At 40.4% G+C, this 139,195-nt stretch overlaps 1 protein-coding gene across 1 annotated transcript; it reads left to right on the top strand.

The window, feature by feature from the left end:
• Positions 1–53,597: 53,597 nt before the first annotated feature.
• Positions 53,598–120,702, top strand: TPPP (tubulin polymerization promoting protein; the record flags this gene model as incomplete). Its single annotated transcript, XM_082480011.1, has 4 exons — positions 53,598–53,623; positions 67,149–67,463; positions 101,184–101,337; positions 120,508–120,702. Exons 2-4 carry the CDS (start codon positions 67,153–67,155, stop codon positions 120,700–120,702), a joined length of 660 nt encoding a protein of 219 aa, XP_082336137.1. The 5' UTR covers positions 53,598–53,623; positions 67,149–67,152.
• Positions 120,703–139,195: the final 18,493 nt, after the last annotated feature.

Here is a 139,195-nt window from a genome sequence, read left to right as displayed (position 1 = left end):
AGCCCCTCCCCTACCCCACTTCTTAGGGACAGGTGTTTTCTGTTTGGCTATTACATGTAATTCGGTGTTCAGTCAGCTATGATCCTGGCAGCTGCCTTTTCCCCTCTATACACTAGCTGCCTGCTCTTTGTTGCTACAAGTAGTTTGTGGGACTTCCACCTGAACTGGATCAAAAACTTCTGAGTTTCAAATGTTCTTCTTGAACACTTCCAGGGATGGGGCATCAAGGCCAGGCTGGATGGGGCTTTGAACAACCTGGTTTAGTGGAAGGTGTCCCTGCCCATGGCAGGGGGGTTGGAACTAGGTGATCTTTAAGGTCCCTTCCAACTCTAACCATTCTATGATTCTTTGCTTCCCCTCTAGTCTGTCAGTTTTGCAAAACAATTAAGGGAGCCTTGGCCCACCTAAAGGCTGGAAATAAAGAGTGGGGTCAGGAAACAGGAGATCTTGAAATCAGCTCTGCCTTGCAAAGGCAATTATATAGAAAAGCCTTTATAATTATGAGTTGTCTCAATTGCGAAGGATTTGGCACCTGTGCTGCTCTCAGAACAAAAATCTGCAGCATACCACTCAGACCAAGAGTACGTTATTCTTTTGTCTTGCCTTAATACTGAACAGAAACACAGATTTTGATAAGATACTTTGATAAATTGGGTCAGTATCTTACTTATGTCAGCCTTCTTTGATATAAGTATCTTGGTCTTGCAATTCATCCTGAGGTGAAAAGTTTTGGTTGTGTAGTAAGTTTGCTGGCTAATAGTGCTGTTTCTTTGTTACAGCTTTAAATGTTGGAGTGTATTTTTAATCATTAGTTTCCAAGCTCTCGGATTTTTTTTTTTTTTTTCTTGCACAGAGTGTGTATGTTTTGTTGCTCAAGAAAAGTTGGGATGGCACAACTAGAATGGGCAGAGGGAGGACCGGTAGAAGTCATAGCAGAGCCAAGGCACTCATCACATGAGTTATTGAGGGATGATGATTACTTTTGAGTAATAGTAAACATTGCAAAGCACAAATCTCTGTGTAGCTGATGTCTAATCAAGGGTTACAGTTTTGTTACTATTTTCATACAAAATAAGAGAGTTTCAACTTTTCATTAGAAACTAGCTTGAGGAAAAAATTACTGTCTGGTGATTAGTGTGTTTACATACAGTCTCATTTTTATGAATTCTACACAGTTTTTAAGACAGAATATAGGGTATCCCTTTGCAAGTGAAAAATAGCACTGCAGGAATGAATCCAGAGGACAGAGAAACAATTAGTGTGGACGAAAGCAGTACCTGAACAGTGTAGCTGGGATATGGTGTTTTCTGTATAGGCTATGACTGCACAATGCAGATTGACCATAGCTTGTGTGGGCAGCTGGGATAGTATCCTCATCTGATGCAGAACCAGCATGAAAATATTGGGTGTAATAGCAACACCACTACACCTTTCCCTTGGTTTAGTGCTTTGCTTCCTGTAAATACATTCTGTTTTTTTTTGCATCCAGGTCTTTGCACATCAGTCATGACAGTGATACCTTGGACCTTGGCCATCCCTTTAAACAGTGTTTCAGGATCACATGTTGGCAAGCAAAGGAGAGGCAAACCTTTGAAGGTCTTTGTAGATCTTCATTCTGTTCTTTCTTTTCCCCATGACTTGACTCAAGAGTTTGCATGCACACTATTGTAAAAGATTTTGCTACTGGGTGTGTTTAAGCTCTTCTTCACACACTTCCCACCCACACCCCAAATACCTCTAAGTACAGTATCTTTAACATAAAATCCTTTGTCAACAGCTGCTCTTAAGCCTACAAATCATACAGTCAAAAAGAAAAGGGAGTTCCAAGGTCCTGCCGTCCTTTACAAGAAAGCTGAAAGGCAGAGGTTACCTCTTTGTCAAACAGCAATTTTTGCTGTCTTTCAAGTGCTTTCAGAGCTGCAGGAGAGTAGGTTCAGTTCTCCTTAGTAGCCTTAGTTTTGCTGTACTGCCATTAACATGCCCTTGAGATCTGGTTGTTAGAGTAACTGCACTCAATGTCCTTTCTTGTTTCTCCCATCATGTACTTGTACACATTGATGAGATCAATCCTGAGCCTCCTCTTCTCCAGGTGTTCCAGCTCTCTCAGCCTCTCCTTGGATGAGACATGCTCTAATCCCCTCATCATCATTGTCAGTTTGTGCTAGAATTGCTCCAGTAAATCCATATCTCGCTTGTACTGGGGAGCCCAGGACTGGACACAGCACTCCAGATGTGTCTCACCATTACTGACCAGAGATGAAGGATCACCTCCCTTGACCTGCTGTCAAAGCTATTTTGTATGCAGCCTAGAACATGGATGGCTGCCTTAGATGTGATGGTGCGTTGGTGACTCAGGGACAACTTGTAGTCCACCAAGGATGCCAATGTCCCTTTCTACAGAGCTGATTTCCAGCCAGTGGGCTCCCAGTGCAGGTGCAAGACTTTGCATTTCTCCTTGTTGAACTTTGCTGAACTGAAGCGAGGAAGTGAGGAAGAACTGGTTGGGGGTATGGAAGTACCAGGTCCAGCTGAGCACCTTTCCTTGTTAGCCTCTTGATTTCCTATGTCAGGAAGTTGCTGTCAATGCACTCCAGAAATCTCCTAGATGGCTTGTGCCCTACTGTGTTGTTTCTCTAACTCACTGTAAGTGATGAAAATAAACTGTAGCATCTCTCTGGTAATTTGCAACGTTTTCATTTTCAGATCCAAAACTATTCCTTGTAATCACAAAAAATGCTGGGATACCCTTTGAACATACAAATGGATTTTATTTTTTTTTTGCTGTTTAGCTACCATAAATACACCTTAGCAGTAAATGTGACATATAAAGATGTATTAAATAAGTGCGTGTCTCCTGTAGTACTTGCTACGCCATCTCATATTGCCTAATCCAAAGATGTAACTGTGGCAGCTTCTTCTTTTGAGACAGCTATAACAAACTTGTACTGAAAATTAAATTCTGGAGAAAATAATGTTATACACACAAAGGAATCGTGTCAACACAGATATTCAGGCTTGGCAAAATCCTTAATGAAGTGAGTACAAATGGCGTCTGCGAGGGTAGGAAGGCCTTCTCTCAGGAGAAAGCCACCACACAGGTTTATCTTGTCTCTTTGTTAGTGAAACTGCCTTTTACAGGAATTTATTTTCACTCACACTCCATTTTTTCCTTATGTATTCCCAATGAAGATATTAGACATGGTGAGGTCAAAAAATCCTATAAGCTTTTCTCCCACCAGGCAAAGGACTTGCATAGATGTTTGTGTATGGTTGTTCCTCCTCTTCATACATACACTTACTTGTGAAACTGTGGAGTATCTAAATCCCAGCACTTCACAACCCGGGTCAACTGTGCACATACCAAGCACTCTGGAAAACAGAAGCACAGAGAATATATTGAGAGTTGTGTATTCATAGCGACTTGCCTTGCATCACAAAACAATTCAGTTCTGCATGAAAGCAGAGAAGTGAGGGGAGGGGGAGTGCGTTTTAAATATATAATTGTAATTGGAAAGTATTGTTATTAAAAGAAATCCTGTAAGGGAGTTCTTTGGATGAGGTATACCCCGGCACTTTCAGAAGTGCATAGTGAGAGGACAAGTAACTGGCGCAAGTTGCAACAACAGAAATTCTGACATTTTCTGATAAGGAAAGTTATTCACCATAAGAATGGTGAAGCATAGAAACAGGTTGCCCAGAGAGGTCATGGAATCTCTGTCCTTACAGGTTTTCAGCACTCCACTGGACAAGGCCCTGAGCTAGCCTGGAAGCTAACTTTGACTGAAGCAGGAGTTTGGAGCCCCAGAGGTCACTTTCAACCTAGCTTTTTGTAAGATTCTGGGGTTTTTTTCTGCTATAACCATGAGATTACCCTCCTGAAAGGACCTGAGATTATAGCCTCTGGAATAGCTTTCTGTAAGAAATGATAAAAAACCTCTGGGAAATGCATGGGGAAAGTAGCTATACGACCTTCAGTTTAGTTTTATTACCTTGAGAAGGCAAGAACTCCAGTTATTAGTAGGACAGACTAGATGGAGAAATCTGCTCTAATCTGATCTAAATATGACCTAATCTAATTGTACTGAGAATGTGGATGTTGACTGGTAAATACTGTTGTGAAATATTTAATCTTCAAGATTAAATTAAAGATTAGATTAAATAAGATTAGGGATATCTCTTTAAGATGAAGATAATACTGTATGATAACATTTTGATAGGATGACTTCAACCAAGCATAGTTTTTCATAATCTACCTGGGTGAGTCCAGGGAAAGATGACAGGTTCTACTGAAATGTTATTTAAACAATCATCTAGACTGCTAAACTGTTTTCAGATGCAGAGGAGAATACCTCTAACACTACTAGGAAGTGTCATTATTATCAAAGATGCGTATTTCCCAGAAAGGTTAGAGAGCAAATTTTGTTAATAATAACTAATCCAGACATTTTAGAATTAAATTTCCACTAATATTTTTTTCACTGAAGAATTGCTGAGCCCACTCTATTGATTACTATTCTAGACTTGATTATGATGAGTAGTAGAAGAGACCCCTTTAGGAAATTTTTGGGTTGAAGAAGCATGACTTACTTTAGCTTGAGTTAAACAATAGGGTAGACCTTTCACAAGAGAGTTCTGTTTCCAGGAGAACTGAAAGTAAATTTGTCAAATTTAACCATGACCCATCTGGAATCAAACTGGGAAATTTACTGTCCATAACAAAGGTTCTGTTTTGCAGGAAGGCAAACTTTGGTAATGGGATACAGGAACCAGTTGGCCTACTGTGCTACAGAGCTCAGCAACTTGAATTTTGTGAAGATTTGGAATCTTTTAATCTAAAGACACTGAAATGGTCAATAATCTATAGCCAAAACAGAGGAGGAAAGTCTCAGTTCACATGCCTTTATTCCTAGGATCCTTATAGAGGGTGTTCAGAAAATTAATTTGGAATGCAATGATGAGTAAAAATACTGATTGGAAAATACAAGGAAATACAAAACAATTATTACCAACCATGAAATTGATTTAGACCTTGAAATTGTATTAAAACAAGTTTAATTAGTCAAAGTACAGTAACAGAGGGTTCTCAAATAGAGAAAAAGAGAGAATACCATTCTGTGGCATGTTCAGGCTTGACCTCAGTGATGCAAAAGTCTGTAAGATAAGCTATTTCCCTATTTACTTTCATGTTTATCTGTTTTTAAAATGAAGAGCAAATGTAGATTGCACACAGAGCTGTGCTCTGAAACGTCCATGCACAGGTCAGCTGAAAGTAAGTGTTTGGGCTTCACTGTGCAGCTGGGTGGTGATGGCTCTTTGGCCCTGAAGCTGGAATTCTGCTGCACGTTTGTGCCTTCAGGCAAATTCCCTGACACATCTGATCTTGACAGGTGGTCTGAACTCCATCCAATACTTTGAATGATTCAGGGAGCAGTATAGTCCCGGGATCTTTCTTCAGCAGTATTTTCCTCATCCACCACAGGAGCTCTGCAATCTTCACTGGGTCTCTAGATCTGCCCAGTGGCCAGGTCAGCAGAAGCCTCTGCCAAACTCACCTCCAACTCTTCTGCTAGGGTCTCAGTCTCCTCTGCACTCATAAGATTTTCCTCATAAGGAGGAGCTAGGCCTTCTTACAGTCTGAGTAGTGAGCTTGCAGGTCCTGCAAGAAGAAATGTTGAAATAAGCAGTAAGAGCAAAACGACTGTTTCCTGCCTGGGAAGCGGCAGGGTGCCATGCTCTTCCAGCATGGATTCTCCTGGGAAAGAGTTGCATGTTCTGCCCAGTTTCATTTGCAAACATATATTCCTTTATTTCTTTGTAGACATTGCACTACGTCAATCGTATCAGCTGAGGAATCATTATGTAGAAAGAATGGCCACGTAGGGGAGTATTGCACACAGCATGTATGCTGGTGTTTGCATCAGGGTATGGAGATCTCCTGTCTTGCTCCTCCACGCACATGATAGATGGGAAAAATAAAAGGTAATGTTACGAACAGTTGTTTGACCAGGAGAATTAAAGTCTTACAAAGAGAAGTTTTGCTCTCATCTGTTTCTTTGTTTTCTGTTGGCATGATCTAGACGGTTAACGCTGAAATTCCTTTCTGTGTGACTACAACTTGGAAGATCTATGTAATTGTGTTGACAGATTTGAATGTTGTCATGAATCCAATTCCTTTTCTTCCCTTAGATGTCAGACCCAGAAACAAGGTGATTAACCACTGAATTGTGAAATAAGGATGCTTTTTAGGATTTGTATGCTTGATAATCTTTCTTTCCCTTTTGGGAATGGAGAAGATATATCATAACTCAAACTTGAATACTGTACTCGATCATTACTATTATGTTTCACTCTCCACACTCAGATTTTTCTGTTCTAATACCTTTTTTGGATCAGAAGTTCGTTAAGTGATAACTGGTGTAGAAAGAATACTTTGTAAAAATAGGACCTGTTTTGTTGTTTTGTTTTGTTTTGTTTTTTGTTTTTTTTTTTTTTTTTTTCAGATTGCTCCAATTTCTTCTAATTACTGTTGTGTCAAATGTATTTTCCCCAAGCTTTTGAGGATACTCCAAGGATGAGCTGCAGCCATGGAAAGGGAATCTATGCTGGATGAAGTGCAAAAGTTCTATGTTTAAGGAAGGTTTTTGGTTGTTAATAACTTAAATCACTACCTCTGCTGCACAATATATTTTCCCATCAGTCACAGCAATGCTGAAGAAGGCATACAGCCAAGCTTTTCTGTTTGGGAGTTGTTAGAAATGTGTGTATGGCAGTGTGTTTGGGCTGCTTTGCTGCCCATGCATTCTGATTCATCACGACACATGGGTTCTTGGAAGTAACACATATGATCTGCTGCACTGTGACAGCGTTGACTGTTGGAAAGTGTTTGCATGGACACACAGCCTTATTTTGGTCTGTACCTCCCTAAAAGAATTTTAATTGAAAGTTGTCTTTAAAACTAATATAGTTTTGGCCTCTAGTACAGTAGGTCTGATTTCTCATACTTAATAGGTATGGTAAATATAAATTGATTCCTGTAATACACTCTAAGTAATAGTTACAGTTGGTGAGGAAATCTTTATTGGAACCCCTACTGTTGAATTGCCTACCTTAGCTCTTGAATAAAATTCCACCGTAGAATGTTTAAAATATTCCTCTAAAGGAATGTGCTGGTTTGTTTGGGGTTTAGCTTAAACTTCTGTGTATACTATTGAAAACTGAAATAACATACAGTGCCTTATTTGATATCTTCATCTTGAGTTTCAGACAGAATGCATTCAATCTTTCTGCAATTGTGTAAATCGGCCTTTTGGGGCTCCATAGGTCAGATGTATAAAAGGCTGTATATTCTTTTTATCATTACCATAGCGGGAAGCACTTTGTGCCTGGGGAAGGTTTGCTATCTGACGCTTAAGTAATGTTAGTTATGAACAGCAATCTCTAGCTGCAGTCCTAAGGGTGCTAGAAAATCATTTTAACAGGCCTAATGCCTACATTCTCCAGGGAAAAAATGCTTTTAAGACAAAACTTTGTCCCAGAAGAAAATATAAATGTTTTTGCTTGCACGTCTCCTCATAAATGGCAGACATTGACTTGTCACCTGTTTGCTGAATGTACTGATACACATGACTGGGCACACTAAATGCCTCAAGGAAAGCTTTCATTTTTCTTTGAGAAATCTTATTCTCTTATATTTTATAAAAACGTTGGACTCTGAGTTTGCAGCCTCTGGTTAAAAAAAACCAAGAGAATCCTGAAGTTTTAAAATAAGCTGTTGAAGTGACTTCTTTCAGTTCGACTTGTAATAATGCACTTTTACTGATTCTCAAGCTGAAAGAGAATCTCTTACTCTTACTCCTTGTGGCTGTTTGTGTATGCACCTATCCTTGTGACAGAGGTATGCTGTTGCATTTTGCAAATCATAGAATCGTAGAATGGTTAGAGTTGGAAGGGACCTTAAAGATCACCTAGTTCCAATTGCCCTGCCATGGGCAGGAACACCTTCCACTAGACCAGGTTGTTCAAAGCCCCATCCAACCTGGCCTTGAACACTTCCAGGGATGGGGCATCCACAGCTTCTCTGGGCAACCTCTTCCAGTGTCTTGTCACCCTCATAGTGAAAAATTTCTTCCTGCTATCTTATCTAAATCTACCTCTACCTGCATTGCTGGCTCGTGTTGAGCTTCTCATCAACCAACACCTCCAAGTCCTTCTCCTTAGGGCTGCTCTCAATCCATTCTCCGCCCAGTCTGCATTTGTGCATGGGATTGCCCTGACACACATGCACAGGACCTTGCACTTGGCCTTGTTGAACTTCATGAGGTTTGCACAGGCCCACATCTCAAACCTGTCCAGGTCCCTCTGGATGGCATCCCTTCCCTCCAGCTTGTCAACCACACTACACAGCTTGGTGTCATTGGCAAACTTGCTGACGGTGCGCACTCAATCCCACTGGCCCTGTCACCAATAAAGATGTTAAACAACATCAGTCCCAATACTGATCCCTGAGGATCTCTGCTCAGAAATGGTTCTGTTTTTTTTTTCAAGAAAAGCTTTAGGAAGCAATTCTGCCAGTCCTGCTTCTACTTATTTGAAAGGGAAAAAAATTCCTAAGCCATGTCTCATTCACTCTTGTCTATGCAGGTTGTAAGTTCATATTAAAATACACTGAAAAGCTTTGAAATAATCAGTAAAGGCTTGTAATCTTATGGCCATATATAAACATTAGGAATTTGAAAAACGTTACTTAGTACTGTGGTTTTATTTAATTTATACCTACCTCTGTTTAACTGTAATACCAGATACACTAGAAGGGGATGTTTTTTGAAGTTTATCTGGTAGATATTTTATGTTTATCTCATTTGGAAGAGGACTGTATGTTTCTGGCAACACATTTAAATCTGTAATACATTATGTGCATAAAATATTCTAGCTAGGTGGCACCATATATCAATAAACTTTATGCAAACCATCAGTTTGAATTCATGTTTCTGATGCTGCCATTGAATTGAATTTCCCAGAATGTTTCTTAAAACCAGACAGAGTTTCTATAACAAATTGAGAAAATGTAATGCATTTGTTCCAAATGTACCAAAGGATTTTAAGGAAACACTGAAGACTGATTTGCAATTTATTTTTCTACTAATAACTAATATAAAAAATTTTGTTGAAGTAAGGATGTGACCAATGGTAAGATAAATCAGCTTAGTTCTGTTTTTCCACAGGGTAGAAATATGTCAGTGAAAATGAAGAGTTGTCTATGTAACTGTGAAATTTATTTTTTTATGGACATCTGTCATCAGTATCATGCTTTAGCACAGCCATCTTCAGTGGCAGCAAAGGGAATGTTGATAATATATTGCACACATTTGCAAACATCTTTGTAAGCAGGGATTCAGCATGAAGCAACTTTCCTCCACTGTCTTTTTTGAGATATACAAGTATAGGGACAGCATTTACATGAAAATATGAGGAATAAATAAAAAAATCTTTCTAATGTGCCTCCTTTGCTCTATATTTAAAAAAAAAAAAAGAAAGAAGAGAAAAAGCACAAGGACATTTTCTACGAGCATGTAGTTCTTTGCTTTGTGGCAGATGAATTGCTATGACAAGAAATTAATACAGACAAGACCTGAAAGGCTGACCAGCAGAAATAACATGTTTTCTCCACCCCTACATTCCACAGTGAATGGCACCAATCCTTTTTGAGTTTGTTGCTTTGCTGCTTCTTATCTACCTGGCTACAGTAGCATTTGGAGTCTACGTGCCATTACTGCCACATGGATGGAAAAATGCTGGTTTTTCTGTATCTTTTTTTTATAACCTTCTACCATCATACTTGAGATATTTTTATTATAAATGCTAATCTGTGTCCAAATAAAGGGATGGGAGGAAAAAAACCCTACCCACCTCAATAATTATGCTACAAGTAAGGGCTAGGGCATCTCCAAAGGGATGACATTTATTCCCAATGAGTTTAAACCCTCACTTGAATGTTGTAGAACTGGGTTTATTAGTTGGGTTTATGTTGGTTACCATCGTGCAGGAGTGTGTGTGTGTATGTAACTCTGTGTGTGGACATATTAAAGTTAATAACTTTTTGTAAGATCCTTTAACCAGAGGGTGGCTGGAAGAAAAGGGGCACAAGGCAGGAGGGGGAGGAGAGACACAGTTGGTTTGCAGCCAAGAGAAAAGGCATTGCAGTTGAAGGATTTTTCCTAGACTGATCAAAAATGACTAGGAGATGTCTTAAGCACAGAAAGTACCCTCCTACAGAGAAATGCCAGTGTTTGAACTAGTAAACCAGGATTTTTTTTCTGCCCCCCCCTCCCTTTTTTTTTAAAAAATCATGTGTCTTTCAGGTATTGGAAAAATAGTATCCTACAGTAATACCATAAACAGGTTATTCCGGGCTGCCATTATGTGCTTGGAATGCATTCAGTGCTCCTTTGCAGGAGTAATGTATGACAATCCAGTTACACTGCCATTGTTACTAGCATTTTATTATTCAAAATAGAAGACTTGATGAACTATATACTTGGTGCTTTGGCTCACAAAGAATTATAAGACTGGATACTATTTTTGCAGGGAAAAACTCTTCAGAAACAGCCCTATGAAAAGCAGAATGCCCAGCTCTGCTTATGCGGCACTCTGTCCACTGCAGGATTAAAATCAGTGAATCTGTACTGGATTTATGAACTAAGACTAACTTTATTTTTAGAGGGATCAACTTGGATAACATGAAACACCTTGCAATTTGGTTACTTGTTCTTTGGTAATTCAGTACATTAGAGCGCATGGTCTGAAGTTCTGCAGTATGTCCAAATAAGACTCTTTTCCTTTCACATGGGAGAGGGAGATTTAATAAAACAATGACAAAAAAAAAAAACAAACCCAAAACCAAAAACACTGATAGGCAGTATTTCATCCACTTTTTTATGTACAAAACATAGATTGTTGCTAGGAAATGCTATGGTGTCAATGGAGCACTCTCATGACAGCACCATAATTCTTATTGAAACAGAGGTTGAGTAGTCAGCACAGCTATAGGTCTTATGCCTAAGATTTTTGCAATGTGTTTAAGAAAATAGTCTGTTAATTGTGTCCCTTGTTTTACTTTTTTTTTTTTGAAAAAGAAAGAAAAGTTTAACATACACTGGAAAAAACAGGACACTGATGAATAGCTTTATAGCTGAGTAGTTAACAGCCTTGCTGAAGCTCTGACGTGACTGCAGTCCTGTTTTTTCAGTCATGTGTATCCTCTGTATTATCAGTTGAGGACTTACGCTTTAACTATGTCATGTCCCACAACCATTTGATTAGTCGTTTTGTTGAGAGGAGCCAAAGTCACAACACTGTGTATCACATGACCAATGATTTATGTAAGTTTGACTGAAAAAAGATAAATTCATTATATATTAACTTCTGCTTTGTATTGAAAATGTCATAAAAATCTACAAATTCAGATGGATGTGAATGACTCCACTGTGAAACATATGTGTTAGTACAAGTCAAGTTGCATTTACAATGCAGGAGAGATCTAGGAAAGGAAGACAGAGATCTGTAAACCCAGTAGCACGCTGCATTTCTTTCTCAGGAATTCTTGAATGAGATGGCAGATCAGGCCGTCCATTCAGAGGTCTTCCCATTTCTCTCTCTCTCTGGGGGAGAAGGTAGGTCTAAGGATTTGAAGTGTCCTACTAACTGTTGTGAAGCCTGATTTTTATGCCATTTTCAAAATATAGTTGTTACCAAAGCTGTAGAATGTACTAAGAGGTTTTGATTCTAACACAAATAAAAGTATAAAAGAAAATGCAGCCCAAACAGGCATTTGTCACCTATTTGGCAAAGACTTTTTATGTTCTAGCTGTTAGAAGTGCTTAAATATAAGAAATACTGAGTGCCCTTTTTTCTTCTTAAATTTTTGCCTCTTTTAACAGATATTTGAAGAGGCAAATCCCTAAACTGCTGTATATCTGTATTGTTCCTTTCTGAATTAGATTTTTTTCACCAGATTATCTACTGTTCTGTTTCTGATGAAGAATAACTTTGCCTAAACATCATAGGAAATAATTGTATTTGGGCACACAATGAGACTTCCTGGACTGGTGAAGAAAACACACCTTCCCATTGTCCTTTTGTTGTGTCAGTGAGCAGTCATTCTCTTCAAAATATTGCTGTCATGGTAACAAAACAAAAACATGGTGTGGCAACTATTTTCAGCGTTGCACATGTGATACCTCTTCTGACTGTAAAACACTTCCGTTTTTAACCAGGGCAAAGAGGTGTCCTCTAGTTTAAACCTAGCATAGCCAGATCATTTTTTTCTGAACAATGGTCTGGGTGTGGGGCTTTTTTGCAGCATTTTTTCATTTTGTTGGGGTTCTTTTAGGCAGATGGGTAGCAGGTTAATTTTTAGAGGTAGGAGGGGAATGACAGGCGAAACAGTGCAAAGTAATCAACTTGTTCCTACTAGCTATTTGCACTAGTCCTAATCACCTCTGCAACTAACTAACTGGGATTGGGTTGGCACTGAAGTTCTGGGGGCTCTGGCAATAATCAGCCTAGCCCTTTTGTTCTTCAGCACAAGAAGAAGAAAGCAACAAACTAATACAGAAGCTTCACAGAAAGTGGTGGTCACACTGCAACTTGTGGAAAAAAGGTTCCTCAGATGACTGTAGCAAAACAATCAAGAAAACAGTGGGAAGGAAGGTGAGATAAGCTGGCAGGGAGGGAACACCTTTGTGAAGAATGAGGGCAAATTATGAACTATGAGTTGAACAGCTTTCATGTGTGACTTTTTTCTTGGGCTTCTGCATTAACAATTTAATGGTAATGCACCTTTTTTTCCTCTGCCTTCTCTGCACCAGCTGAGAATTGTAAAGATCACCCTGTAATATCCAACTCTAAGGAAGGCAATTAATATACTTCTGGATATTAGAGAACATTTAATTGTAACTGATTGCCTTAGGATGTAACTCTACTGAGTTGGGGAAGAAGATGGAGCTTGAGATTCTTTTTAGACTGCAGGTTTATTTCCTGTTCTGAGGAAGGTATGCTGACCTTGTCACATTTGGATTTGATTTGAGGCAGAAGGCTTTGAAGAGATGAAAGAAGATTGTAATGGGGGATTTAATTAGTTCCTAACACTATTCATTAGATTTTTAATTCACACAATTCTGTGTCATGTCACATGCTACCTAAAATCTGAGGAAGGGTGGAGAGTAATATTTAGCTTTCAGTCAGTAAGTACAAAAAAATTTGAAAAAAATGTTTTCTCCATTCATAATATTGAAAATACATTCTTGCCAAATGAGAGGGGAAGGTGCAAAATGAACATAGGTCTAACTTGCACAAGAGGAAGATAATCTGTGCTAGCTAATGTTTTCCCTCTTACTTTATGATACCGAAGCTCTTACCAATAAAACAAACCTTTTAAGTCATATGATAAAAAACTGTTAGCAGGGGTACATACTTGATGACTGTTTTCCTTTGAGTTACAGTTTGACATTTAAACACTTTATGCCTTCTTAACTGGTTGTAACACAAGTCAGTGGTCTACTTTTTCTTCATCACCTTAGTTTCGCACCCTGTTGCTGCTACAATTAGCCCAGCAGTACAAAATGTGCCAAGAAAAACTTGAATAATCCTGTACCGGTCTTTGTCAGAAATAAGCATAAACATGTAATCCAGAATCAGCACTGTTATCTCTGCAAAGTTGATGTGTAAATTATTAGATGAAGGAAACAAGTAAATTCTGGGGTTTAGGGGGAGGGTTCTTCTGATTTCTTTTTTTGGTGGCTTGGCCATAGTAAAATGAATTGCTGTCATTTCCTACATGTACTGTCATTATACATTTAAAAATCCTTATCTTTTATTAGGGCAACCTTTTACCAGAATTTATAAACTCATAAGCAGAGACAAGGTATTCTGCTTTTAAATGTTTAGAAGTGCTTTTCTTGAAATAACTTTGCTGTTTCAAAGAACAAAATTGATGAAAGCACTGTTTCTATCTATGTTATGGATCCTTACAAACTTTTTTTTTTGTCTGTCGCACTCTGCCTTACGTGTAGAATTAGGCCAGTGCAATATCAAGAATGTACCTTTTTCTGTATGCCTTGAAACTTGCTCAAATTTAGGCATATATTTATCATACTTATTAAACTAAGGCCAAATTCCCAAATATTACCTGCATTAGGTGTATTTTTCACCTTCCTACAGTTACTACACATATATTTGCTAACATCCTTCACTGATTAAGTCAGTGTTACAAGGAATTAGAAAGAGAGTGCCTACTGCTTGCCTTCCCCGTTGCTGGTGAGGCAGTAAGGAGAAACAGCTTAATGTGTACTGACTGGAATGTAGGTAAGGAATTGGTACCTCTAACCTAACATGGTTGTCCGTTTAGGCTGCTAAGTGAAACTCAGTACCTTGTGAAAACACATGGACTAGCACAACCCGTTTGCATTCCAGGACTTCAGAGTCATTTTAGCCCAGTTCTGTACATATCCTGGTGAGAAAGATAGTGAGGTTTCCTTGCCACAGTATGAAATATATTGAACAGGCATGTGTTAGGATGTACCTCCTTCACTAGTTCAGCATTTTTCTTGCACTATACAAATATTTGTTCTGTCTCAGTTTCTGGAAGTTATATGAAAATAAATTGTTATTATTATTATTGTTACTGCTACTACTACTGCTGCTGCTGCTGCGACTGCTATTGCTACTAATGTACCTGGGGGTGTGCAAATCTTCAAGTATAATTTTTTGAAATGTGTTCAGATCTCATCTTTAGCATGGTTGCAGAAGAAATATGAAGTTTGAACTTCTAATTTTACATAAGCTAAGTGTTGAATGGATGTACTAGAGCAAAGCTAAAACAAACTGCTTGTAATTTCATGTATATATTTGGTTTATATAAAGAAAAATTGGAAAATATTATATTCTGTTAGTGTGCATGATATCAGATCTAAAAATTGATATGTATAGGGCTCATTCTTTAAAATATTAAGCCTATTGAAATATCTATTATATCTATTATGCAGTTATTTTCTTGAGTTTGTCTTTTTTTCATGCAATTTAAGAATGCTAATTTAATAAGGAAAAATATAATATTCTGTCAATGTCCACTGGCAATATTTGTATGAATTGCAAAACAATTGAAATTGGTATCTTACATATTCTGTATGTTGCTTGATCTTTATTCTGCTAACACTGGACAAAAATCGTGATCCCAGTGAAGATGATTTGACTTAAATGGAGGCAAAATATCTAGCAGATATCTAGAGTTCTCTTTTTTGTCCTATCTATTGCCAAACTATGAACAGTAAGAGGAAGCTGGTGAAAAGAATTTGAAACTAACTAAGAGAGAGAGGAGAAGTAGATGTCATATTAGGAGCCTGCAACAGGGAAAACGGGGCAGGATGGACCTTGGTCTTCACATTAAGCCTGACTAATTTTTCTTGTGAGCAACCAGATGGTGTTTCTTCCTCACTGCCTGGCCTCCATCTAAGGAGAGCAGCAGTTGCCTAAAGTAATAAAAATCTGTAGGTTGACCATTATTTCAAGGACAGAAAAATTCAAGCATTGAGTTGTGTAGATCAGTAAGGCTGTGGGAAGTAACTGATAATGTTATAAAAAAATGTAGGAGGGATAGAGGAGAAAAAAAGTCAATATTTTGGTAAAATAGTAGTGGACAATCTCCCCTTTCTGCCATACTGAGCAAAGGCAAAGCTGAAACTATTTTATTAGAGTTTACATGATCCCTCCATTTTGACGCTTGGAAGTGAAATGGCAGTTCCTCAAATTTGTTTGAGACCTTGTGGATTTTTATATTTCCTTGGACATGTTTGGATGTCTGCCCATTGGGTAGTGTGCCTTTTGTTGCACATTGTACATTTAGCCAAACTGAGTTGTCACCACACAGTGCTAGAGAAAGCTAGCTAGAGAAAGTTCCACTTCTAGGTCACCTGTTTGCTTTGTCATTCTGGTTAATCCATGTAAATTGCTCTGAAGTTAAATATCTGCACCCGTAAGTAGGTACACATAGGGTTGCATTTTGAAATCTGTGGACAACAAACACTGCACTCTGTTTATCAGCCACAAGCAGATTCTACCTTTTGGAAGTAGTGGAAGATCTTCCAACTAATACATTTTAATACCATTATATACCAAATGAAGTGTTAAGAAAGGTTCTTCTTTTGTGCTTTGAGAACATTCTGAAGCTTGTAATATATTTGAAGGTTTTGTTTTGTTGTTCTTTTCCACTCTGTTTTTCTTTTTCTGCCCCCTCTGGAGCCAGAGTTCTGAGGGTTTTGTCTTCTTATTTCCTGGTCATTAAACTACAATGTGAAACCTGTCCCATTGAACTCATGCAATATCATTCCTGATGAATGAAATTACTGCATAATTTTTGGAGGATTAACATTTCATTGCTTCTTTTAAAACAAAGTTATAATGCTCTGGATCATGACAATGAATGAATTAACAGTCTAATTTGTGTACACAGGCTTTCTTAACCAGTGATGTGTAGCTTCAGTTTCAAATTATTCACACCTTGGCCAATATTAATAAAATATATTCATACTGGTCTTTGAATCGCTAACTGCCTCAAGCAATAGCTTAGCAGCTGAGATAACATAGGAATTTATCTCTAGCATTCTGGAAGAGACCTTTAAGACCATCAAGTCCAACTGTTAACCTAGCACTGCCAAGTTACCACTAAACCATGTCCCTCAACACTATGTCTACATGTGTTTTAAATACCTCCAGGGATGGTGACTCAACAATTTCCCTGGGCATTCTGTTCCAATGCTTGATAAACCTTGCAGTGAAGAAATTTTTCCTAATATCCAGTCTAAACCTCCCCTGGTGCAACTTGAGGCCATTTCCTCTCATCCTATCACTTGTTACTTGGGGAAAGAGACTGACACTCTTCTCACTACAACCTCCTTTCGGATAGTTGTAGAGAGCGATAAGGTCTCCCCTGAGCCTCCTTTTCTCTAGGCTACACTACCCCAGTTCCCTCAGTAGCTCCTTGAAAGGCTTGTGCTCCAGACCCCTCACCAGCTTCATTGCTCTTCTTTGGACATGTTCCAGTACCTCAGTGTCTTTCTCGTAGTGAAGGGCCCAAAACTGAACACATTACTCGAGGTGTTGCCTCACCAGTGCTGAGTACAGAGGTACAATCACTTCCTCAGTCCTGCTGGACGTACTTATTCTAACACAAGCCAGGATGCTGTTGGCCTTCTTGGCCACCCGGGCACACTGCTGGCTCATATTCAGCCAGCTGTCAACCAACACCCCAAGGGCCTTTTCTGCCGGGCAGCTTTCCAGCCACTCTTCTCCAAGCCTATAGAATTGCATGGGGTTGTTGTGACCTCGGTGCAGGACCCGGCACTTGGCCTTGTTGAACTTCGTATCATTGGCCTTGTCCCATCAATCCACCTGTCCAGATCCCTCTGTAGAGCCTTTCTACCCTCAAGCAGATCCTGCCCAACTTGGTGTCGTCTGCAAACTTATTGAGGGTGCACTCGATCCCCTCATCCAGATTGTTGATAAATATATTAAATAGGACTGGCCCCAGATACTGAGCCCTGGGAAAAACCACTTGTGACCATCCACAAACTGGATTTAGCTCCATTCACCACACTCTTTGGGCACAGCCATCCAGCCGTTTTTTTACCCAGCAAAGAGTACACCCGTACAAGCCATGAGCAGCCAATTTGTCCAGGAGTATGCTGTGGGACACGTTGTCAAAGGTTTTACTAAAGTCTAGGTAGACAACATCCACAGCCTTTCCCACATCCACCAAGTGTGTCATCTTGTCATAGGAGGAGATCAGGTTAGTCAAGCGGGACCTGCCTTTCATAAACCCATGCTGACTGGGCCTGATCACGTGGTTGTCCTGTACATGCTGTGTCAAAGCACTCAAGATGATCTGCTTCATGACCTTCCCCGGCACCGAGGTCAGACTGACAGGCTTGTAGTTCCCCAGATACTCCTTCCAGCCCTTCTTGTGGATGGGTGTCACATTTGCTAACCACCAGTCAACTGGGACCTCCCTGGTTAGCCAGGACTGCTGATAAATAATGGAAAGTGGCTTGGCGAGCACTTCCGCCAGCTCCCTGACTACCCTCAGGTGGATCCCATCTGACCCCATAGACTTGTGTGTGCCTATGTGGTGTAGCAGGTCACTAACCATTTCCAATTGGATTATGGGGGCTTCATTCGGCTCCCTGTCCCTGTCTTCCAGCTCAGGGGGCTGGGTACCCCAAGAACAACTGTTCTTAGTATTAAAGATGGAGGCAAGGAAGGCATTAAGTACCTCAGCCTTTTCCTCAACCTTTGTCACTATGTTTCCCGCCTACATTCAATAAAGGATGGGGTTTCCCTTTTGTTGCTAATGTATTTATTGAAACATTTTTTATTGTCATTTATGGCAGTAGCCATATTAAGTTCTAATTGGGCTTTGGCCCTTCTAATTTTCTCCCTATATAACCTTACAACATCCTTGTAGTCGTCCTGAGTTGCCCGTCCCTTCTTCCAAAGGTCATAAACTCTCTTTTTTCCCCTGAGTTCCAGCCAAAGCTCTCTGTTCAGCCAGGCCTGTCTTCTTTCCTACTGGCTTGTCTTTTGGCACATGGGGACAGCCTGTTCCTGAGCCTATAAGATTTCCATCCTGAAGAACGTCCAGCCTTCCTGCACTCCTTTGCCCTTCAGGACTGCCTGGTCAAAGCCTACCATCCAGAAGTCCAAGGTGTCAGTTCTGCTACCCTGACTCCTTACTTCTAAAATTGAAAACTCTGTGATTTTGTGATCACTATGCCCAAGACAGCCTCCAACCATCACATTACCTACAAGTCCTTCTCTGTTTGCAAACAACAGGTCCAGAGAGGCACCTTTCCTCCTTGGCTCATTCAGCAGCCGTTAAGCAGCTGCTGAAGTTGCCTTCCACACACTTCAGGAACCTCCTAGACTGTTTCCTCTCTGCTGTATTGTGTTTCCAGAAGACATCTGGTAAGTTGAAGTCCCCCCACAAGAACAAGGGTTAGCGAATGTGAGACTTCTCCCAGCTGCTTACAGAATATTTCACCTGTCTCCTCATCTTGGTTGGGTGGTCTCTAACAGAATCCCACCATATCTGCCTTGTTGGTCCCTTATTCTTACCTATAAACACTTGACCCTCTCATCACCGTCATCAAACTCTAGACAGTCAAAACACTCCCTAACATACAGGGTTACCCCACCACCTCTCCTTCCTTGCCTATCAGTTCTGAAGAGTTTATAGCCATCCACTTTAAAACTCCAGTTGTGTGAGTCATCCTGCCATGTTTCCGTGATTGCAACTACTTAATAGTTTTCCAGTGGCACAATGGCTTCCAATTCCTCCTGCTTGTTGCCTAATCTGCATGCATTGGTGTAGATGCACTTCAGTTGGGCTATTGATCCTGCCACCTTTTTTAGGGGAGAAGCCCTAATTCCTATGTGACTCTTCTCACGTGCTTCCGTAGTTTCTAACACATCAATAACCTTTATGTCTTTGCTGCTGCGTGGATTTCTGTCCTCCACCTCTACTGAGATGGCAGGCAGATCTTACTGTGTGCAGGAAATATTTGATCTTTTTATAAAAAAAAAAAAAAAAAGAAGTTTTGATATTTAACTTTACTTTTAACAAACTTGAAAATATTCTAACATTGTGAGGAAGGAGTGCAAGGAATAACATATCTCAACCATTTTTATAATAAAGTTTTAGAAAGCTATGTTAAACTCTGGTGCATTTCTGACTTTTCTGGATTGGTACTCGCTCCATTAAGGATTTTGCCAAGCCTGAATATCTGTGTTGACACGATTCCTTTGTGTGTATAACATTATTTTCTCCAGAATTTAATTTTCAGTACAAGTTTGTTATAGCTGTCTCAAAAGAAGAAGCTGCCACAGTTACATCTTTGGATTAGGCAATATGAGATGGCGTAGCAAGTACTACAGGAGACACGCACTTATTTAATACATCTTTATATGTCACATTTACTGCTAAGGTGTATTTATGGTAGCTAAACAGCAAAAAAAAAAAAAAAATCCATTTGTATGTTCAAAGGGTATCCCAGCATTTTTTGTGATTACAAGGAATAGTTTTGGATCTGAAAATGAAAACGTTGCAAATTACCAGAGAGATGCTACAGTTTATTTTCATCACTTACAGTGAGTTAGAGAAACAACACAGTAGGGCACAAGCCATCTAGGAGATTTCTGGAGTGCATTGACAGCAACTTCCTGACATAGGAAATCAAGAGGCTAACAAGGAAAGGTGCTCAGCTGGACCTGGTACTTCCATACCCCCAACCAGTTCTTCCTCACTTCCTTGCTTCCTGTAAGCCTTGTCTGCAGTGAAGATGAGATGGTGGAGTTCAAGACACTAAGAGAAGGTAGCAGGGCAAAAAGCAGGGCCTTGGAAGAATCCCATGGGATATGGCCCTAGAGAAAAGGGGGGTCCAGGAGAGCTGGTCGTTGTTCAAGGATCACTTCCTCCAAAATCAAGAATGGCCCATCCTGACAAGTACAAAATCAAGTAAAGGCAGCAGAAGACTTGAATGGATGATCAAGGAGTTCCTGACTGAACTCAGATAAAAAGGAAATGTACAGAAGATGGAAGCAGGGGCAGGTGACCCAGGAGGAGCACAGAGATGCTGGCTGATCATGCAGGGATAGGGTAGGAAAGCTGGGGCCTCTTTGAGGATGAATCTGGAAAAGGAATGTGAAAAGCAACAAGAAAGGGTTCTACAAATACATGAACGCAAAAGAAAGACTAGAGAAAATTTGGGCCTGGTGCTGAGAACAGCAGGGGGCCTGGTGACAAATCACACAGAAAAGGCTGTGGTAGTCACTGCCTTCTTTTTCTCAAATGGTAAGACCAGCCTTCAGGAATCCCAGGTCTGTAAGACCAGAGGGAGCTGGTCAGTATAATTGTGAGGACACTCTACATAATCTTTGAATGATTATGGCAACGGGGAGAGGTTCCTGAAGACTGTAAGAAGGCAAATGCCATTCCTTTCTTCAAGAAGTGGAAGAAGGAAGATGTAGAGCACTACAGGCTGGTCAACCTCCCCTCAATCCTTGGGGAATGTGATGGAGAAAATCCTCCTGAAAACCGTTCCCAAACTACGTAAGGACAAGAAGATGACCAAGAGTAGTCAACGGGGATTTACAAAGGGGAAATCATGCTTAACCAACCTAATAGCCTTTAACAGTGAGGTGACCAGCTTGGTGGATGAGGGGAGAGCAGTAGATGTTGTTTACTTCAACTTTAGGAAGTCTTTTGACATTGTCTCCCATAACAACCTCATTGACAAGCTAACAGAGTATGGACAATGTAAGTGGTCAGCAAGGTGGATTGAGAACTAGCTGAAGGGCCAGGCCCACACAGAGTGTTGTAGTCAGTGGCACAAAGCCCATTTGGAGGCAAGTTGCTAGCGGTGTACCCCAGGCGACAATACTGTTTCCAGTCCTGTTTAAAGTCTTCACTAATGATCAGGATGGTAGGGCAGAACGAGAAGCTCAGCAACGTTGCACAAAACTGTGAGGAGGGGGTGATGGACCAAATGAATGTGCTGCCATACAGAGGGACCTCACAGGCTGGATAACTGGGTAGAGAGGAACCTCAAAATGTTCAACAAGGGGAAATGAAAAGTCTTGCACCTGGTGAGGAATGACGCCATGCACATACTGAGAGCCTACTGGCTGGAAAGCAGCTCTGAAGAAAAGGACATTGGCATTCTTGGTGAACCACAAGTTGTTCATGAGCCAGCAATGCACCCTCACATCTAAGGCAGCCGTCCATGTTCTGGGCTGCATACAAAATAGCTTTGACAGCAGGTCAAGGGAGGTTATCCTTCATCTCTGGTCAGTACTGGTGAGACACATCTGAAGTGCTGTGTCCAGTCCCGGGCTCCCTAGTTCAAGTGAGATATGGACTTACTGGAGAAATTCTAGCACAAGCTGACAATGATGATGAGGAGATTGGAGCATCTCTCATACAACGAGAGCCTGAGAGAGCTGGGACTCTTCATCCTGGAGAAGGCTCAGGAATGGTATCATCAACGTGTACAACTACATGATGGGAGGCAGCTAAGAAGAGGGAGCCAGATTCTTCTCAGTAGTGCCTACTGACAAGACAAGAGAAAATTGGCACAAATTAAAACATGTTTTATTGGTTGCTCAGTTTTGATACTCCACTTCTCCCATGCTGGTATTGCTAGCTCAGGAAGACATTACTCTCCACTGGTTATCTCAAGGAAGACTGTTTAAACAAACCAATGACCCCTAGTATGCTCAGGTACCTAAAACAAGGATTACACTCCAGTATCCCTTGTGTTGAGATAATTTCAGTGGGTTTTTATGGTAATTGGTGGCCATTCTTTATATTCTTTCTGAGATAATTATTCTTTTGGTTGTCTCCTCTGAGCCTTCTCCCATTGTGGGGGTGTGTTGGTCAGTTACAGTGGTTCAAGATCAACTAAGTAGTAAGGAAGAACAGTCATCCAGTGAGTAAAATGTCAGGACTTGAAGATAGACAAGTTAATTTTCATTAAGATTCAAGTGAAATAAAATTCTTCAACTGACAGATATATATCTTGGAACTTGCTGTCATATACTGGCCTCCTTTCCTGTGCCATTTTGCTGCTCTTCTGCCAGATCTCTCTTGTTATATTCTGAACAATTTACTCTTTTTAGTAGTTTATTTTAGATTTTGATCTTTTTTTTTTTGTTTGCTTTTAAAACTTCTTAATGAAGTCTGAATTCCTATTCCTATGTATATTCCAAAATAGGAAACATAATCTATTTGAAAATAAGCAACAAAGTGTATTTGAGACATGAGATATGGTGATGTTTGAAACTGACTAAGCATTGCTAATATCTCCCCAAAATGGAAAGTTTCACTGGCTGATTATTAGATTCTATCAGTTGACATCAACTTCTGTTTGATCACAAACAAAATCAAATCAATTGAATTTGTTCAATCCCTGATCTATGAACATGAAGAAACAGCTTCAGTTGAGGCCATGCTTATTTTTTTAAAATGGGGTAGAGGCGGGTGGGATGGAGAGAGAGAGAGAAAATGAAGAGGAAGATATATCAGATAACTCATTCAACATGAGATTTATATATGTTCACTCCCACACACTTGTATGAAAATGCAGCTGAAAGCAAGCTGTTTTGTCACATTTCTAAACCAAATCAAAACTAACAAGAACTTTTTGTAGTAAAATATTCAGTTGAGGACATGAAGAAAACAAACCACGAAACTGTAAAGGCATGACTTTTTTTTTAGCTGTAAGAATTTCTTTTCCATGCTTAATTTATTAATATCAAAATTATCTCTTTTAATCTGTTTGTTACGATCTTCTCTGTGTTGTAAGGATTTCCTGTCATCACTTCTAGATTTTTTTTTGTCATTAAATAATAAAGAAATCCCTTATGAATTTACATTTCCTTCTAGAAATCAGAGGTTTAGAGCTCCTGAGTGCTGATAGAACTGATGGAGATCATCAGGACATTCTAATCTTCTTGAGTTTGAGGTACAGGAGCATTGAAAGTTCTTAAGGTGTCCTTCCTGAACTGCTAGGTATATCTGGGGCTCGTAAAGATAAGTTCTCAGGAAAATCCTCAGCTGCAGTATAAAACTTAACAATCAAACTTGGTAGCAAAAGTCAAGTTGGAAGCTAAGAATTTCATATAAATGAGTGGCTAAAATAGCACATAACTGTACATTTTAAAAAAGCATTTTTTAATAAAAAGACATATAGCTGGTAATAAGTTAGCATAGGATTGTTTTTAAATTATTAGTTCAGTGTTTCATTAATCCACAAATGCTGATTTTCAATTTTCAAAATAAATGGGAAAGAGGAAATTTTAAAAACTATTAAAACCATGGGGTTTAGGGAGCTTTTATTTTAAGTTTTCTTTGGAAAGTGAAAAAACCAAGATCTTAGATCAATCGTAATGGTAGATCAACCTTGCTATGCTATTTGACCTACACCAAAAATATTTAGTTTAAATTTAGATAACACCGAGTTTTGCTATTGATATTTAAATAGAAATGTAAATTTAAAGCAAAGTTCAGATTCTATGAATTGTGCTGGTACTCCCTTTGCCATTAAATAGAATGAATCAAATTCCACTCTTAAAAGCAAATATACTCCCACTTACATCCCCCCAAATTCTCAGATTTTCCAAGGTTTAACTTTGAGACAACCTGGAATTTGTCTGAAGCCAGAGATGGCGAAAACTTTGTTTTTCCTGATAGGAATGGCAATATTTTTTTGAAGTGATGATTTTTATAATTTCTAGAATCACTTTGGATTTGTAAATAAGATTTACAGCAGGTTTGAGGAAGAAAATAATTATTTTTGACACTTGACAAAAGTTATGAAGCTTAGCTTGTTTTTTTCTTTAAACTATGTACTACAGGAAAAACTTACATAGCATGAAGAAACAAGCAATCTGTATTTTCTTTCCTTAAACTGATGCAGTATTTTGAAATGAACCTAGTAGGAAATATGTGCACGATCTCATAATAACTTTGCAATCATTGCACAAACAATAAAGCAATGAATATTTTTATTAAGACCAGAAAACTTAATTGCTCCGAGTTTGGGGTTTTTTTTCCGTTGCTATTGTGATTCTGAGAAAACTAAACCAACAACTGAAGCAACTTCCTGCCATGGAAGCAATCCAAAAATCCGAACAAAAGCCTCCTACAGACTGGACATGACGTCCTGGATTGTTATCATCCAGTATTCATGTCTTAATAAATTAGAAACCTTTCCTTGTTATAGTGCCTAGAATATTTCAGCTTCTTGTCTAAGGGCAAGGGAGCGGATAAGTGTATTTGGGGGAAAAGTATTCAAATCTTTTAACTCACTGAAAACTACTTCCAGTTTTACAAGAAAGCTAATGAGGAAATGGTTTTGACATATTTAAAGCACTCACTCATATTAAAAAGACATGAGACAATTATACTCTTCATCAACAGGTTACTCTCAGAGAAAAATGCACTGTGCCACCCTGAATATCTTCTCCTGATGAAAATTAGTGACCTTATTTTCATTACTCCTCTCTTTGGATAAGCCCTCTGGTCTTTGGGTATAAGTCTTTTTTTTTATTATTTTATTTTCATTTTTTAAGCTCTGTGAGGTTTTGAAATCTGCACCAGCAACTGCGAATCCCAGCTGATGAAAACTTCCCACTCGGTACACAATCAGATTTCATACTTAAGAATGTTCACCAATCCTATTGATGTGTGAGAACTGTGAATGAGAATTGTGAAGTGAATGTCATACAACCTGGGAGCTGCTCCAGACTCTGCAAATGAGACCACTGACAAAGGATAGCAGCAAGAGCATGGTCATGTTTCTGCTACTTGCTTTGTTTATAGCAAAGACTCCTGGTCTCCTGAGTGGGAGTTTGCCTGCAGCCGAGATAATGGCTGAGGTCAGGGGCATAGGAATACGGTATGGCAAGGAAAGGGTGGGGAAGAAACATGTTATTGACATCTCTCCTAGTTTCCTTGCCTCCCAAACAGCAGCAGGAATACTAAGCCAACCCTTCCAGGTCTTAGCCCTATGTTTGCCTCGTATTAGGCCATCTTCTTTTGCTGTTGCAGGAGCAAGGCGGACCCATCCTGCTCATCTTTAGAACAGCTGCATTGGGTCTTGCCTGTGGCTTTGAGAAATGTCAAGCCAGTTTGGAGGCAATCAAATGAGGACACAGCAATAGGACTGATATCATGGATGGGCAGTTTTTTATGTTACCGGTTCTATGATAAACTGAGAATTATTTTCATTTATTTTTATATGAGACACACCCATATTTTGGTGAAAAAAAAAACAGATTTGCTCTCAGAAGGGATACGTGCTAACAAAATTCTGAGAGGAAAGGTAGTTATAGCTTCTTTTTATAGCCTTCTTTCTGGTTCAGTATTGTTTTGTTCACCTAGAAATTCCACGTGGCTTGTGGGGAGAAGGGTGCTATTCCCCCAGCACATTACAGATGCCTATGTAAAGAAGAATCTCCTCTTAGGGATGTCTGTGGCCTCCCTGGAGCCTGGATTAAGGACATCACTAGGAAACTTCCTAGCCTGGTGTGGTCCTCTGACTACTACCCATTACTGCTTTTCCATGTAATGGGATGAAGCCACAAAGCGTAGTCCAAGGGCGATCAAAAGAGATTTCAGGGTCTTGGGCCAGCTGGTAAAGGAATCTGGAGCACAGGTAATTTTTCCCTCCAACCTTCCAGTTGTGGGCAGCAATATTGGAAGAAACAGACATACTCAGTCTATCAATACATGGCTCCGTAGCTGGTGTCACCACCAGAATTTGGGTTTTTTTCATAAATGGGATGGTCTGCATGGCACCAGGCCTGCTGGCATCAGATGGGATTCGTCTTTCTCAAACGGGGAAGAGGGTCTTTGCTCATGAGCTAGCGAGGCTGACTGACATAACCTTAAACTAGACTTGCAGCGGGATAACGTCAGGCTTGCCCATGACAAGCCATGGGATGACACACCAGGGTTTGAGAGATAGCATGCTGTTGAAGGCCCTCCACCTGTTGCTCCGGGACGTGCTGGCTAAGCTGCAGCACACTTGAAGTCTTAAGGAGATAAGCCAGGGGCCCCTGAGGTGATAGGAACCAACAGGAAAACACCAGTAAAATACCTCCAAGGAACTGAGGTGTGTTCCTCTTAAAAGGTGACAAGGCTGACAGACCAGTTGAAATGCCGCTACAGCAGTGCATGCAGCACGGGCAACCAACAGGAGGAGTTGGAAGCCAGAGTGCTGCTAGAAAACTGAGACCTAGTTGCTGTTACTGAAACTTGGTGGGATGACTGGAGTGTGGCTATCGATGGCATTGCCCTCTTCATTAAGAAATGGAGAGAGTCCAAAGAGCTGTCTCTGAAGAATAGCCATGAGCAGGTTGAAAGCCTATGGGTAAGAATAAGAGACCAAGGCAACAAAGGGAACTTTGTAGTTGGTGTCTACTAAAGGCCGCCTGATCAAGGGGAGTCTATTGACAAAGTCTTCTTACTCCAGCTACAGGAGGAATTGTGCTTGCAGGCTCTTGCCCTACTCGGGGACTTCAACCACCCCAACATCTGCTGGAAAATTAGCACAGAAAGCTGTAGGTAATCCAGGAGACTCCTGGAGCGCGTTGGCATTGAGGATAACCTCTTAAGCCAGGTAATAGACAGCCCTACCAGAGCAGATGCGATACTGGACCTGTTGGTCACCAACACAAGTGAGCTACTCAGAGACATCAAGATTGGAAGCAGTCTGGGCTGCACTGGTGGCATTTGCAGTCCTGAGGGATATTGGACAAGCAAAGAGTAAAGTCAGGACCCCAAATCTTGGGAAAGCAAACTTGCAGCTCTTCAAAGAGTTAGTCAGTAGCATCGCTCTGGGAAACCGCCCTCAGGGACAAGGGAGCAGAACAGAGCTGACAGACCTTTAAGGATGCTTTCCATAGAGCGCTAGAGCTCTCGATTCCCAGGAGTAAGAAATCAGGAAAGGAAGGCAAGAGACCGGCATGGCTGAATTGAGACATGCTGGTGAAACTAAAGAGCAACAAGGAAACGCATAGGCAGTGGAAGTAGGGATAAGTGTCCTGGGAAGAGCATAGGGACGCTGCCCAGTTGTGTAGGGATGGTGTCAGGAAGGCCAAGGCACAGCTTGGAGCTGAACTTGGCAAGGGACGCAAAGAAGTAATGAGAAGGGCTTCTATAGGTATGTCAGCCAGAAAAAGAAGGTCAAAGAAAGTGTACTGCCCCAATGAACACCACTGGCACACTGGTGACAACAGACTAGAAGAAGGTTAAGATACTCAACAACTTTTTTGCCCCGGTCTGGTCTTCACTGAGAATCTGTCTTCCCACACCTGTCGAGTGGACAGACCTCAAGGAAGGGACTGGGGGAGCAAAGTCTCTCCCACTGTAAGGAAGGACCAGGTTCACCACCACCTGGGGAACCTGAACATGCAGAAATCTATGGGATCTGACGAGGGAACTGGCTGATGTAGTTGCCAAGCCACTCTCCATGATATTTCAAAAAGTCATGGCAGTCAGGTGAAGTCCCCAGTGACCAGAAAAAGGGAAACATTGCACCCATTTTTAAAAAGGGTAGAAAGGAGGACCCTGGTAACTACCAACCTGTCAGCCTCACCTCTGTGCCTGGGAAGATCATGGAACAGATCCTCCTAGAAGCTCCGCTAAGGCACATGGAGGACAGGAAGGTGATTCAAGACAGCCAGCATGGCTTCACCAAGGCAAGTCTTGCCTGACCAACCTAGTGGCCTTCTACAATGGACTGACTACATCAGTGGACAAGGGATGAGCTACGGATGTCATCTATCTGGACTTCTGTAAGGCCTTTGACACGGTTCCCCACAACATCTTTCTCTCTAAATTGGTGAGATACGGATTTGATGAATGGACTGTCTGGTGGATGAGGAACTGGCTGGATGGCTGCATCTAGAGGTTAGTGGGCAACAGATCAATGTCCAGATGGAGGTCAGTGACGAGTGGTGTCCCTCAGGGGTCTGTACTGGGACAAGTACTGTTCAATATCTTCATCAGTGACAGTGGGATCAAGTGCAGTCTCAGCAAATCTGCAGATGACACCAAGCTGAGTGGTGCAGTTGACACACCTGAAGGACGGGATGCCATTCAGAGGGACCTGGATAGGCTTGAGAGGTGGGCCCATGTGAACCTCATGAGGTTCAGCAAGGCCAAGCAGAAAGTCCTGCAGCTGGGCTGGGGTAACCCCTGGTATCAATACAGGCTGAGGGATGAAGGGACTTGGGGATACTGGTGGACAAAAAAACTGGACATGAGCCAGCAACATGGGCTCACAGCTCAGAAAGCCAACCATATCCTGGACTGCAGCAAAAGGAGTGTGGCCAGCAGGTCAAGGAAGGTGGTTCTGCCCCTCTTCTCCACTCTGGTGAGATCCCACCTGGAGTACTGCATCCAGCTCCGGAGTGTTTAGTACAGGAAAGACACAGCCCTGTTAGAGTGGGTCCAAAGGAGGGCCGTGAAAATGATCAGGAGGCTGGAACATCTCTCTTAGGCTGAGAGAGTTGGGGTTGTTCAGCTTGGAGAAGAGAAGGCTCCAGGGAGACATTTTAGCAGCCTTCCAGTTCTTAAGGGAGGCTTATAAGAAAGATGGGGACAGACTTTTTAGCAGGGCCTGTTGTGATAGAACAAGGGGTAAAGGTTTTTAACTAAAAGAGTTTAGATTCAGACTAGATATAAGGAAGAAATTTTTAATGATGAGGGTGGTGAAACACTGGCACGGGTTGCCCAGAGAGGTGGTAGATGCCCCATCCTCTGGAAACACTCAAGGTCAGGTTAGATGGGGCTCTGAGTGTTATCCCAAATCTGGGTTCTTTACCCAGTGTGCAAGCAGAGGTATTTCCAAGTTTATTCCATTAATGCGCAGAAATTGGCTGCTTGTACCTAGATGGTGCACACCTTAGTTTCTAAAATTTCTGGTTTTATACATTGATTAATACATATTCAATGAATACATATATTCATTGTTATACTCATTAACAATTGGTCAAGATTTCTTTCCTTCCTATGTAAATTAGTACGCAGACATTGTCTTCTTTTTCCGTTGTTTTCTTTTGAGTAGGTGATATGATTTGGGTAGGTAGTCAATGATTCAATGGTCATGATGTCCCCCTGCCGGAATTACCTTTTACCTACCTTTCCTCTAGACAGTTCCAGGCGGTTTTCTCGGTTTGCTGACCAGAACCAGAGTTCGTCACTCTCTTGACAGGAATACCCTACTTATCAACAAAGCTACATTGTCTAGTAATTAATTCCTTAATCTAATCTTAGATAAATCATGCCTAGTTGCTATTTCTCTATTTAAATATCAGGTAAATAATTAAATGTGGTTGGGGCAGTATAGAGAACTTTTAGCAGCAGCAGGTTTCCTTGGTTGCTTCAATTACATTTTACATTTCATTTCTCTAGTTAATGTCAATTTTACTACAACATGAGCAACCTGATCCAGTTGAAGATGTCCCTGCTCATTGCGGGGGATTGGAATAGATGACCTTTAAAGGTCCCTTCCAACCCAATCTATTCTACAATTCTGTTCTATGATTCTATGAAAATTTTAGTGGGTTCTGCAACACTGACTTGTCATGGGCCACTTTTGCCACAGACCTGGAGAAAAACTGCTGGCTCAGTGGAACGGGGTGGAGAAAAGGGTTATTTCAGTGAGAAAGATCTGGGGATACCAAACTCAGAATAAGGTAGTGACAGGTTAGTTTGCAGGGTCTTTCCTTCACATTTCATTCCTTGATGTTCAACTGCCTTTCTAAAGCTGGTAAGATCTGCAAGGGGCTGCAAGTCCTGATTAACCCTAGTTAAATACTAATTCGAGGAACAAATTGTGCAGAAGTCACTTGCACACTTTGTTCACTGCTGAAGTGCAAAGAATTTGCCAACAGGTTACATACAGTAAAAGATTGCTTTGAGCATTCTCAGTTCAAGCTGTTTTGATCGGATAAGGGTCAGGAGCTTAATTAATTTCTTTACTATTTAGGTTTCCATTTAGATATTTACACCATTATTGCATGACTAATGTCATGTAAGAGCTTTAAGAGTGTAAACATGAAATGTAGTTTCTGTGTTGCCCTGCTTTTTGTAGTCTATGTATCTGTTTTGACAGGACTTACCACCAAGGTCTAAGTGGATGGAATATTCAGTGAATTGAAAATTGCTGTTAATGTTTGTTTAATTATGCAAGAATTTGTTGGAAACACTGTGATAATTAGTTAACTGTAGCACTTCATGTAGTATCTGATGAGATTAAGGGCACAGTTTACACTGGAAAGACTTTTTTTTTAAAACAAAACCAAAACCAAACAAAACGGAACAAGCCAGTGTAACTTTCTTTGTTTCCTAATGACTTTTTCCTTTAATTACTTTAATAGGAATTCTCAATGTCTTTCTTTTCAACATTGAGTCTAGAATGAAGTTTTGTTTGGTGAGGCTTTTCCATGCATTTCCATTTGTTGTTTGATTTTTTTTCCCTCCAAGTACTGTGTGCCCTGAGTCAGATCTGTTAGTGCAAGGTGTGGATTTCTGGCAGTATCTCAAGTTAATACAACATGGAATCATCTGTTTGTTGTTTAACTGGTAGCAGCCATATTTCTCACATGCCAAGAAGCAAATAAGCAGTTTTACCGAATTCTGGTGAAAAATCCTGAGATGGAGTAGATACTGGTTTTAAAGGCTGGTTTTTGGTTTTAGCTGATTCTCAGGATTCTTCTCGTAACGTACTTATTTGCACTTCAGAAATACTGACTGCAAAATAGGTAAAAGCAGAATGGTTTGTTAAAAAATGTGGAGGCACTGAAATGTAGATTTTATCATTCCAGAAGGAGTTAGAAGAGAAGCTTAAACTACAGCCACCCATTGAACAGCTGAGTTAAGGTGTGTTTAGCAGTTTGAAGGTATCACATGGATGTCATAACATCTTTGTGTGGCAACTGCTAGAGTTTATTTCTTGTTTATAGGGAAAGCTACCTGGCAGGTGCAGCACTGTACAGTATGATTGGCAAAGCCCTTAAAGAAGACGAAGTTAAATTAAAAAGTGAAGATGTGTTATTTTCAGTTGCGACATTTATTGATACTTGTTTAAACAGACACTCATAAGAGAAAACACAGTTGTTTGGCATGAATAGGTCTCATAGTCTTCAGACGGAGTCTGCAAGGCAGACAGTAATGAGGACCATTTACCTTGACATTTTCCTTAGCATTGTTCTTAAAAGTAGCCTTCGCCCAGTACCCTCTAGGACCATAGGTATGGGCAAGGTGCTTAGAAGGAGTGATTATTTAACAAGAGCATGAAGTAAATTTAGTTGGCCAACAAATTTTTTCAAGAATTGTCCAAGAGAGATCAGAGAAATAGAAAAAATTGCTTGCAGTTTTGTGTTTTGTTTTTTTAAATGATCTGTTTATTGTTGCACTGTATCATGACTTACTGAGATCATGCAGTTTTTCTACATAACTGTCCTTCTATGCCAGTAGAAATGCTAATTTTCTCTTGTGTACACACATACGGCCTCTCACAAAATGCTGATGGGGATTTGTACATCCAAGATAACAATCTGACCATCTTTTCTGCTGAGTGCTTGGGGTTAGCAGTGTCTGTAAGTGGATTGCTGTGGAATGTATGTAAAGAGAATGATGATTTCTCTATGGTGATTAAAAAAAAAGAGTCCAGCTAAATGTCTGTTCCTGCTTTGTGTGTTCCCAATACAAAGCAATGAAGAATTTTTTTAAAGGCCTTGTAAAAGCATTAGCCTCTTTTCTGCACCAACCCCTGATGTCTTATCCTTCGCTTACTCAATTGTTTGGGTTATGTTTACCAGTCATTATTGACCTCTTTGTTAACATAGTTACTGTTGACATCATTCCTTATTCAACAGAGATAAGGCCTTGTGTTCTGTTGCTTTGTTACAGGGCAGCTCTCCAAGTCCAAATTGTTCATCTATATTTGAAATATTCGTCTTTTGAGCTTTGTAATGAGACTTGTTTATGTGGGGGAGGGAAAGTGAAAAATCCCTGTAAATGAATGCAGTAGTCTCAGTGTAAAAACAATAATTCAGTGAAATAATAAGGAGAATGTGTTTTTCAGCTGCTGTTTGTAGATCCCAGTTGCTAGGGTGCTTGATATTACAGAGTATAACCTTGTCCCATGGTTACGGTTTGCATATCTTTGCTTTTCTTGACAACGAGGTTAAAGACTATGCCCTCATCACTTATCTGATTAGAACTAGCTCAGAAAATTAATGCTAGAAGAAAAAAATCTTATGCAGCCCATGTAACCATCAGGATGTTGGATTTCATTAATGAACTGTTAAACCTGTGAATGACTCATTGGAGGGGTGGACATGAAAACCTGCCTTGCTTGCATTCATTTTATTGACTCTAATTAAGGGAAACATGTCCTTCAGTGTGATAACTTGCTGCTGTAAGCACAACATCTTTGCAGGGAAGGGAAGTTTTTACTCTTTAGAACGAGGCTGTCTGCTTGCTTATTGCATTAAAAGAAACAGCTATTTAACCATGTAGCCACTGGACAACCAGATCACACGTATCATTGCCCTCATCTGTGCTTGTAGATTGTAGAAGACTGCCCCTTCTCAGTTAACTTAAACGCCTCTTTGGTACTGATTAGCCAGTGTCAAAATGTGTCCTAGGAGCTGCACAAAGCAAGATGGCAAGAGTTTTTTCTTGAAAAATCCCTACGCTCTGTACTTGAAACAAGACTAAAACAAAACAACAAAAAAAAGGAGGAAGGTAACACACTGACACCTGTGGCTGGAGGAAAAGAAAGCAGAGGTTGGAGGAGATGACAAAAGCTCATTAGTGTTCACAAGTTACCAAAATACTCTTTTGAGCTTCTATTTTTCTCTACTTGGTTATTATGATCCTGAATCAGTCCTCTCCTGACCTCATTAGTTTAGCTGTAGGCTATATCCTAAGCTATAGAATCATAGAATTGTTTAGGTTGGAATAGATCTTTGTGGCTGCTTAGTTGCGTTTGACATGCTGTTCTTTCTTTTCCTACCAGCAGTCAGGACCAGAACAGCTCACAGGGTTTTAAACTCCCGAAGAAATCTAACTGCTGTTAGTCTGGGCTGTAAATCCACTGCCTTGTTACAGTCACTCAGTGTAGTGACCTGCACAGTACTTGAAATCTTGAAGTGCCAAGACTGTAGCTTTTATAAAGCTGAGAAATATACATGCAATAGGACTTTTTAATATAAGATAGATAGGATATTTTAATTAAAAATGATTTAGCATGTTTCTCAATTTTTCATTGCATTAGTGCATCGGCATTAAGATAAAGAATGTTCATCAATAAATTAGCCTTCTTTGAAAGATACTATCTTAAAAAGGAGATTTTGACCAACCCCTCTCAGTTACCTTGCCATGGCTCCTCTGTTCTGGGAGGCCTACTGGCCCCAAATTCCTGGTTTGTGATAAAGCAATCTCAGGTTTCCTCTTGTTTTTACATGAGTAGTAAGTGTTCTAGAAATGTCTGTTAAGAATCATTTCGTTGTTTTGCCTCCTTGGCCATGCTTTCTCTTTTTTTCTGCTTGTGTCCAAGCATGAGGACAGGAATGAAAAATTAAGATGCAACTGGTCACCTGCTCTACTTTCAGGAAGTTACTTTCTTCGCTTGAGTTAAGGTAGCTAAGCTGTTCCGTACCGTCGGTATAAAGGACGGCTAGTACGAAACTGTATTTTAAAAAGTTTGTAGTTGTGAATCTGTCATACTAAGCACATTTCAGTTAGAGAGCACCATTGATCTTTATTCATTTATCTATTCCAGTTGCATAGGCAACTAAAGTATTTGAAAAGAAGAATTACAAGAATTACAAGAATTACAAGATAGAGTTGTAATGAATGACCAAATAGCATCGTCCCAATTTCTTGACTTGAAAGGAAATCTGTTTAATGGACAACTACAGGGTCCAACTTCCACTGCTATCAGTAACTTATCAGTCTCCTGTTTTAGATAAACATAAAATGTCTGGAAATAAGCTTCAAACATTCATTTAGCTGTATGTGAATTTTAACCATATTGTAATATGAAGGTAAACTTAAAACATACAGCACCAGTGCAAAGAAGGCAGGATATTAGTAGTTGTGGTTTGGGCCGGACTGGCCATTGAGGCAAATGACAGATGATCTCCCCCATCTCTCTCTCCAAGGAGAGGGGGGAGAGAGAGAAAGAGACTTATGAGTGTAGAAAAAACCTAGAAATAATAGAAAAGAATGAAATATATACAAAATAGATGTATATAGAAATATATAAAAAATAGATTTAATAGAAAATAATGAAATATATAGAAAACCATACCAAGCTCCCAGGATGATGATCATGGCACCAGCAGGCATGGGTAAAGTCCCAGACTGGACTCAGTGACGGACAGGAGCTCTACACTGGGTCTGGATTCAGGAGTGCACAGATTGGGATCAAAGGCAGACAGATAGAGTCTTCCTTGGACGCCAGCTATTGAAGAAAGAGGATTGACCCTTTGATCCCTCAGCTTTTATACTGAGCATGAGGCAGATGGGATGGAATACCCTGGTGGTTAGTTTTGGGGCACCTGTCCTGTCTGCTCCTCCCCATAGGTGTGACGCCTCTAAACTTTTCCGCTCCTAACCCTCCAACGGGGCAAATAACCAAGTTAGCTGCCTTGGGTGTTAGAGCACTAAATCTAAGCAGGAGCCTCTCTGCATACCGTTCCTTAGCATCAACTATGAACATAGGTCTTATCACTCTGGGAGTGAACAGTTTCTGCACAATATGCTGTTAATTGCAGTAGTTAGTAGAGGCCTAGGTAAAAAGTAAAATTACTGAACAGAAAATGGGTTCTATCTTACCTCAAACCAGGACATTAGTCCAGGAGGATCATTGTCTGGTTTGACAGGCATTAATCTAAGAGTATCAAGGAACACCAAGCTGAGTATTCTACCAGAAAAATGCTCTAACCACTCCTAATGTTCCAATATTAATGACTGTTTTAAAAATATTCTTCTGATAAAGTAGAGATTGAAAGAATCAGCATCAGAAACGAAGCAGTTCTGCAAGAAGGGTACAGAAGACTTAAGTTTCTATAGTTTCCTTAACATCCTTAGCCTTAAAATGGTCCAATTCCTTACAAGCAGTCTTGAGTTAAATCATGTGGTAACAGAGGTGTTAAGTCACCAAGTTCACTTCCAAAAGAGAACCTGTCTGTACAGATGTGGCTAAAAATAGCTGACATTACCAGTTCTTAGTCTTACCAGGAGTTTGTCAAACTAACTAAACCCTAGATGTGAGAAAATCCGTATTTGTTTCTGGAGGCTCATGGGTGCCAATATGACAGTTCTGTGAAATTCCCTGGTTTGTCAGTTGGATTTTTTCTTCTCATGCTCATGCTGTAATTTTCTTCATTGTTTCATTGTTGTTTGTAACATTTTTCCATTTACAAAGGGTCATAGATATACCGGATCTCTGGAGATTAGCTAGTCTGACCACCTTGGTAAACTGCAGCTTTGCATAGCTGAGTCTTCAAAACTTCCAGGTGGAGATATCAAACCTCTCTGGCAACCTGTTCCAGGGCTACACAACCCCTCCTAGGGGAAGCTTGTCCTGACATTTTTCCTAACTTCTAGAAAGAGAATGATAAAATAGGACCTATATACCTCATCTTGGAAAAAATTCATAGCTCTAAAATAGCATGTAGAAAAGCAAGACATCTTCCTCGAAATTATGTCCAAAGCTTTAGCTATCTAAAGGGAAAGAAGTGGGACTTATTTCACACCAACGTTTATCCAACTAAACAAGGTGAGAATTTGTACTGGGTTGAAAAGTGAGCATATTACTTTAATTTTGCTGTTTTCTTGAGGTGAAAATCTTGCGGTCCTGAAAATGGAAAATCACTTTCTTTTATCCTACCCCCCACCTCCCACCTTTTTTTGTTAAGGATTTTCCAGACACATTTGTGGCCATCCTTCTAGGACTGGTTGGGAAGAGCATGCAGACTTCTGTAAGAAGTACTTCATTATTAATGTCCACTGGTAAAGGGGTGCTTTATAAGTAATTGTATAAGTCATGTACAAGCTTCTGAAGCCCTAAAGTGGGCTTTACTGAAATATCTTTGTGCAAAAGCACACTTTTTTTTTCTGTCTGAGATATACTTCTTCCCTTCCTCGCCTCCCCTTTTTACTTAAAATCTGTGCTCACACTGCCTTTGACAGGAGTGTCATGAATTTGTGCCACCCCACGCATTCTTTTTCTTAGAAATGACAGAAAAACTTCATTAAGCTCTGTCAACCCCTTTCAAATCATTATGTGGGAGAAACATGTTGCCTTTATTTTGCAGTCGTGTTGTCTTTGTGGATTTGGTTTTTTTTTTTTTTCAGTATTTTATCTTAAAATTAATTTTGTGGGGAAGTACTAAACATGCATTTGTATGTTTATTTTATTACTCAACATTAGTATTCTGAGGGCATGATCAAGCAGATTATATTCTCTGCTTTGTTGCATTTGGGAAGGACTCAAGCTGTCACAGACTGGCAGCCAAACATTTTGTTGGAACAGCAGCTTTACAGTATGACATAATGTGCTTTCAAATCACTTCTAAGTTGAGTCAAAGGAAAAAACCAAAGGATTGACCACAGCATTCCTTTGAGAGAGGGATTTGCCTGCCTCTCAGACTGCTGGGGGGCTCTGGCCTGTACACCTAGTATGGGTGGGACTATGGCTCTTTATTTCCAGTTAGTACAAAAACATTTAAAGTGAGAATTCCACTTCCAATTTGAACTGCACTTTGGCACTGGTTCTAGGACAGGCCCTGTAACCCTGTCTGTTCTCACCTAAAACTCCCTTTTACTTTATTTATAAGCTTAGTTGCATGAATAACTTTTGTGTGGGTGAGCAACTGAGAAACTGTGCTGAAAATTACTTAATTCCTCTGCAAATAATGCAGCAATTATTAACACAGTATCCCTAAATGGATTCCTTGTGACTTTAATAGTGAAACAGTTGTGGAAATCAAGCTCCTATGAGATATGCCAGGTGGTGCTTTGCATTTTGCTGATTCTTCTGTAAAATAGCTTTGAACTCTATTGCTATGCTTTGAGTGTATATTTTAACCTTTTATTTGATTAGCTAAATACAACCTTCTGGGAGAAAATAGCACAGATTTTTCTAAAGGCAGATAATATTGCATTGGGAAGCAGTGTTTTCGAGAACAGAGCTCTTAGCCATTCTGTGTTCTCACATGAAGCTAAAAAACTCTTGAAGAAGTGCTAATGTCCATAACATTTTCCATTCTCATTTCAGGCCATGATTTCTGGTACTCCATGGCCTTGGTGTGCTGTTTGCAGCTTTGATTTCTCTCTGAAGTTCAACTCCAAGTGATGGTGTTTTTTTGTATCCTACTGTATTCCTATTCAATCCAAAGGGGGGAACTGGGGGGAGGTGGTGGGAAGGCCAACTGGCTATAGCATGAATGAAATTCAGTAGTACATGAGATGAGATGAGACGAGACGAAATGAGATGAGACCAGACGAGATGAGACCAGACGAGACGAGACCAGACGAGACCAGACGAGATGAGTTGAGATGGAGACAGTGAATTTGGTCATACACACCAGCTAGGTTTTGGCCTCATGTAAATGCAGTTCTTCCATGTTGCTATCAGGGTTTTTTTGTGCATTTAAAAGAGAAGTACATCTGAAATGGCTCAAGTAAGACATTTAGGTTCCTTGTTCAAGTAGAACTGTGAAGGCACTGTAGGTGGTATCATGCAAGAATTGCCTGGAATTTCCCATCTAGTCCTATTCACTAGAATTTCCAGGCATGTATTCCTGGACAGCAGGGAATGATGTAGGCATTACTGCTGTTTTTTTATCACTGTTTAGGGTTCTCCATAAGTGAATATTCATCCTGACTTTCCTTTAAAGTTTTTAATTGTTTGAAAAAGTACTAGTTGTAATTATATTTAACTTTGTGTCATTTTTTATGTCAGTAATCTATCTTGTGGACTGCCAGTCTGAACAACAAAGGTTTAAGAATGTTTTGACTTCCTGTGCTCGTGGCTAAGTTTGTTTAAGTTCTAGGAATGTGCACTTTTGCATTCCAGGTCCTGAATATAAAGCTGTATAGACAACCTTCCAAACTGAGTGGTTTCCCAGAGAAATTAGTAAGAGTGAGAGTAGCTAAGCCCTACAACAGGTCCTGTAGGGAGGTCTGTCTTTGGAGATAGTAGAGAACTTGACTGAATAAAACCCTGAGCACTGAGCTTACCCCTGCTTTTGCCATAAGTGTAGAATTAGATGACCTCAAGAAGTCCCTTCCAGGCTAAGTTATTTTATGATTGATCTGAATACACCCTACAGTGTTTCTCAAGTGAAATTTAGTTTGTATAATTGGTAACAATTTTTTTACCAGCCTTCTTCTTGGCATGCAAGTATCTAAAGGGTGGGTTGAAGGAGGATGGAGCCAGGCTCTTTTCAATGGTTCCAAGTGACAGGACGAGGGGTAATGGGCACAAGTTGGAACATAGGAAGTTCCGTTCAAATACACGGAAAAACTTCTTTACGGTGAGGGTGACAGAGCACTGGCACAGGCTGCCCAGGGAGGTTGTGGAGTCCCCTTCCCTGGAGATTTTCGAGACCCGCCTGGATGCAGTCCTGAGTAATGTGCTCTAGGCAATCCTGCTTTCGCAGGGGAGTTGGACTAGATGATCTCTAGAGTCCCTTCCAACTCTGAAAATTCCGTGATTCCGTGATTCTCAATTGACTTCTGAAAAAGTAACCATTTAAAGATAGAAAGAATTGAAACTGAAATTGAATTGATTGCAAAGTGAGCCAGTAGTGAAACGGAATTTCTTTTACCACTACTCAGGAGTCTTTTTTCATTTTCAAAATGTTTGTTAGTATGTAAGAGAGAGAGGGACTAAATCAAATATATTTTAAACTTTTCATTTTCCTATCTGTTCTAATGAGCTTGTGTATTAGAAATGGAATATTGGAATTTTATATTCTTAAGAATTCCATTTGGTAATTAGCAGCAAAATTCTTATCACTCTTGTACCACTTACCTGCTCCATTTGATCTTTGATACCCTGTTTTATATCTTTTTAACATTCTGATTAAGGTGTATATTTTAAATAGCTTTCATGGTAATGAAAGCTCTACTTGGGGAGATTTTATTTTAAACTTTATCTTTATTGCTGTATTCCAGTGCATGTATTCTGTTGCTTAATAAAGTTATGCATAGAGATGGTAAGGACCCTTGTCATGGAAAACACACGTTTCAGCTTTCCTATGGCTTAGTGTGAGTGGTTTGGTTTCTTTTAGTCTTTAATGACACCTCAAATGTGTATGCACCTGAAAAATGTTTTCCATTCCTTTTATATGTTAACAATTTTGTGTGTGTGTGTGTTGAGATTATAGCTGAAGAATTTTAATCTATTTTCTTTGAACAGCATAGCTTTTGTTAAGTATGTTCCTGCAAACATGTATAAAAGGTTTGGGGTTTTGTGTGCGAGTACTGTATAATCTGAGGAGAAGAACAAGTTATGTAATATAATGTAATACTGAGAAGACACAAGTGAAAAGGCATGTATCCAAACAATTACTTAGTGTTTGGAACTATCTGACAATATTTATGATCTGTTTGTTTTCTGTTAGTGATATTCCTGAATAAAATGTAATATGCATCAAAACTGAGTACAGATTTTCTGTCCAGAACCTTTAAACAATACATCCAAACACATACATCCACCTTACCATTTATGCATTGGTTCCTTTCAGATTTTTAAGTCCATCTTCTAAGTACAGATTTTGATATTCATAGAATCATAGAATGATTTAGGTTGGAAAGCACCTTAAAGATCACCTAGTTCCAACCCCCCTGCCATGGGCAGGGATAGCTCCCACTAGACCAGGTTGCTCAAAGCCCTATCCAACCTGACCTTGAACGCTTCCAGGGATGGGGCATCCACAACTTCTCTGGGCAACCTCTTCCAGTGTCTTGTCACCCTCATAGTGAAAAATTTCTTCCTGCTATCTAATATAAATCTATATTCTTTCAGTTTGAAGCCATTACTCCTCATCCTAACACTACATGCCCTTGTAAAAAGTCCCTCTCCATCTTTCCTGTAGGTGCCCTTCAGATACTGGAAAGCTGCTATAAGGTCTCCCCAGAGCCTTTTCTTCTCCAGGCTGAACAACCCCAACTCTCTCAGCCTGTCTTCATAGGAGAGGTGCTCCAGACCTCTCATCATCTTTATGGCCCTCCTCTGAAGCTGCTCCAGCAGGTCCATATCTTTCCTATGTCGGGTGCTCCAGAGCTGGATGCAGTACTCCAGGTGAGGTCCCACCAGAGCGAAGTAGAGGGGCAGAGTCACCTCCCTCAACCTGCTGGCCGTGCTTTTTTTGTTGCAGCCCAGGATACGATTGGCCTTCTGGGCTGCAATCACACATTGCTGAAATGACCTGCATTTGACTGCTCGGACATTCTTGGCTGCACACGGTTCCCTGCACTAAGCATGACTGTCCAGGTTTTGGTAGCGGCGGTGCTGCAGGGGTGACCCTGGGGAGGTTAGGTATGACCCTGTGCTGGTCACAGCTGCTCAGTAAAGGACAAGAAGCCAGTTTGTGGCAGCTCTGCAGAACTGTATTTAAGAAAGGGTGGTTACCACTGGGAGACATAGGAGACTGCCAAGCAGGAGGGATGCTGAAGAAAAGGCTGGGGAGGGGAGGGACAGAACAGGACTGGACAAAATGGGTGCACAAGGAGAGATGCCAGGGCAGTGCTAAAGCACATAGCTGTCTGAGCAGGGGCTAGAGCAAAGAGCCACACAAAAAAGGCCTGGAGCAAAGAGCTGCTGATAAGAGACAAAGAGGAGACCCAGGAAGAGGTATGACTCCAAAGGTCCTGTGGCCAGTGGAGGAGCCCATGCCAGAGCAGCCGAGTAAGAAACAAGTAGCACAAAAAGAAAAGGAACAAGAATGCACTGACCCCAGCCTCCTGCACTGACTGTCCTCACCAATGGGACCAAATGTATCTTGCAACATGGAGACTGGAGACCAAAAGTGGGGTGGGAGAGGTGTCTGGGGGGAAGCTGAGGTGTTTTTGCTGAGGGTTTGTTTGTCATTATTTCTAAATATTGGAATCAATAATTAACTTTGTTAATTGCCAGTTGCCGACATTAGGTAAAATTCCGTGACTTGAAACTGTTTTTTTTTAACCGTGACAATCCCGCATGTATAGCACAGTTAGACCTGTTCCTATGTTAAACCAGACCAGGAAAGGGTGCAGACACCTGGCTGGGGATATATGCTACTTTTTGTTATAAGCTGTTGTGTCTAAATTAACAAAGTTCAGTGCAGGACCAATTCATGTGGCATCTAAAGTAAGAAAACTCTATGCAAGACCATACAGGAAGGGATGGTGTTTTTTATTTTAAAGGTCATCTCACTTATGCTCACTCTCATATGTCACCCATTCTTTCAGACCTATTCTTTCATACTCACATATTCAAAAGCACCAAGGTGTGTGTATCCATGTGGTCTGGCCAGTATTACTTCTGGTGACCGAATAAGGAGCACTGGTTGCTAAGTCCTCATTGTACCTCCTGGACTATTCTTGATCAGTAACCACATCCTGGTTCTCTGAACATACCTTTTGTACCTTTATAAGTTCACAGTGATTGTCACCTTTTGCTTTTTTATCATGTCCTGCCTCTGAGACTTATAAGGCAACATCACTAAGTTACTAATTATACTTTTGGCTCCTTATCTGAAAATGGTCTGCCCTTTGTTTCTCTAAACTAGGTATCTTGGTAAACTGCATGTTTATGTGCTGAGATTGTGCCAACCTGCAGTTCTGTACCAGGGTCTGGGGTGTGGGTGAGGTGAGAGATATGGTGCAGGGCTCTTTCGGCAGCTCAATGAAAGGCCTGACAACAAATTGCTTAATAAAATAGCTGCTTTAATAAGACAGAATAAATAAAACAGAATAAAAAGAGGAATATAGATAGCAAGTAAACCTTTTGTCCCTTCAGATGCTGAGCAGCATACAGTGTGCAGCATCAGATAGACCCTGGATGGATTTTGCCATGGTACACTGTGCAGATCCCATCTGTGGAGAGAAGTTCCTCGGTTTTGGTTCTTTGAGATTCTAAATAATTTTCTTACAAGAAAACAACCCTATTCCTAAAGGCTGTTGACACGAGACGTTCTTGCTGCACTGTTAGACACAGGCAAGCATGCGCAGGTGGTGCAAGGCTGGTGCAGAGCGGGAGCTGCCTGCAGACTCCTCTGCTGCAACAAGCCGGCTGAGGTGACCCGGCAGCCACGGGACACGTGCAGCACAGCCCAGCCTGAAGACCACGCTGGATGTGCAGCACAGTGCAGGCCTGCCCTGCTCATGTGAGCTGCGATTTGGATCACCAGCTCCTCCACGTACAGCTGTATCCCAGTCAGGATCAATACACCAGCTGATCTAGGTGTTATCAGCACTTGCAGTTTGTTTGTTCTCTGCTTTCTCAGGTATACATTTCCATTAATTCATACTAGCCTTGATGTTTCTCTTTCTCTGCAATACTATGTTTGTGTGCTGCTTCAGGAAGCATAGTGTGAAATTCTGTTTCTTTCACTCAGTGCTTTTCTTCCCATCAACTCAAAAAAGATGTGAGATAATGACTTTAGGCTCTGAAATGTTTTACTTGCAAAAAATACCTATTTTGAAACTAGATCTTTTTTAAATTAAAATCCACTAAAATCCAAAACACAGAGTTGCATCAATCAATGTATCCCATCTTTCCCTCTTGCCATCAGAAGAAGCACAAGAGTGGGTTATCAGACTGGCGGCCATGAAACACAGTGCTGTGATTTACTATACAAAATAGTATACACATTCATTTTAGATGAAGCAAAATTTTTTGCCAAATTATTTATTACAAAAGTAATGTTATTTTAAGCCAATTATTTATGAATCATTGGGTTACAGGGGAATGTAACAATTTGCAGAGCCAGAACTTTTGAAACTGAGCTAAATAGCTCAGTTGAGATGGTAGCTGCTAAATCACATCTTTGAGTACATTTCAGTCAACTGCCTTAAGGACTTCGATTTCCTTAGAAACCTGAAGAAGTTGTCCCTCTGATTCCAGTTATTCTCACATCTCTCTGTCTTATGAGACAGATTCATTCTTCTGGCTCACATCAGAAGTTCTGGTGCTGTAATAAAAGAATGTGGGAACATATCAGTGTTGAAATGTTTGGTTTTTTTTGTTTGATAATTTAGTACTAATGTGTGTGGGGGTGTTGGTTGTTTTGCTTTGGGTTGTTTTTTTTTCCCCCCAGCACATCAATCCCATTATCCCTCTGCATCTCTGTGATGCAATCAGAGCACTAGTTATTGTTCTCCTAAATAGGATATATATCCAACATAAAAGCATAACGCTGACCAACTATGTACCGTTTGATCTGGGTAACTCAACTGACATGATTTTAGTGATCATTTAACCATGAGTATTTAAATGTGATCTGAGACTATTCTAGGAAAAACCTGATCCCATGGTGGGGTCTGGTAATGCAAACAGTGTAGCCTTGTTTATCAGACATGACTTGCATGGCTGCTCCATGTGCACAAAAAAAACCCCAAAACAAACAAACAAACAAAAAAAGAGAAAGAGCAAGGATATAGCAAACCTTCAGATTTGAGGCTTTGAATGTCCTCTAGCAATTCGTGCCTGATTAAACCCCAGTTTAATGCCTGATTTCTTTTCCTCCTTATACCTATCTGCTCTTGTTCACTGCACAGGAGTTTTCCACTCCTACAGCAGAAACAGCAGAGCATGTTTCCATGTTTCAGGTATTCCCATTCATAGTGTGACACAAAGTAACCTACCTGTAACAGTACTTCAACATGTGAGAGTATGCAATTGAATATTTGAGACATGGACAAATACTCCACTCAGACATCTGGTTACAATGGTAATAAAAATGGCTAATCTAAACACCTGGAGACAAGGATATCTTGATCAGCTTCAGCTAAATTGGACAGAGTATATCTGTGCCTTTTAGTGTGAAAAGAACAGTCTTCACCTCCACTGGGCAGCAAAACGGATTCTTGTATTAGCTCTCATTGTTGACCAGAATATACTCTGGTTTTACTTTAGTTGACTGCTTGCTTTGTATTTTGTAGTTGCTTGGCTATTGTTTGCAATAGATGAAGCCCTAAATTAAGAGTGGGACTCAGCTATTCAAATACTTTTGAGGAATAAGCACTAAGCGGCAAAATATGACATTAGACCTAAATTAAGTAACAACACAGAATATGAGAATCTTTATTGCATTGGGCCATTTGCTTCTTGTCATGTTGAACCACATGTTCCCTAAGCAGTGTAGAACAGATTCGGTTTTGTTTTGCTTTATTTTATTTTGTTTTTAAACTGACTTTTCTATGGCTTTATTTAGTAAAAGTATGTGAGGAAGTAAGGGAATTGCAAATGAAATGCTAATTCCTTTTATGCTAATGGTAAAACTCTTAGTGTTAGTGGGGCCAGAACTTCACATGTTGATTCTAGGGTGAATTACGCTAAGTCCTCATGTAGTACCAAAGTATATTCACACTGATGCGATAAGCTCTGACAAAGCTGTGTCTGTCTTAACACCACTAGAAAAAGAAAGTATCACAACTAAGACTGTTGGATAGGCTTATACTATTGTCTCTAGCCAAGAAAAAAGATAACATGTGGTAGCTGCTTGGATAACAATCACTTAGTTTTAACACAAATCTACATCTCTTATCACTTCATTTCCCAATCAATGAACACTTGTTAACAGTATTCTATAATAAAATGTCACAGTAAAAGAATTATTACTTTTACACAAAGAAAATAGTTGTGGAATTTAGTGCCAGGGGCAGTCAGCGACATTTGAGATGAACAAATGGGTGAGTTTAAGAAATGCTTCATATGTTTTCATATCTGCTGACACAAAGTAATTTAAGCCAAACTGAACAAAAAAAGTACCCAGCTTCTCAGATTCTACCAGCTAATTGCTGTGACTACCTGAAGGGCTGCTTCTGTTCTGTGGGCAATCTTGGTAAAATTTTTATCTTTCATTTTGACTTCTCCACCTCTCCCTGAAGCATTTGAGAATGTAGGTCACCAGAGGCAGAACAGCACTGAAAAAGTATTGCACTACAGAAATAGCTTGGAGTGGCCATTTCCTTATAAATGCAATTAGGTTTTGTTTATTGTCTTACCTGCAATGCTGAACCTTTGTTACTAGACTTCACTGATGCTCTGCAGTTCTCAGGTTCACTTCCTGGCCATTTCCCCTCCTGTCCAAAAGAAAGGTGTAATTTATATCTCCTCCTGAGAGTATTTCAGAGCTCTGGATAAAAGCTGAGCTAAAGACAGAATGAAGTTGGGACTATATGTGATAAACTGAATAAACTACCAAAAACGGACAAGAAAATGTTTTTCACCAGTTAACTGAGGGAAAAAAGAAACCAGAAAATGAGTAAGTCTGCAGCAACTACTTTAGCCTTTGTACATTGTATGAAATAATACAGAATATAGATATTCAGAAGTGTTTAAGTGCTGTGGGCTTTTGGATGTGCCATCTTTAACTGCAAAGTCAGTGGCTTTAACTACAAAGTCACTTCACATAGAGCTTTCGTGAAGGAAGGACCTGCCTTAAAAAGCTTTTTTAAGATCTGTCTCTTTTCATAACCTTCACATCACTGAATGCTTCCCTAACAAAGACTTTTTCCTTTTAAGTAATGGCTTTGTGCTAACATATCTCTATGCCTCTCAGATACCCTTACTCTAAAATGGATTATCTCCAATTTATGCCTGCAAAACAGATGCAGAGGGAGATTGAGCGTGTTGCTTACTGCTCCATGAAAAGCTGTACAAAATACACTACTGGAATCCAGATTTCTTAAAATTGATCCAAATTATTGGATCTGCTGCAAAGGTATATCCTTTTCTAGAGCTGTTCTGCATTGTCCTACTTTGCTTCATTTCACTTTTTTGAAGGGGATTGGGCAAGAGAATATAGTATGGGTTAGTATAGCATTCCATCTGAAAGAAAGAGTATGTGATAAGGTACTTCTAAAACGGGTCTGTGTGCAGCAGAGAAGAGTGAGATAGATAAGCTAGTTTTAACATTATAGCTTCTAAAACTCTATGTGCTTTGATTCAAGCTCACCTTACCATTAACATCATTGTTTTTGGATGGGAGCTTTAGCAAATAAAAATAAATAATGAATTCTACCATGGTTAGGCACTTGCAGGACTGTGCTCTGTACTGTCAGTGTGATCAAGTTATTTCATGAATACATGTGAACATCTCCTGAACTCGGGCTTCTATGTTTGCATGAAATTATTATCAATTTATATTTCAGTAAAATTTATGAGCAGCGCTAATTTCATAAATATAATTGGATTAGTTTCTATACCAAGTTACAGGATAGGACATTGCAAAATATAGAATGTCCTAAGTCAAACTTCCTGTGCATGAGAATGGCACAATGGCTTGTATACCTATTTGAAATTCTGCCACATTGTTTATACAATTAAATATTCCTTGCAATTTTATATATAAAAAATGCATTTGTACTGCTAGTGAGGGTCTGGCAGGTAGCTAGCACTCCTGTTAAAGACTGGGATTATACACATAGCTGTACCTAAATTGACTATGTGTAATGTAGTATGACATATTGACATTATGTATATTGCACATACATATAAAAATGATGATATATTTCTGACTATTTGCATAACTTGGAAAATTGTACTTGATTTTCACCAGATGAACGACTGGCATAGAGTTGATTGATTTTTAGTTTCTGTAACTATTCCAAGAAGTGGTTAGAAAAAAGCAACAACAACAGAAAAAAAAATCCAAATGGAGTGACTACTTTGCATTTTAAAATAATAATTTTGATGGAAGTTTCAACCAAATTAATACTCTTTGATTCACAGAAATATTCTGACTAAAACCTATCATGTTTGAAAATTACAAGCAAACTAAAGTGACCTTTTATAATAACAATATATTCCTGTTGATATATTTTCCTACCCAGACCTGATGACTTGAAAAATCTTTTTTACTGTTTAATAGCTCTGGCTCAACATACGACACAACTGCTGGTTCACTGAACACCCAGAGTTTATGTAATCTCTCATTTTGTCAGTGTTGCATCTCATCTCTCTCAGTCCAGGAAATAATGTTGGCTACAGAGTTTTCTAACTCTGGTGGAACTGGCATAACTTATCAGCAAAGGAGCTGCCTAAGCAGGAAAGAATTCTCTGTCTTGTAGACACCTAGGGAAGGAAGCAGAAAAAAGCAAAAAAATACTTAAAACTCCAAAACCTTTGAACAGAATTCATATGAGGATAAACATTATAGAAATACAAGGGATGGGCAGTAAGTATAGTGATTTGAAAAGAGGCTGTGTCAACTGCAGGACAGAGATCTGAGTCCTTCCCAGTTGACTTTGCCTTGAAATTAAAGAAGTGGCATGTTAGCTGACGGATAGAATGAAGTAGGGAAATATGTACAGTTTTATTTTGAAAAGACCTGTGTAATTCTTGTAGCGTTAATTAAAATCAGTAATATTCTGGAATTCAACATGAGGTCTGGTTGTGCTTTTCTTACTGTGAAGCTCTGAAAATGGAAACTGTAGTGCCAGTTTTTCTACTCTCTATTGCCATCAGCCCAGAGGCAAGAAAGTTCATCCTTAAACTGTGGCTCGTAGGAATTTGGCATTCTGAAAGTCCCTGCAGGACCCATGGTATGGCCAGTGCCTGCACTCTGCTCCGTTCCTGGATTCTAAGGAAACGTACTCCTGCTATAGTGTCTTGCGAATGTCTAACAAGTCTGTGTCAGAGAGAATGACATTTGATCAATCATATTTTCAAATGTTTATGTAGAAGAGCAAAAGAAAATTTAAAATGCTAGGTCACACTGACAAATCATCAGGTCAGGTCACATGCAAACTTTTGGGTCCTGTGCCTAAAAGAAAAGACGGTATCTTTCAGCCACAGCTACAGCCTACAAACACAGCTGTACTAACCTCTTGGGGAAATGTAGCTAATTGTAGGATAAGATAGTGGGATCTCAAGGTCATGGTCAAGGGTCTTCTTTTCCTGTAAGGGAACGGACTTTCAGAGGAGATCAAGCTAATCAAGGGTTGGAGTACTCTCAGGATTTTCTGTGAGGCCCTTTTCTGTGGGGAGCACTACTGTCTTATCGGTGTAAAACTGAATAGATTATTTTCTGTACTGAGAAAAATAATTTTTTGTTTGAGGATGAGAGAAGGCTTCTGGGAGCTCTAGGGAATTCATTGTAACGGTGTAATTCTATGATCTAAAGTACATATACTTAGTGCTGCAGAAATCCACAACACAGATGCATGTTGGCATTCACATTATTTTATTTTTTGAATAAATGTCCAAGGCACACATAGCACTCAATGATAGCATTCTTGAGTTATAAATGAAAATACATGCAGATAAAGAACTGCCAAATTTCCCACTTTAAAATATGGAAGGAGTTAATTTTCACACAGGATTAAAATTAATCCAAAATTACATTACTTTATTAAGGTAGGGTGATAATACGGTTGGTTGACCTTCGCTAGCTGCCAGGTGCCCACCAAGACACTCTATCACTCCCCTTCCTCAACAGGAGATAGGACAAAAGGCTCATGGGTCAAGATTAGGATAGGGAGATCATTCAGCAATTACGGTTGTGAGCAAAACAGACTCAACTTGAGGAAATTAATGTATTACCTATTAAACAGAGTAGGGTAGTGACAAATGAGAACAAACCTAAAAACACCTTCCCTCCACCCCTCCCTTATTCCCAGGCTCAACTTAACTCCCAACTTCTGTACCTCATTACCCCTCCGAGCAGTACAGGGGGACAGGGAATGGGGGTTATGGTCAGTTCATAACGCTTTGTCTCTGCCACTCCTTCCTCCTCACACTCTTCCCCTGCCTCAGCATGGAGTCCCTCCCATAGGAGACCATCCTTCACAAACTTCTCCATTGTGGGTCCTTTCCATAGGCTGCAATTCTTCATGAACTGCTCCAGCATGAGTCTTTTCCACAGGGTGCAGTCCTTCAGGAAGAGACTGCTTTAGCGTGGGTCACCCACTGGGGTCACAAGTCTTGACAGAAAACCCTGCTCCAGCATGGGCTCCTCTCCATGAGTCTGCAGGTCCTTCCAGGAGCTCCAGCATGGGTTCTTTACAGGGTTCTAGCCTCCTTCAGGGTGCATCCACCTGCTCCAGTGTGGGATCTGCCATGGGCTGCAGGGTGGATATCTGCTTCGCCATTAACCTCCATGGGCTGCAGGGGGACAACCTGCATCATCATGGTCTTCCCCACAGGCTGCAGGGGAATCTCTACTCTGGCACCTGGACCACCTCCTGCCCCTCTTTCTTCACTGACCTTAGTGTCTGAACAGTAGTCTCTCACATATTCTCACTCCTCTCTCCCGGCTGCTGTTGTGCAACGTTTTTTTACCCTTAAATATGCTATCACAGCACGCTACCACTGGGCTCATCTTGGGCAGTGGTGGGTCTGTCTTAGAGCCAGCTGGGACCGGATTTGTCCAACATGGGTGCAGCTTCTGGCATCTTCTCACAGAAGCTACCCCTGTAGTCTCCCCACTATCAAAACTTTGCCACGTAACCCCAATATAGATAACCCTAAAATGGGCTTTTGTGATTTTATACTTAATTTTCATAAAAATTAGTTTGGGAGGTGTAAAAGACAAGTGTCTTGAACAACAAATGTCAGTTGAAGAATGAAATAAAGAAACTAACCTTTTTTCTTATCCCCACCCTGCCCCCTGGAGAGTGAACTACCTGGCAGACTGTGAAGTGAAGGATGGAACGGAGGCCAGTGAGGATTAGGTTGGCAGAATATGCTTGCCCTGAGGTATCCTTAATTTCTTTTTGTGACTGATCTGTCATCCAGACCAAAACTGGATGATGGCATATTTTCAACAGGAGGCATTCGGGACTAGAAACTAAATTAATTAATTTAGTTAAATTAACTTGCTAAATTAAACCTCTAAATCCCTCTCTATTCATGAACAGAGGGTCTTCAAGATGAAACCAGAAATTAAGTGGTGTTAGGTTATTTGATAGACATCAAACAAAGCTCATCTCCACACACTAATTGTAGCACAGAGCAACACTGGCAAGCAGGGGAACCTCCATCTTTATGGGGAAACTCAGAGAAACAGATCCCCTGCCCCAGTGCCCCTCAGGACTGTCACAAAGGAGAACTGATGCCCATCATCCAGGCCTGAAACTGACCAGATGAGTCTGGAAAGGCTCTGGAAATGCAGGGGAATAGAACAGAAAAGGATAGGATAGGATAGGATAGGATAGGATAGGATAGGATAGGATACCATACAATACAATAGTTGGAAGGGACCTACAATGATTATCTATTCCAACTGCCTGACACTACAGGGCTGACCAAAAGTCTGTTAAACACTGACAGGCTTGGGACATTGACCACCTCTCTAGGAAGCCTATTCCAGGGTTTGACCACCCTCTCGGTAAAGAAATGTTTCCTAATATCAAATCTGAACCACCCCTGACATTCAGGGAATCTTGGGATTGCACCAGGCTTCTTATGGCACATTTAGGGGACAAACCAATGGCAGAGAAAGGGAGGGTTCATGGTGGCTTGGAGTGGAACAAGTGTGAGTAAACAGAGGCTAAGAGGACAAAAGCGGTTGCACATGTGTAAACAGGTTGCTGGCCAGTATGCTTGTCTGGCCATGCCCTGCACCTGGTCATCACCTGCTGTCCTGCTGCCTTCTTAAATTCCATTTCTGTTTTCCTTGTTCTAGTGCCTGGAATGTTTCAGCTTCTTGTCTAAGGGCAAGGGAGCAGATAAGTGTATTTGGGGGAAAAGTATTATATATAAGGAAGTAAGTATATTAAGTAAGGAAGTATATTAAGTAAGGAAAAGTATTATATATAAGGAAGAAATTTTTAATGATGAGGGTGGTGAAACACTGGCACGGGTTGCCCAGAGAGGTGGTAGACGACCCATCCTCTGGAAACGTTCAAGGTCAGGTTAGATGGGGCTCTGAGGAACTGGATCTAGCTGAAGATGTACCTGGTCATTGCAGGGGTTGGACTAGATGACCTAGATGATGGTTAAGGTCCCTTCCTACCTAAACCTTTCTATGATTTTATGATTATATGAAGTTTGCTCCTTTCTCTTTTTTTTTTTTTTTTAAACAAATCACAAATATCTTGTGAAACTTGTCTGAATTCTGTCACAGAATGAAATTTGGATAGTTCTTATTCTTTATGTTTTCTAAGATTGGTGACATAGTTTGTGACAGAAAATTCTATTAGAGTAATAGAAAATTATATTCTAAACTGTGTCAAATGGGGGAAGTAACTGAAAACAATGTAGGACCAGCTCCATATTAAACATTAGGAGAATAGCCTCCACTGGGCTATTTACCATATCTTGTTTCATGTTAACCTATATTGCATGCATTTGTGCCTTCAAAACTAGGCTCTGATTTAAAGATATACCTCTTTTAATCTGTTTCTCAGCTCGATGATAGGAACTGTTCTTGAGCCTCAGGCCAGCTCAGGCTTCATAAAGGGTAGATTTCCTGTGTCCACATGGTGAAGGAGAAAACCTGGAAAAAATACAATGTGATTTTGGTTTGTGCTCCCGTGAAAGATCACAAGTGCATTTGCCATACTCTACCACAAAACCTTCATTGGTAGTGCAACCAAACTCAATACTAAATGAAGGGGCCTTAAAGCATTTATGACATCCTGTGTCATTTCAATAATTGCCTTAAGATACTAAGTGTTTAGAAACTATTTTTTTAATAGTTCATACATTATTATTGTGCATCTTAAGTCAAGTATAGGTATATGACTATTTTTAAGATTTATCTATGTATCTATATTGCATTTGAAAAATTGAGACTCTACTGCGCATTAACTGGATCATTTTGCCTTTCTCCCTGACCTCTGCAGGTAGATTGTTTTAACCTGATTCCAGCAAAGCAGCTGCCAAGTTATGGTCCACCGATCTCTGCTGGGTTGTTGGAACCAGGTTATGAATTCATGAATGAGGACAACACAACAGCTCATTAGATTTCTGATGACTCCTGAACTGTCTCAGTGCTCTAAGATTTTGGTTGGGATTGCTCCAGATTAGGTTAGTGGCTGCACCTCTCCCCTGTGCCAACCCTAGGCCTGCTGCTAGGCAAGTGGCAAGCTGAGGGAACACAAGATTTTAAGGAATGCCTACTGCACTGCTCAGCCCAATCTTTTATGTAATTTTTATTTACCTTATGTCAACAACCACAGCTTAATGCATAGCCGAGCAGCGATCCGGTCCCAAACCTGCGAGAGGCTAGCAGGACGCAGAGGACTGTTGCCTCCTTGGTCCCTGCTTTTCCCTCGGGAGGGGGGAATGAGATGTTCGAGATGGCGGAAGCTGCTGGAGCCGGCCTCGACTCCCGCGTCAGCCGGGGCAGGGGGTCACTCGCTCGCTCCCGGCTCCTGGCGAGGGGAGCAATCAGGGGGCTACCGCCTCCCGGCCGCCCCTGCCCCTGCCCCTGCCCCTGCCCCTGCCCCTGCCCCTGCCCCTGCCCCTGCCCCTGCCCCTGCCCCTGCCCCTGCCCACCTGCTCACCGGGCAACAAACAGGGAGGAGCGGGCAGCGGCGCCGCCAGCCGTAACCAGCCATTTAAGGCAGCAGCTGCCCCTGTGCTAATTCATTACCTCAGGCTCCGCGGGGGGCGGAAGCGGCCTCCCGCCGGACAGCCCGCCCGGCCTATGGGTGCTAGCGGCGGAGGGGTGGGCAGGCGGCGCCGGGCGCTCGCCAATGCCCGGGCAGCGAGGGCGGTGCCTGCCGGAGTCGCCGCGCCGGCTTGACAGGGGCTCCCGATAGCGCCGGAGTACGGGCGAGCGTCAGGTTGGGTTGGTGGAACCTGCTGCCCCTCGAGAGCTGGTGGTGAGTTTGCACCTCTTCCGGGGCGGGCGAGACAAGCCCCTCTTTTTTTGTGGGTGGGTGGGTGGTGGTGTGTGTTTCTCGCCCTCTCCCCCCTTTTTAGCGCGCTAGCTGCTTGATTTCTGTTCGGTTAACGAAGGCGCAAGGGGAGGGGGCGGGCGCGTTGGTGGAGCTGCCCCGGGCTGGATGCCCTCTGTGCCGCGGTGCGACCGGCGGCCCGACCCCACCGGAGGGGCGCGCGGCGCCCTGCCCTGGCGCGCACTGCCGTTATGTAACGTGCGCGGGGGGCTGCGGGCAAGGCAACGGCAGCGGCTTTCCTCCGCAGGATTAACCCCTCGCTGTCTACCCTGTTCTTCTGCGTCTCTCCCGCGAAAGCTCCGGGGAGGAGACCGGCGGGGAGCGGGGCTGGGTACAAAGCTGCTCCCATTTGCCAGCCCACCGGGGTGGGCCCCGGCAGCCTCATCTCCCGCCGCCATCGGGGAGGGGGACGCGCGGCCGCAACCTGTGCGGTGTGAGGGGGGCTGTTTCCCGGCTCCTGGCGGCGCTGGGTGGGCGGTGTTGGTGGCTGGCTGCGGGCGGCTGGCGAGCCCGCCTCTGCCTGCGGGCGTCTCCCGGAGGAGCTGGGGGAAACATCCACCTTGCGCACACATCAAATGTTCCGCTGTTAGCCATTACCTAGAGACGACAACAAAGCCTCAGCCGCTGCAGCTGCTTCTTCGTGTCTGTGCAGAGCAAGCGGTACCCTATTGTGGAGATTGATGGGTAAAAAATTAAAAAAAAAAAAAAAATGCCCAAGTGTTAGCTGAAGGGGTTTGCCTCCAAGACTGCTCCTGTATGGCGTCGTCCATGAAAACCAGCATCAGGTGTGGGAGACTACTTAGGGACTGCAGTGTAACACTCGGAGGTATAAAGCCAAGAACAGTACTCTTGGGTGAAAAACAGGACGAGGCAAAATCCTGTGAATTAATCTGAGACCCCGGCTAGCTAGTTTGAAAACAAATACACCACCACCACCCTCTTGCCCCAAATCAGCAGCGGTTGCAAGTATTTCTTCAATCCTGGGTAAAAGCTCTTGTGAAATTCTTCCATGGCGAAGTTGGATACATGCTACAAGGTGCTGAACACGCATGTGAAAAGCATGTCTTCTAAACGCTGACAGCTTTGAATCTTGCAGTAAGTAGATGCTGCTGACAAGTGATTTCCCTTTTCATGTTTTGCAGGGCCTACATGAGCAGGTTTCGGGGGGGAAATTATTTCAGATTTTACAGAGGATTGCATAACTGCTTATGTTTATTTGAAAAGAAAAGGAGGGGCAAAACCAACCCCCAGCCTGAAATGAAACACATGATATGAGCCTGTTTTCACTGACTTTTGCTGAGCTTTCACACTGTTTTCTCAACAAGTATCATTAAATAGCATGCTTTAGAAGGTTGACAAGAGTTAGCGTGATAATGAAGCATTAAGGTGTGGGGTTGTTTTTTCCTCTAGTGTTGTGAAAACTTGGGGAGGGGAAAATGGCGAGATACCTATACACTTTCATAGTCTCAGGCTTAAAATAGGATGGCTGTTTATCGAATGTATACAATCTATTTATTTTTAAAATGTCAATGGCCATTTTGTTTAACCCTTTAGTGATGAGCCACTTCTTTTTCAAATTATGTTTTTTTACAGACCCTAACCCAACTCAAACTCACCCCTCCCAAAACCAAAATAAAATGCTATTTTGAATGCTTTTGTACCTCTCTGGGTCACAGTGATACGCCTTTAAATAGCCCATCATTTGTAACTGCTGAAGTGTATGTCCAATATTAAATCATAGTACAGTGTAATGCTTAGACAGCATGCCATGCAAGGATCAAATTGCAGATAAAGTTCACATAGGAATCTCCTCCAGTGCTTGCAGTTTACCCTTTTAAATGTAAGAAAACATCTTTATGCATGGAAATGTACATTCAGCAAGTAGTTGTTTCTGTGCCAAATTTAAACTATGGTTTGACTGTTGTGAAAAAGAATGTCTTTTTATTTAATTTTTACATTAGATCTATTACTTCCAGTTACTTTCTGTAGGCAGCTATATGATGGAAGTTATTTTTAATCTTGAGCTCAATTAAAAAAAAAAAAAGGCTCTTTTAAGGAGGGAGGCAGGCGGTTATGTCAATTTGTGTTAAGATTAGTGTATTCTGATTATAGGCAGAGCCAATTAATTGTAACTAATATATCTCAGAATGCTTTACAGAATAAACCATACAATGTTTAAACTTGGTAACTTGCTCTCAGATGATAAGTGAAGATGCAAATTAAAATAATATCAGATAATTTTCTTGCTTTACGTACTTTGATTATGTAAGTCTTCAGTGTGAGAATGTGACTGTATTCACAAGCCTGTATCACTATATGAAGAAAAAACTTACAAGAACAGTCTTTTCTGTGATGTAGTCACTCTATGATGTCATGTCCTTTCTGTTTGTACACACATACTGCTTGTTGCCCTTGCATAAATGAAATGAACTCTCTTCAGCAAGCAACAAACAGATTTTTTTTTTTCTCCCTCCAAAACCCATTTTTATGCATGCGTAACTGAAATTAAATGTAGGTATATAATTTTCATCCCTAGTGTTCTGTGCCATACTGGCATGACTACTGTGGACATAAGTGGTTTTAGGTGCCTCTGCCAGTTAGTTGAAAAGAAATATTTTGCTTACTGTTTGTATTGCCATAGTGTCTGGCAGCTGTGATCAGGGACCTTAACTAATATGTTAGGTGCAATGTGACCATGGAACAAAAACATGGGCCTGGTCCCCAAAATATTATGATCCAAAATACAGGACAAGACACTGTGAGTGGTACAAGGGAATGCAGGTGTTGTTATGAAGGTTACATTGGTACATGTATGTGCATTATCCAGCTATGTATTTTCTCTTTCTTATGTTAGAGCAAAGGGAATTGTAGACCTTAATGTAGGACTCACACCCTTGTGAGGGAAGTTCTGGTATCAAAGGGCATTCTTGGGACATGTGAATAATGGCTTGATTTTGGGGGATTTTTAAATGTATGTAACTTGCCTAAATGCTGAAAGTTGAAATAAAATTAAAAGAAAAAAAATCTAAATTGACCTAATATGAAACATTGTATCTTCAGGCTACTTAATTTTTACTGTTCTTTAAATTTAAGGTAACCTTTTAAAATTTTGAAATGGAGTTTTCGTTTCAAAATCAAAGCATTTTACAGAAAAAAACACATTGCTTTCCCTTTCCCCCACTGTTTTCTATAAGCAGTTTTAGCTCTTTCTTCCTCCCATCTCCCTCATGTGCACAAAAAATACGTAGTAACAAATAGACCTTCAACCTCATAGTGTCCCAAGTGTGTGATAAGAACTTACCTTGTCTTGGGGAGAAAACCAAGAGTATACAGACCAAAGCTTCAAAGCATTATGTGGAAGATGAGAAGACAAAAATGAATCTGCAGTACACTGTCTTAAATAATCTTATGAAGTTAATTCTTGCCCAGTTTGGCTAATTTTAAGAATATGCTTGTGTGTCAGTGTTCAAATATTAGAGCATTTGGCAAAATGAGGACAGAGAAACTTAAAAAAAAAAAATAAAAATCAAGGACGTAACAGTGTTTGCTTGAATCTGAGGGATGCAGTCCTGGTTCAAACAAGTTCTTAAATACACAGTTGAGGAATGGTGTTCCATTGGGTCAGTGCTGAGGAAAATCTTGCAATGAAAATTCAAATGCTAGGAGGTCTTGCTCACAAAAGCATTCTTTAGTTGTTGATGACTCTCCTTATTTTTAAATTTAAAACCAAATCTGCGTCTGCCTGTCTCATCCAATTTCACCATCGGAAGGACCAGTACTCAAACAGCTCATCTTACAGGAGCTTATAGATGTGAAAGCTTATTGGTGATTTAGCAAGGCAAGTATTCCTCTCCTGTTTTGCACTAAGCTGTGAGTAGCTGAAAAAAATCTGTATTTAAAAGTTAATTTTTTTGGATTTAGACAAAATTGAAGCAGTGGACTTTTAAGAACGCAAGGGATCTTCAGTCAATCTAATCTGACCCATGCATTGGTTATTTTCAGTTAGTTATCTGAGACCAATAATACACATTTGATAAAAGCCTGTCTTTCAGAGATGCTAGGTTAAATGTATCTACATGGAGTCTAATGTGCAGACATCAGGAAGTGAAATATTTGCAGCTATCCTTGCAGCTTACCTTTAGTATTTCTAATGGTTGATTGTCTCCCCCTAAGGAAGTCTTGTTTCTAATTTGCATTGGTGTAGCCTGAATTTTCAGCTGTTGAGTTTTTTTGATATCTTTGACAGTAAAGAGACATTTAGTTTCTCTACAAAGATATTTGGATACCTCACTGAAGTGACTTCAGTCACCTGACAAATTACATTGGTGGAATTCTTTAAGTCTCTCATGGTAAAACATCTTGTCTCATGATTTTCTAACTTTTATACAATCTCCAGTTCTTTGATCAGAGGTGATGCTTTGTGACTATTAAATCTTACAGTGCTTTCAAGGCCTGTAAGTCTCTGTTAGTTCAGTTTTTCTTTGATCTAATTCTATCCCTGTCAATAACATTAACTTGGTTCTCTTGATATTTTTACCTATAGGTGGTACACAAAGCCCCCTGTCTTACTTACTGATCTCCTTGCTGTACAATCTCTGATCTCCTTCATGGAGTGGATCTTGATTACTTGTGGCTTTTGCAGAAATATTTTGAAAGGGTTCTGTGGAAGTTCAAATTAGTAGTCTCCTCTGGATAGGGATGGCAGGAGGGGACAACAAAGAAATGAAGCTAAGCAAACTCTGCAGTTGTAATGTTACAAGTTGAGGAACTTGTACTTGATTAACCCTAAAGTGATGATAGGCCCAGCATGTTATTTGGAGCTTTAAATTAATTGTATGACTAACCACTGTGGAGAGCAGCAGTTGACTTCAGGTCTTTTTGGATCTGTGATTCCCAAGTCTTTTTTTGATATGCCATGAAAAAATACATCATCTAAACAGTTGAGGCTTCTCTTTTGTTGTGCTTTAATCACTGTGAATATCTCTTTCTTCCTTTCCAAAAATGTATTCATTTCCTTCTGTGAAGGCTGTTCTAGACACTGGCTTGTATCCTTGCCTGTATGTGGAATTGCAGAATATTTGCGTCCAATTATTTCTTCATCTACCAATGACAGATAGCAGCCCAGCAGAGTTCAGGGTGAATACTTAGTATGTGGAATCCTCAAATGGGAAAGTCGCATAATGGGGGGGGGGGGGGGGGCATTATAAGCATTCATCAGTATATAAATGTGTGGTGGATACCTTGTGTAAGTTGCACAGTGGTACTACAGTATATTGTAGAGCTAGTTAAGAGTTATTTAGTTAGAAAGAGTGTTTTTATGTAGTTTTAAGTGTTGTCATGTGTCTTTTAAGAGAAAAAAAACAGTCTAATAGAACTATTGCTGATAAAGGTGTGTGTATCTGTGTATAGGTGTTTCATTTATGCATATATAAAGAGGTTTTATGAACTGGTTCTTTGGAATGAAGGAATGTAAATTACTAAGAACTAAGTTTTGTATATAAGTGATATTCTAGCAGTAACTATGTAGGCAGATAGCAATATTTTTTAGAAATAGAATAGTAATAACCATTTGTCAGCAATCAAAATGATCTCTGTGCTTGATAATGTGTCTTCTAAGGTTGCTCCTTTAATGGCATATCATTCTGAAATTCTCTTTTGCTAAGGAGAAACATTGTACAACTTGAGTGACCACCTTTTTTGTTACTCTGTGTGTGTCCTACTGAAGATCTTAATGTAACTGTATGATCTAGCCAGCCTTGCCCTTGTCCGTAGTGCTAGATATGTGTATATTTTTAAGAGAACTTGAGGTTCAGCCATGCAGTTTCTCATAAAGCCTATGAAAGGATTTAATTTTCTTTAAGTAAAGATGGGTTTAAATGTAGATAGAGTTGTATTAGTTTGGTGTGGTCTGCAGTGTTCTCCACGCATTTTCCTTCTGTATATATGCTAGGGAAAATGGATGACTCTCATTCACTTGAGCATCACACGTAGAGAAATACTGCCAGAGCAGAACTCAGGAGAGCAATACCTTAACTCTGGTTCCTACTGATAGCTGTGAAGGAAGCTTAAGAAAAGCTCCAAGAGTATTGTCTAAAGCATTGCATTTTATTAGGAGGATGTTGCATTTCTCCAGCTGTTTATCCCTTCCCTCGGCTTGAATGTTTATGCAAAAATGTGGGAAAAAGATTCCATCTGCTGTACTTTGCCTTTGCTATTTTTATTTGGCATAAATAATTACAGACAGAAAAAAAAAATTCTCTTTAACTGCAATCCTGTAACATTTTTAAAACACGAGGAAGACAGATCAAGTACTGAAAAAAACAGCTGCAGTCAGACCAATTCAAACAGTTTGATAACGAATCCAATTCACTCGTAAAAATAGCACCTCTTAAGTTGCTTTCTTTTTGGCTTGGATTGGCTGGAAGGTATTAAGAAAATTTGGACGGCAGCTACTTGTGGTGCAGTGGATAAGTTTTACCAACACTGCAGAAACAGATTCTGATAAAAATTGCACATGAATCACTTGCATGCTTACTAGCACTTGATGTGCAGGAAGGATTAGCAGGAGAATGGAAGATAAAAACAGGTTACAATTAACATAAAACTACTAGGGTGTGTGCCTGTGGGCAGAATTCTTTGTAATATGCCTGTTTTCTAAAAGCCAATGACCTTTCAGGTTTAAGACTGTCTAAGAAATACCTTTAGGAAGGCTGGTAGTTTGTCTAGGCTGAGGAGCTGAGAATGTAGGTGTGGAGAAATTGAGGCTGATGCATTTATAAGAGAATGGTGCAGAAATAGGAAGCTTATTGTGAGGTTAAAACAGAAGTAAAATTGTTAATGTTAACAACATGGTTATTCAAATCTTTATGGAACACCAGACTTAACTTGCTGGCTGTGTTAACTGCATTACAAGAGGTCTAACCATCTCTCTCCTTTACCCCTACTCTATTTCTAGTTCTCTGTAAAATTGGTAGATTCCTAGCTACTGTTTTCTTGAGCGTTCATTCAAATGTCTGATGTGATCACATGCATGAGAGATGCTATCTGACTGAATGTAGAATCCTGTTTTTCTTGGCCAACTAAATAGATGTGTGGATGTTTTTGAGATTATTCTGGTATATTTTTCCCCCTTTGGAAGGTGAGGATGCAAGGAAGATCAGCTGGATGAAATTCAACCATGAGCTAGGGAATATTTTGGTTTGAATACCCGTTACAAAGAGCAAGAGTGTTGGAAAGCCTGCATACTCATACTTAGCTTAAGTACTAGCAAAAATGGAATAGAGTGCTGCTTTTTTTTTTTTTTTTAAACATTTTGCAGATAGTAGACCAGTATCTTTGCTTATAAGTCTGGGGGTTGTGCTCTGGATTACTTACTTGCCCTTCTCATGTAACAGATCAAGGAGACAATGTGTGCAACAGAATTGCTGGGTGGCAAGGAGGTTGCAGAAATACTGTCTGGGTAATTAATTTATCTTGGTGGATATTCAGGGTACAGTTAGGGTACTATCTCCACTCTACCTTGTGGCCAAAGCTCTATGGTGTGACTGTAAGCAAAGCAGAACCTTGGACTTTGCATAAAACCATCAGCAGAAAGAATTGCAGAACAGAAGGAAGTTAAGGACAGAATTTATAGATATTTTTTTGTTGTTGTTGTTGCATAGTTGTCTGGGGCATATGGTAGAAGGGGTTAAGAACTTAAGGAGGGATCAGGGCTAAGATTGAAGACTTGAGCAGAGATTCCATTTTAGGGCTATTCTGGCCAAGTTACTGTCTCAAGGTGAGGAATTTGCACTGCAGAGTTTGGATTTTAGCTAGAGGATGACCCTGATGCTCAGTGTAAACATAACTTTGGGGGTTTGTGGAGTTATGTTACAAGTTGCAATGGAACTAGGTGTTGTGTGTGAGAAATAATGTTGGCATATGTAAAGGTGAGCATTACAGGAAAGAGTAGATGTTAGTAATACCATTATTGCATTGCAACTGTGCCATTGTATTATTGAATCTTTTCTCCAAATTCACCAATCTCAGCAGGCTCTTGAACAAGGTCTGCGTGATGCTTGAATGCTTTCTGCCATTAAAAAGTTTGAACTGAAAGTTTTCTTTAGTTCACAGTACCTTGTTTTAAGCAATTCTTGGTTGGTAAATATTCTAAAGAACAAACAGTTTTACAAGAAGCTGCCTTTTCTATTAACTGGATTGTATCTGAGGCTGTAATAAGTATCTACTGTAGTGTTCTAGTCTTTTGTGCTGTTTTAGACAAATACACTCCTATTCATTTCTGTGGCTGTTAATGCTGCAAGAAGACTTCCATTAAAAACTGTTTTTTTAATACTTGCTGCAAATGAAAGCAATTCAACTTATATTGGGATAGAATATTCCTAGCATGCTAGAGGCAAGCTAGCCAAAGCAGATGAGAAAGTACATGGTATAGCCCAAAAAGCTAGGCATTCACACCTTTGATAGTTTCGTGTTGATATTTTTTTTTTTTTTTTGAAAAGCATTTTTTGGTTTGGAGATCATAAACTGGGTTAATACATTTGCAGCTAGTGAGTCTGTATTTCCTACATAGAGTCAAAGAACTTCAGAGCACTCCATAGAATCATGTACCTGCTTTATGTGGTCTAATAATTAAAGCAGTATAGAGTATGGGTCCCAGGGTCCTCATTAGGTTCTGAACTCTGGTGGCAGAACAGATGTGTTTCTTCATCCCTTTGCTTTGGTTTCCCTGTCTGTGACGTGGCAGCAATGCTAACTTCTGTTACAAATACTAACCTGTCTGCACTTCCTGAGCAGATTAGCTATGCATTAGTTTTCGGGGACAGGGTAGGGAAGATGCCTCAGCGAATTCTTACCAGGTAGGATAGAGGATACATGCATATTCTGTAGAGTTGCATAAGCTGCTGAAATTGTTGGCAAAAATACTCTGTGTTTTAGTAAATCTTCAGATCTTCCTTGTCGGTGCTGAGAGATGGATTACTTCAAAAAGCAATTCCCCCAAATCTAAATCAAAGCTGTACCAGAATTCCTGCAATATGTTGACACCTGGAGCAGATGTGGGTAAGTTTAAATTAATATAAAGCTTTCAACAGAGCTGACATTTGGCCAGTACTGAGGCTTTGGGCTTATTTATATGTACCTGGTATTCATGCAGCTATACAGCATTGGCAACTGGCATTCAGAGGAGCAATAGCTGCTTGTCCCCTCATTTTTGGAAGAATCCAGATTAATACATGACTATTTAGGGGAGTTCTCCCAGATGTCTATCTGCAGATGAGTATGTATTGTAATATCTGTCTGAAAGGAAGTTTGATTTGAGAGAACTTTTTTTTCTAATGGGTTGGGCATGTGCTGAGAACACAGATCTGCATCTTCAGTCTATTTTAGCATGAGTTAGTCATGGCCTCAGTCAGTTTGATCCCTAGCTTAATCTCTGTCTGTATAGATATCTCTGTATAATGTGCTGTATTATTTACCTATTGTAGAGTGAGAGAAGGAACAAGAATCGTTGTTTCATGATACTAAAGGAGTATTACATGACACAGACTAATAGCCGTTCATAACACAACACCTAGCTGTCTAAACGTTCTGTGGATTTCTGGAACTCCAGTTTTTTGAAGACAGTGTTCTTTCACAAAGCCTTATGAACTCTAGCATCTGCTCATACCTCTTTATTAATGTCCTATATGGCTGCTTTTGGTGATGTGGATGTGCTAGGCTGGAACCAGCAGTATTTTGAGAGGATGTGATCAGTGCCTAGTCTCTCCTTCCTACCCTCTGATGGCTCTGGAAACGTAGTATTATCTAACTGTGTGCATATTAGACTTTTTGGACAGTGATGAAAGGCGTTTCTTTGGTTAGCTGTAATTGTTACAGTTGGCATCTACACAGCTCATGCTTTTGAACAGTGGCTTAATTTTGTTTTACTGAACTTTAGAATTGGTATTTTAGAGTGGTCAATTTCTTTTGTCACTTCCACCTATCACCCTGCTGTGGTACCTCCCGAAATTACTGCTGATCTTTACTTCTAGCAGAAGCTAACAAGCACCTTCTGATGCCTTTGTCCAGGTAAAAAATGGGCAAGGAAGACTCAAAACGGCATTTGATCTTGAATTTTTGGCAAACAGGTTATTCTGCGTGTCCCTTTGAGAGACCATTTTTTCAACATGGCATGATCTCCTTCCTCGTCTGTAATCACTAAAAAAGTTGAAGGAGCTGACCCCATTAAAAATTTCATATTCTGTGTTGTGCAATTCTTTACCTTTTAATAAAGTCTATGAAGAGATATATATTCTTTTAAAGTGTGTTGTCTGCAGTGTTAAACAAAATTTTAAGTTGAGACTAGGTCAGTATTTTCATGAACCAGGTAGCTTCTTTTTAGTAAATTTCATGCTATTAGGTGGGATTTAAACAAGTAAAGTTACGGTTCAACAAGAAAAGCAGAGCTCTAGTTTTAATCTATCCTTGACCTTCTGCTTTAAATCGTGAAGATTTCTTTGAAATGAGTCTGCTGTGCATACCAGATTTCACCATTCAAAACAAGTCTTTTCTAAGTCCTGTTCCCCTGACCCAGAACCACTCAAAACACCCCAATACAAAGTTCATTTATTGATGTCAGAGAGCTAAGTCTAGAAGTGAACTATGTTTCTGAAGGCCAAATATGTTCCTTTAGCATTTTTCCTGTACCAAGTTTATAAACTTTTTAATTTATTAGCAACTGAAAGCAAGTAGAAAATATTTTCAATAGATACAGATATCATAATGAAGACAATATAAGACAGTAGTATAGACAAAAAATAATGTAGTAATTCTAAAAATCACAATTCAGAAAATCAGAACCCTTTCAAGTGTGGGTTCCAGCTCCTGATTTGAAATCACTAGTTGCTTTTTAAAACACATTTCTACTGTGCTGTGCAAAGTTGAGTTACGGTTATGAGTGACATGGGATCAGGCAAAGTTGGCAAGCAAGGCACTGACGCTGTCAAAAGAAAGATTTTGTTCAGGAGATGCTTGAAAATGTAGGCATGTAGTTATTTTTTCTAACTTCAGATGAGACAGTGGCACAGAGGTTTTCTTGCCTATGGTTTGTAAACTGGGCAATGTTGTATTTTTCAAGGATATTCACACTGAGTATAGCTTCTTGACACAATTGCTAAGAGCAAGAGGGGGCTATCCCCAAAATCTTTTGGAATCCTTATTTGGCACCAGGTAAAATTGCAAAATGATATGAGCCGCACATACCTTACTATAGTAGATCTCCACCTTCTTTTTTTCATGTTGCTTGCTTGTGGAGGTAACTGGTTTTTAATGTCCTATACAGACTTTGCTTTTTGCTGATGTGTACTTGCTGTCTGTCTTTCATCACTTAGTGTTAGTTGTGAAAATTTCTGGTTCTAGTTTCCAGCTACAGTGGATTCAGAATGCTGCAAGCTTGGAAGAGACTTCTGCTTTTGGAAGTCAGGCTTCCTTTAAGGCAGAATCATGATCTGATTTTTAATTTAATTCTTTTTCGCATAGATTGTGTCAGCAGTGGTTTTGTTTTCTTCTTGTGTTCTGTCACCACTGTTTTGGTAGCAAAAGAATGTGTGTAGCCTGATGTACCAGACAGTTTAAAATAATCTTGAAGCTATTTTGGTAAAAATGTATGCATCTGTAATACTTGTAGTAGCTTACAATTTACTGTGGGTCTTGGGGTTCCAGTGTTGGGAGACTTCCAGAAAAGTTTATTGAGAAAAAATTGCTGTTCTTTGGGGAGCAGGCACGGTGCAAAGGAAATAAAAATGACAATTGATTACATTTTAAACTTTTTAATGAACTTTTAATTTTCAAGCTCTCTCCCTCCCCCAGTGCTTTTCTTTTTATTTCATAGGTGCACATATAACTCTCAGGCTACAGTTGGTAAATTCCTGTCATGTTAATTTTAATTTAGCATTTTGATTTGTTAGCCAAAACTTGTGCTGACAGTGTAAACAAAACGGAAGGATCTCCAAGCTTAATATACAACAATGTTTTTAAGCATTTACTCAAATGTTTTCAAAATAGACAATAGTGCTTGGGACATGCTGTATTTGCTCAAGTGTAAAGGACAAAGGTCTTTTAGCATAGTTTTTATTAAAAGGTTGTTTCTGATCATGAATCTTAACAACTGCTGCATAGCAGGTAGTTATGGTTAGTTCTGTTGCAGGGTGTAAGAAAGGGTTGCTCAAGACTTGGTTGCTCAAGCGTTAGAGGTTAAGCGATATTGGAAGAGGTAAAATTTTAGCATTGTTTCCATTGCTGAGGAGTTTGCATTGAAGTACAGTATATAAGCCAAAAAAACTTTATCCCATGCAGAAATAAAACCTTAACTAGAAATACATAGCAATCTTTACATTCTTAGTCACATACTACATACAGCTGTGACTTTAGAAGAATGGATGAGGTAAGTATTTGCCATTATCCAGTGTTTGCCAAACTTGTGATACCTGAAGCACCTCTTTGTGGTGCTGCTACAAATTTTAACCCATAGATGTGAGTCTAGGCAACAGTCTGCATGTATCTGTTGAGACAGGCCCACAATGCACCCTATCCCTAGGCTTTTCAGTTCTTACTTCTGAGCTACGAGTGGATGGGCTGAAGGCAAAAGCTTCTATGGCATGCTTCTGACACGTTAGGGGTTTCTTCTTTATGAAGACACCTGAAAATAACTTTTGTGTTCTGTTGCTCAGTTTAAAGTTTCTTTTAAAAGGCAAACCTATCCTACATGAACATAGGGTAATCTGAAAGTTGTTCTCTATAGTAATGACATCCCCTCTCAGTGCTCCTGCATCATGGATGTGTTCATTCCAAATGAATTCCACAACTACAGTTCTTTGGGCGTAAACTTGAGAAATGAATGGTTTTGTTAACAAGAGAGACTGAGCATTTCTGAGGCCTCCTTACTTGTTACATTGTATAATGTAAGTGTTATAACATTGATATTTTTGCTATACTTTCAAAATATTTTGTCAATAAAAAAAAATAAATAAAAAGCCACAGACCAGAAAATAAAGGGCTGCTTATTTTTTTCCTTCGTAAATAAAAATAGGTAGTAATGCCTACAGTGTGAAAGGCATACTTTTATTCAAATCTGTGGACTGACTGTGGTGACTGCCATTTAAAAAAAAAAAAAGGCAAAAAACAAGCACTGTGTTCTCTTGTTGGCTAATGTAATGATGGTGAAATTAGGTTTGTGCCCTATTTCTGGAATGTTCTTTCCCTGACTTTTTTTTTTGCATGTGCTATATTTTTTTTCTAGATGGGCAGAGAGTTACATAGTTCTATGTCTAGACTGTTGTTTGATGGTGGAGGGCACTGAGTTCTTGCTAACTTTATAGACCACTTATTCTTCATACGATGTGACATAGCCTGTAGCTTAACAGAATGTAAACTAGGTCAAATTAATGTAATGAGTTTACCCTCCTCTTCTTTGTAGCACAATGGCTGACAATAAAGCGAAGTCAACCAAACCTGTGAATAAGACTCCTCCAAAGTCTCCTTCAGATCCAGCAAAGGACCGAGCAGCAAAACGATTATCCTACGATTCAAATAGCTCCCATGAGGGAGCTATGGCAGGAGAAATAAGTGCTCTGGAAGAGGCCTTTAGAAAATTTGCCATCCACGGTGATACAAGAGCCACAGGAAAAGAAATGCATGGGAAGAACTGGTCAAAGCTATGTAAGGACTGTCATGTGATAGATGGGAAGAACGTGACAATTACAGATGTTGACATTGTCTTCAGTAAAATCAAGTAAGTTCCTTTCTGCCATCAGTTCCTTGTCTCCCCAACATGTTTTGTAGATATTATCTAAATTTATCTTTTATTGCTTACAGATGTTGTGAAGCACTGCATGTCTTTGTCACAAAAGATCTTTCTTGTTTCTTTATGAAACTGTGTTGCTTTCTCTGAAGATACAGCTTTTAGCTTCTGTTCTACTACCTTAAACTGACTTCAGTGTTACAGGTGTCATGCTGTACAAAGAGATATGATGTGATCAGGGCAAATGCAGGCTATTCCAAGAAACATATTTTTTTTTGACTGCAGTAACTGATGCGAATGTTGCCTGAAGGATATCTGAATGAAGTCAGGATGTAGTTTTGCATCTTGTCAAAACTCAGCCTCAGTCTTCTGAGGCTATGGTGGGATATGTTCGAACAGTCCTGTTGTCCAGCACAACACCTACTCAAGTTTAAAGTGTAGTCACACCAAACTGATGGTGAATTTGTAATGCAGACCCATGGCTGTGATTAATTGGTTAGGATTATCTTGGTGGTCCCAGCTTTAGTGAAATTTCTCCCCAGATTGAAAACCTAGGCAAGCTTCATCCAGAAACTCATCAAATCCAAGGGAAGACATTCAACTGTTCTGGCATATTCTGTATGAAGTGCCAAATAATTTTTTTTTTGTTGTTGTTCTTGCTTTATGTGCAGAATTGGATCATTTTCACCTTCCCCTTCCCCTGGTATCTTTTATTATTACCACAGTAACTGTTTAAATTGTCTCACACCTCATTGTGTTGAGGAACGTGCTTTAAGGAAGGTCCCTTACTTGTACTTGCAGCTTGGAGGAATATTTATTTGGCTTGTGCTCTCAACTACTGTGGTGTAATGCTGGGGTAGATGTGCACACAAGTTGCTTAAAGAGTTGCTTACAAGGGTAGCTGGGAAAACGTGCTACAAGCGCTGACCCTTTAGACTGCATCAAATCATCGAAAGGCAGAGAAGAAAAGGCCCTTGATCTTGAAAGGCTGTCCAGCATAACATGCGTAGTTAGAATGACATTACTTATTTCTTTCTTTATTTGGTTCTTTTCTCTTCAGGGGTCTTATCTAGGCAATTGGAAACACTATATATGTACACTCCAACCCTCTTGTTCTTGCATTAGTCCACTTTCTCTTTTAGGCCCTAATTGTATTTTTTGGAAGTTGTGTTGCCAGAGTTAGGTATACTATCAGTGAACTGGCTTATTTGAAATGGATGTTTAGGCTGTAGGGTTGTTTGTTTCTTTCTTAATCTATGATAGACAATGTTGGCATTTATTTTCAAATTTTCTTTGGCTTTCATCAATTTAAAAACTTCTCTGTATCTGTCATCACAGGAAATAATAAATCTTAGCACTACTTTCTCATGTCAGTATCTAAGCAAGTTAGTGATAGGACAATCCCATGATACGGCATAAACAATTGTGCAACGTTAGCAGATATGAAGAAGTATCTAGTTTTGGTGCCTGCTGGGCTAGAAGGAATCCAGTCCTGTTCTGTAGGAATGAGTGTGAAGTGGCAGGGACCTGAGAGGCTCAAGGGGAGTGTCACCTTATCCCCTTGTGGTTGTTCAGCAGTCTCAGCTCAGCTCCGGGGTTCTTGTCACTGCCTCTATTGGGAGGTACCTGTTCAGCAATTTCTCAGACCTTTCTCCTGTGACCGCTGTGAAGTGTCATCATTTGTCTTGGAAGAACACCACCATCTTTTCCTCTATCTAGTATTTAATATTTTAGAAAGTAACTACATCAAATGCAAAAGCTTTTTTATCTTAATTACTTGCTTGTTCCTCACCTGTATATGTACATATAAAAATTTATTTTGTATATTATTCTCTTTTAAAATTATTTTATTTTAAAATTAATATTGCTTAAATGACAGATGGGGAAATTTACACTAGCTGAGATTTGTTATCTTTACTGGGAAGGTCTGTTTTTTCATGTGCATGCTTTTAGTAGGTATACTTCACATTTTCTTAAGTGTTGGGTGGTGTGTGTGTGTTTTTTTTTCCATTTTTATTCTTGAAGGCATATGTCAGCAATTCTCTTGGGTCTAGATCACATTTATTTCACGTGTAGTTTTAACAAAGGAAGATCAAATGGCTGTAGTTACTCAAGTGTTAGTAATATGCTGTAACTTAGGAGGCTTATGCATAGGCTGAGTATACAGGGTTTCTCGAGCATGTTTAGACAACTACTTCTCCTTGCTTTCTCTTTTTGCTTCACATTTAACCCTAAGGTAAGGGATAATGATAGATTTGGTGATGCATCAAAACAGACATACTCACAAAATAAACTCGTGCTCATTTCCATTTTACAAGCAGCTTTTTCCCAGCAGAGCACTAAGTTTTTTTTGAGAACCCGTTTTTCCTCATCTGTATCGAATGAAAAACATTAAACACTGTAAAAGAATCTCCAACTCTCCAGAAAGTGCAGGCTACTGCTTCCACGCCTCAATAAGAGTTGTTATGGGTATCAGAAGGTTCTGTACTTCACTGTTGTTTTTAGGTTCTTCAGCTAGACTGTGTCTCACAAGATGGACTTTGGCCTGGGATTCTTATGGTCAGCCATAGTGGTTCAGTAAGATGGGGCTGGTGGATCTTGGCAATTGTGGTCTGGCCAGGGAACACACCCAAATATAAGAAGAGATCTTTGTCATACCCAACTACAATTGCCATCTAGCATTGTGGTAGAACTTCCAAACTGGTTTTATGTTGGGTCTGTTACTGGGGAAATCACCATGTTTAGCAAGGTTTGTTTTCTAGCCTGCTATAGCTTATGACAATAGCAGATGTTGTTCAAACACTAGAAAATAATTAATCTAGTAGAATTGTTCTTTGAATTTATGAATTGCTATGTCTGTGTATATAGCCCATGTTTGTCATCTTGCTAACTCTCCCAGGCTTTATTTATTGTTCTGCTACAGTTACTTGCAAAATAGGTAGGAACTAGGGATTGCTCGTAGTCAGGGTAAGATAATAGGGAAATTTAGTAACAGATATGTTTACTGAAGAGCTACTAAAAGATAGTGTTTTATTCAGTGATTGGTAACTTCCTCTGCTGCAGGAGAGATTTTATCTGTTCAGTCCAGAGGAGTCATTAACATATTTGTAGACTTAACACCGTCCCCTCCCTACCTCTGCCAAACCAAGTGAATGAAACTTTCAGAAGTTTTGAGAAGTCCATGCTACTTCATTAAAGCTGGGACTATGTGTCCGTCTTTCAGAGATTAGTTCATTTAAGGTTAAGTTTATGTTGTTATAAAGGTTGAGGAAATTCTGATGAACCTTTGTTACACATAAGAAAATAAGCGTAGAATGCTGTTTTCCTTCTGCATGAGGATGTCAGGTAGACTGAAGTGTAATTTGTTTGTTTATCTTGCATAAAAGGTCCACTGATGACCTTCATGTAAGCACAACATTTGTATGTACTTCAGGATAAAAAAGAAGGAATGGTTTAATGGAAAGAATGCACAGTAGTAGACATGAAAGAAGAACTGCTAGAATTGCATTGTTTGGTAAGAAAAGATGTAAATTGGGTGATCTCCCCCCTCATCCTCTGCCTGCTCTCTCCCCTCTCCTCCCTCTCCCTCCTCTCCCCCTCCCCCCCCCCCCCCCGTATTTTTGTTTAACAATAATTTGTAGGTTCTTAAGAGTATCTCATTCTTCTAATTTGGTGGATTGTAATATAAGTTGTTGTATGTTAAAAATTGATTTAATGTATGTCTTTTTCTGCCTTTTTTTTTGCTTTTCTATATTAAAAACTTTCTATTGTCAGCTCAGAAAATACAAGAAATTAAGCTGCAATTAATTTTTGCATGGAATTACTTGAAATGAGAAGCTGAAGCCCAGATGTGAGAGTAGCCATGTGTATGAAAATTTATAAGTTGCATCCCTAGAGATCAGAGGAAAACCACCTACATTTATGCCAAATATTTGGATTGCATTAATCAGGATAGACTGCTATTTCTATAACAAGTAGAAAAGTAAATTAATTTTTTTTATTTTTAGGTTATAAAAACATACAATAAAGACATCTCATGATATTCTTATCTTCCGATGTATGTTGCACCTGCTAAAGCAAAAGAAATTGTGAAGAGTGAATTACAAAGTTTTACAATATCTTATGGAACGAAGTCTATTAAAAGTGCAGCCAAACCAACAAAAGTGTACATAACTGTAAATGCAATTGTGTAGTAAGCTTTCTTTACTGTATTTTTTAGTTTCACAGTCAAAACTTGATATGTTGGACTCTTTTCATGTGTTCATTGGACTGCATACAACAGTAACGCTATGGGTGCAGGGTAAATTTTCATTTCAAGGCTAGCTTAAAGTTACATAAAAATCTCTTTTGCTAATTGGTATCAGGATAGCTGTGTCTCTTTAAATGGCAAAAACAAAGCAACCACTTCTCTGAAAAACCTGCTTATACAATAGTTTTAAAAGAAGCAGCCTGAAAATCTTTGTAGGAAGTAATTTTTTTAACTGGTCCCTAAATTCACTGCCATACTTGAAGACACGGATATGTAACAATCATGAGAAGGAAAGTTTTCATAAATTACTCTATGTGAAATTTTCATGACAGAACCAAAAATAGTATTTCACCATTTTTGAAATGATAACAACTTTAATTTCCTTTTAGGTCAGGCTTTTGCTAAAATGTAGAGGGTTAGTATAAATATCTTAAGTGAATGCTTGGAATGATCTAATATTACTTTCACATACTATCTGAACTTTAAATAGATGTCTTCCTTTTATATTTTGCAAATTAAGAGTGATAATGCAATATGGGTCTACTGAATTTTGAGACATACAACTTGCAGACATGCAGTAGCATTTGAAAATGGATGGGTTTCATGAGAATGGGAATTCCATGGGTATCTTTTTAGTAACTGAAACAATTGTCTTCCTTCTTGGAAATTTTTCTCATTAACTGACTGTTTATTTAATGTTACTCTTCCAGAGTTGCGAAAGTTTGTAGGCTGTGTGTCTTGTATTGTGCTTGCAGACTGCAAATATGGGTTTAGTGAATCTTGTTGTCTTGGAGAAAGCAAGGTCATTGGTGACACGGGAGAAGGGTACAGAAGTATTCTGTATGTGGTATGAAAAGCAACATGTGGCTGCATTCTTCTTAATCCAGCAAGACAGTGAGACACAACAGGCTAAGAACTTCAGGGTTTTTGTATTAAGGAAATCAGAATACCTAAGAAGAATAGATGTTACTAATCTCTGACCAGCATTCTGGCATGTTGCCTTAGGAACTTAAATTTCTTTGTTTATTGAGGTCAACAACTGCTCTAGCAAATTTGATATGTTAGCTATGCCATACACATACTCCACTTGTTGTATGTAGTTAATATGGTAATAGTAATAGCCCTGATATAAATACCTCTGCTCTTATTTTAGAAGTGTTACCACTCAGCAATGCAAGAATATGGTTTAAGCACTGCCATAAAACTGCTAATTCTATGACATTATTAGATAGAAAAATAAAAATATTTCTGTTTACACTGGCATGTTACTATGGTTGCAGGCAGGCCTGGGTGACGTCATGCCTTGGATCCATTGTGAGCATTTATTTAGGTAGTTGTCTCCATGGAAACATTTGTTTGTTTTGATGTTACTATGTGTTAAATTTTAAACAAATTTTTGTGGTTCTATACTGGATTGTTATTGAAGACTAGCTAATCTACAGAAGCTTTGTAAATATACCTTACTCCCCTCCCTCTAAAATATTTTTGGTAAGAGATCAAGTGAAAGCATAATTGTCCTCTTAAATTCCATTAATAGTTTCTTGTATTGCTTTGACATGTTTTCTTGTTGCCGAGGAAGCCATGTGTTCTAAAGGCCAGAAAACTCTCCTCCATCTTTTTGAGAATGGAAGGTTTTGTTCCCATGGAGAATCTTCACAACATACTTTATTGTGCCCTGACTTTTGAGCAGTCCCACCCATACTCTATCCTTAGTACATCTTGCACAGTCAGCTGTTTAGCCTAGTTCCCACAGTTTGGATCAGTCAGGTCTCTACAGGAGTGCTTGTACCTGAGACCAGCTGGGTCTTAATTCAGCAGTAGTCCACCATTGATGCAAGACTGTGGAAGAATAAAAATGGATAATGTTTGCTCTAAGCAGCTGGCAAGATAAATCTTGGCAAAAATGAGTACATGCTTTCCCTATTTGTCAACTATAATAGAATTGTTGTCTTTTCTTTGTGTTGAACAACTATGATACTTTTTGCTTTCTTAATGTATTTGAAAAGAGTAGTACTTTGACACCTGCACTCATTCAAAACAAATATCTCTCCATGAGGTTTCTCTGAAGTAATTTGTATTTAATAGAGATCTTACCAAAGCCTGTCTTAATTTTTTTAAATGTGTTAATAGGTATGAAGCCTACTTTATATCTAAATTAAGTGCATAGTAGTTGTAAGTTGTGTTTTACTTTCCTACTGAAGAGATTCTTTTAATAGTGACATAGAATCTGATTTGTGTAATCCTACTGTATGCATGAAGTAGGCATAACAGTTAACTTGTGTACTTTAATATGTCTGCATCAGGAAATAAGTTTTAAGTGGCTATAGAATGGTATGCAGAGCATAATCTGTGCTAATAAATCTCTCCCTTCCAGGCAAATTTTGAAGTAGTGCAGTTATAGATAGAAATGTAGGTAAGTTACAACAGAAAGTGTTCTTTATCAAATCATCTATACTTTATTTTAATTGAAATTAAGATCCAATTTCCTTTCTTGTCCAAGAAGGCAAATGTAATGTTGCCTTTGACCTTTATCCTTGAAAAGCTTTTTATTTAAACAAACAAATCAACCCTTCTGCAAGAGGCATAAATTCTAACAGTAAAACAGTGATCACTTATGAGAAGAAAGATGGATTTAGATTCATTTGCTGTTATGCAAGCTTTTGTGCATGTAAAATGGATAACTTCTGTAACCCTAATGATGTATGATGATTATGATTTTAAAAACACCTTTTCATGTGATTAGACATCACGTGAAAGCCTATAGATACAGTGATGATTCATTTCTCAGCTGATACAGAATGCTGCATGATATCATACACAGTATCATATAGCAGCTTGCTTGGTATTTGCTCTGCTTTGTGGCATATGCCGCTTGTCGACTATGAGGACTTCTGGTTTAGAGTAGAAGCAGGGCTCTTGTATGAGATCTTGTCTAGTGGGTTTTTAGAGGGTTTTCTGCCCTTGTGTTTTTCGTTTTGTTTTGTTTTCTTTCTTTTTAACTTATTCTAAATTCATCATATTGCTCCATCATTTAAAATTCCCTGGTTTTCATTTATAAAAGCAGCTATGTGAAAGCTGTGTAAGTTACAAAATTACCTCATATTACTGATTAACAGGTAAGTGTTTTCTAGACTGTAAAACATCAACGTAGACTTTCTGTCATTTTCCATGCATTGAAGTAAATATAAGTCAGCTAAGCCTGAACTTAGTGTCCACACAAAAAGGAAAAAATTAGTGTCAACCAGCACTACCTGATGCTATGGGGACAGGTAGGTTCTTTTAAGGATCTTTGGTAGAATGAGAACTGGCCACAGGTTTGTAGATACAATTAGTATAATTAGAGCTTTATTATTATAGAAAGATTTTAGTAGTCAGCATAGCTTACTGTTACACAGAATATCTATCAGTTAGGATAGCTTTCCTGTTACCTAAAATTGCAGTTACCTACACTTTTCAGTCACCTGTACCCTCTGCAGATCAGGTCAAATTCTTAATAATCAGCGCACAATAGAATAATCACAATAATCCTCTTCTGTCACAGTGTGAGTGTCCCCTGCATCACACCAGGAAGCACGAAAGCCTTAGCAGTCTGTCTGCTATTGGATCAGCTTCAAAACCCTTTTGGATAAGATGATGTATTTATACCTCTCGGGTTGGGGGTTCGGTCTGTACAATTTCCATAGTTAGTGGATTCTGAAGAGACTGCCAGACAATCAGTATGCAAGAATTCTGGCTGCAGGAGACAGCAAGATGCAGGTGATAATGGCTCCGTACTGATCTTTATCTCTTTCTGTCCATTGTGTTGCCCTTGCTTTGACCTAATGGTGTTGCTCCCAGCATGCATCAGGCCTTAGCATGGGCTGTGTGTTAGCCAAAATCTGAGCAAGAGTTGAGTGAACGGTCACAGGAGGCATCCCTGACCACCGGGGGATGACGGCTTTTGCCATCCAGAATATCTCACGTGCCGTTACGCCTCCCTGTTCCACAACGGGTGTCACCATACCCTGGCAACAGTGCTGTACCAGGTGTCAGGAGCGGTGTGTACCAGTCACAGATAGTTACTGGAGTTTCCTCTTGTGGACGATCGAGGCACGTATCTTCTGACCCCACCTGATGTCTCAGGAGTTTTGTTGTTTGGTAGGTGCCAGGATCTGTGATTGTTGCAGATGCACTGCCAGATGTGTCCAGCCTTCTAACACGGACCTGTTCCTCCTCTTCCTTGTGGGTACCAACAGTACTGCTTTGGAGGTAACCTGGAGCGTACCAAGAGAGACTGCAGAAGTCTGGGGGTGTGAGAGTGAAGGGCATTGAGCTCTGGTCTTGCCTTTCCAGCCCTTAAAGGGAGGAGGAGAGCTTGGGTAGAAGTGGGCTGCACCTGACTGTATGGCTTGTGTCGCAGACGGGACTTTGGCTTCTGTGACCAGAGGAATGAGGGCTACTGAGCAGGGATGGGATAACTCTAAAGAAGCGGAACAAGAGCGTCTTTGCAAACCAGGCTTGCTAATCTACTGAGGAGACCGTTAAACTGGGTATGACAAGTTACCATAACCTGAAGAGGAGAGGGTATATGGGGCAGACCAGATGTGTCTAGGTGACAAGCTTGACAAAGGAGGCTCCCACCGTTCTGTAAATGCAGCAGGACTTGGGGCCCATCTCAAATGCCTGTACACAAAAGCACATGGCATGGGGAAGGAGCAGGACAAATTAGTTGCAAAGCTATGATCCCACTGGTTTACGGAGGTGTGGCGGGGCAGCTCTCCTGACTGAAGTGCCGCGATGGATGGATAGAGGCTCGTCAGGAAAAACAGTGGAGAAAATAAGGAAGAGGAATTGTGATCTATGTAAAGGCATAGCTTGACTGCATCTAGCTTTGCCTTCGGGCAGGTGACAAGCGAGTAGAAAACGTGCCGGTAAGGAGCAGCACGGAGCAGCACAGATGATGTTGTAGTAGGCATCTGCTGCACACCTACTGATGAAGATAGATAAATCCTTCTTTAGACAACTGGGAAAAAACCTCCGAATCCCAGGCCGGGTGACATTAACCAAGCTGAAGTGACTGGCAATAAAGGATCCATAAGATTTGTAAAATGAATTAAAAAAAAATAATCTTAAAATGGATGATCAACCATTTGAAGAGATACTCTGGAGCTGTTATTCACAGTCAAAATGGAGAACCGGTTAAACGTGCAAGTGCTGAGACGGGCTTGGCTGCAACAAGCAGGTGATTGTAAAGCTTAAGATCCTGCGAGGAGTGAGCAAGGTGAACAACAGCATTACAAACCTGGACTTCAGAAGGACAGGCCTTAGCCTGTTCAGTTTCCCACAGAAAGCTGCCCTGGGAGGGCAGAGGTACGCGGAGAGCTGGCTGATCTTCCAGACAGCATCCTCGGAGCACAAGAACGGTCCTTTCCCATGTGCAGGAAGTCAAGCAAGCATGGCAACAGACCAGCATGGATGAACGTGGAGCTTCTGACTGTGCTCAAACAGAAAAACACAGGAGATGGAAGTAGAGAGAGGCTGTGTGGGAGGAGTATAGGCCATGCATGAAGGGATAGAGTGAGGGAAGCCAAAGTTCGGCTGGAGTTGAGACTAGCAAGGGAGGGGAAGGACGATATGAGAGGTTTCTGTAAGTGCAGTGGTAGCAAAAGTGTGAGCCAAGTGCTTGGTGTGGCAGGGGACCTAGTGACAAGGGACATGGAAAAAGGTGGAGATACTCAATGCCTTTTTTGTCCTCCCTTTTCAGCTGGTAGGGCTTGCCCTCAGGGTTCCCAGGTCCCTGAGCCTGCTAGCAGAGTCTGTGGGTGTGAAGTAGTACGCACAGTAAAGGAAGACAGAGTTAAAAATCACTCGAGCCAATTAGACGTACACGAGTCCATGGGGCCAGGTAGGATGCATCCAAAGGTGCTGAAGGAGCTGGGCAATGTCATTGCAAAGCTGCTCCCTCTCATCTGCAAAAGGCCCTGGCAGCTGGGGGAGGTTCCCAGTGACTGGCAAAAGGCAAACAGCTTCCTTCCACCTTTTAAATTTTTTTTTTAATAAAAATCCCCAACAGAATGGGTTGGCTTGGGAGGCCCCGGTTCTTGTGTTCTTCCCATTATCTAGAAGTTTAAGAGGACTATTTTACAACTGAATCGGAACAAATCTCATTAAAGACTGGTTGTAACATTAAGTTGAAGAAGGATTCACCAACACGCCAGCTTAAAAAACACAGTGAGTCTGTACTATCATGCCTATTGTGTTTTGTCTTCACTACCAGTAGGAATGTAAAACTCTGTCAGAGGAGTGTTGGCCCATTGTTTTCAACGGTGTGGAAGGCTGTATTAATCAGGCTACTAGGTCCCGTGATTTGTAGTTGCTTGGAGTCTTGAAATGCTTGGGAGCTGGCGTCTGGAGCTAATATTACAGAGGAGGAAAAGAAAGGGTCACTTGTAAATGCTAAGTGTGCCCCTTAAGACTGGGAACTACTACATGGTCTTTTCTTGATAGAGTGTTATGGTTTGAGAAACCCCTAGCAATTTATTGTCGTTTAGACAGTCATTCTGACGTGCGGAAACCAACACTACAACTCACGGAGAGTTATAAAGCAGGTATGTTTATCGCAGCGCTGGGTGCAAGGGGGATCACTCCTCCAAACTTGCACACCGTATCATGAAGCAAGTGTTCATTTATGATACAAAAGCACCCGTATTCATTAGTGTAGGCTGGGAAGAGGCACAACTATGGTAATTATTTCCGGAAGCTCATGATCATAAGTCTCCTCCTTTTGGCGCATGTGCATTGCCACCCGGTGGTTGTGGGCCGGGGTCTTCTGGAGGAGGGCTCATAGTCTTCTTCACTGTGTACTTTTCACCGTTGGCTCAGAATGCCGAGTTGACTGAGCTCCAAGCCACGAGACCAGTTCTAACGAGATGGTTACTCCTCACAGACAATAGGGCCTTGGGTAGCCGTTCCAGTTATCTCTGTGGCTCCAGATGGCTCTGCTTGTCTGCCACTTCTAAGGTAGAGCTTCCCTAGTGTCATCATTCAAGAGCCTCTTATCTATACAATTCTTGCTTGTGACAGGATTTCAGTATCTTGCTATGCTATTTGCTGTGTTGCAATGTCTAACTGGATGTTGTTTCCCCATATCAATTCTATCACCCAGTGGCCCTTCCCTACCCAGGAAGGGGAATCAGGAAAAAACAAGGAAACCCAGGGTTTGAAATATAAACAGATTTAATAGAATAAGATTAGATAATTAACATTAATAGCACGAAAGAACCAATATGGATCCCGATACAAATACAGAATATGCAAAGATTATACTCAGCCAATTATAGCGGTAGGAACCTGTGCACCCCCAGCAGTGGACAGCAAATGCTGGACACTGTGAGCGCTGCGGCTTTGGGAGGAAGGGAAGGCCTCAGGGGTCTGGCACTGGGGCACGAAGTTCTCAGGATGGCAGCCATCAAGGGAGAGACAGAACTTCACAGCAAACTTTGTAATTTGTATTGAATGCGATGTTCATGGTATGAAATAATCCTGTTGTCCAGCTTGGGTCAAGTGCTCAGGTCTCACTCCTCCTCATCCTGCACCCGGCAAGCACCTTGAAACCCACACACCATAGCTAGCTCTAAAGTAAATACTTTCACAAATTCAGACACTGGAGTCTTCTAAAAGTGCAGTCTTCCCAAGCATTAGAAATTAGTCCTGTGTCACCCAAACCGGGACATGGAGTTAGATCTGGGTCAGGTTGTGGAAGTGGTGTTGCGTACAAGGCACCTTCTTAATGTGTTTTGGTCTCTCTCTAGCCAGACTACTAGTTGGTGAGAAGTTTTAAGTGTTCTATATATGAGTTAGGATTTGCAGTGTTAAAACAGCCAAGTGGTGTTACTGGAAACCACTCCTTTGAAAGTTATCACCCTGTTTAATTGAAATGGTGTTACTGACTGCTTTCTGGCTTTGTTGAAGTGCAGTTGCTTATCACTTTCTTTTGCTTGTGTCTGTGTGCGTGCTAAACTGAAGAAACGTGAATGAAATCCAAGTTTTCTTTGAAGCTTGATCTCTTCCTGACTTTCTGCATTCTCTTAAATGCATGTTTTCCCATGATTTAAAAAAATAAACAAGTCATTTTGGTATGGAGTCCTGGTATAATCCCCCCAAAAGGAAAAACCTTCCCTTTGAGAACCTTTTCTAGGAAGAAATGCTATTAGATGCGAACGTTTTGTGGTTGAAGGGGCAAATACAGAAAGCCATTCAGTTTCGGTGAGGAAGGATCACAGTTGACAGAGTTAAAGTGTAGCCAGGAATACCATGGCTAAAATGTTTACTGTTCTGGTAAGGAGTAATATTAGCCCCTTACCTACTGCCCATCACTAGCATTTTCAGCAGTGCAAGCACTCCCAGCACGCTGCTGATTTTCTACACGCAAGTACTGTTGCTGAGTTACTGCCTCTTCTGAAGAGCAGCATCGTATCCTGAGTAGCCAGCACCGTTTTTTGCGGCTTTCCCAGCAGAGTGTTAATATTGTTGATTTAATTTTGCATGCGAGTTGAGAAATGCTCACGGTCTGCTGTTTTGTTAGGTAATGTTTGCCTCCAATACCTCCTTTGGTCCTCTGGTTACTAAAAGGACACAGTACCTAAGGCTGGGAGGGAATGTTTCTGTACTATCTGGACATACGTAGTTCAGGCAAAAAAAACCCAAACCAAACAGAAAACCTTACTCCAGTGTTTTGCATCAAGGCAGTAAGTTTCTGCTTAAGCTCTGGAACAGCTTTAAATCAAACCTGAATCTTTGTCAGCGATGGCAAGTGGTGGAAGATATCTTCAGGCAAGTTGTTTCAGTGGAGACAGGAGTTGATTGCAAAAACCATTGCACTTCGTGTCTGGTTTGAATGTATGATATTCCTGAGGTCCAGTAGCTTTTCTTGCTGCGTTTACTCCCCAGGAATTGGTTCTAGAGATGCATTTTGGGAATGGTGCCGTGTTCTGTGCAAAGCCGCATGGCCCACAGCTAACGAGAGCTCGCCACAGACTGCGCTAGTTGCGGAAATGGAAGCAGTGCAGCTGTGTGGAGCTGCACTGATGTGGTTGTCCAGCCTGTTGCGTTGTGCCAGGTGAACGCTCCGGCTTTCCTGGCATTAGCTTGGTGTTTTCAACTGTGTACTTTGTCAAAAGGATGGTAATGAGTGCTGTCAGAAAATGAAGAACACAACCTTAGCAGCACTGAATTGTCTTCCTTCTTCTTTGCCTCAGCTTTGTTCTGGAAGGAAGCGTCCTGCAAGCGTGGGGAATCTTTTAGTCCTACATTATTACACTGTTTTCATGGTATGAAAATACCATGGCTGTGGCACAAGCTTCATCGGCTGCTTCCAAGCCTTTGACAGCAAAGCTGAGATAGAGGTCCTGTTGAGTCCATAAAATTCATGCTGACTTAACTGCATTAATGCAGTTTCTCTGCTTCAAGCAGGCCAAGCCAGTGCAAGAGCACAGCTTTCTGTGGATGTATTTTTCTTCATCAAACTGCTGTATTCTTCTGCAGTAGTGTTGATGTAGTAGTGATGTGTTCTTGATTTCTGTGCTCTCGTTTCCTTTTTAGTGTAGTTCCTTTCTGTTTCATAGGATGCTTAGAAAAGGAAAAAGCTTTCTGGAGTGCTCCTTCAGCAGACATAAAAGTACAAGGATTTAGATAAGCCACCATCATCTGGTGAGAAGGCATTAGTGCTGTAGACCTGTCATCTCTTTGTCTCTGCTGATCCAGTAGAGCGTTGTACCACTTTGTGCCACTTGTCATCATGGGCACCAGCAGCTGCAGAACAGTGGTGATCTTTTGCACCAGGCTGTGACTCTCATGACACATGACAGCACTTGCTTCATTGTCCAGATGTCTTAGGTCTTTATTCTATGCCCTTCAGTTGCAAATACTGTTTAAAAAAAGAAAGTAAACTATGAGTGGAGCAGTTGTTGTGGTGTCAGTGGCTGTATTTTTTATGCTATGTAAAAGATGCAATTGATAGCTTTTATATCATTCTAAAAGCGTGTACAAGGATAAGTTGTTTTTTTATTCAGCTAACAACAGATACACAGTGATACTGTAACATGGTAGTAGTTTATTTTACCACAAATGAAAAATCTGCATGAGAAAACAAGATAGGTCTTTGCTTATTGTTTAGAATCTATTCAGTTATACAAGATCTCCAGATATACTCATAATTCCCAGTGCAGTACCAATTAACCCTGGATTTATCTGCTTCATGGTATTTGAAATGTTTGTTATGCAGTGTGGGGTGGTGTTAAGCTTCTGAATGGAACTGATGGTGCTGAGAATGGAGAGTTTATCTGACCCAGAGCAGTGTGGGAGTAATAAGAGGCTACTGATGAGAAGATCATAGAAGAGAGGATAGGCAGCTCTTACTCATCATCATGTGCAGTTTGTATTTCATAAAAAGGTGTTGTGTTCACTTCTGCAAGAACGAGGCTCTGTGGTATGGGATAGATGAAAAATAGTGACTGCACTGTTTACAATCTTGTCCAATCACTTCCCTGTGTATAGCAGCTACTACTGCTGCACACCAAGCTATTTTGTGACACTAGGGGAACATAATGAAATTTCTTTTGATGCTCCTTATGCTTAGTCTTCCTGTGTCTCAGTTTGAAACATTTATATTTTCTTCCTGTGATGGATGGTATATGGAAACAGATGCCTGGGGCACCTGTAATCCAAGTGGCGATCAGTGTGCTCTTGTGGGTAAAATACCATGTGTCATACTATTCTCATTTGGCATGATGTCAATAGAAGGTTTTGCAAGTTTGCAAGCAGTATGCATTGATTAGCATTTACAGCTCTATAAAAGGGTGTCTAGGGAGAAGGTTTTAAGTGGGTATTTTTGGTGGTGGTTTGGTTGTTGTGGCTGTTTTTTGATTTTATTTTTTTTTTAGCAAAATGAATGACTTCTTAAAAGAACTTATAGATAAATGAAGAAAATGGGAGTAATTTGGAATTTACAGGGTCTTACATTTTTTTATCTGAAGTGCTTTGTAAGTTGAGAGAGAGTTTTCAAATATAAGAAAACAATAGGAGAAGATACTGAAAGGTAGCTATGATGAAAGAAAACGTCTAACCCATATGGTAGCTGATAGCCACTGTATTAGGTGATATTCTTGTGTATATCCAAAAATAAATAATTTTTATACTTTTCAAGCATTTTTATTGGAAATAGGTGTGGGATGAAAATGGGGGTGAACTGTCAGTGATTTGAGTTTAGGACATTTTTTATGCTAATAATTAAACATAATGAGTGGTGTGAATGCAAATCTGTGAGTAATGACTGGTTAAATGTTGTTTGCTTCCAGTAAGTCCTGGTATTGGTTTAAAACAAACAGTGAAGAGTATGTAGTTTAGTAACTCCTTGAGATGACCAATTGCATGTGCTCCAGCAACTCAGCCTTTGTTAAGATAGCACAAATAGCATGATTGGTTTTCTAAGCTTTTATAGTAAAAATAAATGGAAATTATTTCCTTACTTTTACAGAAAAGCTGGAACTATGGTTCCTCTTCCAGACAAGTTGCTTTTCTTTAATTGCTTCACCTCAGATGAGAGTAGTGGGAGAGCTTTACATGATGCTGAAGTGGATGGCATAGCTGGGAAAGCTGTTGAACCAAGATGCACGGAACTAGCTTGATCATCTTCTTTGTCAAGACAACAGCGTGGCCTATTTGGTCTTCTCTAGGCAGATGAAAGCTATAGAAAGGATACTGAGCAGTCAATTAAAGAAGCTATTTTGTTTTCCTCCGGCTGTACTGATAAGATGAACTCTGCCTGCTGATTTAACAGTCTGGTTTTGAGTTTGACCTGCAAATCTAGCTGACTGCAGCTTCAATCAGCACTGGCCATTTTGAACAGTTTGTCTGATTTTAATAATTACTTTTCTGATTTAGCCCTGTGTTCTGTGACCAACAATACAGTATCTCATGCATATTTGGGAGATTGTTCCTTTTATTCCCTTTTTAGATGCTACGCTGTGTCACCTGGTCATTGACCTTAAGTTCTAGTTCTACACCTTTAAGTACTAATCTGTGAAAGGCATAGTCCAGATGGACAGCAAAGTGGCTGTCACCTGAGGTAAACAGTAAAGGTACAGAGGCGCTATTGGACTTAAGAGCTGCCCATAGAGAACTGGATTCCTTTAATGTTAGGGATACTGACTTGGTGTCATCTACCATGCCATTTGCCCTTTTTGGAAGTGTTTCAACTCCATTTGTGAAAGCCTTGAGATAGAGAAGATGACAAGATATATGTTCTGGAGACAGTTATCCAAATAACTTATGCCAAGTGTTGATTAGATTAATCTATATGCTTGCTGCAAGTGTAATCTCTTAATCTTGGAAGAAATCATTTGCTGAACAGCACAGCTTCTCCAACGTATGTGATTTTTAAAGGAGTTATAGTGTTGACTAACCTCTCAACAGCATTGTTGAGTTGTCAGATGCTGTTGGTTAAGAAAATACAGCACACAGTCTGCCTGTTTTGCACATACTCTGACCAACATTTCTGCTTGTCATCTTTATTGAGCTGCATTTGAAAATCTGTGAGGCTTTTTGGAGCTTTGAAGAGTGAGAGGATTTGACTTGTGATGCCTCTAAAGGGGTGGACACCCTACCTCTGCTGCAGGATAGAAGGGCACAAAGACTTAGTTCTTGTAGCTGTGGTCTGATAGGGCTTTGTTGACCTATATAGGTGTAGAATAAGTTGTTTAGTAGTGCATAAAGCTTACTTTGGTTATGTTCTACCCTAGCAGACTTTGTTTAGTAATTGAAGCAGACCATTGGCCTGAACCAGTTCCTGTTGAGCTCCTCCTGGTTTTGCTGTCCTTACTGTGACAAGTTAACTCAACTATAAATAAATGCATCAAGTACTTAAGCTAGTTTTAAATTAACTACTCATAAACATACCTAATATAAAGGTTTTGTGTTAAAAATGACCAGCACGTAACCCTGCAAAGGTGTCTATTACTTACAGCAAGCAACAGTTTCTACAGTAGACCTGCACAGGCTGGTATATGCCATCCAGCACATAGAGTTTAACAGTGTATATGTACATGGCATTGTCTTAATCTATTGTTTTTATGTCATTCTGTTTTCCTGCAAGAGTCACTTTGCAGTTTCCCTTTATAGGCTATGAGGATATACTTAACTTGCTTATAAACAGCAATCAACCCTACAGACAGTACTAGTGGAGTGTGAGAGACCAGGTATTGAATTAGCTGCCATGGAAAATCATCAACAGTCCTCGTTCATAAGATTTTTATATTGCAAATAAATGGATATATAAGAATCTGGTAGGTAAGACAGTCTTCTGACATATGCACTGGAATAAGAGCACAGAAATCTAATACTAATTGCACCATTAACTGGCCACAATTTAGAAAACTTACTCTCCTGTACCAAACATTGTGGGAATTGATATTACTACATTGAGAATCCTTCTTGCACCAAAATACCAAATTATCAGCAAATGACAGTTTGGAGCACTACTTGACTTTCTTGCTTTAGCTGGTAAAATCAATGGCTTTGAAGAAAATGTCAGCTTCTGAATTGAGATAGTAATTCAAGAAAAACAATGTGAAGCCTTATTTTCTGAATGTAAGTAACTAAGAACTGCTAGATATTGCTAGTGTAAGTATGTAGCAATTCCTGTTTGGAAATGAAGCAGAAAATGCCCTTTCTACAAAGCAGAGGTCAAGAGGGCAGCACATATTTAGCTGCCCTCTGCTGCATATTTAGCAGTTTGTATTCAAAAGCAGTAGACATGTGACCTGACAGAGAACGAAAAAGAGATGCAACGAAAGGGATTTTTTTTTATTCCTCTTCAAGAAGGTTTCTGATGTTTGGTATAGCTTGTTACATTGTGAGGGGTATTTTTTGGAAGGAAAAGCTTCTAAGGTATTTTGAGCTTATTAAATGCTATTAACTGTTCAGTGGTATCTGATCACAGCAATGTTGTTCAACTGGACTCATCTAAGGACAGCTTCAGTTTCATCCTGGCATGCAGGGGGGTCACGTGCTCTGATAGATTTTGCAGCAGATGTAAGAGACAGGCTAAATTTGGCAGAAATTTCCCCTAATACTTCAGAAACTCTAGCTGCTTCCTTAGTTCAGTAACTGAAGTTATGTTAGGCATCTTCAGAATTGTTGGAATCTTTCACAGCACTGGTTTGATACCATCCTTCTGTAGCTGTTGTTCTAAATAAGGTACAGATTTCCAAAAGAATGTACACTTGTTCTTTCTTAGTCTCCTCTCTGCTTTCACATTAATTCCAACATCTTGGAGGCTTCCCATTTGTTCCTTGTCGTTTTGGTTCATGATGATGATGTCTGCAAGATAGAAAACTATGTGGGTAAACCTCCATTTATTGTAAACTTTTGGATCTTTTAAATACAGCTAGTGTCGGAGTGGGATTGTGTCCCGGAGTAATGACGTAGCCTCAATGTGAGTATGGTCGTTCTCGTTTATTAGGTGTTCTAGCAGAGTATATATAAGCTTGGTAGTAGCAGAGTAAAGGCTTACAAAAATAGCACACACAAACAATATGGTGAATATATATATGTTTACAGAAATAGCACACATAAACAACATGGTGATCGGTTTAACCCTCTTGCTTACACGTAATCCCCCCAACCTGATCAGCGATGTGCTATGCCCATGGACATAGCACACGCTGATTGTTTTCCCTTTTGCAGTTTCGCTGCAAGTTTTTAATGTAATTTTAAGGAAAAACTGAGAGGAGAAAAAACTTCTGGATGACATGTTGCTAGAAAGAAGCTTGGATCCTCACTGTTGTTACATAATAATGAGTTGGATTCAGTTATTAATCTGTTCCTTGTGCAATGGTTTACTTTCAAGGTCTAATTAATTTCTTAATGAAAGGATAATTTAAGCTCTAACACCTTGAGACTTAATGATTTAAGATCTTACTATGTCAAGTCCTGTTTAATAATGCACTCTACCTTGACCTTTTGTAGTTCTGTTTGAATTTTGTCTGAATAAGTAAGATGTAATGTGGTATAATCATACAATATCTAGTCCTTAGTGAGATAATGAGCTTTTCTGTTCTGAGTCTCATTAATAAAAATGGCACTGTCTTGTGTAACTTTGATTTCTGTTGTGGAGATTTCACTTTTCTTTCCTCTGTCAAATGCCACATCCTGTTCTTAGTTGACTGGTCTCATCAAAAGGGGTAACTCATCTTCCCTGAATGTCAACACAATCAAAACATAGATACTGCATGTGGAGAGAAAGCAGTAAGGAAGTTTACTGGCTATCAAAAGCCTGAGGGGATTGGGTGCAAACATGGAAGTTCATTGGGTTATGTCTCTCTTCCTATCTCTGATTGTCATGTATTTATACAAATTCGGGTTAATAATAGAAGTCCTGAAAAATAGCTAATAATCTGAAAGCTGTCCTTGAGAATCTTTTCTTTTCATGCTTACAAGCAATTTTTTATAGTTTCTACGGATTAACTGCTTGGGATCAAATGCATTCACTTTTGCTTAGAGGACGTTTGCGGGTGCAGCATTGGCCTTGCCTGCGGTCATGGCTTGCGACAATATTCTAGCTTCCTTTCAACACTGTTTGTGTTGGACACTGTTTCATTGTATGTAGACTGGTCTCCTTTATCCAGTCCAGTCATCTGCCCGGAGTTGTGCAAAGCGTTTGACACTATCCTGCACGATGTCCTTGTCTCTAAGTTGGAGAGACATGGATTTGACGGATGGACCGCTCAGTGGGTAAGGAATGGATGGTCGCACTGAGAGTTGTGGTCAGCAGCTCGATGCCGGAGCCGTGTTCCTCAGGGGTCAGTACTGGGACTGGTGGTGTTTAACATCTTTGTGGAATTGAGCACACGGTCAGCAAGTTTGCTGGCAACACCAAGCTTGTTTAAGGCTTGGCAGCGTGAGCGCTATGAAAAGGCAATAATCGTACCTTTTAACGTGTTAATTCAAATGCAGGTCAAAACCTTGGAGTGCAGTAAGCTATGAAGTCTAAACACTTCTGATAGATATGAAATGTGGTTGTAGTAGAGACTGAGTTATTCTGAAGAACATAGATGCTGAATACCCTCTTAATCCATAGAAAACAAACCAAGTTAACACTTGTACATTACTTCAATAAAGCAGGAAGCTAGAAATTAAAAGTTTTTGCTGCATGGCATGAGTCAGTAGCATCTTCCAGGTAAAATGAATGCTAATATTGTCATTGTTCTGATGGACACACTGAGCTAAATCTCCTCCTAGAAAACCTAGAAACAAAATCTCTTAACACCTACTAGGCTATATGAAAAGACATGCTCAATCTTCCTTCCATTTTAGATCTTCGGATAAAATGGCTTGGGGTTGGGGGAAGGGTGTTGTTTCTTTAGGGGCTGCGGAGAGGTGTGAGTAGAAAAACCAATGTGACTGGATATCTGTTGTCCATATAAAGCTATTTGGTGAACAAAGCCTGCTTTTACATACTTTCCAAACCAACAGCTTTTTACTTTAGATGAGCATAAAGTTAAAAGAGAAGCAGGACTGAATCATGAACTCATTCCGTCTTTAACATTGGCATTCATCAACCTGAGGCTGTGGCATCATGAGATGACCTGATCTAACAGCTCACAGACCCTGAAAGGGAGGGAGCTGACAATACTTTTCCCCAATTTTTCACTCTCCCTGCTTCCAATGAGAAGTTGCACATACCTTTTACCTTGCACAAGCTCTTCTGTTCTCTGGATTCCTCTGTGAGTTCATGCAACATGTCAGCTTGCCAGAAAGCAAGTCTACCAGGAAAATGAAGACAGTCCTCTCTGCTAGGTTAATGAACTGAACTCACCGAATTGTCTGATGAGTGCCAGAGAGAAGGCAAGGGAACGTGCAGGACTATGTGGCCAGGAGACAGGAATGAGAGAGGGAGGACCTGAGGTATGAGAAGGGAACAGAGAAGGAAGATACAGGAACAAAAGTTCTCCCTTGCCGTGGCAGCAAGCAGTTAACTTCACTCGTTTTTTTTTGAAAATAACCTGATTGTTATGAACTAGGAAAAAATAGCGATTTTATTTTTGTATTACTATTGCAAAAAGCTATACAAAGTAGAATGAAAATTAGCAAACTTCCTTTTAATTACAGAAAGACATCTCAGGGTAAAGCCTGACAACCAGCTTTTGAAGCAGCACGTGAAACCTAAGTGCTTGCTGTTTCTCTTCTCACTTGTTCAAGTTCTCGCACCATTCTCTTACATTCTGTCTCTTCATTATGTCAGGTGTTACACTGCTAAAGTAAACCAAACTGGAAAGCTGATCCAGTTGAAAGATACCTGGGGTATTTTTTTGGTGTTCTAATATCTTGTTGCCTTTGTGTTGGTTTTTTTTTTTTTTTTTAGATTTATTTCAGCACTCAGCCATACAAATGTCTGTTTTGGTGCTTCTGGCAGGGACAGGAAGCAGCAAATACATTTATTTCAGCAACACTATTGCTCAACATCAATTCAAGGACTGAATTGCTATCTCAAGTGAGTCAGAAAAACCTCAAAAGTTATAACTGCTGAATATACCGATGCCATTTTTCAATAAAAACACTTAAGCAACTCAGATAACTCCAAAACACAAGCAGCTACTTAAGACCCCCATAAGAACTTGGGATCCGCATGCTGCTGCTGTGAGTTGTGATTTGCAATGTTTGAGTTTTTTGCAAAATCATAGTCACTATTAAAGAGAAGTTCCTCCAAGTGTTGTCAATTCAACATGCAGAGACAATATGTTCTTCTGCATACTCGCCCACTAGTGCAATACAATCTTTGTGAAAGACAAACTTTAAAGTTTGAAATACTTACCCAGGCTCTACAGTCTACTTCACTCAAACTACTGCCCAAGGTCTGCTTGCTGTGGCTGCTTGTTTTAAATGGACTAAATCCATACATGCTTTCTGAAGCGTACTTTGAATAGCTGCAGGAAAATAAGCTTTGGCTGCTGCTGACCAAGCGCAGAAGTAAAGTTACCATCTCAGCATGAAACCTACCATTTCTTGCCTATCTCTCAGGACGCGTCTCAGGAATCGGCACCTTAGTTACAACTTCAATGATATGTTGGAACTGCAATTGGGCACTGAGACTGCCTCAACTCACAAATGCTGATTTTCAGTTCTACTGGAAAATAAACTTCTCCCTTCCACAGAAAACAAAGTTGAACAAAGCATATGTGTAACTATTGTTATGTTGCTCCAGACACCTGACACTTCCTCAACCTTGTCTTCTGTACGTTTTCAAAACTCAGCGTGTGTTGGTTACATCTTTCTTAAGCTAGTTGTTAAAAAACCAACCAAACAAGCGTACAAAGTCCTTACCCCCAAACTAACCAATGCATTGTGAGAGAGATCTAGGAATTTCAGGTCACTAAAAGTACTCAGGGAATTTCCTAAATGAGTAATTTTCTCCTGATGTTTTCCAGAAAGGAACAAGGATTGAACATCACCTACAGCAGAGCAAAAGGGTAAGCGGGGTGGAGGCATGTGTAGGAACACACGTAGGCAGGTAGTATCTTCTTTTGATACTTAATATGGTTTTTCGGGTTTGCCCCTTTTTAATTTTTTAAACTTCAGATTTTATTTTAATGGAAACATATTTTCACCATGAGTGAAGCACATAGGAAGGAAGTGCAGCAACAATAAAGCCAAGAGGAGAAAAAGGTTAGCTTCAAATATAGGAGAAGAGAGTTTTTATGAGAGAAGCCTAAAATATTGAGGTTAATGTAAAGCCTGATAAAGATATTGACTGCTGGTTTAGGGAGCTGCTGAAGTCCTCTTGCTTCATATTTTCAAAGTGTGGCGGTTCACAAGTTGTCACAGTTTCAGCTATTTGAATGATCTAGGTGCACTCTGCTTTACCATTGCTCTGTAATGAGACAAAAAGCACCTGGCACTTCCAGGTTCATTTCCCGAGTGAATGATGTGTGGTGTTCTGCCCTTGCTGCCCACTCCCTGACTCCAGAGAGGTTTCTGCAAGTCGTGACCATTGCTGTGATAGAGAGCATTTTGCACTGTGTTTTGCATTGTGCCTCTCTTGTTGCTTTGCTCTCCTGAAATGATGAGAAAGCTGACGATGGCACTACCTTTTGATTGTGGGGTATATGAAGCCATTCAGTCCAACTCCTTATGTCTGACTCGGCCCAGATGCTAGAAGTTACATTTAGACAGTAATTGTGAAGGTCATCTGGATGTGTTCTTTGGCAGTGCTAATCTTTCCTTCAAGGGAATCCACTTCTGGTAAATAGCTATGCACTCAAAGGTCCCTGCGTTCCGGAAGTGACCACTGCCTTAGCTGAAGATCTCTGTTGCATCTTCTTCCTAGGATCATTTTTCTGAGCATATCTTCTGGAAGGGGTATCTTCTTTCCTAGCAATTTGCCAATTTACACCTGCTTGCTTCAACATCCAGATGTCTAATTTCAGTATCCCAGTTCTACCCATTAATTGGGCAGAATTCTCTGATGCAAGGTTTTGTTTTCTTAATTGGTTCTTTTACAAGCAGCTTTTGCAGCTACCTTTCCTTAGATCTATTAGATAGTGAAGTGCAAATAACCTGATAGAATTGTATTATAGTACTTTCCTTCCTCCCACCACCCTTCTCCCTTCAGCTATATTTGTCAAATTTTTACACAAGTCTGGGTTAGTCATACACTGCTCAGTTTTATCCAAGAAACTGTGTTCTCTTTTTTGTTTGTAAGTTTTTTGCATTGTATATCTAAATTTTTTAGTTTTGTTCTTGACTGCTATATAGCAAGAAATAGATCTTCACAGTGTATTTTAAATACTCCATTAGATTGCAAAGTTCTAGCAGCCTGGTTAGCCTACCTAGGGACCTAGCTTTAGTTTGGGATTTTTTTTTTTTTTTTTTGGCTGTGAATTGTGGAACTGATGTCCAGTGAAAATGCTGAGCTGTGTAGCCCAAAGAGAGCAGCAAATGCAAATTGTAAAGTACAAAATGAAAGAAATAAATTACCAGCCCTGCAGCATAATCTGTTCCTTGGTTAAACAGATTAGCTTTGAACTTTGTGCCGGTAACATTACAGAAGCCGTTCTTGGAAAAAAGAATACATGTGTTAGATGAGTAATGTATTTTGGAGAGACCAGTACAAACTGACAGTATTTACTTCAAGGAGTTTGTCTGTGGTACCTTTTTTCTATCAAAATATACAGTACAAATACCACTAACCATTGCTATTAATGTGCATTATATTTATAGATTACATCAAGAAGACTTGGTGTGTTATCACAAGTAACAAGAAAAAAATAAATGTCAGTTCTACTAAACAAACAGGAGTGAATGCTTTGGGAAGTACCACAGTAATAATCATAAAGTTGTTGCTGTAAAGTGGTAAATTAGAAAAATATATTTGTTTGAAAATCAAAGAGTTTCAACTCTACTGAGTTTTATTGTGGCAGATTGCTCTTGGAAAAAAAGTAAAAAATTCTGGACAAGTTGAGTAAGATCCATCTATTATTTCTCAACTTAAAAAAAATAAGAAAAGAAAAAATTAAACATGTTTTAGAAGAAACACTTCCCATTTCTCTTTGTTTGTTTGTTTGTTTGTTTGTTTGTTTGTTAAGATAAAGTAGAAACACTTAAAGTTCCAAGTCTGATCTGAATGTCATTAGGAAATATGCCTTTGTTAGGGTTTGGGGTAAAAAGTCTGACTTATGATCTGCTCTCCATTTTTTCATGACACCTTTGTATGATTAATTTGAGTGATTTAAATGATTAATTCTGATAACTCAGGAGTTTTACTTATTACTTGGAGCATTACTTGGATGTGGGAGCAGTAGTGGCAAATCAGAAATTGCCTGATTAAAATTAATGGGCCAGTAAGTCAGAAACTGTCACATGAAAGCCACTCAGGCATTCTGTTGCTAGCACAGTGCTTCATTCTGTCTTCTGAATGAATGAGACTGCCTTGGGAAGGGAATAAATATAGGGAGTACACAAAATCCTGTTTGTTTTGATTTATAAGAGGTGACACTGTTGAGTTTTACTTGACTGCTTGGTTGACTGAGACACCCAAGTGCATGGTGAATTTAGACTAAATAAACCTTACAGACAAAACTCCTTGCACAAGAGTGTATGCAAAAACATTTGTTGGGCTCCCACCTCATGTTATGCTGTCTTCAGTATACTCCTTAGACCTTTGTGGGTAGATGACAACTTCCACAGCAAAGCAGTCCTGGTTAGCGTATCCTGCTGTAATCCTCTCTGGCATGCTAGAAGAATAGAAGCTTCTCTAAGTATTTTTACTTCTTCTTTCCCCTCTTCAATCTAAGAAAATTGAAAGGAAAAATGACAGTTTGGGATGGGAGTCTGCGATGACTTTTGGTAGCTCAGAGATTAAGACCGAAAGCTACTAAGTTGGAGACTTTGCTATTTTAACACTGAACTGTAATAGTGTTACGGAGATAAAGTTTTCTAATATTGATTAACGATTTTGTGTGTTGGGTATGTGGAGTCTTTTCAGCTAAAATTGTAGACAACTGTTAATCCAAATAGTATTCAAGACCAAATAACACAGAAGTATTAATTTGCAACAGTATGTTTTCACACTGCATTGTTCTAATCTTGTGAACACAGAACACTGTTAGTAGTAATATTTGCAAATGAAAACTGCATCACTTGGTATTGCAATCTACTTTGGGCCAATGTGTAATCTTTTACACTTTATGTTTACTATGCTGATGTCCAGGCTCAGAACTGATGCTTTTACATGTGTGAACTTGGGCTCCCAAGAGCAAACTGAGGAATTCAAACTTTAGTTCAGAATCTCCCCATTTGTAGTGGTTGCATGTGGAGAGACCCATCAAGGAGGGGAAGTGATGGGAAGCTTCCTAAAATTCTTCTGAGCATGTTCAGTCTGTAGGCATAGATGCAAGCATCTTTCATGAGTGTACCACAAATACACTGTTTCCTCCACTGAAGGATGATGCATTAGCATAATTATGTTTGTTGTAAGAAGCAGAGCTTAAACTAGAATGGCGGGTAGGAATGTATCCTTCCTAAACGTAAAGGTTTATTCATATCATAATAAAGTACAGGGATTTAAAAATTTATATTTTTATGTCCCTCGTATATATTTTGTTCTTTTCATTGAAGTGGCCAACCTTATGATGTTTGTTTTCGTAAAAGCTTTTTTTCCCTACCTTGACTCTATTGTTAATATTTTCCATTTTGTCTCATTTTCGGGTCAATAGATTTAATTTGTATTTCCAGTGTCTGATTGTGTCCTATTTCTGTAGCTGTTCAGACATTCCTTCTATTCCATTCATCTTTTTCTTTCTTTTTTTCTTTTATTTTTTCCTTTTTTAATATACAGTATTTTGTCTTCTTTCTAGGTCTCTGTTAACTGTCTGGAGTTAAGAGAAGAGTGTTAATAACTGAGAGATCACCCTTGGCATACTTAATTGTAGACAAATTGTTTGAACTTGTAACGCTTGGAAAACAAAAGTTAATATATTTGTTTTGTTGTTACCATGGGAATTAGATATTTATAATGAGCTTCTAAAAACAAGTTACAAATATACACAAAGAAGCTGAATCTTTGTAGCAATTGCTTAATAGAAACTAACTTTTGTTCAGGAGTTTTTAGTTGTTTTTTTTAGTTGAACTTCATGACCTCTGAAAAGCTGGTGTCAGGAAGGGGCTTCCTGAATGTTAACAAGGCATTAAAAATGGTGGAAATAAACTGAGGGTATGACTGCCTTGCATGTCATGCAATGATCATAGTATTATCATTTTTCATAGAATGGTTTGGAAGGTACCTTTAAGGGTTGTCTAGTCAAACCTCCCCCCTGCAATGAGCAGGGACATCTTCAACTAGATCAGATTTGTCTGAGTCCCATCCAACCTGACCTTGAATGTTTCCAGGGATGAGGCATCTACCACCTCTCTGGGCAACCTGTGCCGGTGTTTCACCACCCTCATCATGAAAGATTTCTTCCTTATGTCTAGTCTGAATCTAACCTCTTTTAGTTTAAAACCATTACCCCTTGTCCTGTTGCTACAGGCCCTATTAAGAAGTCTGTCTCCATCTTTCTTATAAGCCTCCTTTAAGAACTGGAAGGCCAATATAGTGTCTCCCTGGAGTCTTCTCTTCTCCAGGCTTAATAACCCCAAGCCTTTCATCACAGGAAAGGTGCTCCATCCCTCTGATAATTTTTATTTCCTTCCCCTGGACCTGCTCCAACAGGTCTTCCTGTGCTGAGGGCTCCAGAGCTGGATGCTGTACTCCAGGTGGGGTCTCACCAGAGTGGAGAAGAGGGGCAGAATCACCTTCCTTGACCTGCTGGCCATGCTTTTTTTGATGCACCCCACGGTACGGTTGGCTTTCTGGGCCGCAAGCGCATGTTGCTGGCTCGTGTCCAATTTTTCATCCACTCGTACCCCTAAGTCCCTTTTTTGCAGGGCATTTTTGTGGACCTGGAGCAGAGTGGTCCTGTGGCTTAAGAGTGTGTAAATCAAGAGCTATGTAGGTTTGTTGGGAGGCCTTGCCTCCGTCTTTTCTACCTACTCAGTCTGTTTTCTCCTCTGCATTCAACCCATGACTGTACAGATAGAAGAGAGGGTAGGAGCATGCCATTCTGCTGAGTAACAATGATGACAGCAACTGCTGAGAGCTCTTTCGGACCTGCCTCTAGAGACAGGAGGGGTTGTGGCATTGCTACTTGATAATTTAGATTTTATGGTACATGGCATACATGTACTGTACATAGCATACCAAAAGTGCTAGAATGCATTGTGAATTAATCAAGTGTTATGTTCCTAGGGTTTTCCACAAGACTTGGCATACCTTGCAACTGTAGAATTTTTGAGTTAATTATGGTGGTTTTCATATGGGTTTGATAGTATTGTAATAGATGCAAGGGGGAGAGAGGATGTTTTTGGAGTGTAGAAAAAGATAATGAATTTCAAAATTACCACTGCTTTATTTAGGAAACTTTTACTTGGGACATAGTTCCAAAAATTCCTATACTCCCAATCCTATTTTTCGTGTCACTCCAATTAATTTGCTGCTAGAGAGTATCTGCCATGATGCACATTCCTTTTTCATTTGGGTCCAGTAGCAATACTACGTTGCTCACATATGTATCCAATTTGTGGTTACACCTTAAGTTGGAGGGGAAAGAAAACTCATTTCATTTTCGCATGTTAGTGTGACAGGGAAAAGACCAAATGTGAAAGGTAGGAATGGCTATGTCTTAGACCAGAGGGAGATGTTCTTTGTTCCTTTTGGCACTCTTATTTATGTCTTTTTCCTTTTAATACAGGGAAAAAAAAGTCTTGCTCTTCTATTTGATAAGTGTGAAAACAATATTTTATTAAATGTGTTAAAAAAAATAAAAGAAGTCAACATGAACTGCAACAGCTTTTGCTGAAAGTGGTCATTCCCTTTCCCATTGTGATGATCCTGACTGATGATCCAAGCTAAACTGTAGCAATCCAGGTTGGAGACTTCCAGGCAACCTATGTGCTACAGAAAATTGCATTGGAATGGTCTGTATGTTAGACTTGGCTGTGAGTGTGTAGTGAACACAGGCCTTAGTGTGGTGTTATGCTGGAGCTTTGCAGTGATTGCCAATGCCATCTTTTTCTAAATGAGAGGCAAAACAAAATGAAGTCCTGACCTCTTGAGCTGGTTAAAAGTTCTTGGACATGTTTCATCAGAAGAGGGATGTTAAATCCTATTAATGAGAATCTTGGACAAATTCCAAGTAGTTAATTGCAGTTTGTTCAATGTGTCATTCTGATTAATGAAATACTGGATTATATCCATCATTTCCGCTGTCATGATGTTCTTTCACTAGCTAATTGCATGAGGTACTCCAGCATATGCTTCACCTAAAGCAGATGAGTAGTTGTAAACATCAAAGTTTGATGAAAAACCAGATAAGTTTATTTCTGGCTAAAATAGGGAGTGTGAAGGGTGTAGGGATTTGCTACATGTTGGGCTGTGTTGGAGATAAAGGATATTAGTAATGAACTAACTGTAAAGGGTTGCATTAAAATTGAATTTTGTTGTGAATAACCAATTTCTCCTTGTTTTATAAGCCTGGGATAAAATTTCAGTTTATAGTTAATTTAAGTAGGAGTTACATTCCTAACTGTTGGTGTCTAAAACTGAAAAATCGCACTTCTCCCTTTCATTAGTGGAGGGCACCCTCCAGCTGAGTCTCCTTCTCTGGAGACATTCAAAACCCGCCTGGATGCTGTCCTGTGCAACCTGCTGTAGGTGACCCTGCTCTGGCAGGGGAGGTGGACTAGATGATCTCCAGAGGTCCCTTCCAACCCTGACCATTCTGTGATTCTGTGATTTCATCTCTGAAGGTGTCTGAGAGAAGATCAAAGACAAATCCATGATAGGTAGATAGACAGATTTAATTGCTTTTTACAGTGGATCTTTGTGACATTTGAATTAAAATTAGATTTCTATGCATAGTTTTCTAGCCTGAGATTTCTGTTGCCAGTGCACACTTTCTCTATCTTTGCATCTATCGCTTGTTCCTGTATAAACAGCTGTCACTGTTGAAAGGACTGGTCTGGGTTGTGTGGTGGGTTTTGGGTGTTTTTTTTTTTGCTTCTTTTCTGATTTGGTTGAAATGTTCTCTAAATTAGCATTAAAAGAAATGGCTTAAGCAGAAACAAAACTTGTGTAGTAGCATGTTTCCCAGCAATATGGACTCTCAAATATCTCTTTGACTGTGAGGGTTTCATAATTTTGTAAGTAACTGAAAACTGTCGTTGTTGGGACGGACACGACACTGAACATCAAGTTGCAGCAATCCAATTTCTTTATTTAACAAGCAGTGCTTTTTTTATATTCTTTTTCCTGGGTGCTTATCTATGCATATATTCTAGCATTCTACTTTTGCCCAATACGCTCCCACATCACACGCCAGCCAGTTAATACAATTGTTGATCACACGCTGTTCATGCTCTGGTCAAAGCCAGGATGTTTACCAACCCTTATCTTTTTACTTAGCTCTTCTCAGGACTCCCCAGTCTCTTCAAGGGTACACGGATATCTGCTCAAGGTCAATGTTAAACTCGCATTCTGATCCCTCGGACCAGCCGAAGTTTCCCACAGAAAACATCTTCTATTAAAGATGGTGCTACTTAAGGTTATGTCAGTGTATTGTAACATCTTTTTGAAAAAATTTCTATTTGATCTGTTAATTTTATCTTAAAACATATGGCTAAATTATGGAGTGTAAATTCTTGTTCGAAAGATTAAGGAATCTGTATTTTAATAATACAGGAAAAGGTGTGTTTTTTTGTGTGATCTAATTCATAGCAAAGAAACATTTTATTTGTTTTTAAATGGTGAGTAATCTCACTAATGCTGTGGCCTCATACCTCAATTTTAAAATGAGGAACACTAAAAATAGTTTCATGTTAGGGAAAAGAAAGGAATAGCCTGTACTCCATTACATTATCTCCTGCCTAAACTGGATATCTTAAAATGCTATAAAACAGACTTGCATTAATCCCCTTTTGGTTAAACACAACTCTGTAGTGAACGCTGAGTTTCTCTCTAAGAGTTTTATCAATCGAACCTTTTGGCCTGATGGGTATAAAAGATCTGCAGGAGTGACTGTATAAATAGATCACGGAATCACGGAGTTTCAGAGTTGGAAGGGACCTCTAGAGATCATCTAGTCCAACTCCCCTGCTATAGCAGGATTGCCTAGAGCACATTACTCAGGACTGCATCCAGGCGGGTCTTGAAAATCTCCAGAGAAGGGGACTCCACAACCTCCCTGGGGAGCCTGTTCCAGTGCTCTGTCACCCTCACCGTAAAGAAGTTTTTCCGTGTATTTGAACGGAACTTCCTGTGTTCTAACTTGTGCCCATTACCCCTTGTCCTGTCACTGGGAACCATTGAAAAGAGCCTGGCTCCATCCTCCTTCAACCCACCCTTTAGATACTTGTATGCCATAATAAGGTCTCCCCTCAGCCTTCTCTTCTCCAGGCTAAAGAGTCCCAGCTCTCTCAGCCTTTCCTCATAAGGGAGATGCTCCAAGCCCTTAATCATCTTAGTTGCCCTTTGCTGGACTTGCTCCAGCAGTTCCCTGTCCCTCTTGAACTGGGGAGCCCAAAACTGGACACAGTATTCCAGTTGTGGCCTCACCAGTGCAGAGTAGAGGGGGAGAATGACCTCCTTTGACCTACTGGCCATACTCTTCCCTATGCAGCCCAGGATTCCATTGGCCTTTTTGGCAACAAGGGCACATTGCTGGGTCATGGATAATTTACTGTCTACTAGGACCTCCAGATCCTTCTCCTAAGAGCTACTTCCCAGCAGGTCCGCCCCTAACCTATACTGGTGCTTTGCATTGTTCCTCCCCAGGTGCAGGACCTTGCACTTGCTTTTGTTGAACCTCATTAGGTTCTTCTCTGCCCAGCTCTCCAGCCTGTCCAGGTCACGCTGGATGGCAGCATGGCCCTCTAGGGCCACCCCACCCAGTTTGGTATCATCAGCAAACTTGCTGAGGATACACTCTGTCCCCTCATCCAGGTCATTAATGAATATATTAAACAAAATTGGACCAAGTATCGACCCCTGGGGGACACCAGTACTAGACTCTGTGCCACTGATCACAACCCTCTGAGTTCTGTCCCGCAGCCAACTCTCAATCCACCTCACTGTCACCTCATCTAGCCCATACTTCCTCAGCTTCCTAATGAGGATGTCATGGGAGACAGTGTCAAAAGCTTTGCTAAAGTCAAGGTAGATGACATCTGCGACTCTCCCCTCATCCGGCCAACCAGTTATAACATCATAGAAAGCTATCAGATTGGTCAAGCATGATTTACCCTTGGTAAATCCACGTTGACCACTCCAATAACTTCCTGTTCCTCAACGTATTTGGAGATGACATCCATAATGGGTTGCTCCATTACCTTCCCAGAGACAGAGGTGAGACTAACCGGTCTGTAGTTCCCTGGGTCCTCCTTCTTGCCTTTTTTGAAGATCGGAGTGATGTCAGCCTTCTTCCAGTCCTCAGGCACCTCTCCTGTTCTCCATGACCTTTCAAAGACGATGGAGAGTGGTCTAGCAATAACATCTGCCAGCTGTCTCAACACTCGCGGGTGCATCCCGTCAGGGCCCATGGACTTATGAATGTCCAGCTTGGCCAAGTGGTCTCTTACCCGGTCCTCCTCAACTGAGGGAAAATCTTCCTCTCTCCAGGCCTTCCCCCTTGCCTCCAGAGTGTGGGATTCGTGAGGGACAGCTTTAGCAGTGAAGACTGAAGAAAAGAAAGCATTCAGTAACTCTGCCTTCTCTGTGTCTTCCACCACTAGGGCACCCATCTCATTCATCTGTGGGCCTACATTTTCCCTAGTCTTCCTTTTTCTATTGATATACTGAAAGAATCTCTTCTTATTGTCTTTAACTGCAGTGGCCAAGCTGAGTTCTGATTGAGCTTTGGCCCTTCTAATTTTCCCCCTACATACCTTTGTTATATCTTGATAGTTTTCATAAGTTGCCAACCCCCTTTTCCAGAGAATGTTAAGTTTTCCTTTTTTTCCTGAGGTCCAGCCAAAGCTCTCTATTTAGCTGTTTGTAAAGCATGAATTTCCCACTCTCCTTGTCAAATTTTGCACTGTACACTGCTATAGTGAAATTCTCTGCACTAAAAGTAAGCCTAAGCAAATAATTTACTAGTGTCGAAATAGAGGCTTCCTATTAGTGAAACCAACAGCAAGTCTTCAGCTGTGAATTTCTGGGCAGTTAATGAGTTTATCAAGCTACTGTATGGTGTTTTCCATGAACCTGTGAATGTTTTATGAAGGTGATGGTCTAACAAGGAAACCAGGTTTTGAATTTAAATTCATCACTTTAAATTTTGTCAGTCTTTAGTAGAGGAGGTATTTTAAGTTTTTAAATGCTTTTCAGTAATTTGCTTTACACAAAGTATCACTCTTAATTTACTTGTGAATACGTGAATAATAATAATAATAATACGTGAATAATAATAACCTATGAATAATATGTTGTAACCAGTTATTGAAAGAGGAATAGAAAATATTAAATAACAAAACTCACCTAAGTGCTTCAGTTCTTGTGTTTTTATGCATGCAGGCTTACAAGTGATCAACCAAATGAAACTATATCTGATTTGATGAGCTGAAGGCATTCTAACACTGGGCCAGGTCCCTTTATTTCTTCTTTATTTCTGAACATTCATCAAGGGAAATTTCTAAAGCACTGTCCTACTGATGTACATAAAAAAGAAAGTGATGTTCCTGGGATATGTTTTATTTGTCACCATTGAAGGGCTGCATGGGTCTTCCTGTTTTGTTGCAGTTTCTGTTGTTCATTGTGGTAAACTGAAACCGTTCTGCTATTCTTGGAATCCTTGTTGTACTCTTTGGTAATTTCTTTCAATTTCTGTGTGTTTTGACAGGGGAAAGTCTTCCAGAACTATCACTTTTGAGCAGTTTAAGGAAGCTCTTCAAGAACTCTCCAAGAAGCGATTTAAAGACAAGAGTGATGAGGAAGCAGTTCAAGAAATATATAAACTAATTGAAGGAAAAGCCCCAATTATATCTGGAGTAACGGTATGTTACTGATCTAATGGATGGCTTGTTCTAGCTGCCCTTTGTTCTACTGCATCATTGGTATATTCACCTGTTTCCCTTTACAATCTACAAATCCAAGCAGCGTGCCTCTGTGGGCCTGGAGGCAACAACTGTGCTGAGCTGAGTGGGAGCAAAGATTATGCAACAGCTGAGTATTGGACTACTGTGTATTCTTGTGTGGCGCTGTCATTGCTTCTGCTAGGAATTGTAGTACCACCTAGCAGCATGGTCAGGAAAATTCAAAGAGAGCTCTTCTGTGTGGTTAGAACATAGAAGTCTTCATGAGGAGTGGTATATCCAAATCAAAAAGAGTAGAAGGGAATTAAATTTAGAACCTCATTAAACAATTTTAAGATGTTGTGTGAAATACCAAAAAGACTAAAGCGAAGACATCTTAAAATACATTTAATACACCACATGAATCCCAGAATACTAGAAATAATTATCATGTGGTCTGGTCTTTGTTTTAAGTCTGTCAGAACTATAATGTTCTTTCTTTTTCTTTTTTAAATATTGGCATTAAGCTTTATATATGAAAAGGAAGTTATAAAGTCTAGTGTTATGTAAGTTTGGTTGTCCTTTTAAATGCTCAAGTTAGGCAAGCTTTTACCCTGTAGTTTCGGAGATACCGGAGTGTTTACCATCAACTTGAATACCCCTGTCAATTGAGTTCATCTGTTTAAAATTTGTGATCCTCTTGAATTTTTGCTGTAGAGATATGAATGAAAATCTAATTGTAAATAATCTTTCCACAAATCGGTTCTGCACAAATAAACAATGGACATGTCAAGGGGAGAGATCTCTTTTGAGTTGTACAATTTTTCAGATTTTTACAAGATTTTATTTTATGACTGTTGTACTTTCATTTGAAACAAGTGGTAGTGTTGATACAGACTTAAATAATGAACTTTTCTTTTTATCCTTCACTCTTTTTAGTGAGTTTGAATAACTTGTTAGTCTATCCAGGGATTCTCCCTTTGAATTATGCACATTCTTCTAGGTCTCACTCCTGGTTCCGTTTTCGGTATTTCAGCAGTCAGATATCGAAATGATCAGTGGCTGCTAATGAGGGAACAGCCTCTTTCTGCATGGATGACAGGGTGATGAGCGAGCTTTGTAGATGCAGTATCATGGAGGTGCTGCAGAGGTATATGAATGTGCTAGCAGCAGGGGGGCAGGAATGGAGGATGAATATAAGTCGGCAGTGTGAGGCTTGCCTGTACTCCTATTGTATGTGCAGTCCTGGGGAGAGTTGGAGAAGAAGTGAAGAAATGGAGGAGCGAGGATATAACAATATTCTCTCCTGCTTGCTGGCAAAGTGAGTAGCAGGAGGCAGAGCTTAAAGGGAGGGAAGGAGATTGCAGGCTGGGAGTGTGTGTGTGGGGAAACCCCAAATTTTGTGTTTATCATGCATGCTAATTTAGTTCCCAGGTGGTAAAAATAACTCAAACACTTGGATATTCTTCTCGGACTTGGTTTAGGATTACGTTAGCCTGATTTAGGCTGCAAATAGTGAGGGAAATATGTACGATGAGGGCAAATGCCCAAGTTTGTTGGCAGGAGGAGTTTCAGCTTGCGTCTCAGAGGAGGAGATTTTGGTGAAGAGATGGAATCAGTACCTCTTGCTGCACTGTTCTTTCTAGCAAGAGGCAGGTGCAGTTGTCCACGTGTCCCTCCCCTTGCTGTATTTCTGAGTTGCCTCAGTTAGGAGAAGCTTTACAGGAATTTTGTATCAAGAGAAACCCATTGAATGGCTGCGAGATGAGAGGGTCTTGGGTACAACAACCCCATGCAGTGCTATGGGCTTGGGGAAGAGTGGCTGGGAAGGTGCCCAGTGAAAAAAAGGCCCTGGGGGTATTTAAAAGATGTGTAGGCGTGGCACTTAAGAGCATGGTTCAGTGGTGGACTTGGCAGTGTTAGGTTTATGGTTGGGCTTGATGATCTTCAAGGTCTTTTCCAACCTAAATGATTCTGTGATTCTGTGATATTAAAAGCATGAAAATAAATAAATACATGGTCACTCTTCCCCCAACAACCTGGGAATGAAAATATGAAATCTATATACAAGCATTCTAATGCTTTGTTTACTTTGGGAAGTCTATGTCCATAAAATTTTAAGTTGGACTGCTTTCTATATGGTTAGACAGAGTTGTATGAAGCTTTTCTTAAACTGTACTAGGATAACTCAGTGATGCCATGTAGTGTGCGTCCTGTTTTGTGTAGCTTTGCTGTAGGTCATGTAGATTTGGTTCAGGGTTCAGCCAGAAAACTGTTTGGAGAAGCGGGGGCAGAGCAAATATGTCTGTACTGAATTGGCAGCCTGGGGAAACAACTGCTTCAACAGGTTGGTTGGGAATTCACATCAGACAATGACGATTTTAGTGGATGTTGTGATAGATTCTCCTTCAAAATGTTGTAGAATTACAAAAATCCCTGCTTGTGGTTCAGAAGGCTCAGCAGCCAGACAATGAAACTAAGTGACATTTTGGGCCACTTTCTAAATTGCACTGGAACGTTGGTAACGCAGGAAGAAGAACAACAGGCAAGTGATAGGGGTTAATTAAGCCATAGCTTTATTAGTTCACTTGGTAGTGATCTGGCAATAGAATTCACAGTGCAGGTCATATATCTTTGACAGTTTACAGTCAGACATGGAAACAAAGTCTCAGGCCCTTTAGTTGCCCTTACGCCTGCACAAAGGCTACAAGAGCAAGACTGAGGTTCTCTCTTTTCCTGTACCAAAAGCTGTGTGCTCTAACTATGTTGAATGCATTTATACATCTCCCATGGAACAGATACTTGCTTTGGCCATTGCTGGCTCTTAAAATGAAACCAGTTCAACATCAGTGTATATTCAAGAGGTTCCTTGACCTCCTTCCTGTAGAATAACTTCAATTGGAAGGGACCTGGGATGATCTCATTCAACCTTCTGCTCACAGGAGGGTTAACTTCAAAGCTAGATCAGGTTGCTTACAGCCCAGTCCAGTCAAATTTGCTGTGAGTGTTGTGCGCAGGCAGGGCAGTACAGCAGCACTTTAACAGCTAGGTGATGGGTGCTCAGGGCGATGGTGATGTGGGCAGGATTGTATTGTCACAAAAAGGGACCTGTTAGGGAAAGAGAAAGGAAGCCAGAGTGCAATCCACAGGGAGCAGCAAATGAGACATAGCAGTTGCAGGAGGAGTGCAAAGAGGCTCAGAAATTCCACTCAAGACTATGTGGGTCTGCTTGAAGACTGTACAATGGTGGTCTCGACATGCTGCAGGACATACTGTCCAGCACATGGACATCCATTATGATGTAGTAGTAGTCCACAGGACTACTATTAGCACATCAGAGTCCTTGGCTTTAGAGGGAGGAGCCCTCTATGCACGTGCTGTGCTGCAGAGTGCTTCTTCCTCTCCCTGGACGTCAGGGCAGTGGTGGCCTCTCCTGTGGGACATGTGCTGTGGTCAAGGCCCTGAGGTTCCAGATTAAGGGGGAAGATGATGAGGAGACTGACACAGTATTTGTGGAAAATGCAAGCTAGACAAGGTGAGGAAGGAGTGACAGCTGGAGACCGAGTGGACGGAAGCTATCAAGATGGAGAAGGCTGGAAGCCTGTGACTTCTGGCAACGAGAAAGAGTCACACATCTCTTCCACCTGCAGATCTCCAATTTCAGAATAGGTATAGTATTCTGCTCTCTGAGGATCAACAAGACCCATCAGAGTCAGCTAAGCCTGAACTTAGTGCCCACACAAAAAGGAAAAAATTAGTGTCAACCAGCACTACCTGATGCTATGGGGACAGGTAGGTTCTTTTAAGGATCCTTGGTAGAATGAGAACTGGCCACAGGTTTGTAGATACAATTAGTATAATTAGAGCTTTATTATTATAGAAAGATTTTAGTAGTCAGCATAGCTTACTGTTACACAGAATATCTATCAGTTAGGATAGCTTTCCTGTTACCTAAAATTGCAGTTACCTACACTTTTCAGTCACCTGTACCCTCTGCAGATCAGGTCAAATTCTTAATAATCAGCGCACAATAGAATAATCACAATAATCCTCTTCTGTCACAGTGTGAGTGTCCCCTGCATCACACCAGGAAGCACGAAAGCCTTAGCAGTCTGTCTGCTATTGGATCAGCTTCAAAACCCTTTTGGATAAGATGATGTATTTATACCTCTCGGGTTGGGGGTTCGGTCTGTACAATTTCCATAGTTAGTGGATTCTGAAGAGACTGCCAGACAATCAGTATGCAAGAATTCTGGCTGCAGGAGACAGCAAGATGCAGGTGATAATGGCTCCGTACTGATCTTTATCTCTTTCTGTCCATTGTGTTGCCCTTGCTTTGACCTAATGGTGTTGCTCCCAGCATGCATCAGGCCTTAGCATGGGCTGTGTGTTAGCCAAAATCTGAGCAAGAGTTGAGTGAACGGTCACAGGAGGCATCCCTGACCACCGGGGGATGACGGCTTTTGCCATCCAGAATATCTCACGTGCCGTTACGCCTCCCTGTTCCACAACGGGTGTCACCATACCCTGGCAACAGTGCTGTACCAGGTGTCAGGAGCGGTGTGTACCAGTCACAGATAGTTACTGGAGTTTCCTCTTGTGGACGATCGAGGCACGTATCTTCTGACCCCACCTGATGTCTCAGGAGTTTTGTTGTTTGGTAGGTGCCAGGATCTGTGATTGTTGCAGATGCACTGCCAGATGTGTCCAGCCTTCTAACACGGACCTGTTCCTCCTCTTCCTTGTGGGTACCAACAGTACTGCTTTGGAGGTAACCTGGAGCGTACCAAGAGAGACTGCAGAAGTCTGGGGGTGTGAGAGTGAAGGGCATTGAGCTCTGGTCTTGCCTTTCCAGCCCTTAAAGGGAGGAGGAGAGCTTGGGTAGAAGTGGGCTGCACCTGACTGTATGGCTTGTGTCGCAGACGGGACTTTGGCTTCTGTGACCAGAGGAATGAGGGCTACTGAGCAGGGATGGGATAACTCTAAAGAAGCGGAACAAGAGCGTCTTTGCAAACCAGGCTTGCTAATCTACTGAGGAGACCGTTAAACTGGGTATGACAAGTTACCATAACCTGAAGAGGAGAGGGTATATGGGGCAGACCAGATGTGTCTAGGTGACAAGCTTGACAAAGGAGGCTCCCACCGTTCTGTAAATGCAGCAGGACTTGGGGCCCATCTCAAATGCCTGTACACAAAAGCACATGGCATGGGGAAGGAGCAGGACAAATTAGTTGCAAAGCTATGATCCCACTGGTTTACGGAGGTGTGGCGGGGCAGCTCTCCTGACTGAAGTGCCGCGATGGATGGATAGAGGCTCGTCAGGAAAAACAGTGGAGAAAATAAGGAAGAGGAATTGTGATCTATGTAAAGGCATAGCTTGACTGCATCTAGCTTTGCCTTCGGGCAGGTGACAAGCGAGTAGAAAACGTGCCGGTAAGGAGCAGCACGGAGCAGCACAGATGATGTTGTAGTAGGCATCTGCTGCACACCTACTGATGAAGATAGATAAATCCTTCTTTAGACAACTGGGAAAAAACCTCCGAATCCCAGGCCGGGTGACATTAACCAAGCTGAAGTGACTGGCAATAAAGGATCCATAAGATTTGTAAAATGAATTAAAAAAAAATAATCTTAAAATGGATGATCAACCATTTGAAGAGATACTCTGGAGCTGTTATTCACAGTCAAAATGGAGAACCGGTTAAACGTGCAAGTGCTGAGACGGGCTTGGCTGCAACAAGCAGGTGATTGTAAAGCTTAAGATCCTGCGAGGAGTGAGCAAGGTGAACAACAGCATTACAAACCTGGACTTCAGAAGGACAGGCCTTAGCCTGTTCAGTTTCCCACAGAAAGCTGCCCTGGGAGGGCAGAGGTACGCGGAGAGCTGGCTGATCTTCCAGACAGCATCCTCGGAGCACAAGAACGGTCCTTTCCCATGTGCAGGAAGTCAAGCAAGCATGGCAACAGACCAGCATGGATGAACGTGGAGCTTCTGACTGTGCTCAAACAGAAAAACACAGGAGATGGAAGTAGAGAGAGGCTGTGTGGGAGGAGTATAGGCCATGCATGAAGGGATAGAGTGAGGGAAGCCAAAGTTCGGCTGGAGTTGAGACTAGCAAGGGAGGGGAAGGACGATATGAGAGGTTTCTGTAAGTGCAGTGGTAGCAAAAGTGTGAGCCAAGTGCTTGGTGTGGCAGGGGACCTAGTGACAAGGGACATGGAAAAAGGTGGAGATACTCAATGCCTTTTTTGTCCTCCCTTTTCAGCTGGTAGGGCTTGCCCTCAGGGTTCCCAGGTCCCTGAGCCTGCTAGCAGAGTCTGTGGGTGTGAAGTAGTACGCACAGTAAAGGAAGACAGAGTTAAAAATCACTCGAGCCAATTAGACGTACACGAGTCCATGGGGCCAGGTAGGATGCATCCAAAGGTGCTGAAGGAGCTGGGCAATGTCATTGCAAAGCTGCTCCCTCTCATCTGCAAAAGGCCCTGGCAGCTGGGGGAGGTTCCCAGTGACTGGCAAAAGGCAAACAGCTTCCTTCCACCTTTTAAATTTTTTTTTTAATAAAAATCCCCAACAGAATGGGTTGGCTTGGGAGGCCCCGGTTCTTGTGTTCTTCCCATTATCTAGAAGTTTAAGAGGACTATTTTACAACTGAATCGGAACAAATCTCATTAAAGACTGGTTGTAACATTAAGTTGAAGAAGGATTCACCAACACGCCAGCTTAAAAAACACAGTGAGTCTGTACTATCATGCCTATTGTGTTTTGTCTTCACTACCAGTAGGAATGTAAAACTCTGTCAGAGGAGTGTTGGCCCATTGTTTTCAACGGTGTGGAAGGCTGTATTAATCAGGCTACTAGGTCCCGTGATTTGTAGTTGCTTGGAGTCTTGAAATGCTTGGGAGCTGGCGTCTGGAGCTAATATTACAGAGGAGGAAAAGAAAGGGTCACTTGTAAATGCTAAGTGTGCCCCTTAAGACTGGGAACTACTACATGGTCTTTTCTTGATAGAGTGTTATGGTTTGAGAAACCCCTAGCAATTTATTGTCGTTTAGACAGTCATTCTGACGTGCGGAAACCAACACTACAACTCACGGAGAGTTATAAAGCAGGTATGTTTATCGCAGCGCTGGGTGCAAGGGGGATCACTCCTCCAAACTTGCACACCGTATCATGAAGCAAGTGTTCATTTATGATACAAAAGCACCCGTATTCATTAGTGTAGGCTGGGAAGAGGCACAACTATGGTAATTATTTCCGGAAGCTCATGATCATAAGTCTCCTCCTTTTGGCGCATGTGCATTGCCACCCGGTGGTTGTGGGCCGGGGTCTTCTGGAGGAAGGCTCATAGTCTTCTTCACTGTGTACTTTTCACCGTTGGCTCAGAATGCCGAGTTGACTGAGCTCCAAGCCACGAGACCAGTTCTAACGAGATGGTTACTCCTCACAGACAATAGGGCCTTGGGTAGCCGTTCCAGTTATCTCTGTGGCTCCAGATGGCTCTGCTTGTCTGCCACTTCTAAGGTAGAGCTTCCCTAGTGTCATCATTCAAGAGCCTCTTATCTATACAATTCTTGCTTGTGACAGGATTTCAGTATCTTGCAATGCTATTTGCTGTGTTGCAATGTCTAACTGGATGTTGTTTCCCCGTATCAATTCTATCACCCAGTGGCCCCTCCCTACCCAGGAAGGGGAATCAGGAAAAAACAAGGAAACCCAGGGGTTGAAATATAAACAGATTTAATAGAATAAGATTAGATAATTAACATTAATAGCACGAAAGAACCAATATGGATCCCGATACAAATACAGAATATGCAAAGATTATACTCAGCCAATTATAGCAGTAGGAATCTGTAATCTGTGCACCCCCAGCAGTGGACAGCAAATGCCGGACACTGTGAGCGCTGCAGCTTTGGGAGGAAGGGAAGGCCTCAGGGGTCTGGCACTGGGGCACGAAGTTCTCAGGATGGCAGCCATCAAGGGAGAGACAGAACTTCGCAGCAGACTTTGTAATTTGTATTGAATGCGATGTTCATGGTATGAAATAATCCTGTTGTCCAGCTTGGGTCAAGTGCTCAGGTCTCACTCCTCCTCATCCTGCACCCGGCAAGCACCTTGAAACCCACACACCATAGCTAGCTCTAAAGTAAATATTTTCACAAATTCAGACACTGGAGTCTTCTAAAAGTGCAGTCTTCCCAAGCATTAGAAATTAGTCCTGTGTCACCCAAACCGGGACATGGAGTTAGATCTAGGCCAGGTTGTGGAAGTGGTGTCGCGTACAAGGCACCTTCTTAATGTGTTTTGGTCTCTCTCTAGCCAGACTACTAGTTGGTGAGAAGTTTTAAGTGTTCTATATATGAGTTAGGATTTGCAGTGTTAAAACAGCCAAGTGGTGTTACTGGAAACCACTCCTTTGAAAGTTATCACCTTGTTTAATTGAAATGGTGTTACTGACTGCTTTCTGGCTTTGTTGAAGTGCAGTTGCTTATCACTTTCTTTTGCTTGTGTCTGTGTGCGTGCTAAACTGAAGAAACGTGAATGAAATCCAAGTTTTCTTTGAAGCTTGATCTCTTCCTGACTTTCTGCATTCTCTTAAATGCATGTTTTCCCATGATTTAAAAAAATAAACAAGTCATTTTGGTATGGAGTCCTGGTATAATCCCCCCAAAAGGAAAAACTTTCCCTTTGAGAACCTTTTCTAGGAGGAAATGCTATTAGATGCGAACGTTTTGTGGTTGAAGGGGCAAATACAGAAAGCCATTCGGTTTTGGTGAGGAATTAGGAAGGATCACAGTTGACAGAGTTAAAGTGTAGCCAGGAATACCGTGGCTAAAATGTTTACTGTTCTGGTAAGGAGTAATATTAGCCCCTTACCTACTGCCCATCACTAGCATTTTCAGCAGTGCAAGCACTCCCAGCACGCTGCTGATTTTCTACACGCAAGTACTGTTGCTGAGTTACTGCCTCTTCTGAAGAGCAGCATCGTATCCTGAGTAGCCAGCACCGTTTTTTGCGGCTTTCCCAGCAGAGTGTTAATATTGTTGATTTAATTTTGCACGCGAGTTGAGAAATGCTCACGGTCTGCTGTTTTGTTAGGTAATGTTTGCCTCCAATACCTCCTTTGGTCCTCTGGTTACTAAAAGGACACAGTACCTAAGGCTGGGAGGGAATGTTTCTGTACTATCTGGACATACGTAGTTCAGGCAAAAAAAAACCAAACCAAACAGAAAACCTTACTCCAGTGTTTTGCATCAAGGCAGTAAGTTTCTGCTTAAGCTCTGGAACAGCTTTAAATCAAACCTGAATCTTTGTCAGCGATGGCAAGTGGTGGAAGATATCTTCAGGCAAGTTGTTTCAGTGGAGACAGGAGTTGATTGCAAAAACCATTGCACTTCGTGTCTGGTTTGAATGTATGATATTCCTGAGGTCCAGTAGCTTTTCTTGCTGCGTTTACTCCCCAGGAATTGGTTCTAGAGATGCATTTTGGGAATGGTGCCGTGTTCCGTGCAAAGCCGCATGGCCCACAGCTAACGAGAGCTCGCCACAGACTGCGCTAGTTGCGGAAATGGAAGCAGTGCAGCTGTGTGGAGCTGCACTGATGTGGTTGTCCAGCCTGTTGTGTTGTGCCAGGTGAACGCTCCGGCTTTCCTGGCATTAGCTTGGTGTTTTCAACTGTGTACTTTGTCAAAAGGATGGTAATGAGTGCTGTCAGAAAATGAAGAACACAACCTTAGCAGCACTGAATTGTCTTCCTTCTTCTTTGCCTCAGCTTTGTTCTGGAAGGAAGCGTTCTGCAAGCGTGGGAATCTTTTAGTCCTACATTATTACACTGTTTTCATGGTATGAAAATACCATGGCTGTGGCACAAGCTTCATCGGCTGCTTCCAAGCCTTTGACAGCAAAGCTGAGATAGAGGTCCAGTTGAGTCCATAAAATTCATGCTGACTTAACTGCATTAATGCAGTTTTTCTGCTTCAAGCAGGCCAAGCCAGTGCAAGAGCACAGCTTTCTGTGGATGTATTTTTCTTCATCAAACTGCTGTATTCTTCTGCAGTAGTGTTGATGTAGTAGTGATGTGTTCTTGATTTCTGTGCTCTCATTTCCTTTTTAGTGTAGTTCCTTTCTTTTTCATGAGGATTGATAGTATGTTTCTGAAACTTATTCTATAATTCTCAAAAGCTATGAAATGGAATGTTCTAATTGCTCTGTAAACTGCTCTTTGATTCACCTGTTGTCTTGAGATAGAAGGCTAAATCTGCCTGAGTTTGCAGAGGTATTTTTCATAAGAAATGAGTGGGGAGGCATATGGCACTGTTGTTAAGGGTGTCAGAGTTTAAAAAGACTTCACAGCTTTCACTTCCTGTCTTTGGTATTAGGGCTGTTTCAAAAAGATAGATGATGGATCCTGGGTAATTTGTCATTTGGATGAGATGTTGGATTTTTTACTATGTTTTGTCTTTTACCCTGGGTGTTGTCAAACACTGGAACAAGTTGCCCAGAGAGGCTGTGGAACCTCTGTATTTGGAGGTGTCCAGGACTTGACTGGAGAAATTTCTGTGCAAGCTCATTTGTGCCTTACTGTGAGGAGGGGTTTATGCTAGATAAGGACTCATAATGCAAAGTTCCTTCCAACCTAACTTGTTCTGTGTCTTTATTATTTTAATTTTTTATAATCTTCAGAGATAGAGAATCCCTAGTCTCTCTAGGTATGCCATTTCTGTGTTTGACCAACCACTGTGGTTAATTTTTTCCCATGTGACTAGTTCGAATTTCCCATCTTTCAAATTGTGTCCCTTTTTTTCCCCGCTATGTACTTTTGAATTGGCTCTATTTCTAGAGGACAGGAAAAAGATTTGCCTCCCCTCTTTTTATTCTGAATCTGAATAAACACCCTTCTTGTCCTTGTATGCCACATCTCCAGACTCCTCACTGTCTTAGCAGCATTTCTCTGTAAACACTGACATAAACTAGGAAAAGTAATGATCACTTTAAATTAGCAAATTTATTAATCTAAATAAAATTTCTTTTTATTTCCCATAGCTGCTTCGGAGACTGTGGACTATTCTAATCTCAGTGAGGTTTTGGTGTGAGAGGAGTTTCAGCTGAAAGAGGCAGGAGGCATACATACCTTTCCTGACTCATCTGAGATGTTGGAAACTGACAGTAAAGGAGCAACAGCCATTCTTAAAACATCTTTTTTAAGATTAGGGGGAGCACAATGGTCCAGCAAAATATCAGTAAAAATACAAGCTTGGTGAATGAACAGATCATTTGTCAGTGATCTCTTCTGTTCATAGAGGCAGACACTGAAATTATAACTCCTGGCTTGTATTAATGGAAATAGCTGAGTGAAGGGAATAGTGGTCAGTCCTAGAGAACAGAAGTCTTGATATTTTTGGAAGGTACCTTTGGTTGATTCGTTTGATGTTCCGAAATCAGTTGATACATTGATTATATTTGATTCTGTTTTGCTAAGTAAAACTTTTCTTTGAAAGAGACAGGGCTTTTTTAAAAATAAAAATTCTAGGTTCATGTGCATCTTCTGTGATATGCAAAGTATGTGGTTAACGATATATGCAAATAAGAGAAGGAAAATGGAGGCTTCTGTGGGCTCACAGAAAGGAAAGGAGGAGGTTGACTCCAAGTAATTTATTGCCTTTAAAAAAATGGAACTAGAGAGACTATATAACTTATTGTAGATAGTGAATAGTTCAAGCAAACTTGCTGTATGACAAGGCAGAATAATTTGTCTGTGATTCATTGTGAAAAAGAAGGGAGAGTGTTGACTTGCTAAGATGGAAATTGTCATCATGCAGCCCTTTGTGCTGTTCACTATATTTCTTCCTATATTTTTCCTTACTGATGAGGGTTGGTCAGCTCCCCTCAACCCCCCTTTTTTTTTTATATGCCTCACAATGCCCATGTGCAGTTAGTAATTAACAGCTGGGTTGCACAGAAGAATGAGCTGCCAGCTAACCTTTTAATTATTTTTGCCTTTTGCTCAATTGCCAATTTTGTCTCCATAGTTGATTTTGTTGTTCATAAACAGAATCAGCATTTTCATAAAAAACAAGTTGGGTATACATTTGGTTCATAAAGACAGTTCAGCTCATAGAGGAATCTTTATGAATAAACTTGTCACCTTAGGACACTGAAGGTGATGGAACAGCTAATCCTAGAAATCATTTCCAGGCATGTGAAAATCATCAGGTGTAGTCAGCTTGGCTTCACCAAGGGGAAGTCATGCTTGACCAACTTGATAAAATTCTGTGATGAAACAACTGGCCAGGTAGATGAGGGACGAGCAGTGGATAGTGTTTACCTCGTCTTCAGTAAGGCCTTTGACATGCTCTCTTATAAGAGTGTCATAGCCCCTCAAGCTGTTGTAGGGGCTGGATGAGCAGACAGTGGTGTAGAGTTTCAATCCAGAGAAGCAGATTGAAAACTGGCTGAATGGCCTGGCCCTGAGGGTGGTAATTGGTGGTGCAAAGTCTAGTTGGAGGCCAGTAACTATCAGTGTACCTCAGAAGGAGCATACTTGGTTGGAGGCCGGTAACTAGCAGTGTACCTTGGAGGGGAACATACTCGTTTCAGTACTGTTTAACATCTTCATTAATGACTTGCACAATGGGGCAGGGTGTACTCTCAGCAAGTTTGCTGATGACACAAAGTTGGGAAGAATGGCTGATACGTCATCCAGATGCTGCCATCCAGAGGGACTGCGATAGGCTGGAGAAATGGGCTGACAGGAACCTCGGGAAGTTCAGCAAGGAAAAGTGCAAAGTCCCACACCTGGTGAGGAACAACACCATGTGCCAGTATATGTTTGGGCCCATCCAGCTGGAAAGCAGTTTGGCAGAAAAGGACCTGGGGATCCTAGTGGACATCAAGTGGAACATGAGCCAGCAATGTGCCCTCACTGCATGGAAAGCTGCTGGTATCCTGGGCCATATTAGGCAAGGTATTGCCAAGCAGACCGAGGGAGGTGTTCTTTCCCCTCTGCTCAGCACTGGCGAGATCACATTTGGAGTGCTGCGCTCCCTAGTAGAAGACTGATATGGAGCTAATGGAGAAAGTCCAGTGAAGATCCATGAGGATGATTAAGGGACTGGAGCATCTATCCTATAAGGAAAGGCTGGGACTGTTTATCTGGAGAAGAGAAGGCTGAAGAGGGAATCTCATCGATGTGTATAAATACCTCAAGGTGGGGTTCAAAGAGGATGGAGCCAAGCTCTTTTCAGTCCTGCCCAGTGACAGAACAAAAGGTAATGGGGACAAAATGAAACATGTGAGATTCCATCTGAACATCAGGAAACACTTTTTCAATGTGAGGGTTACCAAGCACTGTCACAGGTTGCCCAGGCAGGTGGTTGTCTCCATCCTTGGAGATACTCAAAAGCCATCTGGACATGATCCTGGGCAACTGGCTGTAAATGAGGGGGTGGAGGTTTGGAGCAGATGACCTCCAGAGGTGTCTTCCAACTTCAACCCTTCTGTGATTCTGTGATATATAGTACCACTAGCTGCTTCTGGTTGAGGAGTCCAAGACAGATGTGAAGTATTCTACTCTGTTTACAAAGGCTTTTTTGAAAGATGGCACCTTAGCAGGATGCTTAGATTGTACCTGGCCCTTCTATGTAATGTTCACATGACCTTAAAGAAGAAGTAGTATTTTCTTTTTAATGGATGTGCATTAATCATAAGAAATATAAAAGTAGAAATGGGGTGTTCTGCATAGCCTTAATGGTGGCATCTCATTATCTCTGATCTTTTATGTGGAGGCATCAGTTCAGGGAGTGAGAGCATATTGTACAAAGAATTAAAATTGCTTGAACATTGTACTGTTGGAAATAAAGTGAGCCTCCCATTTCATGGAAACCAACAGGGGTTGCTAGCTTTCAATTGTAATGTTCTGTCATATGTGGGGAGGGGTGCACCAGTGACTTCACATGCAACTTAGAAAAAGGCTGCAGTTCTCACTCAGTTAAAAACAAATCGGAGAAAGGATGTTTGCCTTGCAGCTACTGCCTTTATGTTCATTTCACATATTGTGACTCCTGTGATGTGGGAAGCCTTCTGATCCATCCTGGGCTGGAAAGAACCAGAAAGATGTGGGATCACTGTTTTTCTTGCTCTGGATTTGTGATGTTCATTGTGCTGGGGCTTTAGGTTTTGCTTAACTGTTTTTCAGGACAAAAAGACTATATTTTTTTAAATCTCTGGTGTTAATTTACCTTTATTTAGAATGTTGATGTTTCTGCCTCCCTGCACATACACATATCAACTTTCAATTAATAGATATGAAAGCAAAAGGTCTGAACCATTGTCCCAAGTCATCTGCTAAATAAGTGCAATTTTATTTGAAATATGTGAAAGGGGTGCAAAAACATAGAGCTATTTTTTTGTATTTTAACCATTTTCTGTATTGCTGTTGCACTTGGAACACACTTGGCTCTAGCAGATGAAGAATGAGTTATAAAAGAATGTTTTCATGTTAGTCCTAGCACAAGTCTTCACCAGAGGACATAATGATGTTATGAAAGAGACGCCAGGAGGAAGTAGTGGATGTGAAATCTGTAGACAGATGACTTGTAAATTCCGAATGGAGAAGTATCAAGGGAAATTAGTTAGGGAAAACAAGCAAGCAAACAAAACCCGAACCCACCTCTCAGTGCAAGATCCTACAGAAGGGGAAGGTAAAATTTATTTACAGTCTCTGGTAAGCTGGTTCTCATTCACATATACCTATTTTCTAATAGATTTCATTTACTCATACTCTCACAGTCAAGCACAAAGATGTGTGTGCCAAATTGGTCACATTTTGGCACACACATTGGATCCTCTGTGTGGGACACAGAGGACAAGGTATGCTTACTACTGAGATATCAGTGTGTCTCCTGGGTTCTTCGTGATTGTCGATGAAAAACTAGGTTTTGGATAAATGTTTCATGACCTTTAAGAGTCAATAGTTATTACAGACTGGTTCTTTGCTTCAGGATCTTACTTCAGCCTCCATAAATTGAAGGCCAAGCTGTTGCCCATCCTGTTTTCTTTGTTGGTTTGAAATGTGGAAGGTGACCCTGCTCATGGCAAGGGGGTTGGAAATAGATGGTCTTTAAGGTCCTTTCCAACTCTAACCATTCTGTGATTCTATGAAATGTGTCACTGTTTTCCCAGTAAACTAACAGGAAAATGAACGGTTCATGTGGCACGCTGCAACCTTGTTGCTGTCATCTTGTTGTTAGAATGCACTTTTTTTTTTCTAGTAAGTCACCTGTGTTGGTGTCTTATCAGAGTGCAGGCTGTCTTGATATAAACAACACATTCTTCAAGTTTACCACTGAGAATGATGTCCTGGGAGTAGTTTCCTGGGAAAATCCTTCGTTATTGACACAGGCCATTCTATTAACCCTTGTTTTAATATTTGTTCTTGAGTGTGCATTTCCTTTCATATTGCACTCATATGAATCTTAGTATATCTGTTACAATTATGTTACTGTACCAAAATTCTTATTTATTTTTATTGTAATTTGGGTATTGAGTCAAATTTCATACTGCTCATGCCACTCCTTTGAAACAGAGGAGCAGAAGCTGTAGTCCTTCTTTTACCAAATAGTGATTAAACTTACTGTTACAAATTCTCAAAGTAGCAGTCTGTCCTGAGAATTAATTTGGTAAAGGACAGTCAACTAGAGTTTCTGTGACTTCATGTGAGAATGCAGAGTGTTGCCCATTTAGGGAAAACTGATTTTCCATAAAGTGGTGGTAATGAAATACATAGAAAGTAAATACATGTTAAGTTTAATTAACTTTATACTGGCCCCTGTCTTGCATTTAGAGTGTTTCCATATTTACAGTACAAACAGATTTTGTCACTGGTAGCATCCTGTGGCTTTTAGCGGTAGTGTTATATAAGTAAACATAGAGCAAAGTTTAGTCCTTTGATTACATGATAAGCTTTCTTACATCTTCTATAACAACTTCTGGTTTTAGGGACGATGAAAGATACTTTGGTAAGTATCATGCCCTAGCTTTTTCCTTGCTAGCTAATAAGGGGACAGTGACAGATTTTTCTTAGATTTTTCTTTATTTTCTTAGTAAGTTTGTTAAGAACACACAAGTGTGCTAATAGTTAAGAAAATGCACTTAGTAAGAAGCATCATATGTTCTTTTGGAGGTAGAATGATCTAGTAATGACTTAAACAAGCATAAGAAACTTCCCCACATGCATTCTGTCCTACAGTCAGCCTTTATTAGTATGCTTCTGCAGCTGTTATGACCTGCAGGGGGTTTAAAATGAAATGGGGAGCCCGTGTATGTATATGAGTTAGGTGAGACACATACTGCCCACTACTATAGATGCTTCATGGTTCAAAATGGTGGTTAGTGGAAGACTTTGTTCAATCAAGCAGTCTGACAGTTTGTCTTCAAGTAGTGGCTGTGTTCTTGCTCATGAACACTGCATAACAGGAAACAATGCACCATATAAAAGCTTATTCCTACTGGTTTGTGCCAGAAGTTTTGTTCAAGGTACAAGCCCCCACGTTTCCCTTCACTTACCAAACAAAATGGTGACTCACAAGTAAGACTTAAAATAGTACAGAATTCTTAGTGCTTGTGTCCAGGGTGAAGCTAACAGGTTGTGTGCTCTTACAGAAGTGTGTGTCTTTGTTTTCCCTGAGTTGTTAGTGTAATTTCCAGTAGCCAGACAATCCTTTGGTTCTGTTGTGTGACTCATTAAATCGAACAAGTTGTACACAAATACCCTGAGGAACAGAAAGAAATAAATTCTCAGCTGGGTACCAGCCTGGGAGTTTTTACTTCGCTGCTTTTGATGTCTCAGCTTATACATTTCTATTGTATTTTTATTTTATCTAGCTGGGCTGCTAATACAATTACTGATCACAGGGTGTAGGGGTTTTAATTAGCTCTACTGTGAATACTGGTTTCCTGGTTATAAGGTGCTAGCAGGCCAATATGGACAAGAAAACTGTATCTATTAAGAAGCAATACTTCCTAACCTTTGTCTTAATTTCTGTTTTTCAATATAGAAAAATAAGCACTTCTTCAAATAGTACTCTGAGGCTGCAAGGCAAAAGTCCCTAAACATCATTCAGCAATGCTATTTTGAGAAATGAATGCTCCAGTGGTCATTTTCTTTCAGGTAGTGACAGAACCTCCACACCATCTTTCCCCTCAGGGCCTTATGTGAAAGTAGCAGTGCAGGGCAGTGCACTATTGTATGTGTCATGTGTTGGGTATGTTTGGAGGGAGAAAAGCAGAAGTTTACAACCTGAGATTCTCATTAAGTGGTTATGTATGTGGACAAATTCCTTCAAAACAGCTTTTATTTAAATGGCATGGAGCACGTGTGGCATCCATGGTATACAAGTTATAGCATTCATTCCCAGTCTATCTGAATCGAAGTACCCTGTTCCTATTGGTACAGATTCAAACATCTTTGCCAAGGCTCTGATCTTTTAATGTTCATCGTTAAAAGATATTAGACATATGTCGTCCTGTGAAAGAGCTATGTGTTACTTCGAAAGTTTGTTAGGTGTTGTGGTTTGAGCCAGACTGGCCACTGAAATGAACGACAGATGCTCTCGCCCCACCTCTCTCTCCAAGGATAGGAGGAAGAAAGAGAAAGAGACTTAGGAGTTTAGAGAAAAAACTAAACTAATGAAAAATATTAATAAATTAATTTTTTTAAAAAGAAAATAATAACATATATACAAAACCGTATCAAGTGTCAAGACAGAGTCCTCCTCAGACGCCAGCCATTGAAGAAAGAGGGCTGGCCCATTGATCCCTCAGCTTTTATACTGAGCATGGTGCAGATGGGATGGAATACCCTGTTCGTCAGTTTTGGGTCACCTGTCCTGTCCTCTCCTCCCCACAGGTGTGACCCCTCAACTCTTTTCTGCTTCCGACCCTCCAATGGGGCAAATAACAAAGTTAGCTGTCTTGGTTGTTATAGGAATAAATATAAGCAAGAGCCTCTCTGCATACCCTTCCTTGGCATAAATTACAAATAATCAGTTCTTATCACTTTAAGAACAAGCAGTGTCTCCACAATACGCTGTTAATTTTCAGAGAGTTCAGTTAGTCAGAAGAGGCCCAGCTAAAAGGTAAAATTACTGATCCAAAAATTCATTCTGTTTTACCTTAAACCAGGACAGTTAGGTCTCACTAATGAACATTTATTTGGGCTGAGGATGGGTAGAGGGGGAATGAAGTTTTTGATGAAAGGTAAGTTTCCCAGAGCATTTACTTCACTGAAATGAAGCCCATGTCACCTTTGTCTCTAAAATGCACCCTAACAGGGTGGCACACATAAGAAAGATACCCAAATTTTATCAGTCTTTGTTCATCTTAGCTCCATTTCCACTACTACACAAAAATCTTTTGTGTTTTCCCTTCGCCTTTAGTGCCCTTTCTCTTCTGATTTTAAAATGTAAACTTAAGGATCAAAGAGACTGCTCCCGGTCCAAGCACACAGGTTAGCATGCCTCTATATTGTTCTGTGAATCTATTTTTTCTTCTCTTTGTGTAGTCAAATTTTCTTTGTCTCATTGACAGCAAAACTGTCCGTAGTAGCCTGATATGACTCAGTGCAAACAATGTAAAGTCTTTGCTCAATCCCATTTCATAGACTGCTAATTTGCTAGCGTTGAAAATATATTTCAGTCCTTCTAGTTTGTTACTTCTGTCGTGAATCATAAAGTTTAGAATAAGTTTGTCTCTTGAAGCAATGAATTCTAGCTGTGTTGATTTGCTTTTTCTGTATTGGTGGAGCCAGGCTGTTATGCCTGAATCTTGATGTAATGGATTTTGAACATAGCTGTTCCCTATGACTTCTTCATATCTTTGGTGCTTAGAACTTGATTATTATTCAGAAGTATCTCATATTGAAAGACTCTTCCAAAAGTTTTTGACATAACTTGTACTATTTTCTTCTTGGCCATGATTCTTGTAATTGTATGTAATGGCAAGAAACAAACATTTTTTTTTGTATCATTTTGCTGGAAATTAGTACACTTACATCATTAGTAAAAATTTAAATGTTAATAGCATGTACAAATATCTGTATTAAGAATAATTGATTTCTGATATTTTTTTTTTATTTCTTTTCTTTCCTCCAATAGAAAGCCATTTCATCTCCAACTGTATCACGCCTTACAGATACATCAAAATTCACGGGTTCTCACAAAGAGAGGTTTGATCCCAGTGGGAAAGGAAAAGGCAAAGCTGGCCGAGAAGATCTGGTGGATGCTTCAGGATATGTATCTGGCTATAAGCATGCAGGCACATACGATCATAAAGTACAAGGAAGCAAGTAAGGCTGAGGGTTTACAATATAGAGGGAGAAAGGGAGGGGGAAAGAGAATATATTTGTCAGAAGGATGTAGATGAATCCCACATGTTTTGGCTATTGTGAATGGTAAGACTATGTTGTCAAGAAGTTGTTTTCAGGAACTGGAACTGATTTCAACATTTGCTGAGCTACTTGCAGCACAACACCACTTCATTACATTCCTCATGCGTATATTGGCAAAAATAAATATATTGGTACAAAAAATACATCATTTTGTTGAGCTTTCGACAAAAAAAAAAAAAAGGAAAACAAAGTCAAGAGCAGTTATACTTTGTCAATTCAAGCAAAAGATCTCAAACATTCCTAAATGTCCAGGTGCCCAGGTGCCCTGAGGATGTCAGAGAACCTCTTTAAAAGAGGGTCTTTCATAGCAGTCTTTCTGAAGAGTATCACATTATTTATGCAGTCTGATTTGACTACTGTTTTGGGACTTTTTTTAAAATGTCTTATATGGGATCTGCCACTTTCCTTAAAACATTCAACAATATACTATTGGGGAGTAAGTGGTTGTAATATACAAGGTGCTAGCCTGTAAATGTCGTACACCACTCATGAAAAACTGAAAAAAAAAAGCTATTTCTAGGACAATATAGGTTCTAAAGTATTTTGTGTCAACAGAAAGAGGTGGAAGATACCAGCTCTTACTTTCCTCCTGTCTATACGTTGTGCTTGTTACTGTGTGTACTGTAGCATGGTTCTGACTGGCTGGATTTGGGTGGAGCTATTGTACTAACCTGAGAGGTGAAGAACAAGGCATTACTAAGAAAGTCTATTAAAGCTTTTTGCAGTCTGTTTTCAAGTTTGCACTGCCTCACTTTGAAATGGAGGGGGCATTAAGCTAATAATGCTTTAAAATATTGATTATGACTAAACACTGCCAATCAGATTGCTATTAAGTGAACGTTATTATGAACATACATTGGCACATAGTCCCTTTAAGCTGTAACACATGTAAAGAAACTTTACAGTCCCTTGGAATAAGGACATTTAAAATTAATACCCTTGTAATTAGGTGCAATTTGCCCCTAAAAATATACTATCATAACTGGGCTACATTTTATGTTAGATTTCTTTGAAGCCAAGGGATTTTATTATCTGTTCACTTTTGCTGCCTAACTTGGGAGTAACAATATTGATGGGAATGGCTTTCCACTTCTATAGAAGGAGTACAGTTCCACAGGATTAAGGTACAGGCAGCTGAGTGTGACCTGCCTGGGGCCCAGAATGCCAAACCAGCTTACTAGGAATAAAAATAACTCATTTTTTATATTGGCTTAAAAAGGAGAGAAAAGACAGGTCCAATTTTCCGCAAGAGCTGAACAAGTACCCTAATACATTACTCTGCTTCTCTAACATTTTGAAAGATAAGATTTTCGGTATTCAAAAACAGCCCCTAGCAGTTCTGCTTTGCTTTCTTTCAAAAAGAGCTCATGCACTGATTTTCATCTTCAACTCTGAATAAAGGTTAATAAATTTATTGCTCTCCCCTCACCCATATCAGCATCCCACTCAGACTACATAAAATCTAGTGAACAGTGGGTGCTGTCATGTGCCATGCAGGTCAATAGTCTGTATTTGTCCAATGTCTGGAAACAGAGCACTGGTTTTCAGCCCTTAAACTGTTCATGTTTTGTTTTTCTGACATTGAATGGTAGCCTTTCTTGTAACTTTGCCGCCAATGACCCTTTAATCCCATACATCAGCCTGAAACCAAAACAGTAGAAAACAAAGGCAAGGACTTACTTGTGGATTTGGAGAATTTTTTTTGTTTGTTAATAATTTTGGGGGGTTTTGTTTTGAAGAGGGAAGGAATGTTGCCAAAACTCAGCACATGTTCTTGTAAAGATTTAAATGGCTTTTTCCATGGTTGGCTCTGGTTACCTGGGAAGAATTTTGATGTATGTAAGGATGCTCAGGATGGGAAGCAGCCAGCTTTGTAAACCCTTTCCAAGAGTTACCCATTATTCTTGAAGAAAAATTTCCATGGAATGAAGGATTATCCACTCCCATGTTGTACTGATGATCTGTCACACTAAGGCAGAAAACAGCATACTGTGATACCAAGAATGGCTAAATTATTCCAGCATGCTAGTGAGCTGTCTAAATGTAGAGAACCTTATTATATGTCACTGGTGCCTGTGCACCTGAAGAAGGCTCCATGGTAGTGCTGTTTTTTATGAATAAAAAGGTTAAGCCTCTAACCCTTGATAAATCCTTCAGCTAAGTTACAGGCAAAATGAGTGTCCCTGTTCTTCCCATTGACTTTAAGACTTGACTCGTAACTCACTGGTAATTGAAAAGATATGGACCCAACCCAAATGAAGAGTGAAGTCCAGTCTGCTGCAGAGCCCTTTCAGCACACTGTTGATCTGGCTGTTTCTTGCTAGCTAGCTGTCTTGTCTGGCACATCATGTAATGCTTAACCTGAGGTGCACAAGTGACAGGCTTTCTCAGGTACCCAAATACTGAGTGTCAGTAATTCCAGACTGTTGATACACAGGAGGAGTGATTGGTTAGGAAGATATTAAGACGTAATTAGGTTTTAAGTTTCTAGTTCACAGTGTGAAAGAGACCAGCACACTCGTAAGATAGAAGGCATGCAAAGGAATTGAGAATGCAGACAGATCCAAGCTGACACAGACTAGAAATTGAGCTACTCTCTTTGCTATTTTGATGGAACTAGCTGGGGTTCTGCCAGATTTTACTTTGCATTACTTGTACAGTATAAAATCCCTGCCATGAACCAAAGCACTTTGTATGGACCTGATGGAAAGTACTTTGAAATACTTTCAGTGGCATATTAAGCTTTGAATCAGGACCTGAGAAGATGCTTCAGATCACAGAATCATCAATCACAGAATGGCTAGGGTTGGAAGGGACCTTCAGAGATCATCTAATCCAAGCCCCCTGCCAAAGCAGATTCACCTAGAGCGCGTTGGACAAGAATGCATCCAGGCAGGTTTTGAATGTCTCCAGAGGAGACTCCACAACCTCTCTGGGCAGCCCATTCCAGTGCTCTGCCACCCTCACAGTAAAGGAGTTCTTCCTCACGTTCAGACGGAATTTCCTGTGTTCAGTTTGTGCCCGTTGCCCCTTGTCCTGTCGCTGGGCACCACGGAAAAGAATCGGGCCCCATCCTCTTGACACCTGCCCTTTAGATATTTATAAGCATAGATAAGATCCCTTCTGTCTTCTCTTCTCCAGGCTAAACAGCCCTGGGTCTCTCAGCCTTTCCTCAGCAGAGAGGCACCACAGTCCCCTGATCATCTTCGTAGCCTCCACTGGACTTTCTCCAGTATTTCCCTGTCTCTCTTGACTTAGGGAGCCTAGAACTGGACACAGTGCTCCAGCTGTGGCCTCACTAGAGCAGAGCAGACGGCAAAGATGATCTCCCTCGACCTGCTGGCCATACTTTTTTTAGTGCACCCCAGGAGACCGTTGGCCTTCTTGGCCACAAGGGCACATTGCTGACTCTGGGCAACTTGTTGTCCCCTGGGAGTCCCAGCTCACTCTCTGCAGAGCTGCTTTGCAGCAGGTCAGCCCCCAACCTGTACTGGTGCATGGGGTTTTTCCTCCTGAGATGTGGGACCCTATACTTGCCCTTGTTGAACTTCATGAGTTTCCTCTCCAGCCTGTCCAGGTCTTGCTGAATGGCTGCCTGGCCTTCTAGTGTGTCAGCCGCTCCTCAGTCCATTCCTTCCTGCCCCATGCCAGCTCCATTCCAGGATCCTGGAATGCATAGTAGGATTTTATTTTGAGGAACACACTTTGTTTCTTCTTCGTTTCTACAGTTGGGTTGTTTTAAAACTCAATTAAACAGATGTTTTAAAGAAGTCATTCTGATATGACAGTGACAAAGGGAAGTTGTGGCTGGAAAGTTAGTACTTTGGAAAGATTTTTCCCTTTTACTACACTTGGTGTGGAAGATAAAGGCTATGAACAAAAGCATCATATGCAGCTCAGCATTAGGGGTTCAGCCACCTAGGTAAGCTCTTACTCTTCCAGTAATATCTGTAGGAAATTAAAAGCCTAAATATAAGCTTGAATGTTAGCCATAAATTCCAGGCCTGCTTGGGAATGGGGCAAAGTACAGTTTCTTGTTCGTCTGCCATTCCCTCAACTCTCAGGACAGCAAGTACAGCTGGTACCTCAGAGATGAGGGGAAGGGATAGCTCAGGAGGTGCAGGAGTTGACCCATTTTCAACCCTTGAAGTGTTGTAGAGCATATGCTTGTCCTGTGCACCATACTCCAGACTAAATAAATGTCATGCCTGAAGTAAGGACATGGGTACGTAACAGGGTTTACACTCATCTCTTTTGGGCATCTCAACTCCTTCCATCTAACTTTCCAATATGATTTTCAGCATTTTATACTACGTAGCACTCTTCTATGTGACATCTTCTATAAAAACCTGTTGTTTCTAATTATCTTTGCTTTCATGCCACTGAACATGCTACCAAAAGAAATGTGATCAGAAAGTTCAGGTAGATTTTAGCAATAACTGCCTTAAAGAATACACTCAAATTACACTGCTCGTTTAAAATGAAACCCTTACGTACTATGGCAGTATGCAGTCTTACATGTATCTCCACTGCGTCTTAACCTGACCATAAAAGCCTTTGCAAGATTGAAGACAAGAAATAAAAATCCTCACTGAGGCAAAAGAATAGTCCTTACAAATAATTTTCTAAAGATAACCTGATTTTTAATTAAATATGCAGAAGTCAAATGGGTTTTCTTATTAGTGCTTTCTTACTAATTCCCTCTAGTCACTCCATGTGCTTTAGTTACTTGTTGAGAGTTTTGCAACAATCTTATCAATATGGAAATACGAGAAACAAAAATTATTGTCCTGTGGCTATCAAAGCTATCACCATAGTGTTACTGAGAAGCAGACATTAAAAAACATCCATTGTTTCAACAGTCCTATATGAATAGTTGTCATAAATTGTAATAAAATATTTGGAATCCCAAAGGAAATGTTGAACATGGGACAGTGGCCAAGATCTTTTTTTAAGTGGCCACTTTCTCTTTTTTTTTTTTAAACCTAGTATGCTTCTTTGCTCTTTTTCACTTCAGGGAAGGGAAAGTGACATTTCAAAACAACTCACATGTCACAATTAGTGTTTTTCATCATCACAGAGATTGTCCTTCAAAGATATTTTGGATTGAAGTATATTTTCCATGTATTTTACTGACCTTAGCTAAATTAATTCTTCTGACAACTTTTTGGCATTATAGAAAACTTTGATCATGAATTAGCATTTCAGTCTCCCGTATATTCCTTCTATTGGCTCAATTAGTATTTTCTATGGTAGCTGGAATTAGCCAGAATTAAAAGGCAAATGACTGCTATGGGTTTGTCTTGCAAGTGATAGGTATCCCAGCCATCTGTAACCATCTGTAGAGAAAATCCTCATGTATCTTTCTCCAAACCCAAAACTTTAAAGTTGTAATTGATAGTTTTTTTCCTTAAGGCTTCTCATAGTTATTCAATAAATTTTAATTCTTTGTGCCTGCATGTATGATATTTAGAACATAACCCTGCTGTTCAGTGATGTGTGTATTCTGGGGGCGGCATGTCCCTGTCATCCATTAATGAGAATTCTCTGTTTGCAGTGGCCAAGAAACAAACCTTTTACCTTCAGGATAAAGTAAATGTAATGTATTGCACTAGTACCTGTCCTCTTAACTGACTGTTAGCCTTGTGTGTGTGCCAGAATAACTACACCTTTGCTACATTGTTTGTAGTGTGTGTATTACGTTCTCGGCTCGTCTGTTAGTTGGTAATAAGTAATGTAATACACAAGACTTTTACAAGCTTATGTGTGCATATACATACTCTTTGGATCCAGCTAAGTAATTAAACCATATAAATGTCAATCAAAACCTTAAATCTTATTAGGGCCAAACTCTAGTCCTGCAGCCAATGCTGTTCAGCTTGGCCAGTTGGGGACATTGCCATTCTCCCTCCATAGCATGAAGGTAAAGATCTGAGGAGGCTTTTATGTTATTACATGTCTGTCCTGTTCCTAGTTCTGGGGAGAATCACTCTTCAGTGATTCTAACATAGACTTGGTGTAACAAGAAGAGTTTCTCCACAGTGAGGAAGTAGGAGAGAGAGAATCAGGATTAAAGCAAGATTTCCTCTGAGTACTCTCAAGAGACCATTTAAAATTATGCCCTGCATGGGCCTTACATTTTCCTCTGCCCCATCTTTGTGAAGCAAGTTGACACTCACTATGTATACATGCAGTTGTTCATCATCAGTTAGTAAGTACAAAGTCATGGTATACTGAGATGGGAACAGGAAACAGGACTGTCATACAGTGCCTATGGACTTGAGTCGTGCATACCTGAAGCATAATGACAGATCTCAAACTTGCATGAAATTCTCACAGTCTGGAATGCCTCAACTTGATACGTGTGTACCTCCTGTATTTGGAGTGTTTGCCCATAAAATAGCATTTAGACATTCAGTTACTCATTTTGTGCACCCAATTGCCCATTCGGCTTACCTAGTATAAGCTGGAAATGATGGACTGGGATGTTCTTTTTAAGTCATCAGAATCCTAAAACTAGTGAGAGACCTTCAGTTGCATTCATGCTTGCTCATTAAACTCAAAAACAATGCTTTGAAAGATGTCCCAATAAGAATGTGCTTTACAAAGCTAAAGAATAGTGCAGATAGAACCTCCATGTCTTAATTGTCCAAGTAATTTGTTTTTGCAGGGAGAAATAACTGTAATATATTTGGTATTTTTTCATGTTTTTCGGTATATTACCTTGGGGCATATATGCCCAGTACTTTGGGGCATATATATACATGAATGGCAAGATTACAGAAGAGGCTTTTTTTTTTTTTTAATACCTTACATTTGGAAATTGACATTGAATTGCCCGACTGACTAACCTGATTTGGAAAAATGTTAAGCACCTACCTTATTCCATTGCAGGTAAACAACCAATGAATTAATTTTCAAATGTAGTTATACAGCATCTCTTTTTGTGAGTTACTGTAAAGCTTGTGGCAATGTACAAAGTGAGTTTTGTTGTAAGCATTCGTAAAGGTCTTAAAGATAATGCTCATGATAATTTGCCCTTCAGTTAGTTTATTCAAGATCTTTCTATTATTTGCACATTCTTCAGAACAGATCACAAACATGAATAAAGTTACATTCAAGTTAATTAAAAATGTAGCCCTAAAAATACATTCATACTTCATCGATCTTCACATTTTGTTCAGGAGCTATATTATGGATGGTCAACAAAAGATGGCAATCTGTATCCCCACAGTGGTGAATTATTTTAAGCTCCTTTACATCAGATGAGTTTCTGTATGCTTGCATTTGCTCAAATGCTCTTTTTAAACAAAGTAATCAAATAATGTGAAATAATGTAGCCTGGGCTCTGTCAAATAGGGTTATATTAATGCAACTGAAATGCTGTGTCTGTCATATTCATGATAAATACATAATAGCTCTTTACAAAGGCTTTGTGTAAGGTCAATTAATCTACAAGCTCTGATGTCCTGTAAAAATCCTGTTGGCAGACTACCTTTGTTAGCACTGTAGTGTATGAAATGGCAAGGTCATTGACAAAACAAGTTATAGGATGCAAGAAAAGTTTGTTTGTGTTTATCTTTGTGCTGGGTTCAGTATATATCAGCTTTGGAAAACTATTGCAGCAGGGAAAATGTTTTGTATAATGCTTATAAGACAAAGTAATTTGTCTTTACATTCTGTAAAGCAGAGAAATGGTCAATGTTGGATAAGTATATTGAAGTCTTCTTAGGTTTTATGTTTCACATATTTAAATATTACAGGAGAAATATATATTTATACAGAAGTATAATTTTTGAATGTTTGAGGTTGGTTTTCTTCAGTCATGAACCATTTATTTATCCACATTATGCTTTATTCCTTTGCTAGCTTGTTTATCTGTCCATGCTGTTCCAACATCCATTTCTAATTTGGTTTAGATGTTTTGATTCTTTATTTGCACAAATCTGGATGTGCATGCTGTCAGGACCTGATCATAAAGTGTAGAGGCAGAACTGTTTTGTCTTTGATTACCTAGAGCACTAATAAAAATGTAATTGTTAAATAGTTGTGATATGGAGATAGGTCTTGACAAAGTCTTCCTTGGAGCACTGTACAGCATGGTAAAAACCTTCAGTGAATCTATTTCTTGTTCTTATTTTTGTTTGTTTTTCATCTTAGTCCAGAAAACCAGGAAGCTGCTGTGTGCTAATAATTACCTGCAATATTTATAATTGCTGCCATTGAAAACTTTAACATTCAGCTGTACTAGCCTACTGTGTTCACTGTGAAATTTTCAACACAGTAAAATTTTTACATGATCATTTAACCTTACAAGTTTACTTTTTTTCTCACTAATTTAACACTGAACCTTTTTCATTATTGCAAATGAACAACCTGAGCATAGCATTTCTTAATCTTAACTATAATAGATAAACATATCCTAAGCAAAGATTTTTAACCACTTGATGAAGGGGGCCAGGCACTATCTAGTGCAAATCACACCTGTCAAAATCTTATCCCCACCGTGGTCAGTGCCAAAATGCTAACCAGTGTTAGCAAAAATGAAACCACCATTACCAAGGGGTTAATATGCTTAGTAACCATGTCAAGAAGTTATGGGGGAGCACAACAGTGATTCCCTATTTCCATATCTTTGTTTCTGTTAATTTAAAACTACTACTATTCAATCTTTAAAATAAGTAAAAGAAACTTGAAGGGGGATCATATACTACTAGTTTGTACTAGGTTTTTTCAGGAAAAGGAAACAAATTTATATATATATATATATATATGCGCAATATATTTTTACACTGTTTATTAATGCTAGAAAGTATTAAATGTATCACTTTATCAGTGTGAATGTTAAAATAATGACAATGTTATGGATGTTTTAAACTTTTAAAGTTGTCGTGTTAAATTCTAAACCCACATTAACAATGGAAAAGCTACTTTGTCTACAACATTGTTGATCTTTTAGGTAAAAAGTTCAAGTACAGCAGTTGTTTGATTAGCACTGTAAAAGCTTGGCTTGAAAAGTTGTAGTGAAATCCATATTGTAAACACCATGTTTTAAAACATAGCTTCTCATAAAGTATGTTTCTGCTGTTGACTGACTGTATAAAATTGTATCTTTAGTTGGTAAAGTGATCAATAAATGTGTTACTACATCGTTTCCTGGATTTCTTGAAGTAAATGGCATTTGCTGATAAACTATGTTACCAACAGTTATTTTACTGTTTAGATGTTAAGCAAATTGCTAATGAATTTATAAATAACATCAAAATACTCTCTGAACAACCAGTGCTCTGGTTCTGAGCAGAATATATTTCTTCTTTACCATTTATTTTCCTAGTTTTAATAATGAGTAAAGTTGACCATTGACGTTTTGCGAACTCTAGTATGATCCTTGAATAGCCATAATGATAGTGATCTACCAGATGAGATCTGTCAGGGTGAAACAAGTTCTTCTTAACTAGCTACTTAACATAGACTGGTCCTCAGTCTCAAAAGCCTGAGTTATTTCTCTCACCTTCTCTTCTTTAATTCTTGGGGGAAGGCAGAAAAAAAAAAGCTTCCTCTGCCAAATCTGAGTCTTCAGGGGACTCATAAAACCTGGTCTTCTAATTAGCCTTTTTTCATTTCCTCAGCTTCCTATTTAACTCACCGCGCTGCTTTATTAATAATGTAAACTAACCCAGGCTTATTGAAATTTCTTGCTCACATTCCAACCAGAAGTTCATTGCAGGTTTACATCATTATTTCCAAAACTGAACTCAAGAGATTACACAACCATCCATGGGTCACTTAAGGACTCAAGGACTGCAGGGGTTTTCAGGAATGAGTGCAGGAATATAAGGAGTGGCAGGGATAGTAGGAAAAATAGTCAACTGGGGCTGTAGATCTTGCTTCCAGCTGGCGCAAGAGAGTCTTCCCTCTTCAAGGCAGGTAAGCTAGTCAACTGGAGCATCAGTTTTACACCTTCATTGGAACGATAACAAAAAACTGTTACCATCTGTTCTATCATTACTGTGGCAACAAGACAATTTTTTTTCTGTAACAATCCCTGATACTGGGTGATACTATAGAAAATAAAATAAAGGTTTTAATCCCATTTTTACTTGAGTTCTGTGAACATTAATACTAGGAGAATTTTGTATGCGGAACAGAAATTGGCAAGCATGGAGTATTTTCTCTAGGTCAGCCAGCTAAATAGCTTCTGTACATGGGATCACCTATCTAAGTGCTCTTATAGTAGTGGGTAAGACTACACTCTTCATCCAAGGCAGTTTTGTTTGTACCCAGGAAAGAATTCCGGTTGAGGAACTGAGGGTTTAACTGAAGGTCATGTAGAAAAATAAGAATTTGCCATTACTGGCATTATTAAATTACTACAAAAAAAAGAAAAAGAAAAAAGGCAGAGGCCAGGAATTCTACACAGTGTGGCGGAACATGAATAAACTCCAGATATCCAGACTGATATTTATTTTTTAACAAAAGATTATTTGATGCCAATATATAGTTGACCAATGAGTCCTTTATTAAGAAAATAGAATGGCAGAGCTCAGGGGGTTGTGGTCAGCGGCGCAGGGGCTAGTTGGAGGCCTGTAAATAGCGGAGTTCCCCCAGGGTCAGTACTGCTGGGTCCAGTCTTGTTCAATATATTCATCAACGACCTGGATGAGGGGACAGCATGTACCCTCAGCAAGTTTGGTGTTGATACAAAACTGGGAGGAGTGGCTGACACACCAGAAGGCTGTGCTGCCACACAGTGAGACCTGGACAGGCTGGAGAGTTGGGTGGAGAGGAACCTAATGAAATTCAATATGAGCAAGTGTAGCGTCCTGCATCTGGGGAGGAATAGCCCCATGCACCAGTACAGGTTAGGGGTTGACCTGCTGGAAAACAGCTCTGCAGAGAGCAAGCTGGGAGTCCTGGGGCACAACAAGTTGCCCATGAGGCAGCAATGTGCCCTTGTGGCCAAGAAGGCCAATGGTCTCCTGGGGTGCACTAAAAAAAGTGTGGCCAGCAGGTCGATGGGGGTCATCCTCCCCCTCTACTTTGCCCTGGTGAGGCCACATTGGGACTACTGTGTCCAGTTCTGGGCCCCCCAGTTCAAGAAGGACAGGGAACTATTGGAGAGAGTCCAGCAGAGGGCTACAAAGATGAACAAGGGAATGGAGAACCTCCCTGCTGAGGAAAGGCTGAGAGACCCGGGGCTGTTTAGCCTGGAGAAGAGAAGACAGAAGGGATCTTATCTATGCTTATAAATATCTAAAGGGCAGGTGTCAAGAGGATGGGGCCCGATTCTTTTCCGTGGTGCCCAGCGACAGGACAAGGGGCAACGGGCACAAACTGAACACAGGAAATTCCGTCTGAACGTGAGGAAGAACTCCTTTACTGTGAGGGTGGCAGAGCACTGGAACGGGCTGCCCAGAGAGGTTGTGGAGTCTCCTCTGGAGACATTCAAAACCTGCCTGGATGCATTCTTGTCCAATGCGCTCTAGGTGAACCTGCTTTGGCAGGGGGATTGTACTAGATGATCTCCCAAGGTCTGTTCCAAACCCTACCATTCTGTGATTCTGTGGTTAATCATCCCTCCACTCATGAAGACAAATTGGATCAGTTTTTTTTCTGCTGATATTAGAATTAGGCAGGTAGGGGAACTGAAACAACTTCAGTAAAGCCATTCTTAATTATCTGAAGTAACCTGTGCGCTATGCCTTTTAATTATTTAGTTTACTGTTAATTTTGTTTCCTTCTGTCTGTGCTTTATTTTTCTCAGACTACGAAAGCTGAGGAAGGAAAAATAATGAGAAGAGCACTCGAAAATGATGAGTAATGTTCTGGTCAACATTTTACAAATACTTCTATTTTACCCACATTTTTTTGCCCTTTTTGTCTATTGTAAAATGGTTTCAACTTGGGTTTGAAACATACAAAATATTAATATGGAAGATTCACTTCAATCACTACTGAAATAGATTACCTATTGGACAGCACTTGAATACTAAAAACAACCAAGTCCAGGCAGGATTGTTCTGGTAGCTGTAATTGACAGTTATTTAAGTTGGTATTTGAAGAGAAAGCTGTTAGCTACAGTGACAGTAAACCGAGAAAGAAAATCTTCCTCTTTTTCATTCACTATTTAGATCGGCTAAAGCAGCAGGGTGACTAGTGCCAGGAAAAAGAAGGGCAGTTTCCAACGTTTCAAATTAAGTAGTGATTGAGTTTCATACTGTCTATGACTGTAGCCAGTCATTGTCCAGCAAGTCTATCATTTGTTCTGTGGTTAAAAAACTCGTCCCCACAAAGATGAAGGAGCACAAAGGCATGATGGCATCTGTGGGAACCCAAATAAGCCAGTCAGACAGAGGGGGAGCCTGTCATAGCCCTTCCTGGTTCTGTCACAGAAGAGCCACCAGCCTCACTGGTCAGGTGCAAAACACATTGAGATGAGTTGGTGGCTCTCCAGAGCACCTTACAGATCAAGGCAGGTTACTACCTACAGGCCTATGCAGGCATGAGCATTCAGGGTTTGCACAACATTATGGGATATATACAGAAGGAACCAAAGGCAGGGATGTAGGTGGTCTGGGGATGAACAAGCACAGAAAGACAGAGGGACAAGGGGCTGGTTGCTAGTCTGTACAATTGTTTGGTGATGCCCTGGACCTCATAAGTGCTAGCTGTCCTTTCTTACTAGATTTCATTTCTAACTATTTTCTTGGGTTTCTTTCTCTATTCTTTGTACATACATTCATATGGAGGTCTAATTGCCAGCAACTGTAGTCAGATCATGGGTCACAATAGCAAATGCCACCTGTGGTGCCAGTAACTGAGAGTGATTGAGGCTTTATCTGCCAGCAACTAGAGTGGGACCATGGATAATAGGAACCCTATGGTGCCAGCAACTGGATCAAGCAAGGGGATGTATACCACCGCTAGCAAGTATTAAGCTGAACCTAATCAGCAAGTAGGTGAAGGGGCTTTAGCGTGAGTTACCATAGCAGCCATAAGACTGGGACAGATACTTTTACATCTCTGAGACAACTGTAAGAGCATACTGGAGGTACCAGGCAGTCCAGGCCAATTACTGGGGAGAACACAAGGTCTGAAGGTGTGTGCCTCTGCACTGGAGGTGACTGGAGATGATACAATCCAGGGACCAGTTACTGAGCTGGCTGCATATCTAAGCCCAGTTACTCAAGGGGTCCACAGTGTGTGCTGGTATGCACAAGGGTGGGGTGGATGGAGGACTGTCCAGATGCCAGCAGCAGGGGAAAAGGGATCCAGGCACTACCTGTTGGGTAGACTGTCTAGAGGGTACCACATTGAATATATGCATTTTTTCTACTAACAGCCCTTCATCCTGATCAGCCAGTGACAGGCTGTTGGTATTGGTTTTAGTTCTGTTGGTGGTGCTGGCTTTGTTTTTGAAACAACTTTGCCTTCTTTGCAATGTTACTAACATCTGTTGTTGATCATATTGTTATGAAAAAGCTGATTCATTGTGTTTCTTAACTGAAAATAGCTCCAGTTAAAGTGCTCAAATTAAGTCTTGTGGCATGTGCATGTCTGCTAATTCTTGGTAGAAATTAAAGTTCTGTAAATTAAAAAAAAAATAATCAGGCAACCAATTTTGTTCATTTCCCCAGCTAAATGAAATTATTTTTTTAAAGTTTCCTTTCAGTAGTATTTTGGTGGATTTAGTCTATATTAGTACTACTATTTTGAACTTTTACTTCAAAGCAAAGTTTTAAAAGGAACATTTCTTACAAATTATTTAGTGGAAAAAATTTTTGTAGTCATACATTGATATCTATCTAAGGAGAGTAGCTTCCACGTGTTGAAGTTACTGGACCAGAGGCAGTATAAAATATAAAAATATAAATATAAAAATATTTGCTATATTTAAATATATCATTAACTATAATTATATGTATTATATATCAATAAATATATATATTGAAATATATGAAAATCTGTTATGAAATGTTTCCCCTTATTTGAAATTCTGGCTCTGCTCCAAGGCACTGTCACCAGCATGAAGTGATATCTGTGTTAATTTTAAGATCCTATTTTAGCTAATTGCCATGACACAGACATCCTGAAGGATGTAATCTTCCTTTACTAAAGTATATCTTGTCTGCCTGAAAGCTGCACCACATCATTTCATCCCATGTACACTCTATGCTCATCATTGCCTTCTCATTATCTAATCAATCTCATAAACAGCAATTGACAATGGCTTTCATGCTGAGCTGTGTCTCATTCTCCTCTTCTCAGTTTCTTGCCTGTCTTCTCTTGGGCCATAGCTTGATCTCATTTAAACATTACTGAGATGATTTTAGACCAAGTGCAAGGAATACTGCCTGAAGAGCAGCACAAACGAATTGCAACCGCTCCAGTCAAGTCAACGTCAACGTCAACGAGGACACTCCAGCCAAGTCAGCCTCAACGAGGACATGGCTGGAATGCCTCTATGCAAATACACGTAGCATGGGGAACAAACAGGAGGAGCTAGAGATGTGTGCATGCCTCCAAGGCTACAATCTCATTGGCATAATGGAAATGTGGTGGGATGACTCCAATGACTGGAATGTTGGCATGGATGGTTACAGGCTCTTCAGGAGAGACAGGCAGGGGAAACAAGGAGGCAGTGTTGCCCTATATGTCAACGACCAGCTGGCGTGCATGGAGCTTGGCCTGGGGATGGATGAAGATCTGACTGAGAGCTTACGGGTCAGGATTAAAGGGAAATGAGGAGCAGGGGACATTACAGTGCAGGTCTGCTACAGACCACCTGACCAGGAAGACTGAGCAGATGAGACCCTCTATAGACAAATACGGGTGGCATCACGTTCACAGACCCTTATCCTCATGGACAACTTCAGACACCCCAACAGCTATTGGAAGGATAACACAGCTGGGCATAGGCAATCCAGGAGGTTCTTGGATTGTATTGAAGACAACTTCTTTCTCCAAGTTGTAGAGGAGACAACCAGGAGAGGAGCTATGCTGGACCTTGTCCTTACCAACAAAGAAGGGCTGGTAGGCAATGTCAAGCTCAAGGGTAGCCTGGGCTGCAGTGACCATGAAATGGTTGAGTTCGAGATCCGCGAAGCAGCGAGGAAGGTGTGCAGCAAGCTGACTGCCCTGGACTTTAGGAGAGCTGATTTTGGCCTCTTGAAGAATCTGCTTGGTATGGTGCCATGGGATGAAGGTCTGGAGGGAAGAAGGGCCCAAGAAAGCTGGTTAGTATTCAGGGATCACCTCCTCCAAGCTTAGGAGTGATGCATCCCATCAAAGAAGAAAGCAGACAGAAAAGACAGGAGGCCTGCATGAATGAACAAGGAGCTCCTGGACATACTCAAAAGTAAAAAGGAGGCCTATAGGGGGTGGAAATAGGGGCGGGTAGCCTGGGAGGAATAGAGAGATATTGTTCAAGCAGCCAGGGATCAGGTTAGGCTAAAGCCCAGGTTGAATTAAATCTGGCCAGGGCCATCAGGACAAACAAAAAATTGTTCTTTAAGTATGCCAGTGAGAAAAGAAAGACATGGGAAGATGTAGGCCCTCTCTGGAAGGAAATGCAAGAACTGGTTACCCGGGACAGAGACAGAGCTGAGGTATTCAATGACATTTTTGCCTCAGTCTTCACTGGCAAAGACTGCAGCCACACTACCCATGATGGAGAAGGCAAAGGCAAGGACTGGGAAAATGAAGAACTGCTCACTGCTCACTGCTCAAGGGTATACAAAGAATTTTCAGTTCTCACAGGAAACCTGGATCTCTTTCTCCGTCCTTAATGGAGATATGAAGGGGAATGACACATGTTAGAAGTGAAGCATTTGGTTTCAGACATGCATCTGAAAAGTAACCTTTTCCTTCATTACAGTATTTGGAACAAGAGTTTCATCCCCTTAAGGATAGGCTAATAAAGAAGTAAATGTACAACAGTTTTTGACATTTTGAAGAATTCTGCCTTCTACTATTGCATGAAGGGAATTGTTCTGTCTCTTCAGAAAGGTCAGCCATTGTCATCCTGGATGTCTATGTTTCCTCCTTTACTTCACCTCTGTTCTTAGATCATGGGGCAATCAGAAGTAGGGAGTCTTTAATGGCCCCTTCATTCTCTTTTACAGCTAGAAGGAAAAGGACGAGGTTTCACAGAGAATGTTGTTATACTGATTTTATTGTTATTTATCGTAGAAATTGGGATGAAATCTAAAGGGTGTTTTTCCACTATTTGCCTAATGAATTGTACAAAGAAGTTCAGTGAGCTATCCAAGTTATTGCCAAGAATCTTTGTAATGCAGGTAATATCCCCTCTGTGGGATTTCATGGCCAGCAGCAGAATTACTGTTCATTTAGAGACATATTAAGTACTGGGCATACTAAACTGGGAAGTGTCTTTTCTCGCACAGCAGAGATTGTTAGGCCATATGGATTAATGACACAGCTGCCTGCAGAATCTTTTGCTGTTTGTCTTGCTTCTCCCTGCAAAGGGAATATTGAAGAAACAGCAAAGGAGTTTGAACTTTGGACATAAATTAGCCTCAGATCTGCAGACTACTTATGAGAATGCTACACCCTTGTAAATGTTACATGAGCATCACAGATCTCAGCAGGTACCTATCAAAGCTCATAGCCATGTTATACCAACCTTGCCATTAGAATTTGAACAAGTTGTTGTTACTGCTGCAGGAGATGCTGATTACAAGTCTTTACAGCGAAGATAAGCCTGAAGTTCCTTCTGATTTCACAAGTAGCTAGAGAAGAGTATGAGGAGGGGGTAACAGCCTTTAAGAGGCAAGATAGAAAGTGATGTTGGTGTTGTCAGATAATAAGTAGTATTTTGCAGTATCAAGTACTGCACAGATGCAGAACTGCATGGCTTTGTATGAGGTCCCTGTCCTAGAACCACAGTTTGGAGAGGCAGATTACTGTCGCATTTGGAGAAGCTAAGTTACTGAAGTGTTGAAGGAGGCGTAATGCTTGGATGGGTTAACTGGCTTAGGGTTTGGGTTTTTTTAACCCAAAAGCTGAGAGGCAAGTATTGACCTGACTTAAAGTAGATTCTGTGTAATTACCATCAATGAGAGAGAAAGCTAGATGCGTTCTCTGGAGCTTTGCTGAAGCCTCATCCAAAGCTATTACAGTGTAAAGCTGTGATCTTTATTGACTTCAATGGGCCATTCATTCAATCATCCCATTTTTGTTCCTAGTGAGACTGCAGCTGATGCCAAAAGCTAAATGCTATAGTCCTATTGTGCTTTACTCCTATTGTGCTTTACTCCTGGATTGGTAAGTATGATGTAGTTATACAAAGTTGAGATTAGTTTGAATGGAGTAAATAAGGGGTAGGAGGCCAAGAACCAAAACAAAAATAGGCAAAGTAGTGGAAACTTAAGGGAAGCAGAAAAAGCCAGTCACAGTGAAGTTAGAGAAGGCACACAAGAAGCAGTCTGAGGACTGTGCACTTAATAAAAAGACTCTATGTACATGCCTGAAGTTAGCCTTTTGATGGAATAAAGTGAGATGTTTCAATAAGAACTTACAAACTTGTCACAAAATGTCTGTTACTGGTTTGAATCATCATAAGTTGCTGAAAGGCTGGAAAGCTGAAGAGGCTTAAGAGCTTGTCTGTAACATACAAAATATACTAGTTTTTCTGAAAAGACAACTCTTCAAACACAAGAATTGGCTAATTTGCAACTACTGCTGAATGCATCTGTGAAAATGGAAATGTGCAAACAAGTACACAGTTAAGGCATTTGTTTTTTAAAAATCACAGGGACAGTTGTGCTGGCACCTGGGAGAATGGTATTCACTTTATCAAATGAGCCACTTAGTCCTGTGAGAGCTGTTACAAAATGTCAGTGGAAGCTTTCCATACACACCCTACTAGGTTATCGCTACCTTTTATGTAGCTAATCAGAGTACTTAAAAGTTTTTGCTTTGATCAAACCAGCTTTCTTTTAAAATCTAAAAAGCTGACTTTATACGTATGTGAGTATTTTGGAGTCCATCCATACTCCTTCACAATTTCAACAAGCCAGTCGGCAGCATGAGATATCTCCTTTCCACGTGTTGCTTGACAGCCTACCTGCTTGACCTGGCTAGGTCTCCATCCCTGCTGCAGGACTCAACCTCCCCCCGCACTGGAGCTTCAATATCCTCAGCTGCTACTTCTAAACAAAAATATGGGGGAGGGCAGCAGGAGGAGGAGAGGTTTATGGACATCCTCTACTGCAGGATAGACTTCTAAGCAGTACAATACTGTCCCCTCTAACCACTGCTTTCAATATAAGTGCATAGGTCTGGCTCATTCACACCTCAATAAGGACATAAATTTCATGTTGTTGATAGGCATACACAGCACCTGATTAGCTATACTGTTGCAGTACACAGCA

Source organism: Vanellus vanellus (assembly GCF_965231255.1).
Source record: "Vanellus vanellus genome assembly, chromosome: 2".
Classification (NCBI taxonomy): domain Eukaryota; kingdom Metazoa; phylum Chordata; class Aves; order Charadriiformes; family Charadriidae; genus Vanellus; species Vanellus vanellus.
Note: the sequence above shows the minus strand (reverse complement) of the source record. Positions and strands in the feature narration are given on the sequence as shown.